Raw genomic sequence first — 144,179 nt, forward strand, 5'->3', positions numbered from 1 at the left:
GTGTGGAACCGTTACACCTCCATGGTAGAACAGCTCTGCTGCGTAGAGTACAAAATATAGACCTCTGCAGGGAGAATGTTCTACCGCACGAGTAGAACAAATACGCTGATTGAAGTATAGCTCTTCTACTCTTCTGGTAGAAAACATGGGCTGCAACCGGTAGAACTTTTAGACTGTACAAGTACAACTGTTTACCTACAGGACTAGAACTTTTATACTTCAATAGTAGAATAGTTCCGCTCCGCGGAGTCGAACAGATGGACTTCTGCGGTGAGAATGTTCTACCACAGGAGTACAGCAAATATGCCGAATGAAGTAAAACTCTTCTACCCTAGTGGTAGAATATTTGTACTGCAACCGGTAGAACTTCTTGACTGTACAGGTACAATTGTTCTACTGACAGTTGTGCCTGCAGCAGTAGAAACATTTCTACCCATACATTTGTATTCGAGCGAGTACAGTTGTGGTTGCAACGCAGTTCTGCTCGCGAAGGTACAAAATTCTACCCGTTTTTCTTAGAGTGTGATGACATCACAACCTTCCTCTTCTTCCTCGTTTCGGCCTGCAGAGCGAGTAGAGCGGGAACGCGCGAGTCGATGTTGGAGGGCGTTTTATTCCAAGAAATATACTGCGTACAGAGATTTTGCGTGTGTCTGTGTTAGTTGTCACGTCAAGTTACGTCCTTTCGTAATTCGCCAGAGACAGGAATTCTTTTGGAGTTTTTTGGGGGTCATTTAAGGTCACGTATGCCTTGACGTTTGCTGTGACGTGCGACAGGACCTGTCCAGAATGCATTACGTTCGCTAAGCACGCTTTCGTATATGGTGCAGTACATTGGAAGCCACCCCTGTGCCTTCTCCGCAAGTTTCACTCAGCAGGCGATGGCTGTCGGAGGGCCTCATTCCACACTGGTGCAAAAATCGAATACTAACACGCTGTTCTTTGAAGGTGAACGTCGCCGTATCTAGTGTCTGAAATTACCACGTGGCGCAACGAGCGTTTGACGACATCGATAATGGTGCTCTGTCTCCTATTTAATTCCAAGTCATATCAGCATCTTTTGAGATGTCTACTATGGTTCTGCACGCTCACATACCACAGGAAAACATTAGGGGTAAAAACGCATGTAATATGCACAACGGCAATGTTCCTGTGTACTTGTGACTACATGTTTATTTATCGTGCCTGCCACGCCGGAGGCCAGCGTTGGACAAAAGGACGATACACGAACCGCGTTTACATAAACTCGACAGAAGCACATCCAATCCGTTGGTTGAATCCATGATGAGCGCATCGTACACGATCCCTTAAACAAACGGGGATCGAGACGGTGCATGAGCAGACATACAGTGCATGCAAACAGAACATGCGCATTTGGTAAAGGATCGAAGGTCAATCGGGACGTTCGCTACCGCGTACGCATCCGGTTTTTTTTTTTTTTTTTTTTTTTTTTGCGCGAAGAAACGAGACCGTTTCTTGGGATAATTAGTAAATACTAGGGAGATCCTCAACTTTCGGAGGCATAGAAATCAAGTGCACTTTGGAAAAGCCACGGAAAAATACGCGCTCAATAGTCGTGTTTATAACTTCAGAAGGAAAAAAAAAATGAAAAGAAATCTAGACCGTCGACTATAATTTCGCCAGGAGAAGTAGTGCAGCGTCACCATGCGCCATTTAGTTGCCCGTGCGCAAAAAAAAAAAAAAAGAAAAGAAAAAAAATAAGAAGAAAATTTTGAATCATCACCAGCAGGGGAGCGCGGTGGTGGTCGTGGTAGTGAAAGGGCTCGCCGTTGTCGGCCTCACAAGGTGGGCAACGTTACGACTGACGCCCTGGGGGGATGTGCGTCCTGGGCGGACTTCTAAGGGAACTGTGCCGACATATGTCTAAAAGCGGCTGACGAAAACCTAGGAAAAACCCCAGGCAGCACAGCCGGCACCGTGATTCGAACCCGGGTGCCACCCAGTCTCGACGTGACATGGCCAGCACGATAACTACTGAGCCTCGGGAGCTGGTGCAGGAGAGCGCGCTTTCTGTCGCAGCGATGTGTCATGAGCCCAGTCCTAATAGCCAATACGGAAGCAGAGTAAGTATAATGGACTATATTATCTCGCGCAGGACCACCCACATCCCACCAGCAATGGGGTAGAGTATCGCCTCTGGCGATGAAACTCCCCAGTCATCACCTCGTAATAAGATTGTTATTGTTCTCGCGCAGGCGAAAGCGTGACCTCCCTGTATCCAGCCATTCTATTTGTGGCGCTCTAATATTTTGAGAGCTGACGGACTAGATTTCGTTTCCTTCTTAAGCTGAACACGACTGTAGGGTACAGAAGGACCAGCAGACAAGGCTGAATGCGAAGTGTTTAATGTGGCAGCCAGGCCACAACTGAAAGAATTAATGATACGCGCGCTCGATAGAAAATCATGCGCGAGATACGCGTCGTGACGAAACGTCCATGGCGGCGCTCGTCGTCCATTTCCGTCGGCTGCTACGCGACTATAGGTCAATCTTAGGAAGTAACTAAGTTGCCAGTGTCTGACGAGTTACTCTTTGTATCGTCTAGGTACTTTTCTACAAAACTAACTTGTATGTGTAACTAGATGCCACTTTTTGTTAAAGCGACTGTAAAATATAAGTGTAGCAAAGTTACTCAAGTATGGCAATATTTTCCACGCTTCATTTCCCTATTGTTCAGTCTTAAAGTACACTGGCGTTTCTCTCTACCTGGAACTCTACGAATTCTGTCATCTCATAAGCAGCCATGATTGGCCTATTCGCCTCCCCAACTACCTATAGAGGCGACGGCGTCGTCCTCAAGATGGCGACAAGCTCCCGTTGCTCACAGGCTAGCGTGCTGGCCATGTCACGTCGAGACTGGGAGGTACCCATGCTAGAATCCTGGTGCCGGCTGTGCTGTCTGGTGTATTTCCTTAGTTTTCCTCAGACGCTTTCAGACATATGTCGGCACAGTTCCCTTAGAAGTCGGCCCTGGACGCACGTTACCTCTGTGAGGCCGACAACGGCGAGCCCTTTCACCACCACTACCACCACTACCACCACCACCTCAAGATCGCGGAGAAAAGAATGATTGGCGACGAACAAATCGCCCTGTTTCGTACCTTCCACGGGACACGCTTCAAAAATTTTACAAATAACACAGCTCGCGCGTGGTTTCCTGCTGTCTTCGTTGATTTCGTTCACGCCGCTCCTGTGATAGCATCTTTTCCCCTTCCCCTTCTCGACATTGAATATTCTTTTCCGCCATAGTTTTCCACTGCGGGATTGAGCAGTTCTGTTGCCGTTTGAGTTCTGTAAGGCGGGAAGCTCCATCGCATACGAAGGGAAGTTGCGGCAGTTTCGGGTCAGGGCGAAATATACCTGTCGTCTGCTGTTACTATCATCCACTGACTGCTTCTGCTGGGGTTCGCTAGGTGGCGAGCAGCCGGCTGGAGAGGCGAATAGACGACCTGATCCCCAACGTCATCGATCGTTTCGCCGCCGCACAAAGCATACTGGTGGGCATTATCAGCTTTATCAGCCTATCAGCCGACGCATTTTTCCCGCTTCTTGTCCACCACAGCAAAATATAACTGTGGCGTCACATGTATGCAAGCAGAGGGTCGTCTATAGACTAACTCCCACCGCGCTGGTATAGGGCCCATGAGAGACCCTCTGTCGATAGCACGGTATAAGTACAGGGTGAATTTAGCAAAGGTTACACTTTTCGATAGCGTCGTAAAAATAGAAGGTGACGTCTCCGGAGCTTCAAACGTTATACACTTATAGTCATTTGCCTCAAGTTTTATTGGTATTTTGTTCAAACGGTATCGCTTAGTAGATAAAAAAGTTAGAAACAGAGCTGTGAAAGTTACTTTGAAAATGTAATTAAGTTACAGTTGCACACCCTAAAAGTATTTAAGTTACAGTTACTAGAGCTGCAATGTAACTTAGTTACAGTTACAGTTACTCTCAAAAAGTAATTGAGTTACTTTCAAGTTACGTTTTGTTACAGCATGGCTCACTTACAAAACTTTTATTGTCAAAAACTACAACGACTATACGTACACACTTGTACACACTGGATGCAAGTTCTAGTTCACTTAAGCTGGTAGTGCCCTTTGGTCCTGAGGAGCAGCACATTTTCAAAGTTGTCATCTGATAGGCTTCCTCTTCTTTTTGCCATGATGATACCTCTAATACTGAACAGCCTCTCCACAGAAGTACTACTTGGTAAAGATGTATTATACTTGAGGAAAGCTGATTTTATGGTGTGGAGCTCGTTCAAAGAGTCAAGAGACGTGGACGCAGGCAGAGGCACATACTTAGTGAGTTCTGTCTCCCATGCGCATGGTGCAGTCGTCTTCTCTTTACTTTTCCCGAACATGAAGAAGCTGTCATGAGAGTCATTATCACCAGAAGACACTTCAGGTCCGGTGTGCCACTGTTGCTGTGCGTTCGACAGGATCTTCTATTCAATCTGCTTTGAACTTGGGATGTGACACTGAACTGATTATGAGGGGCTTGTCGCTCATCCAGTAGCCCCATGCAGAATTTCAGTGGACGCCGTTCTTCTATACGCTGCAGCTTTGCTTTCAGTGTAGACACTGTAGGAAGAAGGTACCCCATGAACATGCTCTGCTCTCGCTGTAGAAGATCAAGTGCCTGTACTATCGGCGCTGTGACAGTTATGTACTCTTGCATGAATTCTTTGTCTGCAGCGGTGAACCGTGGTAGTCCAAACCGGTCGCAAATGTCTTTGTACTTCGCCTCTTTTTTTGTCACGGTGTCATGCAGAGACCTGATTGCAATGTACGTCGAGTTCCATCTTGTTACACACGGTACGGGGAGGTACGAACCACAGCCTTTCTTTAAGGCATCTGCCAGGGAAGTTGACCTGCTCTGTTTGTTCCATATAGCAGAGCATTTAGCGAAAGTCTCGCTCCACTGCCTTTTCGATGATGGAGACCTGTTTGCTTTCTGCACATCCTATAAAAATATTTGTGTGAGAGCCTTGAATGGGATGCACACTATACCTCTTACTCATTACCTCGGTGGCCACAAGACTCAGCAAATGGCAAGTACATCGTTGATCACGTGGCAGTGAGTAGTCCAGGATCCCCTCGTCACGTGAGTTCAACACGTTGTGGATCTCAAGCGGGACAACATCGTCATCATCACAGCCGTCTACGCCATCGGTCTCCCTTACAGGCGTTTCACATTCTTCGAAATCGGAAAACTTCGTGAAATGGCTGAAAGCAGTAGCCAGTGAGTAATACTACTTGTAAATCCACCTCTTGATAGTCCCAAAAGGAGACACATACGTGAAAGCCTTTTTGAAGTTGGACGCGTTGTTCGTCGTTGTTGCAGTTCGCTTATCCGATATGTTGTAATCATTGTATACCTCCTCAAGATCACTGGCAAGGACATCGAAGGAATGGCTCCCCTTAAGTCTCTTGCAGGTTAACACGGCAGACTCTCTTCTAAGGCTTGCACAGTCAACCCAATGCGCTGTAATGCCGAAATAGGCCCTGAAAATGGAAAGCCCCACACATTTGGCGTTGAAAGGTGATCACAGAGTTATTACCTTTTGTGGACAGTCCAGCAGTCCGCTGTGGACGCGGTGTTGCCGATTCTTGCAAATTTCTCGCGGAGGTCTTCCCTCAGCTGCAGAGCCTCTGCCTGAAGCTTTTGTACCAATGTAGTCCGGCATTCGATGTGACGACCAAGGAAACCCGTAGCAATGATCCACTTGAAGTGCTCCTGTTCTACTATAGAAAATGGAAGTTCCCTTTGAAATATTATCCCTCTGATCACTTTGTTCAGGGTGTCTCAACAGATCGGCACAGCGTAAGTCGATGGCGATCAGAAACACACAGAATTAAAGGGAATACCTGATACAAACACTGGGAACATGTAGGTCTCGTGAATGTTGCAAGGGCCATCTGTTTTGCGGGGGGAGAGCCATCATTTTTTGGATTTTTCCTCTTTCTTGTGTCGGAGTCCATCTTCATTTTCTCAGCCCGCAAGGCGCCAGAATTGAGTCGCTAATGATTATGAACACTTCACTATCCTGCTGATAAGGATCGCGTAAAATCACGCGTTCAAGAGCGCGTCATATCATGTCAAGAACCTGTCTGTCATTCTTCTTAGTACCAGGCCCGCAAAGACATTGATAAAAAATAGCTTAGAATCCGGCGGCAGAAAAGGGAACCGCTGAAAGCTTGCCATTTCATAGGGGCTGCTTGATACGAGACTCAGACAGTGATTTATTTAGTCAGACTTATTCACATTTATTCAGGTGGTCTTGCGGCTGAAGGAGGCCTTAAATACGTTGTTTTCTGCATAACGGCCCCTGAGGAATTATGACCCCCTCCCAGTTTTTCGCGACCCGCCCCCTTTAAGCCCCGACTCTCTGTATAAACCGCTGGACTAGACCCTTTCTTCCGCCAAATTCAAAATAAACTTGGGTACAGAACAACCGTGCAGTAAATTCTAATGCCACCTTTGGACTTACCATGAGGTGCTTTCGTAAATTTGACGTACATTTTGCATATTTGTTCTCAGAAGTTTCAGTTTGGGTAAGCACAGCTTGCATTTAACCTCGATGTTCCTTTCGTCAACCTTCGCGTTGATATCGAAGAACCGTGCGTAGAACGGCCACGGCAACTCCGTGCTGGAGTTCGGAGGTGCGGACGACGACGACGACGGTGAAGTCTCCTCCATGCTACCAGAAAAACTACGTTGCCAGTCAACGTCTCAACAAGTGCTTAAAGTGCAGCTCCGCTGCTGTTCCGAAAGTATGAAGACGTTGTGATATTCAGAACCGTGGTCCCAACTTCATTCATAAACGCACATTGCTTTCCAAATTTCCATACTCCTTCGTGAGAAATTTGAGAAAAACTACCGGGCGGCGGTTCCACTTGTGACGTCATACTTGGAACTGCGCAGATTGGATAGCCACACCTAGCCAGCTCTGCCTGGCAACCAGTTTGTGTTTACACTCCGTCATGGCCGCTGTATCGTGCTGAAATAGCTGTCACGAGCTATCGGGGACCACCGCACCGTTTTATCATGTTTCTTATAAGAAATACTTCGTCTTCGAGCACGTACTCGTTCTCGTTCTCAATAGCTTTGGTGGTGCTTTCTGCACGCGCAGCAAGTCCGCGCATAGTGCGCTGGCAAAGCTATTGAGAATGCGTACGAGTATGTCACACGTTAGGTGTTAGGTCTTGTTGGTAGCATGAAGCACAGTGCGGACACAGAATGTCCGCTCACGACGGCCGTCGTTGCACAACGAGGCCATCCTGTAAGGCTTGTTAAAGAAGACCGGCAAAACTATCTTTGAGGCTATTAACGACAGCAATTATCACGGAACACACCCAAAACATTCACCTTCGCCCATAGATCTCCGCCATCGCATCGACGATTTGGCGTTAGCCAAGCCACGAGCGCGGCTAAGCCAGGACGAAGCCGGGATTGGTCAGGGTTTGCCGACCACAGGACCGCCGTGCCAGGGAAATTTAAAAAATTGTTTTCTTAAAAACTACAAACAAACGGGTGAAAATTTTTCACATGTATGCTCCCTGTGCGGAAACGAACGCACAGCCCAAGCATGGCTCCATTCTGTCGCAGTCGAAAATCGGCGGAGCTGAGCTTTAATGGCGCGTTTGTCTGACTGTTCCTACCCGCTTCACTTTCGTTTGACATGGCTTGGCTATAGTTTGGCTCACAGAGAACGGCATGGCCTGGCTTGGCCATATGGCTGACGAATGGCTGACGAAGTGCATGCTATCTGACTATACCGGCCAATGTTGCCAACATAGAACGCGCAACCAGCGAATAGCGGCCGGTTCCGTGAAAAGTAACTGCAAAAGTAATTGCCGTTTGAGTACAAATTACAAGAAAAAGTAATTAAGTTACAGTTACAATTACTTGTTTCAGGATGTACTTAGTTACTGTAATTAATTACAGCTCCGGTTAGAAACCAAGCCCCATGCATTTCGTACGGCCTGTATACCGCCAGAAAAGCGCCATGTTTTCCTCCCACTTCTTCACGTTCACATCACCACGTATAGCTGGCGCTGCGGACACAACTAACACCCGTGCATACCGCGCACCCTCGCAGCGTCACGCAAAGCCGTAATGAATGTACTGTCATCATTCTATTTAGAAAACTTGCAGCGCTGTCTTTTCCTTCTTCTTCTGTTCAGAGCAGCTTAGATTGTCTTAAAAGGGCTCAAAGGGCTCGTCCCTGACTGTAATACGTTTTTCTAAGCGCATTTTGTAACTCTCAAACAAACGTCCGCGCATATCGTCCGTGATTGTCTCGAAAGCCTCCTTCATTCTAGCTTTCAGTGTGGTGATGCCGCTACATCGGTGTTTATATACAAGGAATTTTACATAACGTCACACGAAAAAGTCGCATGGTGTGAGGTCAGGACACCTCGGTGGCCATGGCATGTTCTTGGAGCCACGACCCATCCACCTTTGCGGGAATGTTTTGTTTAGCCACTTTCGCTCACTCTTTGCGTAATGGGGAGGAGCACCGTCTTGCATGCATAAAAATGAAGACTTCTTTCTGCATGTGGTAGGTCTCCAACTCTGGTAGAAATTGTTCTTTCAGCATCCGCAGATATCGGGATGCATTCACTGTCTCGTCCAAAAGGTAAGGACGAAAAACGCCTTCGCGCCATATTCCGCACCTGACAGTCACTTTTTCAGAATGCATTTTTCGTTCCACTTCGCAGTGAGGGTTTTCTTGAGACCCGTATCGGCAGTTGTGGCGGCTGACCCGTCCGTCTAGGTGGAATACAGCTTCATCAGTAAAAGTGATGAAGCGGAAATGCAGAGCGTTATTTTGTATTCGTCGGAGTTCCTCTGTACAAAATTGTAGGCGCCGTCTCTCATCGTCATCACTCATCATTATCACCACTCATACTAGACCCCCTAGCTATGGGGTAGCGTTCCACTCCTAGAGTGGAAAACCGCCCCACTTCATCATCAGAATATATGTGTAGTTGTAGGCGCCGCTCCATATCGTCAGAGTACAACGCTTGCACTTCAGCTGGTTTATAAGGGTGCATTCTGTGTTCTTTCAAAATTGTTTGGATACTGCTTTGTGAGATATCAAAAAGGCGTGCAGCCGAGAAGACCATCTCTTAGCGCATCCGTCACGCAAGGTCGTTCGTAGTCTCGCTTTTTGGTAGATATGGATCCCATTGTCTGAAAACGCTTAACCCACTTCAGAATTGTTGGCCTGCTTGGTGGTTGCTTCTGAAATTCTCTTTGAAAGCGACGACGAACTTGAGTTACCCTGCCGAGCTCCTTGAACCAGGTTACCATCGTCGCACGTTCCTTTAACGCGAAGTATTTCATATTTCAATTCACAGTAACGTGGGGAAGGATGACTACCTCTCAGCTGAACGAAAACAATAATACGTAATACGAAAGCGAGGGAACAATACGAAAAGATGCCGACTGCCACCGCGGACCGTAATAAACAGCAGACGACATGGACGACAGACGACGCTCTTTGCAGACGACACGTGAGATGTGACCGCATAAAATTTGGAGCAGACGACACGTTTTGGTGTTCCCACGAGTTTTATTTGTAGCGCTGGTGCACTGAAACAACAGGCAGCTACACACAGTCACAGTCGCATTTGGTTGTTCCGTAAGTTTTGGTTTCGGTTCGTCTGCAGGCGGCGCCACCTATACATGGTGTGAGCGTGAAGTAGAAAGAGGAAAACAAGGCGGTTTTCGGGCGGTATATGCTATAGGAAATGCATGGGATGAGAATTTGCTTGGTTTCTAACTTTTTTCTACTAAATGATACCGTTCGAAAAAAAAAAAAAAAAGAACAATGCAACTTGACGCAAATGACTATTCGCCTCGAGATTGAACAGCGTCGCCACCATGCGGCTGCTCCGTGAACTGCCTTTAGTGGGGATGCGCGGCTTGAGCCGGTGCTTTCGCTGTGGTCATCGCGCTCGAAAACGAGATTGGAAGGCCCAATTTCTGGACATTTGAGCTTTTAAAATCGCTTCAAAATGATTGAAAATGACTTGGTGGAAAACTTTTTTTGAAGTTGTCCAGTTCTCTGCACCAGCGTGCTTAGCAGGGAAGGAAATTACAGAACGTGCATATGTTCCAGTATGCGGATTCCACTCGACCTTTGTTATATTATATTTGTCACTGCGGTTCTGTGCGTCAAACAAAATGTACCAAGAGCTAAGGTCAATGTTGTAGCGTTTTTTTTTATCATATGTATAAAACTATGTCACAGTTATTTATAGAATGGTTTCTGTGCAAGCTGTTCTAAGTTACATCATAATGCTCAGTTAGGATATTCTGCACGCGCTCAACACAAGTTGTATAATGTATTAATATGTGGAATATATGAATGCATGAATATATATATTTATGACACGGGTGTTTTTAAATGTGTAAATTTCAAGCTTTCATCTCATTTCACCTGACCGTATGACCGACTAGACTTTTACCTTTTACATAGGTAATCATTGGAACGCACGTATTCAAGGTAAAATGCTATCACCACCCCTGAACATAATATGTAAAACACTCGTGTTTTTTTTTTGTATGAAGCACGTGTGCAACAGCGTGTTTCAGAATATATATACCTGCCGGAACCAAAAACTTAGTTTATATGTAGTTATTACCCGACTGGTAGCACCCCACACAAACTGAAGTCCACCACACAGGTGTGGACATCTCGTAACATATTTTAGCACCATTTAGTGAATGCCCGTCCAGGAGACGAATCAAACCTCGAAGTACTCGCTCGACGCAAAACTGCAAAAATTGTAGCGAAGGGCTTCAATACTTACTGGGATATTCTGTCCTTATGTTACATTCTTGCACGTTTGTACATTTAGGTTTATTGTTATTGTTGATTAGTACATTGTACATTTAGGTCAGCGGAGACAGGAATTTTGAGTGAGTGTGTTTCTTTGCTTTTTTAAAATCCTTCTTGTCTCGACGTAAGCTAAAAAGGTACAGGGAAAGACAGCAATACACAAGCGACGAATAAATATTCGAGCGAGAGCAGCAAAACACTAAAATAAAATCACGCTTGGTACAAAGGAGGCAGTGTTTCATTCAAACGCACACAGGATATTTTCTTTTCACAACTTCGCGACTTGAGCGTTGTGCAGCAATATTTGTCAACTTTGACACCTTATCAGCGTTCTAAGTATCGCATTCCAACACATCCGCAATATGTGAGGCACTGACAGCGGCATTTCATCCAGAAACATTGCGATATCTGCGTAGAAAAACCAGAGCCTGCTGCGTTCGATCATGCCGTATCCCCACTAGGGCAGCCGTCGCAGCGCCACCTATAGTTCGATCTCGATGCGATATTCGCATCAAGGTGCGAGAGTGTGCAAAGTTTGAAACGCCAGAGACGTCACCTTCTATTTTTACGTCGCGATCGAAATGTGTAACCTTTGCCAAATTCACCCTCTATGCTAGGGCAGTTTTTGAGACTGATACCCTTGTCACTCGGGCAGTCTTAACCGCGGTTAAGCTAGCTGAGGTTACGGGTAACTACGGTTTGTCGCAGTTACACGGCGAACGCAACCGCAGTTGCCAAATTTTAACAGCGAACCGCGGTTAAAGCTATCCGTGTGACAATGGCATTGCATTTCTTCGGCTTTTTTCCTTGGAAGGTAGCTGTAAAGTAACTAGGTTACTTTAACGTCACAACCGTAGCTGCAACTAGTTACATTTCAAAAACAGTAACTATGACTCATGAAAAACGGTTACTGTACGTGTTTGTCGGCTAACATTAACTGTGGCTTAATTACATTTTATGAGTAACTCACGTATGGCTGTTCTTGGTTAGAAGCGTAAAATGGTAATAGCTGAATGCATAAAGGAAGAACATAAACTCCAAGCGCGAAAAGGGTAGAAAATCCAGCTGATTGGTTAGGAAACACTAATGAATCCTTAACACATCATCCCTGACCCTTGAAATATCATGCAGGGGATGAAGACTGTGCCCAGAGGAAGAACAGTCTCTGTTCGAAACATCGGCGGCTCTCGTCTTGAGGCAATTCCCTTCACAAGCACAGCAAGGTATGTTTCTAATGTTATTCATCTTTCGATTTTTCTTTTAAATCAAGAGTCCAGTGCGACTGGGACCAGGTCGTGTTCACGTTCGGCAGCGAAGCTTGCGGTAATCGGGAAACTAGGGCGCAGTGCACCCCTGACTTTCAAACACATTGGTCGTTGCGCATAAAAGAAAAAAAAAAACAAAAAAAAAACAGCCTGTCTATACAGGCCGCTTCACACAACCTGTCACAAAAATACATTAAAAAATCCACTTGTCTGAAAGCATCAACGGAGTTTAGCTTCAGTGAACTGTTGCCATGACATATACAGGGTGTTTTTCTTTTGTATTCGTTAAAGATTTTTGATAAAAAGCTTTGAGATCGGCAGGGATGCCGTTTTTGCAGTTCAATTACGCTGCCAGACAGGCGTCTTCCCTTAGACAGTATGTAACTTCTAGATGACTCATTACCTAAATTTACTAACTCTTTAATGACGGTACTTAGGGTAAAAGCGAGCGTTCAGTGTAAGAGACAGTCCAGGATGAAAGCCATTCCACCTTCTAAAAACCCTGGAATGATCGCGTGCGTTAAAATATCCATCGCCGAAAATTGCTGAGAGAGTCAGAGATCAGAGATTGCAGAGGTCAGAGAAAGGACCTCCATCTTGTGTCCTAACTAAGCTCCTTTCTCTGGAGGTCCTTTCTAGAAAATTATCTGTTATGGACTCATTCATCACAACAACTTTGTATTCGTGAGCCTTTTGTTTATATTCAGACAATAAAGACTATTACGTAGTTCCACAAGCGTTACTTTTTTCATAGAAGCATGCACTCTCGATATCATGCTCAATTAGTTGCCAAGGTCACATGAGAACATAGGTGAGCAACGCCGCACAAGGGAAAAAAAATCCTGGCTACATTCTTTGCTACATTCCACATGCTGACTCCACTAATATATCTGAGGTGTCGTACCGAATAGAGTTGAATTGCACAGGAATAAAGGGCAATGCGTACAGAAACTTTGAGACTCCCTTGCTCCTATTGCACCGCGCTTAAAGTTGAAAATTAGATCAACTGCAATTACTGCACATAGCACCTTCTAGATGAATATAACAAAACATAGGCTATAGACTCATCAATAGATGGTGATGCCAATTATAATAGGAGTCAGTTGGTACAATGGAAATGCGGTTCTGCCATACTGTAGCATGAGTGCATGGACAAATTGTACATGGTCACGTGACAGTTGCCAACTACTTCAAAGAAAGTTAGCTTGCGTTATCATGGGTACAGATTTGTCCAGCCAGTGCAACCGTTTATATCCACACTGAGCACACAAGCACGTGGAAGAACATGTACCCATGTTAACAGTAGGTATCGTGCTTTTACGTTATTGACAGCTGCCGTATGACCGCATAGCTTTTTTGTGCTCATGTGTTCAGTGTGTATATTGACGACAGTAGTAAAGCAGGGTAAACGAGCACCCATGTTACGCTAGCTCTCCTTCTTTTACGTAGTTGATAGCTATTACATGGCCACAGAGTTTATCCATGTGCTCATGTGTTCAGTGTGAATATAGCGCTAAACAAAAAAACAAAACAATAAAAGGTGTCCCTTTTGTGTCTCCTGAAGCTCAAGGCCTTTCTTTCAAACAAAAATGTATGCATGCTGTTCTGCATCATTTTGTGAGTAGGACTGTTAAAAAATACGCGACGATACTGCAGCTTTACACTGGTGTGATCTGTGCACTCTAGTTGTGTAGCCTCATATCCTGTGTCGGTAAATCTTAAGAATGGAAAAACACATCCCTATGGAATCATGCCACATGATTTATCATATACACCTGCATCCACATGCTTCTATTTATGCCACAATGCCTCTCATTTGGCTGTGTTGTGCATGTCTTCAACGTGTTCTGAATAGCTGAGTTCCAAAATAGTGAACCGAACCAATATCCTTCCAATATGCATATGTGTAGTACATCACTGTACTTTGAATTATGTTACAACTTGTTCTCCTTGCACCGGCCCAGGTGCATGTAAGTGTCCACGGTTTTTGCTGTATGACATGTCCTGAGCATTGGTACTCTCATTTCACGCCAGCTCCCCTCTGCCTTGACTTGCACTCCACCCCTAACTATGCAGCAGTGAGGGGAGGATGAACAGAATATGGACATACTACGGTCACAAATTTCTGATGTAACTAAGAATGTGTCGTCAGCATCATGACAAATTATTCTAACATCTATGGATCTGTCATTCGAAACAGTGCCTGAATGCTGTTGCAATACGAGACAGCATGACATACATTTACTGCTGGAAAGCTTCCTTCCTTCGCATCATCACCAGGAGAATATGTGCCATCTCGTGCACACTGCCGTTTCACTGCATGACTGGCACCAAATGCCTGTGACGCATGATTGTATATGTGTCACACCTGGTTATTTATTTTGTTTCAGATGAGCAGTTCTACAACGCCATATGTGAAGAAAATTTATTGCTATAGAAAATGTGGCTGGCATTAGCTTAGGCTTATGGCATACCATGCAATCCCCAACAAAAATCATGTCTGTGTAAGAGCTAGCTTCACCATACGTTCAGAAATCTTCTGGTTGTGTATGTGAAATTCTTCTTTTCTTTTCAACGGGAAATTCGCACTACATCTATTTCTTTTTAGAACCCTCTCTCCCCCTACATTTTCTATGGCTCCCTTACGGGTGCTAAAGTTCAGTAAAGTGGACCGAAATAATTACATGCTCGTCTTGGTGTGCCAACGTAATGCATATGCACAGAATATGTGAAACCGTTGCCTTGGATGCTGGTATCTTGCAAACCATCTCCTACATGTCATGTATTAATTTCGAGAGGTTGCCTGAAGACAGTGCATGTTCATCACTCATTACTGAATTTAGGTGGTTAGTCATGCAGAGGCGTCTATATTATTTTACTACGCATTCGGCATTGTGTCCCATACATCTGCTCCCAGACTTTATCCTTGATGTTGCAGCACACCATGCTCACTACATTAAAGTGTACAGTTGCATAGATTTGTGCTGACACAACTGGATGGATATGTCGGCTTCTGCAAAGTAACAACTACCAATGCGGCTCAAAAAATAATTGAAATTGTGGAAAAAAGATATACACAATCATGTAAATTTAAATAAAAATAGTACAGCCCATTGTAGCTAAGATGCACCTGATTTCAAGTTGCATCCTTTACTTTGTATGAGCTTATTTGCATTGTGTCCATTTTTCCGCTGCAAACTTCCTCTTACGGTATGACATAGATCAATACAGAAAGTGAGCAGACAATGATCAGTGCTCTTGGTTGCTGTGGCACTGAGATTTCATGTTAGAACGAGCGCATCTACGTGTGCCTTGCTGTGATATTCCACTGTGTTGTTTCTCAAGAAACAGCACAATATCTCAGTACAAAAGTGTACAGTCAAACTGCATAACCACACAGTGCAGAAATGCAGCCTGTGCAATAATTTTTCATAGCTTTATCATCTGTGCAAACTGCGAAAATTAGTCGAAGCAGGCCACAAATATGGACGATACAAACATGTAAGCCTCGAGCGTCCAGTTGTTGAGTTACTTAAATTATCGTCTGTATTTCAGGATGTTTGCAATCTAGTAAAGCATGGGAAACTGGGGATAATTTGAGAACTACTGCATGACTGGGAAACTAAGAAAATGTCAAAGTGGTGAAGAGCTGCTGAAGCAAAAAATCACTATAAATAAGTTTACACAATTCTACAGTGGCAATTATCTTTCTCATGGCATCACACAGGCCTCTTATGTAATTTTACAGTCAAAGTTGAGTCATCTGTGTTGGAGTGAAGTGATAACTGATTAACTGTAACTGTATCACTATCGAAATCCTTTCTCAACAAGAAGCCTAAAAAAACACACAAAAAAAGACAGAGTAAGCAGTCATTTCAAAGATCGTAGTGCAGTCGTCCGTGTCGTCGTTCTTCTGGCCGCGTCTTTTTGTTGTCTACACACCATGAATTCGTACCAACTACCCCGCCTTCATACGCTTGTTTAGTGCATGCTATGCTGTTTGCAGCCGTATTATAGCATGGCATGAGCTGTGGGGAGTCTTAAGCCATTGGTGGTGGTGATGGTTTGGCATGTAATGGTGCGATGATAATGCTAGTGAAATTGCATACAGTGCCAGTATGGAGTCTAGAGATAACTTTTAGATAGAAAATAGATAGGAAATAGAGAACAGATAGGATAGATAGATAAGAAAAATAGATAGCTCCCCAAACAGGTCTGTGAAAGTGTTTTGGTAAGAATATATGGCTTTGAACAAATAGCACAATGCAATTACCCCCCTGTCCCTCACTCCTTCCTGCTGTCCTCTCTCCATCTGTCAACGTCTGTACGCCGCTCATAGCCACAGCTGCTTCGCGGCGCTAACACGGCATAAAAAAACAATAAAAAAACAATACAATTAGTGAACAAAATATCAGCACAGGCTTGTTTGTATAGCTGATGTTGCAGCTATTGTTGTGAGTGTTTTCTTTGGTCCATTCCTATTTGCTCCATCCTTGAAACACAACTATTGAAACTTCTTTGTGAGATATTTGATTGATTTTAACATCTATATTTTGTGTACATGGTCTCAATACTCTACAGATACTGAATGGCTCGGATACAGTGTAATGGCATTAAAATGTGGTCGTTCATTTTAGCATCTATACGTCTGCGATGTCAAGTGCATCATAGCAGATGACAAGTAAGGACAAATATATATATTAGGCATGTTCCCATTTTGTGAAATTTCAGCAGAGCACGAGACAGTCACAACGTAATGATGAATCTTTGTTGGCTGAACAGAACGATCAATTTAGTGCTTAATGATTTGTACAATAATCTTATATGCTGAAATACAGAAATAAAAGAGGTCACAGGTAAGCACAGCACAGCACTGACAGGGGGTCACGACACTGGCAACCTCCACGCTCACAAGCAGGGCCGCCCTGGGTAACTTGACGAAAACAGAACTAAACAAACAAACGAAATACACAGACACGCACACACACACACAGGACGACGACGCAAACAAGGCAGCACCCTGAGTACGTTTTCCGTATGAGCCGCACTCCAAAGAAACACAGCCAGCAAAGAGACACTCTAACGCGTTGCAGATTTGTGACACGCTGAAAGTACCACGCCGATTTCTTAAAGCTATAATACCGTAAAAGTTATGCGTGTGGGAGTCACCTGCAGGATAAGGCCACACTTCCATCAATGTTCTTTCTGTTTAAAAATTAAATTAAATTAAATTGTTATACGTTTCACGCAATATACGAGGGTCATTCTTGTTTCATTTCGTTACTAATTAGCTCTTCTTTCACGTAAAAGCGTTTGATTTTTGTTTTTATTATTTTTTCTTTAAAAAAAGCCTGTGGTCCCGATACGGAACTACATCCGTAAAATATTCCGAGGAGCATTTTTGTCCACCATATACTTGTCAACATCGGGACAGAGACTGGGAAGACTTAGCAGCCAGGCTGCATGCTGTTGGAGGTGCCCTGAAAACCGTGCCGGCGAAAGCGGCCCCACATTTTCCGAAGCCATGTATTATACCAGTGTCTGTTCTCCATTAAATCCTCCCACGTTACTTCCTGCGTGGCGAGTTCCCCTCTAGGTTTTACACCTGCACATTGTAAATATGAGTTTGTTGATACGTTTGTGTGCGTTCGTCTCCAGGCATTTCCTTTCTCCCTTTTCTTCTCGCGGTAGTTGATGTGATTAATGCACTTGTCGCTCAATATTATTTTGTTCTAATTTTGTTACGAGCTAGATCATGAAAGTGCCACTCTTATATAAAGCACTGAAATAAATCGAATATTCCAGTTTTCCAAGATTAGACCCCGGGTTTGAGAATACACATTCAAGTGGATATATGTTTATACCATAAGGTGCAAATAATATACCTTCAGGGAGGTATAAAATTACTTTTATACCTGGGACAAGCGGCCTGGGACAAGCCGTTTATACCCTAAAAGTTTTCTAACAGTGTAGTACATGGGCTGGTCTTTTTGACAGGCAGAATAGCTTCCTAAAATCTATTTCATCTAACTGAAATCCATCTTGACGGTTACGGCTGCGTGGTTCACGGTTCGCAGCTTCCGTTATCTTCCAGGCAAAGAAACCTTGCGCCATTTTCTTGTTCTCTGTGCGCGCATGCAACGTTAACGTCTTTTCACCTGGATTACGCTCTCGTATAATACCGATCACGGTATGTAGTTTGCCTAAGCCAAAGATTGCGCCACTTTTAACGAAAACGAGGAAGTTACGTCATGCGTCACGAGGAGCAAATCACGGGCCTGCTAGGCCCGCTGTGACAGCCTCGTTTCCTCGTTATGCGTACAACTTCATTATCAACAAACACAGGAAACACAACAGTTTGTTTGCAACAAACGCAGGAGGCCTTTGCCACTGGCAGGCAAGTGTGACGCAACCTTGAAGTGAGCAAAGGGTGTAAGCAATTGCCTGCAGAGAGTGTGTCAGACATCCACTTTCTCTATTTTTTTTTTCTTTTTGCATGTAAGCTGGATTCACATTGAATGCAATAATGCAGTAACACGATATATTTAAGATACTAGGCCGCCTTGCTAGTCGTTCTCCGCTGAGAACGATAGTGTTTTTAATCTCTGAAGTGCCTTACTGCAGATGCATCAGTGGTATGACTACCATGTCCGAGCCATATGGCAGGCACACAACTTTCTGCATATTTACTAGTGGCCAGATTCTCAAGTCTATATCCTCCGACACTACCTGGATCCCAATTAGTGACGATGGTAATGGTTTTATGAACAGGTCACGGACAGGAATCAGTTTGTGCCCAATCACACATGGCTTGGCCGACGACAGCAGAGTTGCAAAGTTTTTTTATTCTGATGAGCTCTCCGTTTACTGTGCAATAATTGTCAGGTGCTTTCGTCGTTAACATGAAGTTGTCGGCTTTCATGGTGTCAAACTGGGGCTGAGTGCACAATTCTGTTAAGGGACCACGATTAGATTGTCCAGACCAAGCTTTTTGCCCTGTTGGGCAACATTCGTCGGTCGATTTACAAGAGCTAGCTGCCTCTCCCTGTAGCGGTTGTAGAGCTGAACTAGACTTGCCCCTGGTTTCTTCAGTTGCCTTTTAAGATTTCGCATATTGCTCTCAAAGGGAAAGGTACTGAATGAATCCAGGGGCCCCAGGTTCTTCACATCGTCTGCCAAATGCAGAAGGCAATGAAGATTGTAAGAGATGAAATGGTGGCCATATATCTCAGCAAATGTGCGCACAAAATGTGCCAACAATGCTGAGGCATACTCATTCTGTGCCTTACACAGGTCTTCCCTGGCCAGAATACAAATAGCACAATGCAGAGTTAGGAAATTTTGGAACACGTGTTTTGGCAACACGGACTCTACGATAAGCGGACCGGTGTACAGCAGGAAAAGTCTAAATTCAGTAGCCTTCCATCGGTCCACCTCATCCACACCTCGTGGTTTCAACTCCCTTGGGAGGCATTTCTGCAATGTCAGTGACTTCTCATTTATGGTGACCCTGTGTGCTGGGCCGAGACGAACACTCAATGGGCCCGAAACCCAAAGCGATATCAATTTTTTAACAATACCCAAGCAGACCAGGTGCATGTAGTCGTGTAGTCGGGGCTGTTTTGATGATGTCGATTGGCAAGGCTGTTATGATAGTTGTGCTGCGGTGGTGATCCGGGTCTGCTTGCGTGCGGAAAGTTTCGTCAGTTCTTATCGGAGATACGGTGGTGAAAAAAAAAAACATTATATTCATACCGTAATCCCCTTCGTCCGTGCACTTTGGGCAACCTCCATACCCAGTGTGGCCTTTAGTGCTATATATGAAGGAGCGCGCTGGGGCATCACAGATCATAGCACAGAACTCAACCCGCAAAACTACTCCCTTTATTTCAATACCTTCGTGAAGAAGGACCGAGAGCTCATCAATAAATTTCTTCAGGTAGTTATTAGGGTCAAGTGGCTTTGAACTGCCACAGTAAGCACCAATCACAAATGGCGGAGTGGTTGGTAGGTCTTTGATTCGGCACTGAATCGGCCACTGTTCTGTTTTGGAACTTTTTGAGAGGGGTAGGCCGTCAACATTGAACAATAGTGACACGCGTTCTGGCATGCTGTCTGCTGATTCAAAAATGTGTCGGAGGCACTCAGATAAACCGAAATGACAATACTGTCCCGGAGGCATGCTAGATAAGCATTTCGCGCTACCCCTGGGCGTCTGCATGAGCGTCCGGGCATCCTTTGGGAGGTCGCTGTAACAGTCGTGCAGCCGTAGTATTTTGAGGAGGTCAGTTAGAGCACTCTATGTAATGCTTTCGCGTACAGCCCATGACTGCAATTTCGCTGCAAGTTATGGTGTGTTCAAACTGGTTTCGTTCAATGTGCTAGACCGACTTTCAGATGACGTTTCCAGTACGTTTGGGTTGCTATCTGTCACATGATGTACCGACACAACAGCTGACGTACCCGCGACAACATTCAAGTCGGAGTCTATATATGCCGCACCTGCATCGCTAGGAGGTTGCTGATCACTACAAGAAGCTACTTCGAGTTGTTCTGTTGGCAAGGCATGCGCGAGTGGCGGTGTCGGCTCCGTGTGTTCTGTTTCTTCACTGAGTATTGCAATTGTGTCACGGGCCTCTCTTAACGCTTTCTTGCGCAAATAGCTCTCTTTGTATCGAGGCATAGCTGTCTTTCAAGCACACAGCGAAGGTTTCGTTTAGGTTAGGCCTATGTTTGAGTTCCGAACGCGAGCAAACATCGAAATGCACACAGACTATAGCAAAGCAATATTCTTTTAACCAGACGCAACAAAAATAGTTACGCTGTTAGCTGTCTGTTCCATCCTGTGGGGATGGACACAGCCTGAAGTTCTGTAGAATGAAGCAGACGCAGCACAAAGAGCACGGACGTCAAAAAGTCAAAAACCACCAGAGGGGACAGAAAGGCTTGGCTTGGCTGCACGTCGAAATGGCTTCTCTTTATTTGACACCTCTAGCGGAGCATCCACGACCGCTTCACTACAACAGAAATATATGTTGGAAATGAATATATTAATATTCAACCAGGCCATTAGAAACGTAAGTCGAAAGACTCACAGAAACCGCTAATATTTGCTAAAAACCAATGTTTTATGTCTACTCTATGTTTTTTTTGTTTTATTTTACGGATCTCAACCTTAGTGACATTAGCACCAAGGTTAGCACTGCCGGCATGGTTGGCATGGCCATAGCGATTATTTGTGTGATTCTCACGTTCCCCTGTGTGTTAGCCGTGTGAGCGACTTTGTGGTGCAGTTTCGGCCGGGGTTTTTGTTTTCTAATGGTGACATGGTGATCAAAGTTGCTCAAGGTGGCACGTGACAAACCCTCAACTTCGCGGCAATATCAGCAGTGTTATGGAGAAGTACAGGACGCAACAATACCATTGTCGTCGGCTTCGTTCCAACGTTCTTTACCACGAGCGATGCGTTGTGCTGCGTAAACCCGTTCGCAGCTGTCCTTGGTGCTGTGATATACGTATACTTTTGACTGTGTGCTGGAGAACAGAAATATCGTTTCGTGGGAGCTCCACTACTTTTCTTGTTGGGGTGTACAAATTTTAATCAATGTAAATAAGCAAACACCAGCAAGAGACTTTTGATCTTGCTGCAGTTTTTTCATTAGCCCAAGAATGTACATTTGAAGAGACGGGGCCAAGTTTACAAGGAAGAAAAAAAGCACGACTGCATCCTCATAAGCAACGTTTACTGAAAAATCCATGAAAGAGACAAAAACGCTCGAGAGTACATCAACAGCGCATGGTATACCAGAGAAAGATGTGCAATGAAACTACGTGACTGTTGCTATACTCCTGAGCATCTTTGGTGTTTTTTTTATACCCTCTGAGTTCCTCAATAAATGCTGGCTGTGAGTGCAGTCGCCTTTCTGCCTTCCTTGTTCTAAACTTGGCCCTGCTTTTTGCTGCAGTTTTTCAATGTGCAATGTTACGAACACATGTATTCGTCACCAGGGATGTGTAGTAAATACTTTTTAGTGATTTAGCTCTCACTATTTAGTGGTTTAGCTAAAACTACTGACTATTGTGCCAAACTGTAGTGTAACTAATAGTGTAACTACATCACCTGTTAAGCCACTTTGCAACTACTAGGATGTAGTTGTTTAGATAATTTGTAACTACTCGGTTCTTTTGTAAGCGTCGTCATATCTATCATCGCTTAGGCGTTGAAATAGCGCTGGGTGCATGGGGAGCGAGAGGACACTGAGCTCCCACACTCGCAACAATCATAGTACAGCACGTGCCCCTCCATACAACACTGATGTAGTGATATGTCATGCAGTGATGCAGTCAAGACCTCCAATCTTACGACAGAGGTGGTGTAAGGTATTGTAATGTACTGCGTGTGTCAACCGTGATATGTACCCTGATTAACACAATCGATGTATCTTCTGCTCATGTGCAGATGCCATCTGTACGCAAACTTGACTACGAATATCTACATTCCATGTCTCACCAGTCTAACTTGACCAACACTCCGACAACCAGCGGTTGTGTTGCAAGACGCTGGATACAGACCACACTTCCTGTCGATTCCCATTCTCACCCCACGTGCTTCACACTCTTGCGCGAGGCAAACATAAGTATCTGTTTACCTGCGTTGAGCAATTCAGTGCGTTATGCGGTTTTCTCCCTGAATGACACTGCTGAACGAGCTTTTGCTGCCTGCATGAGATGCACAGCACTGATATTTTGTGCTGTTCTCAGAGTTGTACCTAATTAGCACAAAGCAAGAAGGCAGTGAAGCACACGGAAGGCTAAGTTAAAACAAAAGCGAAGTAGTTGTAGCCCGATGTTACCTAACTAATGTAGTTAGGTAACATCAATGTGCAAGTTTCCAGCGATGCAGAAGAAAAAATAACCAAGATGGTTAAGAGCATCAACTGTTTAGTATATACAAATTAAAAACAAGACTTTCGTGCAGAACGCTGCACTTCAGTGCAGCTTACTACCTGTGGTTAACTACGGTACAACCATTTTCATTATAAGATTGCTCTTCCCAAACTCAGGGTCATGTTTTCCCCGTATGTTCTCCAATAGGCTTGTGTTGTATTCCTCTTTGCGTAAGAATGTGTTTGTGCAGTTTGCTTATGCAGGATAACTGAAAGCTGTGATGTTCCGTAAAGATGTATTAATGCAGAGCTACGACTAGATGAATACATGAGACGGCACCACGGATTGTTTGTGTAGCTATACAGTTTCATAAAGTTCCATAATTTTGTCATGGTACACTTTGGTGCATCTGATAGCCTGTGGAATAATGTGCGAGCAATGTTCAGATATAAACATTGTTTAATTTTTTTGAACCAAGAATGGTTTGTCTCCACCAAAGGCAATATCAACGACAGAAAGTGAACACAACGAAACAACACAGTTACTTGAAGAATTTAATGGAAAGGTCATGCTTAAATCATTGTACGCAGGTATCAGGAAGGTGTAGATCTATGTATGCAATTCATTCACATTTACTTGTGAACAGAAATATTCATGCACCTTGAGAGGGAAACAGGGCTGCACCAAGCACGGTTCTTCTCTCCTGTTGATATACTTCTTGTCACAACACAAGATAACTGTGCTTTTTGAACAAACTAGTAGTCATAGGGAACAGTGCAGACTTACTTCAATTCCCCCATTCATGAATACATGTATTTAACACTACCCTGAAACCTTCTATGATCTGCACGAACAGCTACTGCGTGCCTGCAAATAAAGGTGATGCTACAAGAGTATGTTATATGTACACATATACAGACAGTGATCATGTCCTTTGTTTAGATTACTTTATTGGGCATCCTTTACCGCTGTTTAAAGGGACCATGAAGAGACCCTGGAAACCCCTGAAAGCATTTTAGCATGTTCCTGGGTGATCAAATAGTCATCATGCCAAATATGGGTTAAATGTGCCTAGGAATAACACAGATATTCATTAAAACCTTCGAGCCAAAGTCACAGTCACCGCGACACACCCACTGCTTTCGTATGCCGTGACAATAAAGGAAACTCTGCACTCATGACTTCACAGCTCTCTCAAGAGGCGTGCCGGGCAGCCGGTCGCAGCAATCGTTTCAGGAAAGCAGCTCCCAGACGGAGCAGAATTGTGCTAAAGACGCATGTTTTTCGAATAAGTGTCAGTCTACAGATAATTATTTCAGGCTGATAACTCAAATTTTTTTCAGAATCCTTTCATTGTCCCTTTAATATCAGTGTGGCTGCATATCATCTAGTCATTCCTGACAACAGGGATTTGGGATGGGATGACGTGTTGATGAGTTACGTGCAATTTTCAATGAATCAATTGAATGCGCAAGCCATGAGCTTCACACATGCCGTCTATCGCTATGTTCCAAATGAAGGTATGCGTCTCGAACTCTCTTTTTCGCATGATGAAGTCCCAGCTTCTGCATGAAAGCTTGTAATTAGAACTAGATTCCCCTAACTGTCTGAATTTCAATCTATCCAATACAGGCTGACCTTCCCATGATGGGTCTACCATAGTTGAGATTATGTCTCAAAATGTGAGTTATTCCACGCCCATACACTGTTGACTGAAAAATAACAATCTTGTTTCTGATTGTTTAAAAATGTCAGTAGCATGACTGCGGTATGTGCTGCAATATGCAGTATGAGGGAAATGTAACAAACCAGGGTATGTTGCATTTCTATATAAAGCATGGCTGAAGTCTGTGTTGCTGGGCTACAAATCTCGTTTATCAAGGATATTGCAGAGTGAAAGCTTGTGAAGTGTGCACAGCACGTCTATCTGCACAGTAGTGCAGACAAACATTTTTTTAGGTGGAGTTCTGGATGTTGGCATGGAGACAAGGATTCTACACGTTTTCGGCTACCAAAAGTATTACCCCGAGGGTAATTTTAACCTCCAAGCTGCTCCTCCTGTGACACCAGTGCTCTGTCATAGACAACACAACATTTCTCAACGTCACACATCGGATATTAACTGGACATCCATGTAACAATCAACAAAGGACATTTGAGAACATCAAAATTTGGATATCCATGGTATGTCCATATGACACTTGTGATATCTGTGACATCTGTGACCTTTCTGGGATGTCTCATGGATGTTGGTGGTTTACTGGGGAGCGTCTGGTGGCAGGCGCCCCAGTTTATGTCGTAATCGTGCTCGAATTCCTCGTCTCTGAAGTGGTCCAGTCGGCGGGCAACGCCGCTGGCGATAATAAGACGAGGATCATCCCCCATCGCCGCCTCGGGCTGGCCGTTGTCTGCTGGCAGTTTGTCTTTAACCTCCCCAGCATGAAGGTATCAAATCGTGCAAAACCTGGCACTACCGAGTGAAAGAGGAAGACCCGGTCCATCAAAGAAATGCCCGAGTTCGCCCTCGGTCGTATTTATCGCGTCCTACCCAAGGCCAATTTTGCCGAACGTCTGGTAACAGGAGCCCTGGTTTGCGTCGTTGCCGTGCTCGAATTCCTCGTCTCTGGAGTGATCCAGTCGGCGGGCAACGCCGCTGGCGATAATAAGACGAGGATCAACCCCCATCGCTGCCCCGGGCTGGCCGTTGTCTGCTGGCAGTTTGTCTTTAACCTCCCCAGCATGAAGGTATCAAATCGTGCAAAACCTGGCATTACCGAGTGAAAGAGGAAGACCCGGTCCATCAAAGAAATGCCCGAGTTCGCCCTCGGTCGTATTTATCGCGTCCTACCCAAGGCCAATTTTGCCCAACGTCTGGTAACAGGAGCCCTGGTTTGCGTCGTTGCCGTGCTCGAATTCCTCGTCTCTGGAGTGATCCAGTCGGCGGGCAACGCCGCTGGCGATAATAAGACGAGGATCAACCCCCATCGCCGCCTCGGGCTGGCCGTCGTCTGCTGGCAGTTTGTCTCTAACCTCTCCAGCATCAACATGTCAAGTCGTGGAAAAGCTGGCAGTACCAAGTGAGGGAGGAAGACCCGGTGTCACAGGAGTGGTCGAGTTCGCCCTCGGTCGTATTTATCGCGTCCTACCCAAGGCTAATTGTGCCGAACGTCTGGTAACAGGAGCCCTGGTTTGCGTCGTTGCCGTGCTCGAATTCCTCGTCTCTGGAGTGATCCAGTCGGCGGGAAACGCCGCTGGCGATAATAAGACGAGGATCATTCCCCATCGCCGCCTCGGGCTGGTCGTTGTCTGCTGTCAGTTTGTCTCTAACCTCTCCAGCATCAACATGTCAAGTCGTGGAAAAGCTGGCAGTACCAAGTGAGGGAGGAAGACCCGGTGTCACAGGAGTGGTCGAGTTCGCCCTCGGTCGTATTTATCGCGTCCTACCCAAGGCTAATTGTGCCGAACGTCTGGTAACAGGAGCCCTGGTTTGCGTCGTTGCCGTGCTCGAATTCCTCGTCTCTGGAGTGATCCAGTCGGCGGGAAACGCCGCTGGCGATAATAAGACGAGGATCATTCCCCATCGCCGCCTCGGGCTGGTCGTTGTCTGCTGTCAGTTTGTCTCTAACCTCTCCAGCATCAACATATCAAGTCGTGGAAAAGCTGGCAGTACCAAGTGAGGGAGGAAGACCCGGTCCATCACAGGAGTGGTCGAGTTCGCCCTCGGTCGTATTTATCGCGTCCTACCCAAGGCTAATTGTGCCGAACGTCTGGTAACAGGAGCCCTGGTTTGCGTCGTTGCCGTGCTCGAATTCCTCGTCTCTGGAGTGATCCAGTCGGCGGGCAACGCCGCTGGCGATAATAAGACGAGGATCAACCCCCATCGCTGCCCCGTGCTGGCCGTTGTCTGCTGGCAGTTTGTCTTTAACCTCCCCAGCATGAAGGTATCAAATCGTTCAAAACCTGGCACTACGGAGTGAAAGAGGGAGACCCGGTCCATCAAAGAAATGCCCGAGTTCGCCCTCGGCCGTATTTATCGCGTCCTACCCAATTTTGCCGAACGTCTGGTAACAGGAGCCCTGGTTTGCGTTGTTGCCGTGCTCGAATTCCTCGTCTCTGGCGTGATCCAGTCGGCGGGCAACGCCGCTGGCGATAATAAGACGAGGATCATCCCCCATCGCCGCCTCGGGCTGGCCGTTGTCTGCTGGCAGTTTGTCTCTAACCTCTCCAGCATCAACATGTCAAGTCGTGGAAAAGCTGGCAGTACCAAGTGAGGGAGGAAGACCCGGTGTCACAGGAGTGGTCGAGTTCGCCCTGGGTCGCATTTATCGCGTCCTACCCAAGGCCAATTTTGCCGAACGTCTGGTAACAGGAGCCCTGGTTTGCGTCGTTGCCGTGCTCGAATTCCTCGCCTCTGGAGTGATCCAGTCGGCGGGCAACGCCGCTGGCGATAATAAGACGAGGATCATCCCCCATCGCCGCCTCGGGCTGGCCGTTGTCTGCTGGCAGTTTGTCTCTAACCTCTCCAGCATCAACATGTCAAGTCGTGGAAAAGCTGGCAGTACCAAGTGAGGGAGGAAGACCCGGTGTCACAGGAGTGGTCGAGTTCGCCCTGGGTCGCATTTATCGCGTCCTACCCAAGGCCAATTTTGCCGAACGTCTGGTAACAGGAGCCCTGGTTTGCGTCGTTGCCGTGCTCGAATTCCTCGCCTCTGGAGTGATCCAGTCGGCGGGCAACGCCGCTGGCGATAATAAGACGAGGATCATCCCCCATCGCCGCCTCGGGCTGGCCGTTGTCTGCTGGCAGTTTGTCTCTAACCTCTCCAGCATCAACATGTCAAGTCGTGGAAAAGCTGGCAGTACCAAGTGAGGGAGGAAGACCCGGTGTCACAGGAGTGGTCGAGTTCGCCCTGGGTCGCATTTATCGCGTCCTACCCAAGGCCAATTTTGCCGAACGTCTGGTAACAGGAGCCCTGGTTTGCGTCGTTGCCGTGCTCGAATTCCTCGCCTCTGGAGTGATCCAGTCGGCGGGCAACGCCGCTGGCGATAATAAGACGAGGATCATCCCCCATCGCCGCCTCGGGCTGGCCGTTGTCTGCTGGCAGTTTGTCTCTAACCTCTCCAGCATCAACATGTCAAGTCGTGGAAAAGCTGGCAGTACCAAGTGAGGGAGGAAGACCCGGTGTCACAGGAGTGGTCGAGTTCGCCCTGGGTCGCATTTATCGCGTCCTACCCAAGGCCAATTTTGCCGAACGTCTGGTAACAGGAGCCCTGGTTTGCGTCGTTGCCGTGCTCGAATTCCTCGTCTCTGGAGTGATCCAGTCGGCGGGAAACGCCGCTGGCAATAATAAGACGAGGATGATCCCCCATCGCCGCCTCGGGCTGGCCGTTGTCTGCTGGCAGTTTGTCTCTAACCTCTCCAGCATCAACATATCAAGTCGTGGAAAAGCTGGCAGTACCAAGTGAGGGAGGAAGACCCGGTGTCACAGGAGTGGTCGAGTTCGCCCTGGATCGCATTTATCGCGTCCTACCCAAGGCCAATTTTGCCGAATGTCTGGTAACAGGAGCCCTGGTTTGCGTCGTTGCCGTGCTCGAATTCCTCGTCTCTGGAGTGATCCAGTCGGCGGGCAACGCCGCTGGCGATAATAAGACGAGGATCATCCCCCATCGCCGCCTCGGGCTGGCCGTCGTCTGCTGGCAGTTTGTCTCTAACCTCTCCAGCATCAACATATCAAGTCGTGGAAAAGCTGGCAGTACCAAGTGAGGGAGGAAGACCCGGTGTCACAGGAGTGGTCGAGTTCGCCCTGGGTCGCATTTATCGCGTCCTACCCAAGGCCAATTTTGCCGAATGTCTGGTAACAGGAGCCCTGGTTTGCGTCGTTGCCGTGCTCGAATTCCTCGTCTCTGGAGTGATCCAGTCGGCGGGAAACGCCGCTGGCGATAATAAGACGAGGATGATCCCCCATCGCCGCCTCGGGCTGGCCGTCGTCTGCTGGCAGTTTGTCTCTAACCTCTCCAGCATCAACATGTCAAGTCGTGGAAAAGCTGGCAGTATCAAGTGAGGGAGGAAGACCCGGTGTCACAGGAGTGGTCGAGTTCGCCCTGGGTCGCATTTATCGCGTCCTACCCAAGGCCAATTTTGCCGAACGTCTGGTAACAGGAGCCCTGGTTTGCGTCGTTGCCGTGCTCGAATTCCTCGCCTCTGGAGTGATCCAGTCGGCGGGCAACGCCGCTGGCGATAATAAGACGAGGATCATCCCCCATCGCCGCCTCGGGCTGGCCGTTGTCTGCTGGCAGTTTGTCTCTAACCTCTCCAGCATCAACATGTCAAGTCGTGGAAAAGCTGGCAGTACCAAGTGAGGGAGGAAGACCCGGTGTCACAGGAGTGGTCGAGTTCGCCCTGGGTCGCATTTATCGCGTCCTACCCAAGGCCAATTTTGCCGAACGTCTGGTAACAGGAGCCCTGGTTTGCGTCGTTGCCGTGCTCGAATTCCTCGTCTCTGGAGTGATCCAGTCGGCGGGAAACGCCGCTGGCAATAATAAGACGAGGATGATCCCCCATCGCCGCCTCGGGCTGGCCGTTGTCTGCTGGCAGTTTGTCTCTAACCTCTCCAGCATCAACATATCAAGTCGTGGAAAAGCTGGCAGTACCAAGTGAGGGAGGAAGACCCGGTGTCACAGGAGTGGTCGAGTTCGCCCTGGATCGCATTTATCGCGTCCTACCCAAGGCCAATTTTGCCGAATGTCTGGTAACAGGAGCCCTGGTTTGCGTCGTTGCCGTGCTCGAATTCCTCGCCTCTGGAGTGATCCAGTCGGCGGGCAACGCCGCTGGCGATAATAAGACGAGGATCATCCCCCATCGCCGCCTCGGGCTGGCCGTTGTCTGCTGGCAGTTTGTCTCTAACCTCTCCAGCATCAACATGTCAAGTCGTGGAAAAGCTGGCAGTACCAAGTGAGGGAGGAAGACCCGGTGTCACAGGAGTGGTCGAGTTCGCCCTGGGTCGCATTTATCGCGTCCTACCCAAGGCCAATTTTGCCGAACGTCTGGTAACAGGAGCCCTGGTTTGCGTCGTTGCCGTGCTCGAATTCCTCGTCTCTGGAGTGATCCAGTCGGCGGGAAACGCCGCTGGCAATAATAAGACGAGGATGATCCCCCATCGCCGCCTCGGGCTGGCCGTTGTCTGCTGGCAGTTTGTCTCTAACCTCTCCAGCATCAACATATCAAGTCGTGGAAAAGCTGGCAGTACCAAGTGAGGGAGGAAGACCCGGTGTCACAGGAGTGGTCGAGTTCGCCCTGGATCGCATTTATCGCGTCCTACCCAAGGCCAATTTTGCCGAATGTCTGGTAACAGGAGCCCTGGTTTGCGTCGTTGCCGTGCTCGAATTCCTCGCCTCTGGAGTGATCCAGTCGGCGGGAAACGCCGCTGGCGATAATAAGACGAGGATCATCCCCCATCGCCGCCTCGGGCTGGCCGTTGTCTGCTGGCAGTTTGTCTCTAACCTCTCCAGCATCAACATGTCAAGTCGTGGAAAAGCTGGCAGTACCAAGTGAGAGAGGAAGACCCGGTGTCACAGGAGTGGTCGAGTTCGCCCTAGGTCGCATTTATCGCGTCCTACCCAAGGCCAATTTTGCCCAATGTCTGGTAACAGGAGCCCTGGTTTGCGTCGTTGCCGTGCTCGAATTCCTCGTCTCTGGAGTGATCCAGTCGGCGGGAAACGCCGCTGGCGATAATAAGACGAGGATGATCCCCCATCGCCGCCTCGGGCTGGCCGTTGTCTGCTGGCAGTTTGTCTCTAACCTCTCCAGCATCAACATATCAAGTCGTGGAAAAGCTGGCAGTACCAAGTGAGGGAGGAAGACCCGGTCCATCACAGGAGTGGTCGAGTTCGCCCTCGGTCGTATTTATCGCGTCCTACCCAAGGCCAATTTTGCCGAACGCCTGGTAACAGGAGCTAACCCAACTGAACCTAACCTAAGCCAAGCTAAGCTAAGCTAGAGGAGTGCACTACGGTGCATGGAATTAACATAGATTGAGAAGCGCGGCAAATACAAAAATGGAAGCCATTGACACGCTCATTAGAAATGACTCGTACAAGCAATCCGATGACAGAAAGTAAGTGGGTCAGGCGGCGCGGTATTTTCCGAAAAACTTTTCTTTGATGCAGGCAAAAGTTCGGTCGTGCCTGGCATAGCAGTACCCAAATCCTGTGGACACGTGTGGATGTTGCCATCACCAAAGACCACTGTGAAACTCCGCCCTTCACGTGGGCTATGCTAAGATTCCGCACGACTGACTTTAGAGGTGGTGCCTTGAAGCCAGCTATCGAGGGTGGTCGTCGTTTCGAGGTGTCTTGCATTCGTCCTACTAAGAGAAAGGAATAGTGCCTGTCCTATTCAATTTGCTATAGTTGCTCTCTATGCATATTAGCCGAATGCTCCAAGTATTTAAAACATGAAGCCCTAGTCTTCCCGAGCACTGCTTCACCTTGCAACCCACTCTCGTCGTTTACACTTCCACTTCGCAGTTCCCTTCACGCTCTTTCACTTTTCGAAGGTGTGACCTCTCGTATAGTGCTAGTCACATCCAGGTCTTCTTGATGATGTCAGTTTTCAGGCGCCAAACTCTGAATTCCGTCCTTCGCGCAACAATCGCTCGGTGCCGCGTCTGTCAGCGTCTGGCGCCATAGGAGCAGTGGACGGAACGCTGATCTCGATTCTGGGACTACCGGACTCCGATGCAGGAACCACCAAGGACGTCTACTGGTGCCGGGAGCAACACTACGCGCTCAACGTCATGGTGGCAGGACATGTTCACTCTATTCAAAGAGGGAGAGATAGACAGGAAGACAAAAAAAGCTAAAAAGCACATATTAGGGAGTAGTTAGGCGCGTACTCGTTAATTTACATACGTTCAGCTACACTTGTGTGTGAGCGCGCGCATTACGAAGACATTGTCAGAATTCTGCTGTTGCTTATCATGCTTTGTGACGCAGGTTTGCGACGGCAATATGCGGATTCTGTGTATCGACCCATCTCTCCCCGGTGGCTCTGATGATGCATTCGGATGGAGAAGGTCATCTCTGAGACATGAACTGGCAACGGGGAACCTCCTGTCAGCAGACGAGTTTATTCTCGGCAAGTCCTCCTATATGCATATAACTTGGCATCATTCGATTGCGCGAATCGGAAGGTATGCCGAACAGTTATGCATGATGTATAGCGTGAGAGATTATACGGGGCTAAAAGAAAAACAATTCAATAATTCGAATCAATACTTCATTAGCACATGCTTCCTCGGACTTCCGTAGAGAATCTTATCAGTACTGGCGCTTTAAATATTACATGGCTATGCAGGAGGCAGCGGCTATCCTCTGGAACCATGGCTCATAGCCCCTGTTCCTGGCTCCCATCCACGTGGCTCACCGGCTGCGAAGTTCAACATTGCCCACGCTTCTTTACGGCCAATTGTTGAGCGATGCTTTGGTGTACTAAAACAGAGGTTCAGGTGCCTGCACAAACACCGTTCCCTCTACTACCGTCCACAAATAGCAGGCACCATAGTAGCAGCCTGTGCAGTGCTGCACAGCATCTGCATTGCCACAGCAGAGGCTCATCCCGATCCTGAGGATGTAACCGACGACGACAACGACGGCTATATTGCAGATGATCAACCTGCTACCGCAACATCAAGCAGCGACTTCTTCGCAAGAGGTCGAGCAAAAAGAGATGCCTTACTCAACAGATTTTCAGGGACTGGGCATCGCAGACAGTAGGGCATTTAGTTATAAGTCTTTCGCTCGAAGACATGAGTTATATTTTCGGTTGCTGTTGTTGCCTTCGTAGATTAAAACGTTCCAACACGACACATAGAGAAAGAGGCATTTTATTTGTCGTCGCTAGAACCAACCAACCAACATGCACCATGGCAACACAATACATCAGAAGAAAACAGCATGTAACTGTATTCGCAGAACAAAAGTACTATTGGAGAAGTACTATGATAAGTGAAAATACATGACACATAAGTGCGCAAATAAGACGGCTAATGGTAATTGATATTATGCACTCAGGAACAGCTACTACAAACGCTAATGTGGAGGCATTAATATTTGGGTAATGAACCTGAACGAGACGTTGTTTCTCTTTCGCAACAAATTTATAGGTACGTAATTAATGCACTCTATAAACAGAACTTCACCGCTTAGCATGGTCTCAGCCTACCATCATCCCGAATGGAGGCGCTCTCCCTTTGATACGCCATGTTCGTGACATTCCTATTCGTCACAAGAATGGCGTACGCCCCTGTGTTCATGAAATCCTATAGAGGGAACGTTGTCATTTGGGATGCTGGTTGGCTATGAGCGTGCTATGCGGTCAAGTCTATTTCTAGCTTTCTTCTCCCCCCCCACCTTTTTTTTTTTGCTATTGTCGTGAGAATGCCCACTCGTGTGCGGCCAACAACTGCATGCTACTTCGACCCCCCCCCCCCCCAGCTCTCTAAAAGTGTAGGTATTGGTTAATTATTGTGCCTCGTGTTTTCCCGAGCTTCAAAGGTGCCTGTCCCGCCGATGGAACGCAAGGCCTCCGCAGTTTCTCGGCCAATCACTACCATGGCCGCTGTGGCCTGAAATGATAAAACGAAGCATATAATTCTGATGCAACAATATTCATTACCTTCAATGTGAAACTCAACTTACCAAATATATACACAGCCACGAATGATCGGCTATCGTTCCTGATTCGAAGACCGAGGGAGGCGTACTCCTTTTTGTGGCAATTTTCGTATATCCAAATTAATACAAAAAGTCGTGCGCAACACTCTCTTTCTCTCCGACTTCGAAGCGATAACCCTGTCATTCTGTGCAATGGTTGGCGCACAGTGTGCTATGCAGTGAAGATCTGTTTTTAGAGTGACGGACGACTCATTGCTTGCACCACACCTCATCGACATTTTAATTTTTATTAACTCACATCTGGAATCTGCGAAGATAATTTTTCATATCACTAATGAGAAAAGTGTGTCGATTCAACCATTCTTGAATGCACGAGGTAACTTGAAAAGAGTGGATTGGCTTCCCTTTTCAGAAGCGCTGGCTGGAGCTGAATGATTACGTTTGTGATTGCCAGCTTTCTTATTGGTCCCATGAAAAGTAAAAGAATATTAGCTTGGGCTCCCGGGTGTCCTTTCATTGCGCGGCTGCCGAGGTACGCGAGAAAAGGTCACTGAACGCGGGCTTTTTATCGTCGCTAGGCCATGTCATGAAATTGGTTGAAGTCAACTGGCACTTCTTGGTTCCCACCCAATGCTGAAATTGGCATCTCCATGCTTCCATTTCTTCGCTGTTCGCGAAGCTTATGCCTCGAGAAAATACAAGATTCTAGCACGGAGGGGCCCCCCCTCGAAACACGAAAGGGAACCTCCACTTAAGTTTGCTACAAACAAAATATGCCGTTGCGAAGTGCTATGCCTCATTTTTATGCGGCGCGTGCACCGTTTTATTTTCAGCGGGTTATCAACTCAGCCATATCACAACATACGTATACCTCCCATAGCGCTACCATACATGTGCCTATTGTGTTACATTGTGTTACATCAGTATGCTGCCAGAGTAGCGCCTCAATGCCTAAGAGGTGGCAATTACAAGCGTTTGCCGGGAGTAATGCACCTCCACCCGATTGGTCATAGTGCGTGACGTCATGCTCAAACCTCATTGGAGAAAAACCGTATGTAGCACCGCCGGCCGGCAGAGTGATGCGTCGTCTGCTGTCGAGTCTCTCTGTGTATGAGCTGTCGTTTTATTCGTAGCGTTATCTGTCGACTCTTTGCGTATGAGCTATCTGTCGTTTTATCTGTCATCTATCCCAATTTAACCATTATCCACCGAGGCCGACAATGATAGACCCGGAAGGGACAGACGGCAGATACAGTCGGCGATGTCGGCTGCTTTCTGTATGAAAAACACGGTATACACGGTGGTTGACTTTGATATGAGTTTTCTTAATGTAGATCTTCGTTTCCTTCGTACAGTGAATGTCGGGGCTTATTTTATCGTGATATCGCTGCATCTCATGACTGGAAACTACGAGAGTGGGAATAACCTGTAGTGCAATTTTCACACATGGTGCATCTGTCATTCAGAAACATTTGAAAACAAATTTTACAACTCTGTAACACAACAACAACAACAACAACAAAAAGAAAGCATCCCTCTGTTGGATATACAGGATGTTCAAAATTAAGCTTTCACTAGCACTTTATAAATAGGCAAAAAAAAAAAACTGGTGCTACCTTTTCTGTTCCTTGAGTAAGAAACAGGTGCTACATAATTAGCAGCACCTGTTTCTTACACAAGTAGTGTAAAGTTATCATCCGGTTTCCTGTCACCGCTGTGTTTGCGTAGCGCTCGTGAAAGCTTAATTTTGAACACCCTGTATGTAATACCTCGTTTATACAGGCATCTATTTCTTATTGTGTTCGCTGCTGCGGTGGAATACGCCGGCCTGCCCCCACTAGTTAGCAAGAGTTATCCTAGTAACTACAATGTACTACCAACCTTAGCTGGTAAAGCATGTGCACCAGAAAAGAGAAAGACAAGTGTAGACTGGATGCAGCCACTGACTGCTTTGTTTTAATTAAAAAATAGTAGAATTTATTTGACATCCAATCAATAAGGCAGCACACTGTGATTCTTGCATGGAAGCACATAAGAATCATCATTCGAAACTTTGTTAAAAGGCATGCGTACAAGCAACATCACTCTGAGTACCATGTGGCATGATATAGTACAAACAATACAAAAGGATTGCTGTGCATAAAAAGTTAATAAAAAAATACCATAAAATACCAACCCACAAAGAAAAACGTTGCATTCCAAAATGCCTAAGGAAAGGTACATGCATGAACATATGACCTGCTTTGTTTTAATTAACACAGATAGTATAAGTAATCGACTTTAAATAAGGGCCAGCACAACACATTAAGATATGTGAGACTTGCATGAAAACACATCAAAATTAACATTTTGAAACTGTGTTAAAATGCATGCACACAAAGAACATTGCAATGAAAACTGTGTGGTAATACGTGAACAAACAAAAACTAGAAGAATGCTATAAATAAAAAATTTCTAAAAGCAATACACAATTAAAAGAGTGCTGTTCCAAAACGCCTAAAGTATACTAAGGTCATATGATCTAAAATAATGCTATGGATTTTATAACAGCAGGATGTGGCTTAACGAAGTGCTGCAGCTAATTAGATCTATGTATATACATGGTCAAAGCCTGCATGAATAAAAGGGACCTCAACTTTTGTGTCAGTGAGCTGCTGTCGTAGCATTCCTTTTTCAGCTCCAGCTGGCCTCGACAGTGTAAGACTGGGTCTTTTCGGGCCCTGCTTCTTTGTCGTATGAAAGCGAAGCTGCTTTTCCACCTTTTTATTCTGTGGTTCCTTTGTACACCTACTTCTTTGCTTGAAACTCAACAGATCTGCTGCATTTTGCAAATTTTTTTTTTTTTTTTACTTTTATAACGGTGTCATGCTCAACATCACCTGAGGACAAATAACCAACAACGCTGTGTGCCAGAGAAACTGCTTGTGACACATCTGAGCTGTCGGCAACGACCACTTTTGTTTCGTTTAAAGCACAGATACTGTCGAAGAGCTCTTGGCAACTGCCCATATCTGGTTGACCACTGTTGCTTGGCTGTGCACATTGTGTATTCACTGAACATGCAACCCTATGTATATGTTTGCACATATTAAAGCTGATTACATGATCATGACATGTACAAACATAGTCATGAACACATCTTTTACACTGTTCGCACTTCAGCGCGCATTTCCCTTGGCATTCTGCATCAGATATTGCTGTGACGGTGTACGTCACACCTGTAACTGACTGAGACTTTACGTGCCAGAGAGTTGTGTCATTTGACGGCGCCACACTATCATCTGCCATTTTTTCACTTGCATGATGAGCCTTTATAATGAGACTAGTCTCATATGTTCTGGCTCCCTTGCACATCTTGATGAGGCGGTCAAAAAGCTTGTCCCTGGTCAGTTTCATCAATGCTGATATCAGTTTGTCTATCCTCTTGTTTTTTGTCCTTTGAGGTAGCAGTGCTTGAGAGCTCTATGCATGCTCTCCAAGTACATGTTAGTGTTTATTCCAGCACTCATCCTGTGGCAGTATGCCCACACTTCAGGTCGTGATGCATAATGGTTTCTGAAGTAGGTGAGAAAATCTTGAATGGTTTTGTCGTCGTCACTCAAAAATAGAGTCATCAACTTCTCGAACTCTTGGGCGTCTGTGCACTCCAAAAGCAGTCTCAGCGTTTTGTACACTTGAACCTGAGTATTTTGACCTTTAATCTTGCTCAGGTTCTTTCGCCAGTTTTGGTCCATGTGCCATGCACACAGGAGCCTCCGCTATGCTTGTCCCATCACAGTCCTCCATGCATTATAGAACTCTGACGCGTCATCCGACATGAACACCTTTGTGATGAGAGGCCCTGCACATGCCCTCACTGATTCAAGAAACACCTTGAGAGTTGCAGTGTCGGTCCGCTTAGAAAGCAGGTAAGCACAAGGCACGCCAGCACCGTACTCATCAACTGTCATGAGAGCCGTCAAATTGAAATCGTATCCAGTTGTGCTTGCAAGAAAACGACAAAAAAAGTGAGCGTCAAATGTACATGAATGTACACTTTGCATTTCTAATGCTCTCGATTGAATGTACACAGACAAGGTTTACTAATTCCTATAATTTAAATTCCCCGTTTTTTAGGTTTCCCTAACAATTTTTAAAAAATTATTTTATAACAAACAGTGACCATATAAAATGATAATTTGATTTTGGTTTCAGCTTGTTCTTGAGAGTCTTAACGAGAACTCTCTCTAAGGAGTAGTCGCCTCCCAGACAAAATTACGCTGCCCAACGCCAAACTTTTGCAAACCGCACTCACCACTCACTGCATGCCACTCCTACCCAGCTTATTTCCCCTGAGTTTACTTGTGTTGTCACAGTTCTCCTCACAATCCCCTAACTTTTCCAATCATGCTTAAACCCCCTTCAATTCCAAGTCCTCAGCTTTCAATGCAAGCTAAATATATGCTGTGTGTTTCATGTAAAGTACCACAAAATCTTATCGAAAATCCCATTGTCTGAAACTTATGTAGCAAGCCGTATTTGCTTTCATGAAACCGTCTCCACAATGTACGAGCACAGCTCTTTGATAAAGGTTTAATGGTGAGAAATAATAATAATGTGCAGGATGTAACAGAGTGGCTTGGGTTACTGTTTACTTCTACTCCACGTTTATGTAACATATCAGTAAACTTCAACAACTGAAATGCAGCACTCCTCCGTTTAGGCTTCTAATTTGCAAATGACTCCTCACGATGCTGGAGAGCATTTCATTTTTTGTAGCTGCCATGTCTGTTTTCTTAGTTCATGCGCAAAAAAGGCCAACACGTAATGAATGGCAACCTGACTTGGATGCTCCAATTGTGGCTATGCCGCTTTGTAGAATGCGCTGATACCTCCCCATTACGTTGTTTTCTTACCATGAGTTGAGTTGATCCAGATCTTCTCTGAGCCCAGCTTCGATAACAGCTGTTGCTGTTGTTCTGTCATAATTACTAAAACAAAGTCCTCCTAGTTGAACAGGCATTTTTCATCACACTCTCCCTGTTGCTTGAAAAATTTCACAGGGCCATTTTCCTGGGCCAGCATTGCGTCAACCCAAGTAGCAACACTCACAAAATCATTATGGTTCATTTTTTCGGCATAATTGATGTTGAAGGACTTCAATGTGATATGTAGGTCCATTCGGGTGACAAGGTGGAGACGTGACACAGGGCCAGTAGTGGAGTCGCGTATGTCATCCAGGACAGCTTCTAATGACACGCCTTCTGCTAGTTTCCCTGCAAGCAACATACATTGAGTCAGATACAGAGATGTTACATCGTGGTTGCTGTTGGTGGGCTGGACGGGGCAGCTTGAAGTGTAGGCGCTCAACTCAGTGAAGTGTATATTAATGATCTGACTTTCTTTGGAGTTAAATCCATTTCCTGAATTCAGGAGGCAAAGACTATGTGCTATTTTTGGGCCTATGATTAGGTGTGAAATATAACGGTCCTGACCGGTTTAGCATCATAGGTTATTTCTTTGCCTCTTTCCAGCAAGTTGTTGCATAATTGAAAGTGTGAAACAGTGTTATGTAAGCATTTTTCAGAATATATTATTCACACACTTAACTATTTTTTTATATGGAGTTAACATCGATCATGTGTACACATGCAGCTAAGTACTGTATACTTACAAAGGTATACTGGGAATAAACACACTACATTCTGTTATTCACACAAATTAATTGTTGATAGACTATCTATATTTCAGGAGGAATTGAGTACAAGTTGAATTGGTTGTAAGCTGATCCGGGAGGGAATAACTGAGCCTCTGTATGCAATAAGGGGATAAGTCGAAAAATCACAAACCGAGAAAACTGCAAGTGAATACTTGGTAAAGTAATTGCAGGTGAGTTTCCTCGAATAACCCAAATGCAAGATGTGTGGTGTATACGCACGTGTCTACTCTACATGCATGTCCCATTAGCATCGTTTCTGAGTGTGTGACTTAGGAGAAATTGAACAAAATACAGAAGCATGACATATCCCCTTTTTCTATATAACACGGCACGCACATTATTTTCGTGAAGGAAAAAAAGTTTTCACGAATCAGACTTTCATGGTGACGCCACGACGGGCAAAGTTAGCTTTGCGCAGTGGAGCAGCCTAGATTGTGATTATCGTGCTGCTAAACGAGCACAATCTTGAAAATAATGTTCTGTATGGCCAGCAAAATATGACTTATTAGCAGAGTGCACAAGTTCTTTTCTTTTTTCTTCAATTACAATGCACAGTAGCACTGCTGACATGGTCACGTGAGGTAGGAAGAACATGTTTTTCGAGTGGAAGACGAAGTTCATTTCCACATCGTAGCAAAATATAAGCTACACCAGTTGTATGCGTGGGTAGAAAAGGGGCATGATCTGGTTGTCCATCCCATTGGCACACATGCATTTCCCGTTTCTTACCCTCCTGTAGCGGGTCAATAAATTGCAATACGGTCCTAAATTTTATTTGGCAGGTATACAATAGTATGTAGATGCCATTGCAACAAAAATACTAAAAAGGAGATAATACAGAGGTTCAATTGTGTCAAACCAGGTTTGTCCCGAGGAGGTTCCATCAATGTATATTTTCTCCCATACTATTGAATACATTGTGTACCATAGCACGCTATACCTGCAATTTTTGCCTTTTCATTTGATGACAGCTGAAAGTGCTGTGGGTCAACACCATGTCCTCTGTGGCGTTTCTGGTAGTGCACCTTCACTCGTGCACCAGTGCTTCCTGCCTCTTGCGTCACCGTCATCGATGCAAAACAGCGACTCCCAATCTTGCATGACTTTTGTGACTTCAGCATCCTTTTCCCTGTTCCTGTACTGTAGTACTTTCCTGAGCGATGGCACGTGAGATACTGTCTCACACTTCCATCTGCTAGTCGTTTTGCAGCTGTAGATGCTACAAATCTCACTTGGTACTCTGATTCCTCACTTTCTTTCCATGTCTTGAAGTCTATAATGAACAGAAAGGATTACCAGGTCAACAGCTTTTGTCCAACTGCCTCATGATACATGTGATCTTAGAAAAAAAAAAGAAATAAATAACTTGGTGAGTTGAAAAGCCACTTTTTTTCCCTTCTCCCGATAGAAGTTCGTGAACTATCAGAGATGCTTGGACCACAAACGCAGGTGGAATGCGAGAGTTTGAGATTACGAACGCGGATATTTTTCCTGGGTTTTCCTGCTTTCAACCAAATGTAGACAGTTCCCTGTGAAGTTGGTCCAGGACACGCGGTCGCTCGAGCAACATGCCAATTCAAGCAGGCAGAGCGCGCGCGCTCTGCCTGCTGTGGTGGTGTGTCGTTACCGCACGGTAACGACACACACCACCCCACCACCACCACGGAACATTTCCAGCCAGGCTACAAGTCAAGTTCCACCCTGATCCAGCGTGGAACTTGGTTGGTTTATGGACACTTATTATTTAAAATAATCATTTAAGCTGTTCTGCGTCCAGCATGGAAACAGCCCAGGTCCAGGATGATATTTTACTAGGAGTGAATATATCTCACTTTGTTCGTTTGTGAACGTCATATGGATGAGTTCCTCTTGAAACTAATGTTTCATGACGGCATGCTTCCGCAACGCCTCGAGGTTCACAAACTCTGATGTGCACGCTGCCGACATGCCTTCGGAGAGTCGACGGCCTTGCAAATGTCCTATCACAATACTGGCACGTTGCTAGGGGCTTTGAACCCGAAGGTTCAGACTCGGCCATCGTTGATAGAACCGACCGAGCCAACTACACAGCGACACAACTCGACACAAACCGAAACCATGTGGTCTCAGCTTCGTCTCGCTTCGAAACAAGACAACTTTATCCGGTGAAGTTAAAGCATGATGTCACGCACAATATAACTTGAAAAGCACACAGATAAAATGACAGGTAATACTACCGATAAAACGACAGATTAGCTCATACACAGTGAGCCGACAGCAGACGACGCTTCACTCTGCCGGCCGGCTCTGCTACATACGGTTTTTCTCCAATGAGGTTTGAGCATGACGTCACGCACTATGACCAATCGGGTGGAGGTGCATTACTCCCAGCAGACGCTTGTGTGGAGCTTCTGCTGCCTATGGAGTTCGACGAGCTCGCCCTGGAAGTTGACGAGCCGACGAGTGAGCTCGATTTCTTCCCGAGGGTTGGTCCTCGCCCTCGGAGGTTGACGGCGACGCCTAGGGTCGGGCGAGTTGGGCGGTGTCTGTGGTGAAGATTCCTCAGACGATTCAACTGGTGTGGGGGTCTGTTGTACGTCTTCTGAAAAGTCCAAAAGTTGTGAAGCGCGAAATAATGAAGAAGTAACGAACTACAATATTCGTAATAACCGTTCTTGTTTGCAAAGGGCTCACCAACTGCTTGTGAAAAACTCTGGGCAGTCGATGGTCCGGCTGTCGGTTCCGCAATAGACGGAGCTCCGTCAGTTCGTAGCGACTACATAGATGCATAAGCGGTATCAATACATAACAAATGGTATTGTGTATTCGTGCTTACCATTGGTGGCAACCCTACTACAGCTTTTTCCGCCGTTATTAATCCTCTTGTCGTACATTTTAATCCTTATACCATGGCATTTAATCCATTTGCCATCGGAATTATCCTCCTTTCATTATTTTTAATCCTCATTTCACATAATTTATTCCGTTTCTCATGCAATTTAATCCAAGTTACTATGTGTGGGCTACATAACTTTTTTTGTGTATTTTGGGACAATTCCCATGTGTACGCATATTGCACATGCTTTTCACTAATATTGTGGGTTTCTGCACCATAACGGGATACTGTAGGACTGTGAATCTGGGTTACGGTGTTGTGGGACTATTCCCATGGCTACGAGTATTACCCTTGGTTTTCATTAAAAACATGGCCTTCTGCATTGTAATGGGGTACTGTGGGACTCTGTATATGGATTACGATATTGTGGGACTATTCCCAGGTGTACGGAATTTACCATGCTTTTCATTAGATATGCGGGTTTCTGCACTGTAATGGGATGATGTGGGACTGTCCATCTTCATTACGACATCCTGGGACTAAAGCAAGTCTACGGTTATTCTCGGTGCTTTTAAAACATTAAAAAACGCGGTTTTTTGCACTGTAATGGGATACTGTGGGGCCGTCAATCTTCATTACGATATTGTGGGACTGTTTCCATGTCTATGGGCATTACCCATGCTTTTCATTCAAAATGCAGCTTTCTGGAGTATAATGGGATAGTGTGGGATTGTCTGTCTGGTTTAGGATGTTGTGGAACTATTCCCATGTGTGCGGGTATTACCCATGCTTTTCGTTAAATATGTGGGTTTCTGCACTGCAGTGGGATACTGTGGGACTATTCCCATGTCTGCGGGTATAACCCATGCTTTTTGTTAAATATGTGGGATTCTGCACTGTAATGGGATACTGTGGGACTATTCCCATGTGTGCGGGTATTACCCATGCTTTTCGTTAAATATGTGGGTTTCTGCACTGCAATGGGATACTGTGGGACCATTCCCATGTGTGCGGGTATTACTACCACTTCAGACTTGCTGCCTCTCATCTTTACTCTTTCGTGCCGGCCCAGCACCGTTCACCGAACTAACTAGCTGCTCCAGCAGAACATGTTTCTGCTCCCGTGTGAAGGGGGAAGCGTGCTCGGAGCAGGGTGTTAACTAGGCAACGGTGATTTTCCATCTAACTGAGCAGAAGGTCTAGTTGTGCTCTAGAAGCGGACCCAGAGTCCTCCTGTGCTTCTCCGGAAGACATTGTGGATGTTCCGCCAGTCTCGTCGTTAAAGGTCAGCTATGCCGATATCCCAAATAGTCGAAACGGTTGTGATATTCTGAAAGCCCACATCCAGCTCTCCCCAAAATGTACCTTCATTCTCCCAGTTCGGTACAGTACCATGTAAAAAAAATAGATAATTCGTTCCGAAACACACATGGGCGCAGCCATTTTTAGGACGTAGATGCACCCGAACGGGCATTGTGACGTGTACGCGCCTTCGTACTTATCAGTGGATTCCAGCTACGGCTTTTCGAGGCTTCACGTATCTGTGCTTGAAGATGGCGGACAGCCGGGTTCCACTTGTTCCGCGATAAGTAAACAGTGCAGCAGCTGCGAACTCATTGGTGAATCAACCTCTGTGCGATGTTCTGACTGGAATTCGTCGTTTGTGTTTTGTGAGCACGTACAACTTGTATCAAGTCGCGTCTGCGTTAGCCCCTTTACAGCACTTGCCCATTGTAGCGACTGACGTTTCGACAGCCATTTTAGCATGAAATGCCGACAGCGTTTTCTTCTTGCAGCAAAAAATTGTGCTATCTATTTGAGAAACTGCATACTGCTAGGGACAAGTTTTACGTACGATTTAGCAATGTGCAACACCGTCGACGATGGTATGGAACGACGAGCGACGTAAAATGATATGCTAATCACATTTTAAACTTTTGGGGGGATTCTGTGCATTTTCCAGAAGCTTTCTTTGAATCACACACTCCCATGTCACGCTGCGTTGTGTGGCACGCTATAAACTACTGCATTTCATGTCTAACATCTCTAACATCTGGATATTGTTTGTAATGAGCACCGTAGCACAAAAACATGCACACGAAAGCTGCAGAAGCCATGTGGTTGCACACTATGCAGACGCAAAAGAAGTACCAGAGCACATATTGCCACTTAGAAATGGTGCTTTTAGAAATGTTTGTTCTGAAGACTTAGGGCATAGCATAGATCCTAGAAATCAAATTAGTGGGTGCACCTTATTCTTCTGTAGAGTGGGTGACATCACTGGCCAGCCTCGGAATTCATTCCGTATTCAGAAATTATTGCACATATCACTTCGTATTTAATATTTATCATGTAGGACATGATAAGCAAGATGTAAGTTTCAACCCTGGCTGCAGCATTCTAGACTGCCTCTTACCTTTACAGTTAGCGACACGTTACCAAACCATTCGCAAAGGGCAGTCTTACAGTGTAACTTGAGTTTTGAATTCATAAAATGTATAAAAAAATAAGTATATAATAAGTAATATAAAATTTATATCAAATAAAAATAAAATTTATAAAAATAATTTATATAAACTAAATAAAAAGGCTTCATGGAAGCAGTGTGTTATCATACCCACTGCACATAAAGCACAATTATATACGCTTGGACATCTATTATCTAATCTTTTGAACCATATGGTGTGGCTGCTTATGAAATTATTTTTTATGCGCATGCCCTACCTTCCTAGTCCTACATGTGCACACGAATAACAGTGAATATACGTGAAGTGGCAAAAAGCAATGCTAGACTCTACCATCATTGTGCCCGTTTAACTTTTCCACATTCATGTTTGGTGAACAGGGAATATGACACTAGAAAAGATGACATTTGTGCATTATTTGGCAAGCAAATAAATATCTTTATTTACATTTTCCATCAATCAACAATGTTGTGACCTGGTGCAAATATAAATGTCAACAAGGAAAGTACTTCCAAATTATCCCTATGTACTCAAATGCAGATATGACAATTCTCTTTTTGTACATCAACACAGTACAGTTTCAAAATTAACAAACTGCACAGCATCAGCAATCTTAAAGTATCTCAAGAGGCGAATCGCATAAAGCTCCAGTAATAGGCTGGGCAATCAAAGCTTCAAAAGACAAAGTAGTTCAAGAAAAACCTTGAATAATCGGTTGCCATTCTGATGTGTACTACTATATGTACAGTTCATTAATGCAACATGTTACCTCGTTGCATTGCCTCCATGTGAGCACTAGAACAGGCAGCTTTCCAGGTCGCTCTTTTTGTGTTTTTCTATTGTCTTTTTTTCTTTGCAACAGCAAACATTGCCATAGTGAAACACAAGCAGCCAAGGTCAGGATGAGACATCTACAATCCGACTGCTAGCTCTCAACTGATATATTTATTAGCAGACTCTGGAATATACACATATATGCTGCTAAGCAAATGACAATTTAACCAACAAAATAACAGACAAGAATAAAGCTTATATATCTTCCCCCTCTCCTGATTCTACTTCACAGGCAGTCCTAGTATCATTCTGAGTGTGCCCGTGCGTCCCCTTTGAGGTAACGTATCTCGGACAGAAGCAAATCCAACAGCGGACCTCTTACACATGCAACTGTCTTGGATTTCTCTAACCACTTGTTATTTAACCGCTGCCTTGAGCTGTGTGTTCTGGAAATTTAGGCAGCATCCAGAGTCCCTACAATGTGTTGCCATGTTTCTCGAGGGCATCAGAAGTCTGTCCTTGGCTGCCTGTGTTTCACTATGGCTCTCAGATACAAACTACCCCATTTCAACACAGTAGGAAACACAGATTTGTAAATAGCATATCTGTTGATTGCACTGTACATTCCCCCCGTATAAAGGATCACAATGGATACTACATCTTGTGTGATAATGTCAGGAACACAAAGAAGCTAGATTTGAAACCATTCTTACGTCGTAGTAGCAGTATTCGTGTGAAGCTACGCAATTCCTGTCCTGCAAATAATTTAAAACATGTGTTTCATCTGCCAGCGTGATGATCCCCTGAAAAGCAATTCTCACTTGGCTGGAACTACCGGTTCTGAAACCTATCCCTGACATGTGTAGCCATCAGGGAGGAAAACCAAGGGCTGCGGTGGAAAAGACAAACACACACGGGCTATGTTCTCCCTGTGTATCAGCGGCTCTGTCTACTAAGAAGAACATGTTCGAAATTAATATAACATGGCTTGACACGATACGCCGGCGAAAACTAAGAAATAAAATTAGTAGTTAAATGTACAATATATAAACACTTGCCATAACATGACAGTTTCCTTCCTGCATTCATGCGCTACCATTCATCACACTTAAAGAGTGTAGTGAATTTTTTAATAGCATTACACGCTCGTTTGACAGAACTTGAACAAGATTACATACCACACGATAAAAGTAGAGTGAACATAATGTGCAGCTTTCCATTCACGCTTAATGGCCACAGCAGTAATGCATGAAGGCCACTGCTAAGTTGTGTTCAGAAACACTACTTTCTGTTTGCCATGTCTAAATGAAACGTACCTGACCTGATCCAAAGTAACCGTTCTGAGTCTGGAACACACAAAGAGAAAAACGCAACACACGCCACAACATTAACAGATAGGCAAATGAGCTGTGGCGAGCTCCACCTTGGGACAAAGTCAACAAGTAAGTCACCAAAAGTCAAGAGTGCCTGAAATGTAACATATCTGACTGGCAGCAGGACGGTCCACGTTCACTTCCTGGCTTTTTCATGAATTATTAGTTGAAGTTTCCATGTCCTTGAGAACGTGAACCATTCCTCAACCACTGTATCCTCATGAGGTGATGAGGGTTTGTCATCCCAAAGAGACTCCCATTATTGCATGTGTCCGTATGGTTGCTCACCACTGCAGAAAAAGAAAAAAAGATTTAATGACAAGAAATGGATAGTCATGTTTACTTTATAATGATTGTGCACAACAGAAAGAACACTTTCGCAGAGAAGGCTGTACTCCTTAAGGTCTAACATCAAGTTCCAAAATTCCAGAATATATAAGACATGTTGTAAGGTAGAGAACAAGTAGAGCGAGAGGTTTGGTAAAAATATACAAATAAAAATACAAACATAGTATAATAAAATAAAAGAGGGTCCTACACCATCAGTTGCGAACAGACAAGGGATGAGTTGTGTAGCATAATACATGAATGACCACGGCGGCCAGGTAAGCATTTGGCACAAAAGGCATTCACGGGCAGCACATTCAGGGAAACAGTGCTACAGTGTTTTGTCAACTCATCCATTGCCGGCTTGAAACTGATGGAGTTGTACCCCCTTTTTATTTTATTATATATGGTTGTATATTTATTTTTATGTCTGTAGCAACCCTCACCCTCTACCTTACAACAGGTTTTATATATTCCGAGGTTTTGTAATTTCATGTTAGACATTAACAAGAGCAGCCTTGTGCACGAAAGTCTCGTGTCATTAAAATTTAGATGCTCTCAACAGTCTTCTTTCTGTTGTGAATCTCTATCGCAGCATACCTGCACATTGCTGTTCTACGTGCTGTGACTTTGCAGTAAGAATATGGACTTTGGATAAAAGGACTACACAGAACTGCTTAAGGTATTTTCAGGTATCGCCTATCGAACAGCATGTATGCAGTATGCACACAGTATTTGTGCACTGGACCCACTAATAATGTAATGAAAGTGGCACTGCCCACAGTAACGCACCAAGTTCAACACAAGTATTGTAGAATCCAGGTATTTTAGCGTACATGTGAATCCACTACCACATCTAGTGTGAAGTTGTGACAAATAAATAGTTCCCGTTTTTCTTAGCTCTCAGAACAAAGTCAGTGAACACAGGAACCAGTGTCCAGACATCAAAAGTGCTTGAACTGGGAGATAGCAGCTAATCAGAATGGCAACCTTTGTTTTTCACCCTGAAAGCACAGCCTGTAACGTTGAGGGCAGATTTAAGAGTGGTGTCAAAATGTCTGCATGAGAGCGCACATGAAAAGTGGAACATAGGTGAATACTCAAATTACTACATCACATTGTCATCCTGTTGGTGGCAGGTAGACTGCAACTAACTTGTCAGCAATTTCTTCATGCACCAGATGCAAGACAGATCCTGCTTCATTTCCGCCTTCAGCAGGCACCTATGGTAATTCAGAAGTTAGATTATCAATACTATTGTGTTGTTAATCGTGGTTATATCGAAGTAAGCGCAGTAGGACAGCTACACAATCGATTCATGAAGCTTGCTATTTTTATATCTGAACCTCGACTTACCCTTTTGCTCTCGTTTTTTGCCTTGATCCTCCGTGGCATGTTCAAAATTTGTGTGTTTTGTGTGTCGGGCACCTCAGATTTTCATCAGACGATTTCGTGCCGCGATTCCAAATTGCCTCTGGAGTCGCGCGTAACCTATGATAACATTCGTGGACGAAATCTTTGGAGTGGAACTTAGCAGGCCCGTTGTCGCTCTCAGCCAAGAGCTTAGCACTGCTTGGTCTTTTGGCAGCTTATAATAGGTAACACTTGAATGCTCCGATGAATTGTTCAAACAGCGTAGCACCGTCGCATTTTCGACAACTTCGCAGTGGCATATCACGTATCATATCGCTCCAGCCCATAAAAGGCAATGTCAGAACAAGGAAGTGCACTTTCCAAACAAAAAACATATTCACATGCTTTGTTTTCGGCTTAGCAATAACATAACAGCTGTTCGCTTATGTACGATTCACACAGGACGAAACGGAAGAAGCCAAGCGGTCAAGCCAAGAGTTCATGCCAAGCAAAAGACAGATGAAGCATAGGTGGGGAGTAACGCGTTACAAAGTAGTGCGTTACCGGTAACGCGTTACATTCGAGTAGTGAAATATGGTAACGCATTACATTTGGGAGAAAAGTAATGAGCAACGTAACGTCATTAGATTTTTAATAACTAACGCGTAACGGCGTTATGCGTTACTGCGTGTTCGGGAACATTGCTTCATCGTCTAAACTTGAAAGCTTGAGCGAGGACCGCGCCTGCAGAAACCGGGAAAATTCACGATTTTTGTTTTTTTTCTATTCACCATCAACAATGACAAGAAGGTCACGTCGGAACCCAGGAAGAACGCAAAAGAAGGGTTGTTGACCTACCCTGGCTGAGATGTCACCTTTGTTTACCACCTCTGTTTTTCACTCCCTCATAGTGTTTTTCGGACGAATTGGGAAAAAGCGGCATAAAAAAAGCCTATACCCTCTGAACAAGTAACAAAGTACCAAGGGATTGGCTGTTTGGATATGTACAGTGCGAGATAAAAGGTCGCCGTCTCTATCAACCTTGACAAGGAGCACTCACTGGTCATTGGGCGTCCTCTCAGCCCAAGCTCACAGATGAAAAATTTGAACATCAACTACTTCTGCATTGCAATAAATCGTACATATAAGTTGTGTTCATGCATGACCCTTGTTTGTGCCCAACATTGTTTGTATTGATTTGAGGAATGCACTTATGTGACTCAACCAAAAATTGTACATATTGTAAGGACAACTGGTGAAGTAATGCAAAAGTAACGGCATTACTTAGCAGAAGTAACGGCGTTAGTAACGCGTTACCTACTACCGCAACAGTAACGAATAACGTAACGCGTTACTTTTTGAAAAAGTAGTGAGTAACGGTAGTACACTACAAAATAAAAGTAACTTCCCCACCTATGAGATGAAGCGAGAGCAGTGACGTCGGTGCGCCAGTGCGCAGGGTTTGCCGACGGTCTGACGGGCGGGCGTGGGAACTAAAAAGAAATGTTCTCTAAAAAAGTACGAACAGTTTGACCAAGATATTTCGCATATTCAGTGTTCGGTAATGAACACACAGCGCGAGTGTCGCTCAGTTCTGCGGCACTTCGAAATCGGCATATCTGACCTTTAACAGTCTCAGCGTCGTCGCACAGGGATAGTACTTTTTTACGTCTTTGATTCTATCAGTGGGCGGACTGGCGCAGATAGTTTTATCAGGATTGACGTAGACCCAGCGTTGGTACAAAGACAAAAGAACGCATTTCTCCTCAACTTTGTAAAGTTCTTATATCTCCGCCTCCCGCGACGTCATCTCCCGAAGAAGAATGTTCGGTGCTGACGAGTCTAGCACCCCTGGAAATAAAGCGCAAAATGGTCTCAATCTTTCTCAAAACTAATTTTCTGGAAAGCGTCTTACACTTTTTGTGCAAATATATAGATCTGCAGGTACCAGGTGAGCTGCAATCATATACGGATTCTTGAATTTCTCATTACGGTGAATTGCAGTTGAATATGAATTCTGACTCTTAATTGAAACCGGTAAAGGATGCAATGCGCAGGCTTTCTCTATCTATGTGGTGTTGGCAGTGGCGTCTTCTCGAATTAAAGCGAACGCCCAAAACCAGAAAACCGTTTCGCGGTGAGCCATGCATGCAGCTGTGCATGCGCGCAGTTGCACAGTATGCCGTTCTGCAATACTTTTTGACCCAGAGAACTCGCTCTGAATGTAGCCCCAATAAAACGTTAAGTGTATCGTTTCGGCTAACGTTCATGCGCTGACATCGAAAGACGTCTGGCATCGCGACGGGGGAAACCGGGGGAGGGGGGATTGCGACGACGTCGTCTATATTTTTAGGGGCCGCTGGGCGGTATAGTTTGTTAACCACTACGATAGGAGATGAAACTGCTCGTGGAAGCAAGCGCCGGCGCGCGGCCAGAGAATGTCACGACGGGAGAGGAAAAAAAAAAGGCGGTTGCTTGCACTACGCGAGAGATGGCGGAGCGCTGCTGTCTTTTGCAGAGTGGTCATTTGTTTTGCGCTTTTGCATGGAGAGCTATGAGAAGAGCCGGGCTCTTCGCGAGACGTACAGCAGCTTCTACGAATGAAAACAAGCTGATGCACGCATGGGTGCCTCCAGGGGAGGGGGGGAGAGACAGTGCAACCCCCTCTACCACCTTTTTTACTAGAGAGCGGGCTGCGCGGGTGTTCAGATGTGATCTGGGTATAATCATTACGGCCTATGACTAAAGAGCGCACTATTTTCAGGAGTGACGTTGGGGTCCCAGGAAGGGCCACGGCCCCCTCCTTGTCCCCTTCTCGACACACCCATGGATACAGATGAATGATGGTTGTCTCGACAATAAATATCACCCGTGTCAGCTACATAGCGCTTCTTGTCCAGCGCGATCCACGGGGAACAACTCCGTTCTGTGGACTCACAGCTCTCTTGAGCCGGGGACGGGAGCGCGATGACGGCAGAAGCGCTTCATGTTTACGCGCTTTTATTGTGTCACCGGCGTTCATTCAGCTTCGACATTTGCTCTCGAGAGCGTTCGGAAAAGGAAAACACTGTTCCCCTATTCCGCACGTTTCTTTCTTGTGCTCTCTCCTGTGAAGTGAATGCACACGCTGCGGGGAGAAACTCTCCGTGGTACACATTCTAATCACATCTCCATTACACGAAGAGCACCGTCGTCGTCATTTAAAAGAATTTTATCCAGAGCAAGTGCCTTTTCACGATGAAAGTTCTCTCTTGCCTTTTCACCCCATCCTATTGCTTGGGGATGAACGACTTTTACACTACATGAGTACTTTCAACTTTTTAATAGATATCGGCTATTTAAATGTTTTATAGCCTTTCTTTTCCTTTTTATAGCTTTGTTGTAGGACTTTCCTTTTGCTGCGGCTTATACCTGAAATTCTCAGATAATTTGGTTTTAATTGAACAGTTATAGTTCTATCTTGCCACACATATCACTGCCTTAGTTGCTCGTGCGCCAAAAAACTGCAATCATCATCTTCTGTATAGTTCTGAGCTCGGTCCAAAACTAGAAAAGCTAAGAAAGAAGAAAGTCACTGAAAAGGTTAGCCAGCTGTAGGACCCGAACCGACGCCTTTTCGACTACCAGTCCAGGGCTATACCAATTGGGCTAAGCTAACACACCTTCCCCCAATGACTTCCAATAATGCGTCATCTGAAGGGACAAACCACATCCACTCACTCATTTTTATTCTTCAATCCACATCAATTTCCATCGAGCCGAAAAGCTAGACTGCAGACACTGCTGTTATACGAGCTCTGACAGCCTTCGAATGCGCCTATAGTTCAGGATGGTGCGCAGATGCTTCGTACCAGCTCGCGTGGCGTAGTGATCGCTTTCTACGCCGAGACTGGGAAGTGACACGGGTTCGAATCCTGTCACCGGCTGTGCTGTCTCAGGTTTTCCAATGACTTTCGAGACGAATGTCGACACAGTTCCCCCTGAAGTCGACCCAGGATGCGTACTAACCCCCTGCCCCTGCGTTCCTCCTTCCATCTGTCCACGTCTGCATGCCGTTCATAGCCACAGTTGATTCGCGGCGTAAACACGGAATTTAAAAAAAATGCTTCGTTACCCACTGCAACAGTGGGTACAAGCCATACAGTGCAAAGGCGTTGTACTTTAGAGGGCCCCCAGGAATGCACAACGTTTGCGGGTTGGGCTACGGAAATTCCCATTGGGAATCGGCAACTGACATCTTCCGAGTATGTCTGCAAGAAGCGTGTTTCGCAGATGACATGATCAAACGGTTGTGGTGAACTCAGATGCGAGGAAATATTAGACAAGCCGAAGGGGCCTGTGCTACTCCCAGAAGAAGCCGTGCCTCGTATCTTCCTAGGAAGACTACCTTACTTGTCTTCCCTGAACAAAAAAAGGAAACCACAAAAAAAAAAGAAGAAAGAAAAAGGAACATATACCGTGGGTAGCCCCAGCAAACGAGCGAGAGTGGAAAATTGCGACGGCTAGCCTGACGACATCAGGGATGCTGGGAGCAGCATACAAGTGACAGAGCAGATGGCTTCCTCGGTGTACGAGATTCCCGAGCCTGTGGAGTATCGTTTGTCTCTGCCTGGAAATGAAATATAGCCGCTGGTCCCGATGTCTCGTACGCCAAAGAAAGTTACGACTTTGTGTTGGGGTTATCGACAAACTGTTTATGCATCTCGGCCCTAGTCGGTTTATGCGCTCTAGCTTCAATTATCTATCGTTGATCTATCGTTGCCTTTTCCCTGAAATACTGCATTGCTGAAAAGTTGGTTCGGATTTGCATCGGCGAGAATGCTGTGCGAGACCCGTTGATTCCGCGTTCATGCAGCGCCCGCACTGTCCAATATATTGTTTACTGCATGTAACCGGAATCTAGTACGTGACATTTACATAACATGCTACATAAGGGTTGATGCCCATTGTGCTGCACGAAGGCTGCTTTTTTTCTTTTGTGGAGTGCTGACTTTGTAGATATTATACAGCTTCCTGGACATCAATGTTACTTGCCATTGAGGATGTACACGCTGGTCCTGCCTGTCCTGTGCAAACAAACCTCTTCTAGCTACCACTGAGGACATTAAAACCTTGTGAAAAAAGCAATAGCTAAGCTCTGCCTCCATAATACCCTCAGAAAATCATGCCAGTATAACATGACTGACAGGTTTGAGAGAGAGAGAGAAAAAAAAAAGAAAAATGAAACAGGAGGCTGTACGTATGATGCAGGCGACCCTGTCCGCATTCTCACATCGGTAATGGAGGCAGTTTTCCATCCAAGATTCTCAAACGACTACATCCACCCCAAAAGGAAAAGAGGAAGTGTCTGTCATACCATATAGACACCAGGTTGCCCATTGACTGAAAAAAATTAGGGGCACGCGGAAGAGAGCGTTTTTTTTTCTTTTTTTTTTCTGCCCTGTCTCCAGTGAGCTGTGCTTGCTCTATAGATTGACGAAAGCAATGGAGGTCACGTTGCCCAGTCAAGTGGAATTACGCTGTCGTCAGGAGATCTGCATGGATGGACTTTCATTGATGTGGCTCGCCCGGACGTTTTCACCGTGAAAAACTATTTAATATTTCTCACCGCTGAATTGTCTTACCAGTGATCCCCATGCAGTGTTTAAACATTAAGCGAAAGCTGGTCTTATAACTTTCCTTCTGAGTTTTATATAATGTGCTCTCGACCTCTCTGTGTGTTAACTGCGTCTGTCCGATGTTTAGGACTGTATAGTTTTTCTTCGTCAATTGTACATTTCTCATAGTTTCACTAGTTTTCATTGTATGTAGCAGTGTTATTCACTGTTTCGTTGTACATACCTTCAGAACACTGTAATAAATTTCCTTTATACATATATTATATATATAAGTATATATTATATATATAAGTCGAAAGCATTTGTTTTGTTGAGATCATGAAAGTGTCAGCAACATCGCCCGTTTTTGTAAACAAGAGTCAGGGGCTGACGATAAGTCAAGCAAGCTTAAAGGTGAAGCAATATGTACTGGAGCGTGAGGCCAGCAGCACGGTTTTCAAGGTTCACGGCCAGATTCAGGAGGTACCAGACATCACGGGCATGCTTGACGCCTTTCACAATAAACCTGTCTGTCTGGTGCTCTTTCACGGGAAGCATTTCTTAGCATTCAACTGGAATGTGCCTCCATTGACAAGACTGGATTTTGGAGGCACCAGAGGTGTCCTCTTATTCTCGACGATTCATCGTGCAAAGGATTGAACACACCACGCGTCCAGAAGCCACGAGAGAACGAACGAAGCCAACAGGTACTAGTACGATTTCCAATAAGTCCGTGGAAGCGACCAAAATGAATAGTTTCGCGAAGCCTGTTTGGCGCATTATGACCTTTGTAGTCGCTGCGCCAGAAAAATCCTAATCATCATCATCATCATCAGTTTTGCGAAGCCAGCGCATTGCCTGTTGATGGTCAAAGAAGAGACTGCAGAAAAGGGAGGACCATCTGGAGGCAGAGCTTATCAAGTGCAAAGAGCTAGTAGAACCTCTGAGTGGCACTGAGGTCTGCTACTTGGCAGAGAAAGCAGAACCAGCAGCTTTGCCGAGCGGGTTAAGGCGTCCCGCTCATTAGTGGCAGCCAATGTCCTGCTGAAGATTGAGAGGTGGTAGGTTCGAATCCTGACACCGGCTGTTCTGTCACAAGTTTTCCCTTGGCTTTCAGGAGACTTTTCAGACGAATGTCGGCACAGCTAGTTCCCCCTGAAGTCGGCCCAGGACGCATGCTAACCTCCTGTCCCCCACTTCTTCCGTGTCCCCTCTCTCCATCTGCCGCTTATAGCCACAGTTGCTTCGCAGTGCTAACACGGAGCAAAAAAAGAAGCTAACCTGCTTGATGCCATGTGCATATAGTACAGTTCCGGTCAATCTTAATAATAACACTGGAAAAAATGCGGTCTCATTTCCCAGCTCGATAACAGCTACCCTTGGGACACTGAGGGAATATTAAGTGAACAAAACCCTTGTGTTAAACTAACAGAATAATTTTGTTCAATTAAGATTTCCTCATGGGTCCAAGGGTTGCTGTAATAGCGCTGGGGAAGGAGACCACATTTTTTCCAGTGCTATTATTAAGTTTGACCGGAGCTGTACCATGTATAAGGGGCACACTTTCTGCTTTTTTCCCTCTCACAGCTCCTGAGAAATGCTACGTTGAATTGCTCAAAATGTTTTAAAAAGGTGAAGCAATCCGCACAGCATTATGACGAATGTGCCAGGTGAAGTAACCCTCCGTGCCCTTTCCAGTGCTTCCTTGTTGTGTTGTCAAGGTTACAGGTGATATACAGCTTGGATGTTGAGAGTTATCGCCTGCGGTACCATGCCATACCAGTGGGCACTCCCACAGATCGTGGACCTTGTGTTGCAGTGACGTGTGATGGTGGAATGGACTAGCTTCTTTGCAAACTTTCTTGTAATCCACACTTGAGCCGGACCCTTATGAGATCATAAGTGCGCCACGCAAAGTCTTCTACTGTGCATAGCTTTGCGTAGTATGCTGATCGCGGATCCTATAAACGGCAGGCTACCAGACACACAAACCTCTCAATGTTCGCACCACTTATCATATATGTTATTATGCTTGATTTGGCATTAAACTTGTTACCAGTGCACTCCTACATCAAGTTTTCTCGCTCTTGTATTCCATTGCTCTCTTCCGTGGTCTACCTCCGTGGTCAAACAGGCGACCCATCGGCCTTCGAAGGTCGAGTTGTTCGATGTTGCGATGGAAGTAAAGGAAACGCAAAGAGCGTGCGGTGTGAGGAGGGGAAGGGGGAAGGGAAGCAAACGGAAGTACGTGAACACATGAACCGACGTCGCCGGATGTAATGAGTGACGCCCGCACAGCGGATTGATGGCGCTGACGGTCAAAAGATGGCGTAGATTTGAAGACGCAGTGCCTTACGGGACTTTTGCTACCTTTCCACATATACCTTGGTTTCTCCTAGTCTTCTTTCTCCTTGGTTGTGACGCTCGTGGCTGGTTCATTTCTGTTTTGCTTCATCGTCATCTTCCGGTTTGCAAAATATGTTTGTTTCTGGCATCTTCTCGGCATCCCAAACAACGAGCGAGAAAGGAATACCTGGCCTAGTCGTTTATGCGTCATAAACCATCATCATCATCATGAAAATGAAATTCACCAGGAACAAGCCTAAAGCTACACAATTGCTACGATAATGGCTCATTGATTATGATTGTTTAACGCGATGATAATGACAATTCGTGTCTGTACGTCGCAGGTCGTATCGTCGGTCGGTCTGTGGATTAATTTGGCCCTCCTGAGGGTTCTTTAACGAAACCTCAGCACACTACTGTTGGCTGATGCCTTTCAAAATGAAACGGTATCACATTATGCCCAATGCACATCCTTATGTGCAATAGTTTTCCTCCTCAAAAGCAGCACAACCAGCGAGCCTACGTTGTGCAGAAATTTAGCTGGATAAAGTACGAAAGGGAATGCGAACTTGCTTTGACGTACTAGATTTTGTAAATTGCCGTACGCGTGAAAAATAAAAATAAAGAACTAAACTGCAAAAATCCGTGCCTTTTTGGCGAGGCTTCCCCCTCCAGGCAGGAAAAGACGATTTCTTTCTCTTCAACGTAATCCCTGCATTTCTCAACTTTCATAAAGCGGACACCTAGAAACGCCACCGAGTAATGTATGAAGTTCATTAAACAGTACGGCGCTGTGAGAGATGGCGTCAAGCAAAAGAACGTCGCGTTCCGTACCACCGTTTCCATTATCTCGTGCGCTATTTTATTTGTTCAAGGGCGACGGAAGCGAAAATACGCTGCGAAGGTGTTTATACTCCATATTGCGCTGTGTACCAAGAAAATGCGGAATTCGACTGAGATTTTCCTGTATTCGCTGAAATGCCTGCACAATCGCGATATAAAATTCTGCCGCGAGCGCTCTAAGCCCCTGGTGAGCGTCGCCGCGAAACGTTTCAACTTGCCCCCCCCCCCTCTCCTCCTTCCTCTAGGTTGTTTGCGCCGACCAGATCTTCCATGCAGGGATAACTTTGACCAAAAAGGCTGCGAAAATTGCATGTTACTCCAACAATACAGGCGTTCAATCGCTGCAACGAAGCGTCTTTCTTGCGGTGATCCCCTTTAAAGAGATACTTCGGAATGATCGGTGAAAAAATTGCTTTCACATCGTAGTTGGTGCGTAACATCCACAGTATACCTGCCATCAACTTTGTTTCGTTCTCACGTGACGAATTATGCCTCAAATAAGCGAGCAATCAAACTGAAACGGGAAAGTGGAGAGGAGTCGCACAAACTTTCCCCTCCGAACACCACTCTGCACGGAGCGGACAAGTAGTTTACCACGCCGGTCATAGCTTTGTTCCAGGAATGTAACGCAGCGCTGCGTTACATTCGCGGAACAAAGCTATGGACGAAGATTCGGGATCAGATTACTCCGACACAGGTGTAAAGAAACAGCGGTCACCTCCTTTCCTGAGAGTCGGGAAACAGCCCAGGAATAATAATGCACGGTGACGTTGGCCGACCAGATGAAGAAGAAGAAGAAAGAAGAAGTACTTCCATCGACTCTCGGTGGGAGCCAGACTTTTTCAAACTTTAAAAGTCGTTTTTATAATTCAAACTTCGTTTTCAAGTGAGATATTTCGCAACTGTGTTCAGTTTTATGTAAATGAATGTGGGAATATCGCAAGCTTGAAATCCATTTCGTTGTGAAGTCTCGCTTTGAGGCTGTACTCAGCACCCTGCTATTCTGACACATTCTTCTAATGAGTATAGCTACCCGCGCGTGAAAGCTTGTTCCTTCTGGGAAGAAGAACCTTGTGTCCGGCAGCAGCACGAACACGCACCGTTGCCCAGAGCCCGTAATTATATTCTTCAGTCTCTCATATTCAGGACTCCATTCGAGTGCTTTGGATTTTAAACAAATCAGTTTATTTTTAAGTTAAATTTGTTTTAAACAATAGCAGAGTTTTGGCGCATTATGATCCCAGTTGTCGCTGCGCCACAAAACTCCCAATCATCATCATCATCATCATCATCATCATATTCACAGGAATTGAGATGTTGTGGATAGCTGGCTCTCAACACTGCCAGTACTGCGTGATCGATTATACAACTTCACCAAACATTAAAAACCTTGGAGTAGACATTTAATAGCGTTTAAAAAAGTATTTCGCAAATAATTTACCGTTAATGATCTCCCTTCTAAACCACTAGACCACTAAACCACTATCTGTTTTGGAAAGAATAAGTTACTGCGTGTCGGTGGAGCAAGTCACGTGTATGTGACCCAACTATCGTAGGTGATTATAACTGTAGCATAAAAAGGGTCGATAAAATTCCTTGTACATCGTTGCAGGTACTTATACCGCAATCGAGTAACCCCCCCCAATTTTTTTTATTATTACTTCGTACCTATGCCCGTCAAATATGTCTCACGTAAAGACTATTCTCTGGACTCGCAGCCTTCGTCTCCCATGTGCCTCCGCAGTCAACAATCGTTGAGCGCTAATGTCCTATTTTCGCGTAATAATAATTAATTCATTATGAACTCCACATTTTTTTTACGTAAGTATGCTATATGGATAAACAATAGTAACGAAAAGTCAATCTTAACAATGGGCTCAAAATAAAAATATTGGCGATCAACTGCATTAAACGATGGAAATCCGCTAGCATTTGCAGCACTGGGGTGGCATCCAATGTATTGCTCCATAGACGAAAGCTTGCTGGGCGAGCGCAATGCATCAAGGCACACGTGACCTTAAGGCGGAATCACTTCTTCAGAGATCTATGGGTGAGTTTCGTTCGCACAAGACATGTGAACGCTCTAAACGACCATCATAACATAGGTACTGCGTGTTCTTTTATCTTTTCTCTATAGTGAATGACGTATTTTTTAGAGGACAAGGTTGAGCCGTTGATTTTTAATAAGTTAAAGTTTGGCGCGTCTCGAACATGTGCTGCCATCTCGATAGAGTGTCGCGCACTAAAATATTTGCGAATTTGGGCTCAATACAAATCAACGGATGGTCCTGGAATTCTAGAAAATGTGCCATTGACAAGGGTAATACAAGGAGAACACGCCAGTACTTCTGTTTTGACGATATTTTACGCCGTTTGTGAGCGCTGTGTGAACAAACTTTCTCTATTGTCTTGCGAATTAGTGATTCCCCCTTAAAGATGGCCACGCCCGTTATAGACGGCCAAACTGTGTGTGAACAATGCGGTTGTTGTTTCTGCGTAACGTTTTGGATGGAATATTTTCAATGTCTTTCTTTGGTTCCAAGGTATGAAATTCCCTATCGTTGCATATCAGAACTCTGTCTTCCTTTTCTTAATTTAAGATATATTCCCGTCTATATCTATCACAATGGTAGTGGGACACGAAAGCTGTATGATTTAGTAATGCTCTCCTCCTTTCTTTCTTGGCATAAGACACCTTTTGTATGACTTATGCAATTGTGTCATCTATGTCGGTAATGCTCTTTGCTTATACTACAGGTTGCACCATAATGTTTCACTTTCCTTGTCAATGCATTTTTCTCAATTGTTTGCATAGATTGAGAGGTTACCTGGGAAAAATAACTCGTTACAAGTTAAGTTATCGCGTGAAAAATGTAACTAAGTTAATAACAAAGTTCTTCATCCTGAAATGTAACTCGCAGTTACTGAGTTACTTAAAAAAAAGAACGAGTTACTTCCAAGTTACTTCGGACACAAAATAGCATTACGCAAGTGCAACGCGCGTGAGCGGTTGAGTTAGACCTTGAGTTGCCTGCGGAGGAGTGCAACACGCTCTCTCTAAAGATCGTTTTCGTTTATGTCCAACAATAGACCTCTCCCTGTTTGTAAACAAATCACGTCATGGTGTTCGACAGCGCCACAAATTTGGTAGAATTCGACTACGCTCGAAGCTAGAGGTGAACAAGGTCGCACCCGAAAGCCCCGGTCTTGAGGGGATTACGATATGGTCCCTAAAGGGGACGCGACCCTCGGTCCTGCTTTCCTTTACATGGGAGGCAGCGAACAAGTGCCCGTTCGTGGAACCCAGCCCTCTCCTCCCGGTTTGTTTCGGTTTCAGTCTGTCTACCAATGTCATGATGACGTTTCTCTGGTAGAGGTGTATTCGAACGCTTTGCATCTTACTCCCTTTGTGCGCACAATGGTTCAGCTTCATTTCAATGGCAGCGGTTCTTACTTCCTGAATAAAATACTGTCATTGATTGAATATCACGTTTTATGGCAAAAAATGCCATGAAGGAACCGGAGAGAAAGCAAGAAAATATGTGGGCGTGAGTGCAAAGCGAGTTAAAAGTAACTTGGAACTTAACTTAAGGCTATGGTTCCACTCATCACCCGAAAAGTGTCATTTTCAGTCAAAGGTTACACGGCTTCTCGGCAACTTACGTGAAATATGTTGGTACCGTTGGAAAGCTTGTTCTTTGGGCAAGCGAAGCCAAGAACTCGTTTTTTAATGTGATGATCAGCTGTGGCGTTATAAAGCGAGAAGGACGACCATATCTTCCATTTTTAGTGTTTTTCAGTCAAGGATGATGCGAACACGAAAAGAGACAGCGCTGTCAATCTTTTTTCAAAGTAACGTTGCGCAGTATGCAAAGGAAAGTCAAGAACGTTTTTACTCGCGTAAAGCGTCCTTAATTGATTATTGCCTATCAAATTTAAGAAAAAACGCTACTTTTACACTTGCAATAAAAGTCTATTCTGTACTTATTCTCGGCTGAAAATAGATCAGCGGGCGGGTAATTATCAGCAGGAGTGATGTCCGTTTTATCGCAAATGAAAGAATAATAAATAAACTAGCGTGGTTCAACATCGCACACCTAAATACACAGAAACGCAGAAAATGTGGTGACTAGCGCCATCTGCCGTACGCGTTTGAAACCAGCGGCAGTTTCGCGTTGCAAGAGGTTGTCGAGAGATGGCACGGGTTCCTGTGTGCTGATCACGTGATCACGTAGCGGTTCTCTGACCTCCCTGACTTACGAAACGTTGGCCCCGTGCGTGATTCCGTATATGCAGGTTCCTGCCGCGTGTATTTTTGTTGATCGTACGGTTATATTGTGTCCGTTTGGCTGAATTTCGTGCTGAGGAGTTGCATTATTTGTATAGTTGCGTGTACAATGAACGCTTGCGGCATTTCGTACAACAGCTGTCTCGTTGCAACCTTTTCGCTACGCGACGGAGAAGCAGCGCTGCTGTCAAATGTCATAGAACTGTATTCGTTGTTATTATAATACTTATCACAATGAAACTGCAATTATCACAATAGGCTCGAATCATAACAATTGCGCCCTTCGCTGCGCATGACGAATCAACTTCGGTCTCCCAGTCCCACTGACAACTTCTATGACAGCCAAGACTGTTAGGGGCGGAAAGCAGGCTGTTACAAAACAATTGTCAGTGCTAGGCGTGAATACTATTGCTCAGAGAGAAAAGAATATAAGCCAATCCCCTTCCCCAGAGCACGGGTCCAGGAAGAAATGTCCCCGGAAGAAATGCCCCCGGAAAAAATTGTCTGCGGAAGAAATGTTCCCGAGAAGAAACGTCCCTGGAAAAAATGTCCCCTGAGGAAAATTCACTTTTGGTTCGCGTGGACTGGTTGACTTCGGATGTCGACTTTTTACTATATAGGACGGTGTGAATGTTTGGATTTTTGAGCACCCAAGCGAGTAATCGTATATCCTATTCCATTTCCTAATCAAATATGGAATTCAATGTTCGAATTCCAAATCGAATTGATGCTTCTACTAAATTGAATATATTTGAAGAGACCCGGCACATGGAGAACAAAAAAAGAGTAAGCGCTATACTTACCTACGCATACATATACGTACCGTACATGTTTGTATTCCAATATATGTTGTATATGTATCCAATTACGGTTATTCAACGATTAGCTTAATTTATTCGTATTCAATTCCATTTTTAAATGACTATCCACACGTAGCATTTCTTTGCCTAGGTAGTCGCTGTGGGTCAGTTTTGGTGAATTTACTTCCTTGTGTCTTGCAACAATGCGGCCTGTACAGTCATGGGGCTCCCGAGATGTGATACCGCTAGATATATTGAAATATATTTTTGTCTGTCAATTTTGTTGCTTTCGCCCCGCATTTTATTTCCCTCTTTACACATCACCGTGCACATCGATCTGCGCACTTCTAAAAACGAACTTGACATGCTCCTGGTCATTCCGAATGACGTCTTCTCTCTTGATTTGTTGAAACTGGACGTCGCACTACTTTTTGTGACACTTCATATTTGTGCTAATTAGCAGAGAAAATGTTTTTTCGTGTTAGCGCTGCGAAGCAACTATTGCTGGACGCGGTGTACAGGCGTGGACGGAGGACAGCAGGGGGAGGGTGACAGGGGGCTAGTACGCTTCCTGAGTTTACTTCAGGGCTAAGTGAGCCGACATTCGTCAGGAAAGTCCGACGGAAAACCCAAGGAAAACCTCAGAGAGCACACCTGGTGACAGGATTCGAACCCGTGTCACGTTGTATCAACGAACGTGAAATTAATTGCAGTGTATTCCCTACGAGAAATCGCAAGTGAAAGTTGGTCGAGCTTTCAAAGTAAAAACCCTTAGTAAGTGGTTAGGAATTTTAGTATTTATTTTGAGCCGGAGGACTTCAAGACCTGCAATATCGCAACCGGGGATTTCGCAAAAATTCCACGCGTCCCAAAAGTGGATGTTTCTCATTCCGTTTTCTTTCCAACCAGTTTCTTTGTTTTCTACATGCGGGGGAACTGAACGAAGAACCGGAGCATGGAAGGAGGGGGCACCACGGTAAATGTTTATTGTGTAGGCAAAGGGAAGGAGTGCTGTCGCATCCATTTTGCTAAGAGGAATTTTTGTCGCACGATAACTATCTTACAATGCAAATGCAATTTCTTGGATTGAACTCTGAAATCTGTAGAAGGATCCTCCGTTTACTCGCAAATACAACGATCGTCTCACGGCAAACTATGGGCAATCAGCGCCGCGTAATGCGATGGAGACGACTGAAATAAACTAGTGAAATGACCACATTTCGTGGCGAAAGATCACACCTCTCGTCATCTCACAAAGCGATAACACGAATCGCAGCCAAATAGAAAAAAAAAAAGTTATCTTCACCTACTAGTCACGGCCGCTACCACACTCTAAACCTGGTACCTTCTAGTAAAGGGTAAACATTTCAAAATTTTTACCCTCTATTTCAGAAGTTACCTTGTAACCTACACAGATCACTTATAAATAGTGGTTACTGTCTCATAACCGCTACACCGACGTAAAAGTTACAGTTTCGCCAGGCATGGCTGCCTTTAAGACGCTCGCCTCTTCACAGACGCTACAGAACAAATAGTGCTCAAAATGAGCTGCCATCAGTGCAGAACGCATACTGTTATTCGGAACATATGGCTATAATATCCGTAATTCATCTAAGGGTATCCAGTGGCGAAAAGTGAGTGATCACTACATGTACAGATTCACGTGCACAACAAAGGAAAGAAAGAAATAATTGCAACTGGAGCATATGTATTATTTAATTGGCAAACCTGGAACTACAGGTGAGGCAAGAGCGCGAGGACGTCACGATACCAACACTTCAGCTGTGGTGAACGACATTCAGTTTCAAGGAGGTATACGCCTTGCAGTCCTCACGTTGTTGCAACTTCCTCTCCAGTACGCCGAAAACATTTCTATTCCTTTCTGATATGTCAGAATGACACATCAGCGACGCGGCTATGGTTTATCAGAAGCACACGAAGAAGTAAAACACAAGGATGACAAAGGACTAAACAAATAACGGACGTAAGACGCACACGTACACACTGTGTTGAACCGCTGAACCGTATTAGAGAGAGCATTAGACCGGGAGAGTTAGAACCGGGTTAGAGAGACAGGCTGTGCTGTGATTAGCGTTCCTAGATCGTCCAGCAAAAACGTAACCACGTAAACTTTGTAGTGAACATACCGTAGAAATACCCTGATAAAGTTCTTGAAAACTTGACCCTTTTGCATTCTTCACAATTCTTAACACGATCCGCAGATCGCACAGACGCAGCGACACAATAACGTAACGCACACTGATCCGCCACTCTCGTACTGAATGATTGAATGTGCGGCTTGAACGAGAACTCAGTGACTTTTGAGCAGTACCTTTTATACAGGTTACCTTGCAAAGAAACAAGAAAAACAAACGAAGGAAATTCAAACGCGGAATTCGTTTAGAAGTCACAACGTTCTTATAAAAGGGTACATTTATGAGTTACGACGATTGGATTTCCGTTGAACGCTGAAGTAACCTCTATTGCTCCTTCAGGGTCACGTTACAAGTCGTGTTTAACCCCTAAATAGAGGTATCGAACGTGTAACCTCTACGATATTTGGAAATCGACGTCTATATAAAGGTTACACATTGCTAAAACTTACAATAAAGGTTACCAAGTTAAGAGTGTATATCCGGAATACGGACAGGTTACATAGCGTATAATTGTCGACTTCCCTATTTTACTTCGGTTATGCCATTCCTTTGATTCTTATCATTTTGTGTGCGTACTGTGAGTTGAACTCTTAGTTTCAACAGAAGTGGTAATTTCATAATTCATTTCAAGAAATCCTGTTTCTGTAAGCTGCATTGAGATAAAACTGCTACCGATCGGCACGTGAACAGACTCTTCAGAGCTGACTGCAATTATTTAGTATTTGCGTCCATTTTTTATGACGGTTGTTTGACCATTTTGCATTTGAGATATATATTTTTATATATCTCAAATATATTATATTTTGCACACTCTTCGTCACACGCTACGCGCGCGGCAGCTACCCCCATGCTACTCAAACCACGAAAGCACGAAAATCAACTTGCCGTCTTGCACGACAGTTTCAGAAGGCTTTTACAAGACAATGCTCCCTTCTACACACGTATAAACACCGGGTACAATGGCATACAGAAGAGACTCAAGGTCAAAGGGTCCAGTCGGGAGAATCGCGCGTGGGACAGCTGTCCCACGCGCGATTCTCCCTAACGGGGTCATCCACGGAAACCGCGACGGTGGCGCCCCGCCGTAGCAAGTCCGTAAGTAAATTCAAGATGGCTACCGTGAGACCGTAGCCTTAAAGGGACCGTAAACAGGCCACCGAACATTTCTGAAATAATGATACACCATGAAAGAACGCAGATCATAATACCCAAATATACATTTCGTTCGGCTCGTGCCAGCTCATTGACCAATATAACTGCTTTCAAAGATGAGTAACCAGCGAGCCTCTCTCCACCACGCATACGTCACATGCCTACGTAGCGTTTTGCCGTCCAATCGGGGGGCCGAGCTGCGCACATGACGTTTCAAATTACCAGCAAATAAACATACTTCGTTATCAGCTGTGAGTGGGAGCGCTCATTTGTGTGAAACCACGTTTTGCGCTCCATGGTTCTGAAATTCAACGTCATGACATCTTCAACATCTCCGGCTGGCGCAAACGTCAACAGTTGGGCTGCTATCACATGACGCGATTCGAACCCGGGTTCCTCCCAGTCACGACGTGACATGGCCAGCACGCTATTCACTGTACCACACGAGCTGGTGACGCGATGCCGCGTGGCTCAAACCAAAGTACGGCAGCCCAGTTGTCGGAACCATTCGAAGATGTTCCATCGCGCACCTACCTAAGATTTCGGAACTGTAGTCCCGGATATTCATTCGCGCTCGTGGTGTGCTGCGTGCTACTGCCCAGAAAACGTAGTGCGCGTATGATACCTAAATTAAACGCATTTCTTTTTCAGTTTGAGGCTGTTAACTGTTTAGACTTTGAATAGAAGAGGATTCGCGTTCATCTAGTCCAATTCCGCATTTGAAATAAAATCATACGTGGAACACTCGATCGTAATTGGTGTGGAAAGCGCTACGTCAAAATGACGTGAAGTTAGAGCGCGGGGCGGAGCTAAAATGTGAAAGAGTGCAGTGAATATTTCATCCGTATGCAAGCGCCTTTTGTTTTTGAGCGTTAGTAATTGCAATGAGTTTTCACTGCCTAATTTTCAATAATACAACACAAAGAAATGTGCACCTTTTGTACCTGTTTACGGCCCCTTTAACTTACTTTGGAAAAGTTACCCGAAAAAGGAAAGAGTTCCCCAGAAAGTAACCATGGCGCAAAAGTACCGAGTTAAGTTACAAGTTACCAAAAAAAGGAACTTAGTTACAGTAACGAGTTACCTCGAACTCTGATTGTTTGTCAATGTCTTTTTTTTTCTTTCTTTGCTTCCCACAAGGCTTGTTATATTCTGTACGTCTGTGTATCTATTGCTGGGACTGTTATACAGGGCACGCCCTCACAGTCCCATTTGTAACTCATTGAAACTCAGGAAGAGTAAATAAAACCTGATACCTGAAACCTGATGTCTTTCGTCCACGGTAATTATTTTTATCCGATAATCTCGCAGTAGAGCGCGCAGTTTTGCACATCATAAGGCCTGGTACTGTTGACCACTTCCAAAGATGTGATGACCACCACGCGTTAAGATTCACTGATCCGATGCGATGTACTTAAACTAAGGAGATATGGGCTACCATGTTGCGGAAGAAGCAACGCATACATTCCGCTGGCAAAATACGTTCATCTCTCGTCTTTATGGGAAATATGTTCGTAAGCGGCAAAATGACATGTAAACAAAATCCCGTTATCTCAAAATGACGTTTTCTGCGACGTGCGACCAGGACAGGGTGGCGGATGTGTAAAAAGCACCCGCTTGAGGGTAGCTACAAAGATGGCGAATTTTATGTCACCTCTGCGATTCTCAGGGTCACTAGAGAGCGAATTTTGGGCTCACGCCAACCTCTGGAGCTCATCCGCGTGATGCCCTTTCCACTCCTCTGTACACCGTTGGACGACACCGGGTTTTCGTTCGCATTACGGTTCTGACGCTAACGCATGAAAATTCCAGAGCCGAAAGTGTTAAATGTGTTTGCAAGAATGCTCAGAGGTGCAATGATTGTCGTCTGGCCACTTTAGAATCCCGTTGCTCAGTCGCGTCTTTACGACGAGTGTAAGTCCGTCGAACTAAAACGTCGGGAGCGCCCGGACTTCGCAGAGACCAGAAAACACACGACCACTTCGTAGCTTTGAAAAGAGACGACTATTTTATTTACAAAAAGAAGGGAGAGACAGAGGCACCAGAAACAGTGACCAGATGCGCCTCTCGGAAGACGTTGCTTTGGGTATCAGGTTACACTGACCCATTCGGGGACGTTCCAACGAGGGGTGCAGGTGCAGCGCCCCATAAATAACATGAACTGGTTCACAAGCCCCCGTGGCTTACATGAACAGTCGAAAAAACACAGTTCGACTGGCATCGTCAACAACATTCTCCATTCCTTGTTACACGTTGTGATATTCGCCACACAAGCTAAGTCTTTCCGCACCCCTTTTTCATTTACACCGTCCTGGCGGACGAGACGAGTAAATGGTCAGGAAAACCAATTTCCCCTCAGTTCCCCTCCGCGCATTACCTACGTTTCTGTTGATGCGTTCGTTCAATTCTGTCGTCAATTTCCAGTTCTGAAAATAGCTCGCCTTCGCGCGTGGTCGATCTCCACCGAAAAAAAAAAAAAAAAAACGAAAAAAAATTGATTAAGAGGTTGTGTGATGTGCGTCACTTCCAAGATTCAAGAGAATGCCAGATGTTCAAGTGCGTATTAAAGTGGGTCTTGCGTCTTTCATCCTTGTGTCTGTAACCACGCTCGACAGAGGTATTACGTTACAATCGTGTTATCTCTGAGTACCGTGTTTGGGGACACTGACTAAGTGACTTCTGGATAAAAGAAGGGTACGGACGCGACCGGATTTCAAAACACATTTAAAGGCTTCGTTTCCGAGCAAATACTATATAATCTCGGCAGCTGCGCCGAAAAAGTGGCCACTGTCTTGGCGGCCAAACGCCTTCGTTTGACATGATGTGAAAATAACCAATAGCAACAACCCAAGCACCACAACACCCAAATAACCCATAGCAACAAATCAAAGCAACAACCCATAGCAGTCTGTCCAGGGGGTTCGTTTCTCGGCACTATGACAATTCGCTTTATGACCACAATCCACGAGAACGGCGGTGGTCATATTAACGAGGTTCACTGTACTTTTTTGAAACCGCGTATTATAATACGTAATACTAATACTGTATTATCATACACTGGTGATGCGGGAAATATATATTCCTTGCAAGATTGTCTTTAAAAAACACCAACGCACATGCAACATTTATTTCGGTACGTAGGTAAGTTTCCTGTGTTATTACGCCATAGGCGTCTACACACATGGGACCATTTCCATGGACGTGTCGCCCGTGGCGTCGGAATGCAAATCGTCGTATTTTAACCCCAAAATGAGCGAGGGGCACTTTTCGGACTGGCACGTCGCGCCGGAGAGCAGCAAGATAAGATTGCAAAGAGAATGCGGAAAGAGTGAAAGCGTATTGTACTGATTACGAGTACACAGCGTCGTCAAGTGTCGGCCCCGAACGTCTGCGCAACTTTAACACCGATTACCTACCCTAAAACATGGCAGCCGTGACCGAGCATTCGCATGTGCTTACTCGGAAAAGGTGCATTCGACTTTAACAACATTTTCTCCAAAAATGAGTCTTTAAGTGCTGGTCTATTCTGTCTGGGCACCTGGTTTGCAAAGGAAAGTCGCCGTATGACACATTTTGCCTTAAAGGGACTATGAAATTTCCCGAACCCCCATACTTTTTTTCGATGGAAACTGTTCTTCCCGCAGAGAAACTAATATGCCACAAATTTTTCCGGACGAAATCGCTCCACTCTGCGAGGAGGGCGCGCTGGAAATGTCTCTTCCGCGTTCCTCCTCTCTCGCGCATATTTCCCTGCCGATGGTGTAACTGTACGAACCGCACTTCGGTTCCCCGTTACGTCACCGGTGTTGCACAATGGCAAGTAATGCCGCGAGCTCGCGCTGTGGCTACCGCCACTGCCGAAATCTGCCAATCGCGCGAAAGCTGCTGTCATGGAGATTTCCACTCCCGATGAACGCATACGCGGGATCCTACGGCGCATGCTCCTGGCGGGATTCCTCGGCTCGGCAACACGTCACGATGACGTGTTGCTGAGCCGGCCGTGGTCGCGTCAAGTTACCCGTTGTGTCTCCGCTCGGCAGCTCCCCACGGCGCGGCGCCAGCTGTCCTCCCTTCGCAGCTCCGTTTAAATTCGCTCCCGAGAAGTCCGCTCGCGCGACGAAAGTAAAATTTCGGTTCTAGACTCAGAACAATGTCTTCTTTCGAACGAAACGAAGAAAAAAATCGTTTCATAGTCCCTTTAACGGGCTGGACTCTCGCCCCCTCTCTCTCACAAAATTGCTTGGTCCCTGTCCAATTCCAGCACACCAACGCTCTGCCCTCAAAACTCTCTTCACCTTTCTGGATACAATAGGACTTCGATCGTTATTGTAAACGCGCTCATTATTTCATACCCCACGTGACCACCAGTAATTGGGGTAGAGTATCGCTCATGGCGATGAAACTCGCCATTCCTCATCTCATAATCGAGTTGTTGTTGTTGCACCTGAGTAGAACGCGAGTTGCTGTTTAACCTTCAGCATACAGATTTCAGTGCAAACTATCACACAAATATTAATGTTTAGGATCATACGCCTTTCCATAGTGAGAATAATGAGGCCCTCGGCCTCCTTTTTAAAGGAGCAGTCTAGAGGCCCACAACTTTGTTTCTGTTTTTGGTCAGTATGGAATATTAGGCGGCCGAAAACAGTTTTCCCACAATTAGTGCAACCGTAGCGAAATTGGGACGCGTGCAATAGCTCCCCGAACCTGCCGTGCGCGAAACACCCTCCTTCGCCTTCACGATAGGCACGTGATGAGCGCCACCACGCGCGTCACTATGTGACGCAAGTGGAAAGGACGCACCTCATTGGAGCTGGGATCACATGATCAAGGTGAGCAACATCGCGCAGGCTGCTACCGCTTCGGAGACGCCATGCGTTCTCCGGCTACGTGATGTCCGAAACGGAGGGTTTGAAGGCTGTCCACGACAGAACCACGATTTTTTGGGACCGCAGACACCGCGGGAAGAACGAGTGGTGCAGCCCGAAATTAACTGCGCTTGTACAGCGGAAACCCCGTGCTTACCGACAGTGTGCAGCCTGTCCGACCGTTTTCACCACGCAGTTGGTTCAGTGACTAACAGGTGGCGCCACAATACCGACGCCATCGCTTGCTTTCTGCTACTGCGAATTCTGAGATTGCACAGAAGCCACTGATATATTACTCTTGTGATCATAATCTTATTTTCTCAGGATGCATATATGCTTTGTTTTTTTATTTTTAGAAAACGTGATATACATCATATAAAGAATAGAAGTCAACAAGAAACAGCTCGCAATGTTCGTATCAGACGGTTTTTCCTACGAACGAATGAGGGGGCTCTCTACCACCAACGTCACAGTAGAGTGGGTGTGGTCTGCAGTTGGAGCGCTCCGGCCTGTCACCGCGGCAGCGATTTTCCAAATTAGTCGCACCGTGCTGAAACAACTTTGTACAGAAATATTTTGTGGGAATGCTTTTCACATACTGCTTTACAAGGTGACAGCAGTTTTTGGCCATGTTAGATACCACTTTAATGCTCATTTAAGTGGTTCAAACCAACGAGTTAGATATGTTAACAAAAAAACGTAGGCTTCTTCAGACCTAAACATGGCATCCACCTGTAGGCTTTGCGACTTCTTATAGTCACCAGTTAAAATAGTGACAACGCCAGTAGGAAAAATTAGAGACAACAAATGTGTGATGACATGGATCTCGTTTTGAAGGCCGAGGTTCCCTTGTTGTCCCTGGTTCCACTGCACAGATTCGTGCAGCGGCAATTGTCATGTGCCGCGTTTACTAAATGCGAGAAAACCGTATCGTACGGAGTTGTCGTAACAGATCCTCTCCGACAGGGCAATATTAAGGTGCCACGCTGGACTCGTAAAACAGCGTTTATTTTATTTAGTCCATGAAAAGAAGATGCCTCAATGATTCTATACGCGAAATTTCAATCCTGTTCACGAATGCTGTGAATTTCTGCGAATTTTTGAAGACCTGCTGAGCCCCCACAAGTTTCGATGACACGAGATGCGAGAATCATAATCCCACAGAATGCAATGATATCATGTTCTAGAGAGGACACTCGCCTCCTAACAACGACGCCGGCGTTCCAGGGAGTTTCACGCGGGGGGGGGGGGGGGGGGCGGGGGAGCAGTCACGTGACCCTGATCGAAAGAGAGGAAAAATGGGAGAGATGGTCTCCTCCCTCCTTTGTGTTTTCTCGAAGGTCGTAGCGTTCGGATGTTATGTCACGAGGGGCTCCGCTAAAGGAGTGCAAAAAGTGATCCCAAAAGAGAGCCGTGCGCTCCGTCGGAGCCCCACATGACGTCACAGTTCTAAAAAAAAAATTTTTTTTCACGTATATAGAGCCAACATATTTTGCAGGAATATAAAGTGAGACAAGTAGATTACAATAACATAACCTCGGTAGGATTCTGAAGGCACAAGAATTAGCCGGTATAGTGGCACTTAAACCAAACCGGCGGTCGGGATAGGTGCGAGGAGGCGCGATTACTCGATACGATACGCTTCGGTCGCATTCATGCAACCGCGGCCAATGTCAAGGCTAAGAAGTATTACTGCCTTCTTGGATAATATACGAGTACCAGTAATACACATTATTGCTGTTATAATACCGACATGAATACTTTTTCCAAGCTCCTATTATAACACGTAATTAGGGCTGGAAATCCTGTGCCACTTTCACAGTCGACGTACTGGATTTCCCCCACTAATCCCGGGACGGGGTTTCGGCATTGATGTAAACGGCACGCATACACAACCTTTGTGTTGTAACTCGAATGATTCCTGTGATACCCAAGCGGCACAATGTACTAAAAGTCGAATGCAACAGGGGTGGACGGCATGTGTCTTATCAACGTTCTTTAGATTCACGGGTCTGTTCAAGGCCTTCCACCTACCCATCCACCCCCATTGCACTCGACTTTCAGTACATTGTGCTGCCTGGGTACGTTCCTCGGGGTTCTGTCACAGCGCGTTAATCGAAACATTCGTTTTCAATACGCGGCACGTTTTGTCCAAGAACTGATAAGGCCTGTAGTCAGCTTTCTGTCCTGGCATATTGTTGAATGCAACAAGAAACAACACAAGCAAGAACGAAGTTGACACCACGGCTGCTTACTCACAACTGACAGAATATTTATTTCGGGACGGACAAGGAAATAAATTCTGTCCTGGGAAATTTTCTGTCCTGGGTTCCACTGTTGATGAAACGAAAACGCCCTGGCAGAAGTTGTAGTGAAAGGCTGACGGCGGTGGTGGGATGACGCGAGTCCGTCACGGAGCGAGCAGAAACCATTCCAGGGTACTAGCAACAATAACCTAGTAATGAGAGTCGTGCAGTGACGTCACGTTTAGTCCAGGGATTTCCGTACACCCTGCCTGCATTTTTGCAACCCCCCCCTGAAATTTCTCAGGTGACCGCAACCAGCGCGGTCACCAACACGTTCTGGTAGTCCGGCGCAGCGAATTACATCCTGTACTGTCAAACTTGGGCTGTAGGACCACTGCCATGCAGATGATCGTACAATTCATTTGTCCAAAATCATTTGAAAGTGACTGTTCAATGGGTGTTTCAGTTAAATCCTCGGGCTAAATAACTCGCGAAAGGGTGCACTAGTCGACGAACTTTCTTCTTTACAAGTATCTGTCCGATACCGCGTACAAGCTGCCCACCGTGTGAATGAGTGGGAGGCGCTCATTATTTAAACGAAAATTCAAACGAGTTTCGTAAACGTAACTTCTAAAGCAGGGCGCTGTCGGCATTAAAATCGGTACTACCCCTATTGGGACCTTCAGTGGATACCTTTTAGAGAAAAATCTGCCACAGAAGCGGGTCATTTGTTGCAGTTATTATTTGGTTTCGGTTTACATATTTTTGTCGCGGCTGGTCGCAGTGAAGCGCAAGTACCCATTTTAAGGCCGACAACGCCCTGCTTTAGAAGTTATGTTTTTCAACGAGACTCATTTGAATTTGTACTTAAATAACGAGCGCCTCCCACTCATTCACACGCTGCGCAGCTCGTAGGTGAGTAGTAGGAGGGCTGGCCGAGGTAGACCGGGGGCGAAACTACAACCTGGACCCCTGACCCCTGCCCTGAGCCCTGCGCATATTTTTCCGTGCGCGGCCCGTGTGAGGAGGGTTGTCCGCGCGCTTATCGGCGGGGGAGGGCTGCGCGTGCGCTCATCGTAGCGTATTTTTCAGCCTGGGCAGACTTCTTTGGCCGATTTCACATATTTTTCTGATACAGCAGGTGAGCGGTTTACATGCAGAGACATGCAAAGAAGGGTCATACTCAAAAAGTACAAGTGAAGATATATTTATTAATGACATTCAAGTTGAGTTATATTTATTAAAGCCAATAGTGCTGGGAATTGTGATGCCAATCAGGTGAAGGAGAAAAACCCAGCCAAAAAACCTTCACCACCTGTAACAGGGCGGTGCTCGGGTGGAGGGTTGCTGTGGTGGGCGGAGCGTGACCGGAGGGCCGCGTGCGCGCTTACCATTCATCCTGGGCTGACTTCTTTCACTTGGGCCGACATCCTTCCCACGACAGGTGGGCGGTGCTCGAGTAGAGGGCTGCTGTGGTGGGCGGAGCGTGACCGGAGGGCTGCGTGTGTGCTTACCCTTCACCCTGGGCTGACTTCTTTCACAATTTTCCTACTTGGGCGTCGCGTGGCCGGAGGGCTGCGTGTGCGTTTACCATTCAGCCTGGGCCGCCGACTTTCGTCATTTTTCAGCCTGAGTCGACTTGAATCATATTTTTTCCAGCTACAACAGATGTGCAGTTTACATGCAAAGGATAGCCATACACAAAAGTACAAGTGAAAATATATTTATTAAAGTTATTAGGAATTATGTTATGACTCTGCGTGAATGGGAAAAACTTAGCCAAAAAATCTGAAATAGAAGGAACACAATACAAGTGCTATTATAAAAAATCTGAGATGTGAGAATCTGATAGGTGTAAGTAATTTCGAGCACAATAGCTAAGTTTAATATTCCATTGTGACACAAATTTAATTTCTATTCGAGTGAATAGCACAGACATAAGGCAATAATTCGAATCAACACATAGCATTAATATAGAACCTAACCGACATCTAGGGACATAATAGCTACAACATATCAAAATGATCAACACATTTAATCAAAGAAGATATTCTTAATCAATATGATTATAAACAAAATTATAACTTGTATTATAAAGTATTCCTATAAGTGAGAACCATCTTTGCAATAGCGGCAAGTTCTGATAGTTGTATGTAATTAACTGTGAACAGCAGAGACACTGGAAAACTATGGGACACGAACACAAAACGAAATAAAATCTATACCACTACAAAGAAGATATTCCACTTCACCACATAGCACATTCCTAGCCAACAAACAGAACAAAGAACGACACGAACACAAGAGGAAATAAAATCTATACCACTACATCGTCAAACTCATCAGAAAATAGACATGTTAAAAATGAACTTCACCACATAGCACGCTCCTAGCCAACAAACAGAATACGAACGACACGAACACAAGAAGAAATAAAATATATACCACTACGAAGAAGATATTCCTAATCAAAACAACAGAGTAATCATCATTCAGAAAATCAGATGAAAAAATCAAACTCATCAGAAAATAGACATGTTAAAAATGAACTTCACCACATAGCACGCTCCTAGCCAACAAACAGAATACGAACGACACGAACACAAGAAGAAATAAAATATATACCACTACAAAGAAGATATTCCTAATCAAAACAATTGAGTAATCTATCATTCAGAAAATCAGATGAAAAAATCAAACTCATCAGAAAATAGACATGTTAAAAATGAACTTCACCACATAGCACGCTCCTAGCCAACAACCAGATCTAATGATATCTACCCTGATATCTACCCTTTCCATCTCAGATATGTGTAATTTCAACAAATCCGTAATGAATCGTGCGATATAGACCGCTTGTATATGATAATTTAATCTGACTGCTTTCTTGATGTACGCAATGCCCATTGCAATGATTACAATTACATCTGGTCTAGTGTATTTCAATTCTTCGTTGGCAAACCTCAAAAACTCCGCCATCAATCCCAATGGCCCTTCCGACGTTGATGTGCAGATATTTTTATAAGTATTGTAGATTTGGCATATAAATTCTTGCACCTTCAGTTCTGTAGTTTGTACCATATCTCCGAATACGACCATGTCTAGGACATATTGAAATGCAGCGATAATGAAATCGTTTCTCGGCTCCTCCTTTTCGAAGCAGTTTTTTATCACATCTTCCCATGACTTATGGTATCGAGTACAAAATCTGTCCATCTTTTCAAAGTAGAGCAATTGTCTCTTCTGTTTTCAAGTGCACGTCTACACTTAATTAAAAGCATATCTATGTTTATTTTATTGATTAAAATTTTATTATCTGATTTAGAATGCTATAATCTCCACCTGTCGTGAGAATTATTGTTTTGATTTTGTTTCAAGTATTCACTCGACTGATATTCTATGAGTTGTGAACTTACCGCTCGAGATAATTATTGTCTTGTATTTGTTTCAATTGTTCACTCGATTGACATAAGTAAGTACCTCTAAGATGGGAATGCCTCATAACTCTGAGTTGCATTTCACATTTGATATTTCTGTGTGGTTCATTAGAAATTTCTGTTGCAAGATATTACAAAAATTGATGTAATTAAATTTGTTTCTCGTTTTTGATTGAGTATTGTTGCTACCAATTAATAATTTGGACTTTCTCTACATCTTCAATAACAATATCGCATCTCTACAAACTTAGCCGACTTGAGAACCACTTTGATGAAAGATTTCCATTTCAGGGAAAGGATGCGAAAAGATAGTGACCCCAGCGAGTGATATCGACATCTATTTGCGCTGCACAATAAAATATATCGCCTTTGAACTCTCTTATCTGACCTCTAGAGCGTCCCGTTTGCTAGACGAAGTAATATAGCCCCTAACCCTTTGAGTGATAAAGCATGCGCTGTGCTATGGTCACATAGATAGAGACATAAAGTCTCCCGGCTTTGAGGAAAAGAGTGAAAACTGTGCATATTTCCTATGTCTTGGATACCTCCATCAAGGTTCGTAGTGTTTGTTAGAATGAAAATTGTATATTGGTTGATTTTATGATGGTTCAATGATAGATTATTTTTCTCTGTTGTTGTTTACGTGTCGCCGCGTGTTCCTCTGTTCTTCATCGTTGAGTCTGTGCTATTTCGCCTTTGATAGATTGATTAGCTATTATTTCTCTATGTGTTGGATGGTGCGCAGGTTTGGCTCTCTATTAATTGTAGCTGTTGATCGTGTTGTTTCTCGTTATTTCCTTACGTCTGTGCTATTCACTTAATAAGAAATTAAAAGTTGAGTAATGTTGGAATATGAAAGTGAGATTCCCTATTGCGCTCGAAATGTTATGACAGATATTCACGCTATTGCATTGATGGTTCTCATGTATAGGAATATTAATTATCTGATGAGTTTGATTTTCTGAATGATAGATTACTATGTTGTTTTGACTAGGAATATCTTCTTTGTGGTGGTATAGATCTTATTTCCTCTTGTGTTCGTGTTGTTCTTTGTTCTGTTTGTTGGCTAGGATTGTGCTATGTGGTGAAGTGAAATATCTTCTTTGTAGTGGTATATATTTTATTTCTTCTTGTGTTCGTGCCGTTCGTGTTCCGTGGTCTTCCATACATCTATCGGCACCCGTCTTCAAGAAATCACGGTAGATATCATTAGATCTGGTTGTTGGCTAGGAGCGTGCTATGTGGTGAAGTTCATTTTTAACATGTCTATTTTCTGATGAGTTTGATTTTTTCATCTGATTTTCTGAATGATAGATTACTCTATTGTTTTGATTAGGAATATCTTCTTCGTAGTGGTATATATTTTATTTCTTCTTGTGTTCGTGTCGTTCGTATTCTGTTTGTTGGCTAGGAGCGTGCTATGTGGTGAAGTTCATTTTTAACATGTCTATTTTCTGATGAGTTTGATGATGTAGTGGTATAGATTTTATTTCCTCTTGTGTTCGTGTCGTTCTTTGTTCTGTTTGTTGGCTAGGAATGTGCTATATGGTGAAGTGGAATGAATATCTTCTTTGTAGTGGTATAGATTTTATTTCGTTTTGTGTTCGTGTCCCATAGTCTTCCAGTGTCTCTGCTGTTCACAGTTAATTACATACAACTATCAGAACTTGCCGCTATTGCAAAGATGGTTCTCACGTATAGGAATACTTTATAATACAAGTTATAATTTTGTTTATAATCATATTGATTAAGAATATCTTCTTTGATTAAGTGTGTTGATCGTTTTGATATGTTGTAGCTATTATGTCCCTAGATGTCGGTTAGGTTCTATATTAATGCTATGTGTTGATTCGAATTATTGCCTTATGTCTGTGCTATTCACTCGAATAGAAATTAAATTTGTGTCACAATAGAATATTAAACTTAGCTATTGTGCTCGAAATTACTTCCTATCAGATTCTCACATCTCAGACTTTTTATAATAGCACTTGTATTATGTTCCTTCTATTTCAGATTTTTTGGCTAAGTTTTTCCCATTGACGCAGAGTCATAACATAATTCCTAATGACTTTAATAAATATATTTTCACTTGTACTTTTGTGTATGGCTATCCTTTGCATGTAAACTGCACATCTGTTGTAGCTGGAAAAAATATGATTCAAGTCGACTCAAGCTGAAAAATGACGAAAGTCGGCGGCACAGGCTGAATGGTAAACGCACACGCAGCCCTCCGGCCACGCGACGCCCAAGTAGGAAAATTGTGAAAGAAGTCAGCCCAGGGTGAAGGGTAAGCACGCACGCAGCCCTCCGGTCACGCTCCGCCCACCACAGCAGCCCTCCACCCGAGCACCGCCCACCTATCGCGGGAAGGATGTCGGCCCAAGTGAAAGAAGTCAGCCCAGGATGAATGGTAAGCGCGCACGCAGCCCTCCGGTCACGCTCCGCCCACCACAGCAACCCTCCACCTGAGCACCGCCCTGTTACAGGTGGTGAAGGTTTTTTCGGCTGGGTTTTTCTCCTTCACCTGATTGGCATCACAATTCCCAGCACTATTGGCTTTAATAAATATAACTCAACTTGAATGGCATTAATAAATATATTTTCACTTGTACTTTTTGTGTATAACCCTTCTTTGCATGTCTCTGCATGTAAACCGCTCACCTGCTGTATCGGAAAAATATGTGAATTCGGCCAAAGAAGTCTGCCCAGGCTGAAAAATACGCTACGATGAGCGCCCGCGCAGCCCTCCCCCGCCGATAAGCGCGCGGACAACCCCCCCCACACGCGCCGCGCACGGAAAAATACGCGCAGGGCTCAGGGCAGGGGTCAGTGGTCCAGGTTGTAGTTTCGCCCCCGGTCTACCTCGGCCAGCCCTCCTACTACTTAGGTGGTATCGGACACATAGTTGTAAAAAAGAAAGTTCGTCGATTGGTTTACCCGTTCGCGAATTATTTAACCCGCGGATTTAACTGGAACACCCGGTATACATGGTACACGTTACCTCAGGTCGAGACTGGCCGTCTCGTCCCAAACTCGGATGTCGTCTTCTCCTGTCGACTTTGTTTTTTTCTATCTCTCTCTATTGTTCGCCCGGGCCTTTTTATTTGCAAACATCAGCGTACCGCCCAAAAGTTCTCAACGAATCGCAGTGATAATTAGATTTTTCCAATACCCTGCTTCGGCACATCCATGTCCGTGCAGCCAATAAAATCCACCCCGAAGAGCTTAAGGCTGGTTCACACTGCCACGTTCGCGCTTACGGACTACGGGTTGCGCTTACGTAGTACCTATCTCGTTGCCGGCTACCCGTTCCTCCATCGTTCACATTACTACGTTTCGGCGCTCCGTTCCTCCAATGAGGAGCGGCCTCCTACAGCGCCATCCTTCGGAAGGAAAGTGAAACAGAGCCACAGAGTAGCATGGCATCCAGCGTCGAGCACCCCGGTGCCAGCTGCTTTGGAAGACAATCAGACGATGTTCTTAACTGTTAATGTTCTTAACTTAACGCCTCGCTACTTCGGACAGATTCATTGAGTAAAGATATCACCTGACAGACCCACTGCTATGCTAATTGTCATCCATGAGTTTTCTTTTTTCGTGGCATCCTTGTAGTCGCTTCTTTTGCTATTGTATAGCCAGGGAAACTTCTCAACTAGCAGAATAAGAGCTTCTAAGACATCCAATGTTTCCGACATCTTCGCAAGGAGACGCGCGAGACAAAACGCTTGCGCGGCATCCGAACTTTTCTGCCATCCTATTGGACAGTGCGCTTACGGTTACGGAGCTTGCGGGAGAAGAGTTGAAGTTGCTTCAACTCCTTGCGGAAACGATCTTGCTTGCGCCGTCTCTTCGTCGTCATGGCAACCCCCACCGTAAGCGCCCGTAACCCGTAGACGCAAGCGTAAACGTGACATTGTCAACCAGCCTTTACTCTAAGATGTACCAAGCCATAAACACAGTTGTCATGGCATAAAGGAAGTCAGTTAGTGGCAATCCAGAAACCATACGGGAACAGCGGATTAGCCTGTTCCCATACACTCTTTCTAGAGTACAATGAAAGGCTCCCTTCACAAAATGGCGTAGATGCAGGCCGCTTGTGGCTCAAAGGTCCAACAAGCTGGCGGATCCAACAGGGTCACGTGACAGCGTGAAAAAAGTATCCAACGTGAAGAAGGGTCCAATGCGAGACGGAGTGTCCAACATGAAAAAGGCTCCAACGGGAAGAAGGACACAATGCGAGACGGAGGATCCAACGTGGTGTGTCTTCTGTGCTTGATTTTAAGAATGACGTAATAAATAATTCTGAGGGTCTAGGAGGGCGATGTCCTCCTTCTCCAGCGGGGGGCGACGTCCTCCTTTTCATTCTCGTGTCCATGGCAAAGAATAGAAGGGAATACAAAAGAAGAAAACCGCATTTCTTCCAAAAAATGATTAATTAACTAAGATCGTCACTTCGACTGTACTTTTGTACAGTTCTTCTGTGGTGACAGAGCACAGCGGACGTGTCCGGCCGATGATATATGGAGTCTAACTACGGTGCTCCAATCTACCTACCCTCCCACAACAGGACTCACGGCATCATCCAATACCGTAGCAGGACGTGGGCAAATGCAGTGCTCGAATTTTCACTCAAGTCCAAGTATCCAAGGGACCCTTCAGTGAGTTATTATCGGTGTACTGCGTGCTACAAGGCCAGCAAGTCTTCCACGTATGAAGGTGAGCGCTGCCCAGTTGCACATGTTACTGTTAAGAACGGCGTGTTGGTTACGGACCCCGACCAACGCAGAACTCCGCACAGCTGCACGACACAAGAGGACGCTACAACTTCGCAGGTTCTGAGCAAAAGCTACATGTATGAGGTGCGCACAGAGATTTGACGAAGCCGCAAGCGACCCCGTCAGGCGTTTGACGAAGCACTATCAACTATTGACAACAGATTTGCCAACTATGATGCGAATGTCCGGCAGGATATCAAGGACACCATGACAACGGGTTACGGTTTTGGTTCAAAACGGAGAGCACTGTCATCCAACCGTCATTTCACCGACCTCCGAGGGAACTCAGTGGAAGCTCTATTGCTCCAGCTGCGGCTAATTGCAGACGGTGAAGTATTCTTGCAGGGCGAGGATCAGGTGAACGGAAGAAAGATGCTAGTTTTCTTCGCCGAGAAGGACTTGGAAGCTGTGTTTCGCGCGGAGTTTGTACTCGGGGACGGGAATTTTAAATACAGCCCACCCGAGTTCCACAACCCTGGCCAGCTGTACACGATTCACGTCATCGTAAAGGGTGAGGCACATACTGTCCTCTACGCTCTAGTGCAAGCATGCAACACGGTGGTGTACGAAAAAAATGTTCACGACATTGAAGCGTGCTCTTGAGCAAAGGTTTGGAAGTACGGGCGGACTCCAGACGACAACTTGGCTGTTTGATTCCGAATGCGCTGCGTTTCAAACCGCCGACAATGCGTTTGGAAACGAGCGCAGTTCCCTGAAGGTGGGCACCATTGACGTTCCGTACGACATATTGACGTCCGTATTGACGTTCCATACGAGTTCCGCCCAATGAATTGTACACGTGCGCTATGCCTCACATCATAACGTTTTCTCATATTTCCATATTCGAGGATGTGCCTTCCAGTTTGCAAAGGCCGTCAATCAAAAGCGAGACCAATTGGGACTGAAGGTCGTTTGCAAAAACAATGTTGCTGTGAACGAATGGCTCCGCCGAATTCGACATCTACCCTTTGCACCCGATTCCCTTCGTTTGACTTTGCCAGAGACCTCCTCGAAGCAGAGACCATTTTCGACGCCCGTCGAAGAAGCCAAGTTGAGCAGCTTCGCGAGGTACTTCCAGTCATACTGGCTGTCAAATGCCACCATTCGTGATACGTGGGGCCAGTATGGGAATACAGGTCCCAGAATGACCAACTACGTAGAAGGGTGGCGCAACAGGCCTACACAGTCGCCTGCCAAATAGCCACCCTACCCTTGTAGAATTCATCCAATGGTTGCAGGTGTCGCAGCGTGCCACGCAGAACCGTACCCAGGCTCTTCTTCGTGACCCCATGGCCGTGGCAAGGCAACCGTCTCAGGTACGGTACTGCGGAGGAACACGCAGCTTGCCTCGGAAATGGCGATGTCTGCACAACGATGTCGTAGAAGAACAATACTAAACCCATAACTAGTAAACCTATAACTCAATACATGCAAATTGGAGTTCTTACCTCCTTTAAAGACATTAGAAGGAACATCAGAGGGACATTTAAAGTCTAAATTCCTTTTTATTTCTGCCCCTCGTAGTCCAAGACACTGACTACATCGACCCAAGGTCTGTCCCTGTCTTTTTTTTTTAGCCCCTGGTCCTAAATGGTCGTAAATAGAATTACGAAGCGCAGAAGAACAACATTACACCTATTACACCAGTAACTAAATATCTGCAGATAGGGGTTCTTACCTCCATTAACCACGAACTAACAACCAAGAAGCCCATATAACTACCTTCTATCGTATCACCTTTGCCCAGTGGCTTACACATAATTTCGTACCTGGCTGTGTGTCGGGCTCTGTGGGTATGACGTCACGGCATGCATACTACACTCAGAGACGGGTAGAATTCCAGCGAACCGGTAGGGAAGTACGAAGGGAGTTGCCTCAGGACGAGGGCCGATATCTACACTGTGCAAGGACACTGTGCACCTATTGAAAAGCGAGCTGCTGATTACAGCAGGAAGCCTGGATCTCTAGAACACTACAGAGTCGTGCGCTCTTCCAGGGGAGCCCACATTTAAATACATGAACTTGTAATTGTGGTCAGCAATAGCGCGCAAGATCACGCTATCACACCACCCCTTATAGTTATAATAGTCGGAGCTCCGCTCCTTTGGAGGACAAACTTCGATGTGACAGCCGTCTAAAGCTCCCATTGCTTGTGGCAACCCTGTAACGTTTGCAAACATACGCAGGCAGCGCAAAAAGTTGGAGCAACGTTGTTTAAATGTCAGCTTGTAACATTTATCAGATGCTACTTATGTCCGCAACTTCAACGTTATCTGCAACGTTTATTTGCAAAATTACCGCAACATCCATTGTAAACATCACATGAACGTATGCGTCTGTGATGTCCTCTCAACGTAAATTTTGCAACGTTTCAGTAATGTACGCGTGCAACATTACAACAATGCATGAATTTATAACATTCCCTCAATATGGTATTTGTCCAATATGTTTTTGTATTTATTTATTTTTTGTATTTTGTTTTATATTTATATGTATTTGTATGTGTCGTTTCGTTATGTTGAAAACAAAGCGCTTCTAAAGCAACGTACCAGCAATGTCCCTTTTTTGTTGAACCTGTAGCCTTTCCAGGAGAACGTTGCAATAACGTCATTTTTTTTTTTTTTTGTTGGAAACGTTGCTCTCACGTCAGACACATTCAGGCAACGTTGCTGCAACTTTTTGTGCTACCTGGGTACAAAGGTGTACTGTCAACTCGCTTTCTGTGGGCTCCCGAACAAACAGGCTTTCAAGCTTGCTGACAATTGTCGAGCAGAACTCCCTGTATACGATGTTGACTAGAGATTTGCTGGCACCAAAGAGGTTCGCAACGGCGCGATCATCTACCGATCCGATTTTGACAGCCTGTAGAGGGCAATAGCAACCCTCTTTCTTAGTGGCACGGCTTTTCTCAAGGGTGTGTCAACTTTCGCCATCCTTTGGCACACATTCAACAAATAGCTAAAAGTTGCCGGTGTCACACGGAAGTCGGACTTGAAGTATACTCGTCGGGGAGCCCTGGTAACGTCGGCTCCCATCCACGACGCTGGCCGGCGATATTCCCGAACTTCCCTTTCTCTAGTGCGCAGTCGCAGCGCAACAGCAGTTAGATTCTGCTGCTCTCGTTGTGCTAGCATTCTCTTTCGTCGTTGGATCACCAGCTCTTGGTAAACATCTTCAAGTTCGCACATCCGTCGCCTTAGTTGGGACTGAAGGTGTCCGAAACAAAGGAAAAAGTCGCTGTCTCTTTCACGGTTTCGCGTGGACACAGATACGCTGAGCGACATGCTCCACGTGTGCAGTACGATGAACTATAACAGAATCTATATAAGGAAACAGATATCCAAACAGGAAAAGCGATGTACAAAAAAAAAAAAAAAGAAGAAGAAAACGCAAGGTGTAGAAACGAGACGATTGAGTTGGCAAGGTCAGCCAGAATAGGAGCTTGTTTACGTCATTGTTACGAACATATGTCGATCTTCGGCTGAAAAGGACGTTAAACCGCATAGCAAACCGCGCAAATCACATATAGCAAGCCCTATTATGTATTAAACAATTTTAATACAACGCAAATGTCCAACATGTTTCTGTACATTTTGGTCGATTTTCATCTTGTCAAAAACGTTTTGGTGTTAGGCGACTTCTCAGCTTGTTCGCCCATCGGCGCTGATTTCAACTGCGATCGTTTCGCCCCGTCTAACAGCTCTCAACCATGGTGGACCCAACCGCGGTTGAACGAACTTCAACCGCGCTCGACTCAACCGCGGTTGAGAATGCAAGTGTAAGGATATTATAAGCAAATTAGAAAGATGCAAGTGAACTTGTCTACTGTAGAAACAGGTTGCATTTCCTTGATTTTTGATGAACACACAAGACGTCCTCTGCGTCTTGTGTGCTCGTCAAACTCAAGGAAATGTTATCTCTTTCTAATCTTTAGTGAATTTACCTTCCTGGAAATTGTGTATAGCGCTCTTCATCCACTGAATCTGTATCATTATCTTCTGGGTCTATCTTTGTTCCTTATTGCGGGACAACAGCAGCTGAATTTTAGCTTTTTTCAAAATTCCTTCATCCGCAGGCTTCTACAGTCCAGAAGTGTTGCCAGCCTGGTTTGGAATGCAGTGTCGTTCCTCCTGAGGTCGTGCTCTTTAAGGCGCGTCATACCTGACTGTTGAGTTCTAGATCGCGAGTTGGATCCAGGCCGCAGACGGAGTGATTAGTAGTACAGGGGGATTAGTATGACATGTCCGCAGCATTGAGACAGCGTCCCAGCCACATTCTTTCAACCCAAATAAAACATGGAGGGAAAGTTTGTGTTATGTTGCTGCAACATTGAGACAGCGTCACAACCACATTCTGTCAACGCAAATAAAATATGGAGGCAACATTTGTGTTATGCTGCTGCAACACTGAGACAGCTTTGCAGTCGTAGTTTTCCAATGAAAATACAATATTGAGGCAACACCTTTGTTATTTTGCTGCAACATTGAGACAGCGTTAGAGCGATATTTTTTTCGACACAAATACAATATTGGGGCACCATTTATGTTACGTTTCTGCAACGTAGAGACAGCGTTACAGCCATATTTCTCCAACACAATGTGAAGGCAATATTTACGTTGTATTTCTGCAATACTGAGACGGCATTACAGCCACGTTAGTTCAATGCAAATCCAATATGAAGGCAACATTTGTCTTATGTTTCTGCAACGTAGAGACAGCGTTACAGCCATATTTCTCCAACACAAATACAATATGGAGGCAACATTTGCATTGTATTTTTGCAACATTTAGACAGCGGTACAGCGATGTTTCTTGGAAAAGAAATACGACATTTCAGGCAACCTATTCGTAATGAGTCCAGGTTTTGTGAGGGGGTCCCGTGCACTCCTCTCAGTTAGTATCCCATGTAGTACAAGAGTGACTTAAACACATGGTACTTTTCAGGAAGGGATGTCATGTTCGGGGGAAATGCAGCTCCCTCGACTTCGGGGGAACTGCGTCGACATTCGTCTGGAAAGTCTTCGAAAAATCCAGGGAAAACCTCAGACAGCACAGCCGGTGGTAGGATTCGAACTAATCACCTCTCAGTCTTCAGCACGACCGTGGCTACCACGAACGAGCGGGACTCCTTATCCCGCTTGGCCATGCCGCTGATACGCGGTTGCAATGTAGGGGAGGTAAGGATTGTCTCAAGCATCCTGTGTCAGAGATATCCAGCGCAAGTTAAAGCGATACATAGTTCGCTTTTGACGGAAAATTTTTTTTTCTTGCAGAAGGCTGTGGATTTCCTACCAAGGTTCCGCGCTATTTTGCGTGAAGGGTGCACGGTACAATCCAGTGTCGGCATCGCAAAGCATTCGAATCGACGCAATTTGACATTCCCACGCATTGAGACGCACGCGCCACATCATGTGACAGCACTGTGACGTCACGAGGACGTTCCCACCCATCTCCTGGTAGCGCCAGGCAAGCGGCGCCGCAGTGTCCAGTTGGCAGTCACCCCCACTCCCGTTTGACCACCCCAGAGTTAGCGTGATGCAACGTCAAACGAGTGGATGGGAGGCTCCAGTGTTGCCATATTTGGGGAAAAGTCGCTAAATTTAGCGGATTTCGGGGTTTGTCTAGCGACAAAATTTTGTATTTGGGATTAGCGGATTTTTTGGTGACTTTCTGATACATTCAGCGACTTTTTAGCCACACCAATATTCCTTCCTGAAGTCAGGAAGAACCGTGATTTTCCTGTCACATTTCGATAAATGTCAAGCTTTAGCTGGCGAAGAATAATATGAATCCGCGTCACCTTTCGCCACCCGTGACTGCTCAGAGCCATCCCCAGGTCAGAGGGAGCTCAGCGTCGTGCAGTTTCGTTTCTACTCTTCGTAGCGCTAGTTTCTATGAGCTGCTCGCAGTTTGCCCCTTTTCTGACGCGCCGCTTTGACTAGACGCAAGTTCCAAAATGCGTTCTGAGCAAGACCAGAAGTATTCCGCAAGAGCTTGGTGATGCTGCAAGTATTCAATGGACAGCTGAGTAGAGCAAAGACTGTGACACAAGGGCCCAGTGCATCTATTGCAAGTGTGAGATTTATGCGACGCTGTCAGACATAAAGCAGCTAGGTCGCAAAAAAGACGAGAAGGCATTGGAACCTTTTCCAAGCAATAAACAAACCACGTTCGGTGTTTCCGATGACAAGACGAGAAAAAGTTCTGCAAAAGATGTTAAAGGTTCCGAATTTCATTTACTTTCTCTCCTTCTTATCCACTCAGACACATTTTTTCATTTCGTTGTGTCTTCTCTTGGCCATCTTGGCCATTCGCTGAAACATCCTGGTAGGTCTGTCACCACATTTTTTCATCACGTGCAACGAACAAAAAGGGCATAGTAGCGGCAGCGACTTCTTTATCGACTTTCTGTTTCAATTTTAGCGACTTTTAGCGACTTCCTGCGAATGAGATTTGGCAACACTGGGAGGCTCTCTGGTTTTCTCATCGACAGACAAACAGATACAGGGAAGCGAGTGGTGCCTTCTTGAGTGAAGTGCCAGTTGATCCGCTAGCAGAATCATGCCTTCCTCGTACATCAACTGCGGTGCACGCATAACGCGTGGAACCGATATGCGTAAATATCGAGAGCTAGTGGACTGTACCCAAACCGTGAGGCGATAGTTTTACATTTAAAGTGCAGCTCCGCTGCTGTTCCGAAAGTATGAAGACGTTGTGATATTCAGAACCGTGGTCCCAACTTCATTCATAAACGCACATTGCTTTCCAAATTTCCATACTCCTTCGTGAGAAATTTGAGAAAAACTACCGGGCGGCGGTTCCACTTGTGTCGTCATACTTGGAACTGCGCGGATTGGATAGCCACACCTAGCCAGCTCTGCCTGGCAACCAGTTTGTGTTTACACTCCGCCATGGCCGCTGTATCGTGCTGAAATAGCTGTCACGAGCTATCGGGGACCACCGCACGGTTTTATCACATTTCTTATAAGGAATACTTCGTCTTCGAGCACATACTCGTTCTCGTTCTCAATAGCTTTGGTGGTGCTTTCTGCACGCGCAGCAAGTCCGCGCATAGTGCGCTGCCAAAGCTATTGAGAATGCGTACGAGTACGTCACACGTTAGGTGTTAGGTCTTGTTGGTAGCACAGTGCGGGCACAGAATGTCCGCTCACGACGGCCGTCGTTGCACAACGAGGTCATCCTGTAAGGCTTGTTAAAGAAGACCGGCAAAACTATCTTTGAGGCTATTCACGACAGCAATTATCACGGAACACACCCAAAACATTCACCTTCGCCCATAGATCTCCGCCATCGCATCGACGATTTGGCGTTGGCCAAGCCACGAGCGCGGCTAAGCCAGGACGAAGCCGGGATTGGTCAGGGTTTGCCGACCACAGGACCGCCGTGCCAGGGAAATTTAAAAAAAATGTTTTCTTAAAAACTACAAACAAATGGGTGAAAATTTTTCACATGTATGCTCCCTGTGCGGAAACGGACGCACAGCCCAAGCATGGCTCCATTCTGTCGCAGTCGAAAATCGGCGGAGCTGAGCTTTAAAAGGACCTTCGCACGCGGCAACGTGTGTATGAGACCGATACGGTGATGTTCGTCACCGCTTCACAGTCAACTTGGCAACGCTTCTCTTCTGAAAGTAGCTTACATATCAAATAAACGTGTTTTAGAGATTCGCACTCCCTCTGCAGCTAAGGAAGCCCGAGCGATAGTAACATGATGATGACGTAAGCCAGACACACGAAAAGAAGCGTAGCGCAGGCGATTGTCTCCGAGGTCTTCTGCTTCGCGTTCGCACCGCAATATACTAAGTGAAAAGTCCTCGGTAAATGCGCCGACTTTCGATTGCCAGTGTGAGTTCTGACTCGGCAATTTGCGTGGAACACGGTGTTACGTTGCTGTCTGTACGAACACGTCCGACGCTAACCAGAAGCAACACTCCACAAGCCGAACACGGACTCTCCATGACCAGCAGACGCCGTTCGTCCCTCCCGCCGCTCCCTGATTGAACCTGTCCGCATCAAAGGGCGCTCACTGATTGGCCTTTTTCGAGTGACGTTTTCTCCAATTTCCAGAGAGGGAATTCAGGAATACTCTCGATATTCGTCGTCTGCTATTGCGTGTGTTATATCAAACTCGATGGAAATAGATGTTCTGAGGCTGCAACACAGAAGAAAGGACAAAACAACACACAAGCCTCAATTGCACGATAACAATAAAGGAAGGAAGTCACTGAAAAGATTAGCAAGCTGTAGGACTCGAACCCACTTCTTCTGGATTACTCTGGAGTGCTCTTACCAATTAAGATAAGCTAACACATCTCCCCAACGACTTCCAATGGTGCGTCATTTGAAGGGACAAACCACATTCACTCAATCACTCATTCCACTTTCACTTTTCCATGTTTTCTCACTCACACAGACATTCGTACGACGGCGCGACGCAACCGGGATCTGTTGAACGCCATGGAAATTGATGTTCTGAGGCTGGAACAGAAGAAAGAGCAACACAACACACAAACCTCAAGTGCCTACGAATATTGAAAGAGCCCTGGAACGGCAATCCAGAAGATGTGGGTTCGAATCCTACAGCTGGCTAACCTTTTCAGTGGCTTCCTTCGTTCATCGTTGCATCAAACCGCACAGGAACACCACCAGTTCGCACAGGATTTTCGACGATATTATCAGTGATGAACGCGTTGTAAAACGCGCTACTATAGTTTCAGAATCGACCGCGACGGATGCGATAGTCCCTTTAACGTCGATAATATAACATAGAGTGAGTAAATAGGGAGTAGAGTACCGACACTGAGCCACGCCAGTAGCGAGGCCGCCATCTTGAGTCCACCGCGGCTCAGTTGCCTAGCAATGGGGCGCATGTCTCCCCTTTCTCCGCTGGAGAACTGCGCGCACTCGTACCAGCTCGCTAGCGAAGAAAGCGGTTTTGGATGGAGGGGACTCAACATGGACGGCGCGTTCTTGGAACGACAAACCACGTGACACGATCGGCCCAATCGCGGACACCGAACGGCGGCGCCGGCGCGTACTCCTATTTAGTGACTCTAATATAACACATCACCCAGCCCTTTTGCTGGGCGATGAGCCGCTTGTAAGTTTTAGCAGAGTTTACAAGTTTTTTAGGGACACTGGATACCTAAGAGATATCTGAATTCACATATATTTTTTATGTTTATATCAGTTTTAAATTGATCGTTATCTTTTAACTGGTAAAGTGATCATATATCACAGTATTGGCGCATTATAGCCTTAGTTGCTCATGCGCCATAAAAACCCGAATCATCATCATCATCATCATAATATAACACACCGAAATATAGATGATTTAATTATAATGAAACAAGTGAACGCTGGCATTTCTAACATTCTGTGGTCCGGGCCCAGGATAAAGGGAAAACAAACGAAATCGTATTCGACACAGCAACAGTATCCAAATGGTAATTCTGACTGCAGAATGTTTTTCCAACTAAATACCCGCAGCACCAGTCACCGATAATCTCGAACTAGGTGGCACTTCTGTGCGCTTGACGAGCGAAGAAGAAACAAAGCGAAAACAGGACGGGACTCGGAACCAGCAACGGGAAGCATTGCCACAAACACAGGAGCGAAGCTACACTAGAGGCTACGATGGCATACCGAGAACAACGAAGAGGAAAGCTATGCGAGTCTTACTACGTCAGACAGCCAGACCGCAATTACGATGGAAGGCTTAGTACACAGATGGGGCTTTGGAAGGGATTAGGGTTAGCTGACCCATCGGTTCTAGCAGCCAACATGTCCATATTGTTCTCATGGAAGGTTATACCTATCCCTCCCTCTGCCCTGGAATGATATTCTCAAGTCGCCTCGATAATCTTTAACGAAGACTGACTCTTTCTACTTTCATGAACTACTGAATAGACGTATTTTGACGCTGCGGAGTTGATGGATCCACTTGTCTTTGTGACTCAGAAGCTCTACCCCGACAAGAATAATGTCTCTTCTGATTAATGTAGGGGAATCTCACTCGAGTTAATAGTGTGTTTTAGTAAACCACATTGCGACGTCCCGCGAGACTGACGCTGATGACGTTTTAGTACACCGTGGAAGGAGACGGTATGCCAAATTAACGTCGTAGCGCTCCCGCACGACAAGTTGCGAACCCTGAAACGTGAAGCGTTTCGAAGTTCCGCCGTTGAGGAGCTCTGTTACTGCAAACAATTTCATTGCATCCACGAAGGGTTACTCGCAGTCACCTTGAGCAGCATAAAAATGCTACGGGAGTCCACACCGTCATCTTGCTTCTCGCCCACTTGGCCCAGAGCCGTTTATTAGGAGAGTTTGGCCATCGGGAGGAGCGCGCCTCAAAGCACACGATGGGCGGCACCAAGGCCAGTGGCGCCATTTTGGATCAGAGCTACCGCCTTGAAATCTCCCATTCCGCCACTCTAGAGCAGAGGGACAGCCTTGAAATTTCCCCCGAACGTCCTCGGCTTGCGTTTCATTCCGGTCAAGTGGGCAGAGCGATGACGGCTCTGACGTCACAGCTGCTCCCCATCTCAGGGCGGCAAAAGACCACCAGAATGGCCAAACTCTCCTTATCATAAACGGCGCGGCAACCCGCGTGACGTGTCCGACGACACGGTACGCTATTCCTCCAGGAGATCCGTACCGGCGATACGCTGGCGTCGCGCATGCGTCATGAGACCAACGCCATCGCGGGTATCGTATCGGAGATGCAAAAACAGTCCAATAAAACGCTCTAATATGTCGTTTCTATCCCGCTTTTACTTGGTATCATGGCAATTGTGGGGAGACGCGTGTTCCATCAAACTGGATCACGCACAGACTTATGCTTCCGTGTCCGGATTACTTACTTTGTGTATCTAAAACAAGGCTACACCAACTAACGTTCAGATGGAAAGAAGAATTCTTCTTTATCTCTATCTTTCGTCGTATGTTTCCCCCCAATAAACATGGTGACGCTTTTCGGACTGGCACGTTGCGTGGGAAAGTAGCAATAGACCCAAGCAGCACAATGTACTGAAAGTCGGGTGCAACAGGGGTGGACGGTATGTGTCTTATCAGTGTTCTTTAGTTTCACGAGTTTGTTCAAGGCCTTCCACCTACCCGTCCACCCCTATTGCACTCGACTTTCGGTACATTTTGCTGCTTGGGGAAGTTTGGAAGAAGAATGCGGAAAGAGTGAAAGCGCATTGTACTCATTACCAGTACAAAGGGTTGTCAAATGTCGACCTCAAACGTCGGCGTAACCTTGAAACCGATTATCTCCCCCCAATGAACATGACAGTCCCCCGCAGGCAGAGTTGTACACGTTACTTGAAAAAAGTAATTGATTACAATTACTGTTACTACTGCGCGAAAAGTAATTCTTTACCGTTACAAATTACTTCATAAAAAATGTAATACGTTACCGACTAGAAATGTAACGCGTTACTTTTCCCGTTACTTTTAAATTGTCTCGCCTCCTGTCCCCGATGAAGACGACCGTATAGGCGTTGAAACATCCGCTTCGTTTTGCTACTATTTTTACTGTTGCTCCAGTAGGTCGCGGTTGTAAGGAATTATCGTATTACTGTGGTCAGCATGGAACACGTGAGGACTACAGACGGCCGTCACAGTGACCTCTGCGTCATTCCTTCAGTCGAAGATTGTGCTTGCTGAAAAGTGTTGCCATTGTTGACAGAAGGTTAAAAAAGTAATCGATTACTCAGTAATTGATTACCGAAAATTGTAGTCAGATTACTTGGAAAATTACTTGCTCATAAAATTAATTGATTACGTTAAAATTTACTGAAAAAGTAATTGATTACTAGTAACCCAATTACTAGTAACGCGTTACCTACAACTCTGCCCGCAGGTGGCTGCGCATGCGCATACGCTAACACGGGAAAGGTCAATGGTGATGTTTTCCACTCAAAGATGGCGGACGTAAGGGCTGGGCATGCGCATACGCGTTGTCAGAAATGGTTCATTCCTGCCTATTGTCCCGTTTCGTCCCCTTGTTCGTTCCAGCCGGATTCTGACCCCACAGTGTTTGCCTTTGGCGCGGACCGGGCTCTGGACCCATTACACTTGTCCTCAACTTTGGCCTCAATTCCTTGTTGCACATTTTTGATCCGCCATCTGGTACAAAAGGGTTGCGCGTGAAACAACATTTGCTATCTTATAAATTATGATATTTTATAAAGATATTTTATAAATTATCTTGGGTACACTACTCACCCGCATTAATTAAGCAACACAATGGCAATACAAACTTGTTCACTTTTATTTCGTGACGGCACACGCGTATTATGACGCCACAAACGATGGCACAATAAAACCGACAAAACAGCGTTCTCACGTCTATTGGCGTGGAGCTACCTAGTGTCACATCTTCTCTCTGGCATTGAAAACTGACGGGCACAACTGCAATCTTTCTTTCTTCCTTTATTTCGTCATTATGCCAAAATACACTTGCTAAGAGGGGCCTGGTAGGAAAGCAAGAAGATGGGCCAACCCCCTAAAGACAACTTATGACAGCTAGAACAGAAATAAAGGGTCTAAAAGATGAAAAAAAAAATGTAATAAAAATACGAGAGGCGAGGGGCATATCTTGCGATATCGCAAGATATCCCCCTCGCCTCTCGTATTTTTATTAAATTTTTTCATCTTTTAAACCCTTTATTTCTTTTATTATCGCAAGATATGTATATGTATCGCAAGATATGTACTATCGCAAGATAAACCGAACTTAACAAGGTACATACTGAAGAAGCTCGAGACGAACGCGGGATAGAAAAAAAAGGGGGACAAACACAACGAAGTCTCAATCTATCTCTGTCATTAACAAGATATACCAAAAAACAAGACAGAACGAAGATAGAACGGGATAAACCAAAGATAAAACAAGACAAAAATGTGTGGGACAGCATCTATCTTACTACGGAGGCACTAAGACGGATATGGCTGGGACAGGAAAAAAAAAAAAAAAACAAGGAACGGAAATGCAGTAAAGCCCGCGATAATTTGATTGCGGGAGGTAGAATGTTCCACAAGGAAAATGGGGAAGGAAGGGAAAGTTTGTTTCCCGTAGTTCGGGTAAAGAAAATTCTCGCGTAGCGAAAACCTATAGTTGACAGCCGGCGAAGTAGGAAGCCTGATGTGAGTTAGGTTGATAGGAGAGTTTAGTTTTTTTAGATGGAGTATCAGTACACGGAAGTTGTGGAATTCAAACAAGTGGGGAGGAATATGTTTATTAAGACAAAAGAAAGGAAAGGTCAGCCAGACGGAGGTCGGCTTGCTATTCAAAAAAAGAAAAGAAAAATGGGGAAGAAAACAAATGGACAAGAAAAGAAAAAGAGAAGAAGAAAGGAGAAAAGGGGAAAAACTAAAAGGAAAAAAGCGGAAGACAAAGAAGAAAAGACAAACAAAGGTAGTATATTGATCAAAGGAAAAAGACGTTTGGAGGCACTATAGGGCTGTTGCAGTGAAGTTTGCACAGCGGCATTTCGGGCCCAAACGGCCGCGAATGCCAACAGTAAGGAGTTCCATCATCGGGTTTTGCATGGTGTGTCAAACGGTATGGTGCCAAGGAAGCTACAAAACCTGTTGGAAATCAACAGAAAAAGCAGTGCTTCTTGAAAAGCGCGAACAACTCGAAACCGTGTACTAGAAAGTGCCGCGTCGTCTGCTAAACTGGGGAGTGTTGCATGATTTGGGGCGCAGAGCAACAGGCCCATAGGGGTGTAGTATAAGTGACGATACGTAGAGCCCGTTTTTGCATTCGAAAAAGGCAGCAGAGATGTGACCGATATGTAGAGCTCCAAGAGGTTATACAATAGGACAAATGGGAATGAACGAAGCGTAATACAAAGAAACTATAGGATATGAACGGGGAAGAAATGTCGAACCTCGAAAGTCAAAAACGATTCAGCGGGAGATATGTGAAATATGAGGAACGAACTTCAGATAACGATCAAATCTTGCCCACAGGAAGCAGACATCATATAAGCTGGTGTTGGAACATGGCGGAAAGTGAAGTTTGGAAATGGCGGTAATTTCTTCTGAGGACAGTGAAAAATGATTAACTCTGTCTCTTTTTAGTACGAATTATCAGTCTATTGGAGACACACCAACTGGACAAAATTGCCAAATCAGTGGAAAGTTGGGAGTGCAAAGGGTCCATATTTTTTCCTGACAGAAAGACTGTCGTGTCATCCATCCATCCAAACAACATTGACATACAGTAGAAATAGCAGGGGATCTAGAATAGACCCTTGAGAAACACCTTGATTTGTCGTAACAGGTAAGGAGAAATGATGATTAATTTTTACAGTTTGAGAACGATCAGAAAGGTACCTCCTTAACAGACCATTGGTGGGACCGCGAATACTATACCCATTTTATTTGGATAACAAGATATGGTGGCTGAGAGAGTCAAAGCCCTGGATCAATCATGCAGAACTCTGTCAATCATGTCGAACAGCATTCTTGTCCCCAACGTTGGAAAACAGCATACCATATAGTTATTAGTATATTCTGCCGAAAAAAAAAGAAAAACACTGTCTATGTCACTGCTTCACATCTAGATGGCAACAAAGAGTGTCTGTAGTTCCTCATCGGTGATAGGCATCACAAGTGACAAGTGCACTAAAAAGTCGCACACTACTGTTATTTGCGAGCTCGCTGACATCAATGTTGTAACTGCATCCCTCTGTCGTAACTGGAAATCGCTTCTTCGCTCACACGCAAGAAGGCCTATATGGGCTCGCTGCTGGGGCACAGAAAACTGCTTACGAACTTGTGATGCTTGCTTGCGGTGACAGGATGAGTGTCCCAAGTGGACGTCGCTTCCCGGCCTCCACGATGTTTGATTAATCGAAAATCGCCTTCTATGCGCATGCTCGGGCGTGACGCTCATGCCAGCCACTTTGCTTTCCGATTTGGCCGCGCGGCGGCGCCACCCTTTTCTGAAATGGCCCATCGCGCTAACCAGACTTTAGTCATTCCCCATATCCTTAATAGCTACAATGGAAGCATACACCGTGGGCGAAGGGCACTGTCATGGTCAAAGCGCCTGCAGCTGCTACACGGGAGAACGTGATATATCTCACATAAATTCACTCGTAAGTTCACACGCATGAGCATGCTCACTTATGCTCAATGTGACGATTGAGTTGAGCATTAGTGAGCAGAGGGAGAGCTGAGCGGGGCGTGAGTGAGCAAACGGTTAGATGAGCAAGAAGTGAATGTGCATGAGTGAGCAAAAGGGAGAGCTGAGCTGAAGATGACTGAGCAGGAGTCACCAGTGCCGACCTCTGGTTGCGGGCTTTCATCCGTCGATCTCTCATAAGTTCTAGTAGACAAATTACGACTATAGTTACGTAAAATGTAAGACATAAATGCAACGACTATTGGAATTTAATAGTATTGGAATTGTTCATCAGGGGAAGGTGGGGCAAGATGAGAAAGAATGGGAGAAAATCGCGCCGTTTTTGCGGGTCTTTACATTCCGGGCAGAAGTAACCGATTTTTCTTTTGTCTCTTCACCGCGAACAGCAACCCGGACAATTCTCACGTGCAATAAAGCGGACATGCAGAGTCACCTACGAGTAAAGTTTCAAACTCACGCAACGCATCTCTGAGACAGGCGGCGACGAACCAAAAATGTCGCGTCTTGCCCCAAGTTACCCTATACGTAGCTACAAGCCGTACATGCATTTTTGTATGATTGTTCGTTTTGCCGGCGCCATACCGACGCGTGAGGTCGAGACGAGAAAGGTAAATTTGCGAATGCCAACAACGTGCGTTAACTGTATACTAACTAAGGTTCCATAACTTCTCGTAGCACTTCTTACGGATGTATTGTGTGCGTTTATTTTGCGTTGGCGGGTTTGCCGGTGACGAGGCAGTTTATCAGGCCGGGTTGTTTATCCCCGTAACGGATCGCACGAGGTTCTGGGAGAGATTGCGCCATCGCAAAGTCGAAAACTAGCAAGTCGTACGTGCCACCGTATATCGCGGTCGACATTTAGTGACTAGTGTTTCTCATCCGATGTTGCAGGTGCAATCACCCTTCAGCCATGACGCTATCCAAGCTAATAGACCTCTACCCGAGAAACGTCATCATGACGTTGGTAGACAGACTGAAACCGAAATAAATCGGAAGGGGAGGGCTGGGTTCCACGAATGGGCACTTGTTCGATGCCTCCTATTGAAAGAAAAGTAGGGCCAAATGTCGCGTCCCTTTCAGGGACCATCGTAATCCCCTCAAGTCCGTGGCTTTCGGGCACGACCTTGTTCGTCCCTGGCTTCGGGGATAGTTCAAGTCTACCACATTCGTGGCGCTATCGAGCAGTATGACGTCATTTGTTTATAAACGGGGAGAGGTCTATACAGGGCTCTATGTTGTTCGCCAGATACTCTCTGTGAAGGCATTAATTTTGCCCAAGGAATTGCGTCAGAGCGTCAAATTGGAGAAGCTGGGAAAGTCCAAGATAATGAAATTGCACGCGAACAAAACAAGCACCCTATCCGGGGGGCTGTCCCGTACTGCGTTTCCTCACGGATGTTCTGGGGAAAAACAAAGAGAGAGAGGGAGAGACAAAACGTTGACATGCTGTGTGAGCACAGAGATTGGACGCTAACAAGGTAAACCTTGTTTCGAGATGCGGTACAAGCACATAGCATAACGTGAGGTAAAGTACTAATGGGGCTCTACTGATTTGTATGCCCGTACAGTGTCTGCGGTCAAGTGTCTTGAAGAACAAAACATAACATAAACAACCCTGCTAGCGATTGCTTGGGCGATATCTTGCGTGGTTCTCACAGTCAGTCGTTTATATGGGAGGCATAGGGATAAAAGCGTTGAACACCGCTGTACATGTTATTTCTTTCGGAGGCGGAACCAGGGTTGCCGTACTTGACTATTAAGACTATTTGCGCTATTTTGGACTCGACGCAAATATTTACCTGCTAACCTGCTACCCGCTATCAGCTAGCAGACGTCCTGTACTAAATTTTTGGCGCACTCCTCGAGGTGCACCCTGTATGTTGGAACACGGTTGCAGTCAACCGTCTACGTTCACGGCCTTCCTGTCCTAAGCTGACGAGACCTGACACAATTTATTTTGCAGCGTGCTATCCAAAAACCACCCATTACGCTGGACGAGGTTGACTCAGTATAGACCTTGTCGCGTTACTCTCAAACCTCCGTGCGCTCTTTAGCCTCGTTCCCAGCGACGACACAACAGGGGTGGACTGCCAAAATCGCTCTTCCCGTTGGAATGAGTACGGGTGGCCGCCTTCTTTAATGCGTATGACTCACGATAACGTAACATTGTCATCCGGTAAACATCTGAGTAACGTATTAACGTTCGGAAGATGAAGGAAAAAGAAGATATGCAGAGTTGTTCACGTGATGGTCTACGTGAGGTGGGCTGGCCGACGCGATATGTTTTCTACATCGGTTCCCGAGCTGGAGAAAATGAATGGGCACGAAATGGACAAGAACGGAACGAAAATGAACGAAAACACACACGGGAAAACGAGGGGACTCGGCAAACGGCAGTCCACGTGTGCACAGTTCCTGTAACTACCACGGGGTGGCAGCACTAATCGCGGCGCCCATTCTCCGAATCGCGTTTTTGTGTGTAAGAAATAAGAGAAACAGAATAGTATATTTTATTCCGTAGCCGCACCTGAAAGAAGTAGAGAGGGCCATCCGAAATATTCTCAGTTTAAGACATATGGTGAAAGCATATGCGTCAATTTGCCGAAATGCGCAAAAAGGTTTCGACGTATGTAGTTTTATATATATATATATAGATTAGAAGCTTAGGAGGGCGGTTGACCACGAGAATGAAATAAGCAGGAAAAATCAGAAGACGACAAAGAGCTTACAGGAAAACACAAAGGGGAGTTTATTAAGACATATAGGGATAGGGGTCGACGTTTCGGCAGTCAGCGCTGCCTTCGACGGGACTGGGGTTTGGTGACAGGCTGTCACCAAACCCCAGTCCCGTCGAAGGCAGCGCTGACTGCCGAAACGTCGACCCCTATCCCTATATGTCTTAATAAACTCCCCTTTGTGTTTTCCTGTAAGCTCTTTGTCGTCTTCTGATTTTTCCTGCTTATATATATATATATATATATATATAAAGGTCGTACACAAACACAGCCGCGCTAGTTCACTCTCGACTGCCCCCGAGGTGTAACAAGGAGGAGATGGACGACCTACGATGTCACAACGTGTAGGTCAGTCTACGTCACCGAATGGCTTCTCCTTTTGTGCGTGCGGGCTTTCTTCTTTTGTAGTCGCTAAACCCCATCCCTCCGGGGTGATTAGGAACTGAAAGGGTGACCGTGGGCATGGAGGATTTCATTGTCCCGCGGGAATTTTCCAGCGTGCAGTGCTTCTTCAATGTCCTGAACAGCTGACTAGTAGACGATACTCTGAAGCAATGAGCGTGCGCGGACCTGTGTAGCGTCAGCGCAAGGTCACAGGCTAGTACCGCTCCCGACCACCGTTGCGCACGGTCGCTTTTTGCGGCGTGCTTTAAATTCAATTTCTGCGATAATTATGAGCCTGTGGGGTGAAATACTTCTAATGGTTCATTTTATTGACCTACTTAAGAGTTTTATAGAAAGAAAACAGGGTGTTAAAAATATGACTTCTGCGCCACGTTAAAGGTGCCGTAAGGCAGCAGACACGCAGTTTATGTTGACGGTGTAGTTTAAGATATTGTTGCTTGTAAACCCAGCTCAAGAAGTTACAAATGTCACAGAGAACACTTAATAGTTTTAATTGGCAAGCAAAATTCAGGTAAAACGGCTCGGGCCGTCTTTTAGTGGCTAATAATCCCAAAATCCGTCGAGCAACAGTTACCTGTGTCAACGCAACATAGATACAGAAGGCCTGCTTATTGCCTCCTCTCCCTCCTTCGCCACGTCGACATATAAAGTCAGAACTCGTCTGCTAGCGTGATTCGCCGTTCTGGGAGACTGGCAAATGATGGCAACTAACTTCGTGAGTTTGAACCTGTCGGCTAAAAGTACAACACGCTTTCGAGAGATTAGTCTTGATAACAATATGGGACCATGTAACCTTACGCTTCCCCCCCCCCCCTCATTTTGTGCGAGGGACCTTTGCTACTCACAGACGACAGTTGCTGCCCATGAAGCTGACGGTGGCTTCTCTTCACGGTCCGCCAGCTGAAAGCACGTTCGTGATTTGCTACTGTCATTGAAAACATGATCATAATTGGCTGACTCGTAGTTGTTACGTCTCGTCGTCGAGTAAGCAGGCTAACTGTATCTAGGTGGTGTTGCCTATGTTCACGACTGACTTGCTGTCCCTGATGGCAGCGTATCCGAGACGTAGCCGAGACGTAGCCAACATATTTCGTGTTCCATCCATCAGGGGCCCTATTCCAAGCCACTGTAGAACGCCGCTGACAGTGTCGACAAAGGGATATCGGTTGGGAGCGTGTACGACCACCGGGAGTGATGCGTGCCAGTATTGGTATTCCCATGTCGCCTTTAACGATAGCGTGCTTGGTGTGTTGATCGTCGCTTGAGTTGGCTGCAGAGACAAGACACCCGGGAATGAGACTTCGCGCTCTCACCCAATGAGGCATATGCTAAACGACTGGCGACATCTCCCGTACACAGCAGCGACTACGTCGGCCATTTTGGTTATGTCGAGAACCGTGAAGGAGGTTCAAGGCGTGAAACATTCAAAACATCCATACTGCGGCGCAAAAGATATGTAGACAAAATGCGGCTGCTTAGCGCAGCATAATAATCATACCGTTGTTCGCAAAACAACGTGATGTTCAACGACCTACTCGATTATAACGACCAGAGTTCGAGGTAGATGGGTAGAAATCCAGCGAACCGGTAGAATGTAGAAAGGGAGATGCCTCAGGACAGAAGCCGCCGATATTTCGAACAGATACTGTTCTTCTTCTGGGCACCGTCCTCATCATTGGCATGGTATTTAAAGGGTTAGGTGTGACGTGTTTAAAGGTTCATGCGAATTGTGGGTCAACAGCCCGGAGGGAAGAAAGGTTCCGTACGGGCTTCTACGGCCGGAGTGAATGGCTGCTTTGTCAGAGTGTGGAGGGGATTATGTGAACGTAGTGATCTAGGCTACAGACCGGTTACAGAAAAATGGAAAGCTCACGAACACGTGGACGAAACGCGACAACAGGCAAGAATTGGCAAGCATAGCGGAAGATAAGGAGGTTAGTGGTTACGTGGGGAAAATTCCAGAACCAGCAAAGTTTTTTTTTTTTAATATTTGTAATGCAAAGTTGTGGCATGCAATAAAGAAAGTAGAAAGCACTGGCCATGCAGAACATAACAGATGATAATGGAGGTAGAAGGGAAAAGCATATTTTAGTTCGAGGTAACTCGTTACTGTAACTAAGTTCCCTTTTTTGGTAACTTGTAACTTAAGTCGGTACTTTTGCGTCGTCGTAACTTTCAGAGGAACTCGTTCGTTTTTCAGGTAACTTTGCCTTAGTAAAGTAAGTTAAGTTCCAAGTTACTTTTAACTCTCTTTTCACTCACGCCCACATATTTTCTAGCTTTCTCTCCGGTTCCTTCATGGCATTTTTTACCATAAAACGTGATATTCAATCAATGACAGTATTTTATTCAGGAATTAAGAACCGCTGCCATTGAAATGAGTGAAATGAAGCTGAACCATTGTGCGTCCACAGGGAGTAAGATGCAAAGCGTTCGAATAGGCCTCTAGCAGAGAAACGTCATCATGACATTGGTAGACAGACTGAAACCGAAACAAATCGGAAGGAGAGGGCTGCGTTCCACGAACGGGCACTTGTTGTCTGCCTCCCATTGAAAGAAGAGCAGGACCGAGGGTCGAGTCCCTTTAAGGGACCATATCGTAATCCCCTCAAGACCGTGGCTTTCGGGCGCGACTTTGTTCACTTCTAGCTTCGAGCTTCGTTCAATTCTACCATAATTGTGGCGCTGTCTAACACTATGACGCCATATGTTTACAAGCAGAGAGAGGTCTATTGTTGGACATAAACGAAAGCGATGTAAGCGTGTTGCACTCCTCCGCAGGCAACTCAAGGTCTAACTCAACTCCTAACGTGCGCCGCACCTACGTAACGCTATTTTGTGTCCGAAGTAACTTGGAAGTAACTCGTTCATTTTTTTAAGTAACTCAGTAACTGCGAGTTACATTTCAGGCTGAGGAACTTCATTATTAGCTTAGTTACATTTTGCACACGGTAACTTAACTCGTAACGAGTTCTTTTTGACGAATAACTTATCAATCTATGATAACGACCATGGCATAATCGGCAACCCCTTTGAGGAGCCCGTCCGCGCGATCAGCTAGGAGCGCTACACATCGCTCGCACCCTCGCGATCTACATCATGATTGGACAATGGGAATATGAATTTTGAACGCGCAGAAGCGGACGTAAGACTGCCGTGGCAGACGACAGCAAGAGGTCGATGAAAACGCGTAGAATGACGATTATAATCTACTTTAGAAAGAAGTATCTCCCGTGGGATACCCATCCCTTGCACAAAAGTACTAAGGTAGGCTGAAGTACAAGGTATGGCTGAAATTGAGGAAGCAATAACCGGGCCAATGAGTAGCGCCACCGCTAGCTTCCAAATGGTGCACTGGGAAGGGGTGCCCATGAAATGGTCGTTATAATCTAGTAGGTCGTAATGTAGGGTATAGTGTTTTTTTTTTCTGATTTAAAAGCGTCATTCTTCTTCAAAGTTACAATACTATTCATGTACGTTGAAGGAACAGCGTATACTGATGAAGGCAGAGTGTACGCGCAGCGTACACCTCCGGCGCTGTGGACACACATAGGTTCTGGACGTGTTATCTGACAACAGTAGTAACTCGCTCAAATCATTTCCTCCCGTGTAAACGTCTAAAGCGGGAAAACGCCCCCCTTCTATGCGGCTCGGATTTCACATGTGTGTTGCATCGCCCACAATTGACATAACCAACATGGCCAACGAAGTCCATTGTTGCCAGATATCTGAACAATTTTGCAGGAGAGTCACGTGGAACGCCACTTGTTTGAGAGCACATGACGAGGCGTTGACGATGGAGAAAAAGTCTCGCGCTTCTCGTCCAACGCATAACTAATATGCAAAGATGTCGCAGTTCATGTTCGAGCACCGCAATTTATTCAGGGGCATGTTGTCGCCATCCTACACGCAATTAGACAGGCAAGAGGAGTAGGCAGAATTATCCGCGACATTACATTCCAGCGAAGGGCTTTAAGAAGCTTTAGGCTTTTGGCTACTTTTGTGTATTGTGCCGATAATCTGTACGTGGACGATAGTGAATTAAGTGTTGCCTCCGCGGTGAAGCAGCTTCACGAAAGACGTTTCACTTGATACGAACGCGTTGTCGCGCGATCTAAACAGCGCCGCCAACCGTGGCGGTGTTGATAGGAGCGGCGCGAAGTAACTTGCAGCCATCTTCGCAGCTCTTCACGACAGGGCCGAGGCTGTGGTTCCTGCTTTTGAGGCGCAGGGAATACCAAATTGTCATCGCTAGCGTTACGTTGCGTCACGTGCCACGTGCGCTGGCTTCCGAAAGAGATGTTCGCGCTTCCGCCACGGATCGGAATAGGGCCCCAGTGTTGTCTGCGTGCCATGTCGCTTTGCCACCGTACTTAACGAGCAATGCGCAGTTAGTGACCACATCGATACAGTGTTGCCCGTAATTTTCAGTGTTTTCTAAAAAAAAGAAAACGATGAGGTAACTGGGACGAAAATTGGGACGTAAGAATATTGATGGCTCAGGCTATAAACAAAAACGCGATTCCAGGAATGGGCGCCGCCATTAGTGCTGCCACCCCGTGGTAGTCACGGGAACTGTGCACATGTGGACTGCCGTATGCCGAGTTCCTTTATTTTCCCGTGGGTGTTTTCGTACATTTTCGTGTCCGTTCGTGTTCATTTCGTGCCCGTTCAGTTTTCCTCCGCTCGGGAACCGATGTAGAAAAGATATCGCATCGGCCAGCACTCCCTCGCGTGAACGATTCTGCATATCGCACGCGGAAGCAAGCAACCTTCTTTTTTCTTGACCTTTCGAACGTTGATACGCTGCTCACATGTTTATCGGATGACTAGTTACATGGAATGTTACGTTACCGTCTGTCATACTCATTAAAGACGGCGGCCACCACTATTCATCCCAACGGGAAGAGCGATTCGAGCGGTCTACCCCTATAGTGTCGTCGCTGGGAACGAGGCTAAGAAGCGTACGGAGACCAGCGGTTTGAGAATAACGCGACAAGGTCTATTGAATACATAAATTCTCTGAGATTGCAGCTCTACTGCTTTACGGTACGTTATCAAGACCAAATTGAATATCCCTGTACAACATTCCTTTGCCCTGTGGCCCTGAGAGCCCCGCTAAGAGAAAGCCACCCATTATGACGACCAGTCTTCTGTTGTATAGATAAATATTGCGCTGTATTGTACGTGTCGGTAACTCAGCGTCCATCACATTACTAAGAAGCACGTGTCCATCTACGACAGTCGGGGTAAAAAATGTCATCAATTACGATGAAGGCAACGCGGTAATCCGAGAGCAAATAACGAACACGGGTAAACAGGAAACGGCACTCACAGGCTCTGTTTACACATCCTTTATTTCCCACAGCAACGACAACCACCGAGAACGCTTCCTTCGATTTCGCTCCTTGTAAACACCCTTATTTCTTTCTCGCTTTTTCTCTGTTTTCTTCTTTCTGCTTTCTTTTCTTTTTGTGCTCACGCGGAAGCATTCTTTTGTGCGTCTGCTCGAAGTTTGCCTGTTTTGTTCCTTTCAACTCTTCAGCTTCTGCTTGCACAGCGGACTGGAGATCTCGTAAACTCGGCTCGATGATAACCGTCCGAGAAAGCTTCGTGAACAGTTTCTTTTTTTTTTCTCTCTCCCTCTCTCTCTTCTCTCATGCACGGACGTCATGGGCAAAACTTTCTTCCAGGTAATTCTTGAGCGAATTTTATAAAAAGACAGCATTCGGACCTTCATTGGACCTTCGGACTTGTTCTTTAATGTAAGCCGTCTAAAAAAAACGCACGGAATCTGTTTGACCAGTTGTGTAGATGCCTCAGCCTTGACAACATAGGGGCGTCTGAAAGCAAACATGAGCTAGAGTATAGCAACCTTGGCTCAAAAATTACATTGCGTCGCACAATTGAGTATGTGTTAGTATGTGTGACTTTGTACGTGTAAGTGTGAGTGAATTGAAGAAAACTTATATTACACGCTCCGCAGAACTCATCGTGTCTGCGGCCCACATTGAGCCATAGAGGAACTACGTGAGCCGCATACCACGGCTTTGGGGTAGCCTGTTTCTGATATAGATGACAAAACACAGAACTTAGAACGACATAAAATTAATATACAGTCGGACCTCGTTTTATGAACCCTCGATATACGAATTCCCTCAACTTACGAACGGCTCCACAGGGAACCAAACTTTTTCCGTGCATTTTGACCTCGTTTTACGAACCCTCGATATCCGAACTATGAACGGATTATTAGGGAACAGACCCAAAGTAGCCAAGCCATTCTGACCTCGATATACGAACGAGCGTTATGAACGTACAGAGGACAGGCCAATGGACCGGAGGATAATGAAAGTTCCTCAGTACATGCTGCAGAGGTCAAACATACAATGTCCCAACGCCACTACATTCCACAAACATGATTCACCGTTTCCTGAAAGAATAATTCGGCCGTTTACAGCCGAACGGTTGTGAGTTTGGACTAGGTCTCCGAGATGGAAACATCTTGCCGTTTTAAGAGAAGGCGTTCAGTCCTGACAGCCGGTGACAAGCGTGATATTTGCCGTTGGAAACAGTCTCATCCGCGCGCGATACGGTACTTTGAGGACCCGGTGGATGAGTCAAGTGTCAGACTTGTGTCATCTCTTCTAAACATGATAGACCCTGCAGAAAGTATGGTGCAAAGCACAATTACGCAGTATTTTCGAAAATAAAACTTATTCAAATCAATTTCCCATGGTTTTGTGAGGTATTTGTGCACTGCACACCTCGGACCTCGATTTACGAATACCTCGATTTACGAACGATTTTCTGAGAAACGAAGGGTGTTCGTAAAGCGAGGCTTGACAATATTTGGGTTACTTAGCGTTGCTCAATCTCAGGGTCAGCAATCCTTTTTATTTCCTGTGTCATAAGGAAATCTGGCACAAGTTATTCTTAACTATTTCGTTACCATCGTGTGAAAGTCATTGCGGAACTGCAATCTTAAGGACTGCGTTGAAGTGTCTGTTACGTAGTTGTGAGCGTAATTCTGACTTATTCAGGTTCCATCACAGAAAACGCCCGCTCGCCAGACGTACTTGGCACAGTTGTTTCGCGGCGTGAAGCCACGAGTTATTATTGTTAGGCGTATGTTTTACCGAACATGGACAGGTTGGTCCACGACAACATACGTATCTTCAGGTACTTTCGTTCAACGTCAGAATAAAACGAAGCCCCACCAACGTACGCGAACTTGTTATCGGTGCGTCGCACTGCGAGTCAATCAGTCCGATTTGTTAATCATCAGGAACTTGTCAACAACTGCGGAAAACAGCAAGCCAAAAAGCTCAGTTTCAAGTTCCCTGCACTCGAAGAATGTTTGCTCGAATGGACCTTTTTTAGAACGGCTTATGCGCATGTACATGACCTTGAGGCGCCGGAGAAAGTTATCTCCGTCTTCATTAGATGGCGCAGTATGGAGACGACAGAAGGTAGGGACCAATGGAGGGAGACCGCGCGAACGGCGTGAGCTTGTCGGTCCCACTTTTAACCGGTTTTAGTCCTTAATGCTGCCCACGTGGATTTCTTTTGACGCGATTCGAGCGTGTTTCGGTGGACAGCCGCTAGGATACGACACGTATTTGAAAAAGGTCCATTCACTCTGGAGATCACCAAGCCTGCGACTGAGCCGGTCCGTCTGTGGTGGCCTTGAAGGCACCGATATTACAGATCGGCCATGTGGGATTTGCTCAGAGATTCTGGTAGGAATGTACTGGTAACGTTAATCAAGAAAGAATCGGACGTAGGGACAGGTTTAGAGACTCATCAGCGAAGACGACGAAAGCAACACGACGAAAGCAACGACCGACGTCGAAGTTTCATTCTTTTTTCACATGATTAAAGGTTGAAAGTTCGACATTCTCTGGCTGTCTTTGTGTTACTTTTGCCGTCTTTGTTGGCCCCGCTGATGTTTGAGTTAGAGAATCATCGTCTGTTACAGATCAGAGGCCACAATTTTCTATCACTAGTTAACGCAGGATAAACTCCACGAGTACAGAGCGCAATGACAACGCCACGACCGTGCATGAAGCTTTGGCCGATTCCTTTTTTTTTTCTCAGGGGCCACGCGGGCCGCATGGCAACCCCAGCCGTGCCGACACTTCGTTATAGTACTAATTATCACGAGCGTACCAAGAGGGGTGTAAGGGAGGCTGTGTCCTCCCCTTGGAGTTGCAAGGTCGCTTGTGAAAAAGTGCGCTCTTTAGTCGTAAGCCGTCATGATTATTCTCGGATGTCATAACAGGAACCTCTATACACCCGCACAGTCCGCAACGTCCGCCTCCAGAAAAAGTGGTGGCAGGTGGCGGGGTTGCATGCTTCGAACGCCCATGCTTCTTATAGAGCTGCTTCACCCCCGTTATAGTGCACTTCAGAAGCATGCGCGAATTCGTGCAGGATGTGAGCAGATATTTAAAAATACAGTCTAACTTCGATATAACGAAACTCACGGGGACCGCAATTTCTTTCGTTGTATCGAGCACTTCTTGGTACTGAATAGGCGATTTCAGATATTGCCCTTGTGCTCCACACGGGGCCCTCCGTCGCCCAAGTCACGCGCATCGCGCAATGCGTTGTGGGAAATGGTTTGCATTCGTGCTCGTCTGCCTGTTGCTTGAAAGTGCGGGAGGTGAAGGAGAGAGAAAACCGAAACCGTTTGCGCTCTTGTTCTTCTCTCTGACTCATGAAAACTAAATCCCAAGGTGCAGCGGGGCTTTCGCAACACGGCGCTCTCTGGTGGGCCATCCATGCAATATCTGAAATCGTCTATTGAAGATCACGAATCGGGAGGGTGTGCGCTGTACATAAGCGTCGATAACTCCCGCTACGACGGGGAAAAGTTTTCCGTGGGAAATGATAACTACAAATACAGCGCCAAAGGGAACCTACCGCACTTTACTAGCCGGTTATTTGCGTCTGCGTCGTGCCTAGAAGTACTACGGTACTGTTTAAAAGTAAAAAAACAAAGAGCTTTACTGTTCATGAAAGCGAAAGGAATCCCGAGATTAGGAAGGAACTGCGTTAGTGAGGGTTCAATATACTTATCTGAGAAGGTTGATAACTTTATATCATAAAGGAAGTATCCGGATAAACTCGTGGAAGTACCGGTACGAGAAGAGAATGAGGAGGGTAATGTTCAAAATATAATGTTTTGATGGAATAAACCTTTCTTTAGGACGCGTTTTTTTTATTCAACCCGAGTAACCGGCGAGTTGGATATGGCGTAGCATCACGTGACCCTGGAGCAGCCACCCTTCCTCAGGAATTTCTGAACGGTCGGAGTCATTTTGCGCTCAAGATTGCGGACGTTGAAGTTTCTATTTGTGCCAAATTGTAATGGGTATTGAGGAAGAGAAATGGAGACAACAATACGTATGTTTCTGTTTTCTCTGGAAATCGAGATGAAATCGGATGTTATTAGCACTTAGGTGTTGTCGTTTGTTCTGTGTGTGCTTTTGTTTGTTACTTGCTGTGCAGCAAGCAGTCCTCAGTAAATGTTGCTTGTACCTGATAGTCAAGCCTGCATTCCTCGATACTTCCTCGTGGGTGTAGTTCGTTATCGTGACCACTGGGTCTTAAAAATTATACAGTTAGAAGAATCTATACAATTTAAGGTATAAAACACCTGTCCCAGGACACGTACTGTCAGGGACACTTCTAACTTTCTACTCGTTTCAGTGGTCTCGCTCCGATAAGCGCCACGCTAGCGGGCAAGGTCGCAAACAAAAAGTGGACTCGTTCGGGGGTGACCGGGTGCCGACGAAGTATCGCATTGACGCACGAATGTGTTGGAAAGAATGTGTAGAAACAGTATAGAAAATCGTAATAAAAGGAAAGCACATTGTGTGAGAGGGAATTATATCACTATCTTAATCTGTTGTAACGTGCCGTGCGCTGTTTTGTAAGGAGCAAGAAGATCGCGCTTTGTTATCGCGTCTGCTTTCCCTTGTTACGTTTTTCTTTATTGCTTTTTACTTGATCCTTTCAACGCCTTCGTGCGATAATGCGATACCTTGTCGGCAGCTCGGCACCCGGCCACCCCAGGACGAGTCCACTTTTTGTTTCCGACCTTGGCCGCTAGCGTAGCGCTTATCGGAGCGAGGCCACGGAAACGAGTAGAAAGTTAGAAGTGTCCCTGACAGTACCTTATAAGGGATAAAATTTACACCACGGTGTGAGCATAAAAACTTTATACCCTCTATAAGGTGCAAGTTTTATACCTTGTAAGGGATAGTATGTTGTGGTTGGTGTAGCGCAATGAAGGTATAACCTAGATACACCTGCAGGTATAACATATAGCCCTCCAAGCGCTTTTGGTACATCTGTATGCAGGTGTAACATATAGTCCTCAAAGTATGTGTTATTTTTTGCACCTGTATGCAGGTATAACTCGGCCCTGTCAATGATGTTACATGTATTCTTTCGGATATTTCTTGTGTATACAGTCGGACCTCGTTTTATGAACCCTCGATATACGAATTCCCTCAACTTACGAACGGCTCCACAGGGAACCAAACTTTTTCCGTGTATTTTGACCTCGTTTTACGAACCCTCGATATCCGAACTATGAACGGATTATTAGGGAACGGACCCAAAGTAGCCAAGCCATTCTGACCTCGATATACGAACGGGCGTTATGAACGTACAGAGGACAGGCCAATGGACCGGAGGATAATGAAAGTTCCTCAGTACATGCTGCCAAGGTCAAACATACAATGTTCCAACGTCGCTACGTTCCACAAACATGATTTACCATTTCCTGAAAGAATAATTCGGACGTTTACACCCGAACGGTTGTGAGTTTGGACCAGGTCTCCGAGATGGAAACCTCTTGCGTTCCAAGAGAAGGCGTTCAGTCCTGACAGCCGGTGACAAGCGTGATATTTGCCGTTGGAAACAGTCTCATCCGCGCGCGATACGGTACTTTGAGGACCGGGTGGATGAGTCAAGTGTCAGACTTCTGTCATCTCTTCTAAACAGGATAGACCTTGCAGAAAGTATGGTGCAAAGCACAATTACGCAGTATTTTCAAAAATAAAACTTATTCAAATCAATTTCCCGTGTTTTTTTTAGGTATTTGTGCACTGCACACCTCGGACCTCGATTTACGAATACCTCGATTTACGAACGATTTTCTGAGAAACGAAGAGTGTTCGTAAAGCGAGGTTTGACTGTATACCTCTATGCAGGTATCATTCACCCCCTCAATCGTATTACAAGTAGCCCTCAAGGTATTTTTGCTGTGCCTCTTTGTAGGTATAACCCCCCCCCCCACACACACACACACTCATAGGTATTCAATTTTGTGCTTCGGTTATTGTTGCTATGGGGGGGGGGGGATATGTTTATTAAGAAAAAGAAAGGAAAGGTCAGCCAGACGAAGGTCGGCTTGCTATTCCAGACAAAAAAGGCAAAAGAAGGGGAAGGAAAGAAAAGGGGAAGGAAAGAAAAATAAGAAAAGAAAGGGGGAAGAAAGAAGGAGAAAAGGGGAAGAAAAGAAAAATAAGAAAAGCAAAGGGAAGGAAAGAAGAAGAAAGAAGAATAAGGAAAGGGAAGAAAAGGAAAAGAAGAAAAGAAAGGAGAAGAAAAGGAAAAGAAGAAAAGAAAGGAAAGGAGAAGAAGAAAGGAAAAGGAAAGGAAAAGAAGAAATGAAAAGGAAAGGAAAAGAAGAAAGAAAAAGAAGAAAAAGAAAGGAAAAGAGAGTTAAGAACAAAGGAGAAAAGGTAAGGACAGGAAGAACACAAAACTAAAACTGAAAAGTCACACACACAGTCACACAATCACAAGGCGTTGACAAGGTTCGAAGGAGGAGCGCTGTGGTGACTGCACACTGGGCCGAGAGCTATGCTCCTACGTAGGCATAACATGCAACGCTTGCTGGTATGGCATTTAGCCTTTCTGTTATTACTGTTAAAACCACATACACACAAACAAAACCATTACATGACTGGCACACTGGACTTATACTAGAGAAAATGAAGAGAAAAGAGAGGAATAATTATGAACTTGGACAGCAAGAAATACACAAATTGGGGAACTACATATTTATTTTGCATAAAACTCAATAAAGGCCAGCAGGTCAAGACATTTTGACGTTGGCTTTGTTGTTGACAGCTGCAAAAGTCTACGCTCAATAAAAGTGAGTGTGTTCATGGCCCCTTTAGCATATTTGATGTTTAAAAGCCAGTAGGCTGCAAATAAAAGTGCGAAAGCAGTCAAAGATGAACTACACTGGCACACCCTCTCATTGTCCACGAACAAGTAGTGCTCCCCATGCTGCAGCTGGACAATGGGGTAGCCTCTTCTCGCACTGGAAAAAGAGTAAATATTTTAGTGAAGGTACTCTACTGATGCTTGTATATGATCTGAACTCACGTACGTTAAAAAAAAAAAAAAAAACTTTAATGTTTCTCTCCGCACCCTGCCTGAATAGCACTGAACGTACAAAGCCAAATGTCGCCTGAAAAAGTTCGTACATTCTATAAGAAGGAGTATAAGTATTCTGAGGAACCAGTGGTGAATAAATGTATTTCCTCAGATACCATAAAACATTTTTTTACAGCAGTGCATTCCAACGTGGAATTTACATATTTGCTTCACCATATAGTCAACTGGGGTGCAACGTTCAACCAACTGCTAAAAGCTAAGGAGACTGTTTTACATACAAATCCAAATAAACAACTCCTGCACGACTCCATACACTGCTGCCGTGATGTGCCTGGGATATTTGAGTTTCTGAGAAAAAGAAGTTGCGACATATCACCTGTAAAATGAACCTGGAGCATAATGCTCACCAAACCGGGTTGCCGGACAGTCTTGTGGGGTGAGTGAAGTTTAGAAGCTAAGAGGCGACAGAGACTTTTCACTGCAAGAAATCTTAGCAAGGGCTTCTGTCGTTGTGATTATTTCATCTCCTGTTCCATGATGCCTGAAGACCTCGAGCACTTGGTTGAGAACCTCCATCTAGGTTACAGCAGTTCAAATTCCAGCAGTAACTGCACAAGAGAGAAATAAAATTCTAATTTAAAAAAAAGGAAATACACCTGCATTACATATTTCTGTGTGTAAACGTTGCACCTATTCCTGTCCTTATTCATCACGCATGTATGGTCTAATCAATGAAATTCTGATGACATGAAACTCTCACTCACAGCTGTTTCGTCCTTCAAAAAGGGATATATACTCGAAGAGTCTTAGAGACGCTGACGTCCTTGGTGGGCTCATGTCGAGCCTTTGCCGTGACAGTCAGCCTTCCACGGTAATTCGCTGTGTCTACAGGTGTACCTGCCTCACGGAGCCAGGCACTGTGCTCTGCGAGGCTGGCCTGCGTTTCCGCTTGAAGAATGAGGTGACCTGCATCCTGCAGCGTAATAATATATATCATAATCTAACAACGGAATTTCAAATGCAATATTTTCAAGCTGTACTGGGCTAATCTTAATTATTTTCTATACAGTGAATGAGCTTAACATTAATTTCAGTTCAACATAATGTAAATGTAAAGTAAAAAACGGGTGACAAATGGGAATTAGATAAACAAAGTTATATTTTACTACGCGGTATGGATATGAAATTATACTGTTACGTACCAGAAGGCGCACTACTTTGTACTGGCTTGTCTCAGTCGAGACGTCGGCAATCCTCTTCTTTGCTGCGTGCCATGGCCAGAAAATCTGGACAGGCGCTCCTAAAGAGAGGACTTCCCCTAACATCACATGCGCAATCAGGGAAGCATTACACATAGGCAGGTGGTGACGAAAGGAGGGAAAATTCGCAAGGGTGAGACGGAACTATCGCAGAAAATCGCGCGTCCCGCCTGATGATAACCAGCATTGAAGGACAGTCTTGGCGCTTATCTTGAAAGCTGATTTCTGCGTTGCTTTGAAAGGACAGGGTTTTTAGGTATTACTCGCAGAGACGTCACTTCTTCTTACTTTTCTGGCTTTGCACGATGGAATGTACTAGGGGGAGGTACTTTGTATCTGTCCGCAAGAACAGTGAACAAACATGTAAACGTCAGTGGTTGTAAATGCTGTGAATTGCCTAATACCTAATTTCTGGTAATTCACGGCTTTGCGTTGGGAGACAACTGTGATCATGATCGACGTCACAGTGATAGGTCTGTGGGTGAATTTTTCCCACCTGAGGGTTCTTTAACACGCGACACAATCTCCACACACCGGAGAACGCATATTTAAACATCCCTTGCAGACGCCGGACCCTCTGAGGCCTTGTTCTGTGCCACCCTTTGCTGACGCTCTCATCTTCGCACGAACAGGAGATAATTTCAATAGACAGATCATAACTGGGGCTCGGCATCTAAAACGTTTTTCTGATTTTCGTTGAAAACGTTTCCGTTTGAACGTTTCATACGCCGTTTAGATTAGCGTATAGTCCGGAGAAGCTTTCGTTATGAAACGTTTAAACTTTTTGTGTAATGCGAAACGTTTAAACCTTTTGTTAATGTGAAACGCTAAACTGGAGCGTTTAAGCGTTCTGTTAAACTGAAGCGTTTGAACGTTTTGTCAAGGTGAAGCGTTTAAACGCCTCGTTAATACGAAACGCAACGCTTTTCGAAACGGATAGCTATTTAAGCAACTTCTTACCTTTATTAATGGGAAACATGGACGCACCAGGCGTTACGGGCACAGAGACAGAAGTTGTCTTCGTTATGCCTGGCGCGTCCTTGGTTCCCATCAGTAATTACCAACTACGCCACTTTCTCATTGTCTTATAAGCAGCTTATTACTCCAGTTCATATTTGGCTTTTAAGCAACCTCATTTGTGTTCATTTTCGTCGTACATTTCATTATGGACCGACGTATTTCACGACAGTTCAAAACATATCCAGCTTGTAATGGCGGTGATGACGATTGAATCTTTTGGGTAGATTATACTAGACATTCTGTATTTATCTTCTTTACGCGAGTGGTATTTTGGTGAAAAAGACCAACGCGGAAAATTGTCACCTTGAGCGACCACTTTTGCCTGAAGCATGCAGCCTGCTCTTTGCTACTGGTTCCCACTACTGCACTCTAAAACCAGAACATTTGCCAGTTACGCATTAAAAAGAAATCACTGTCCCGAATGATATCATTCTTGTACCAGAGTGGGAAAAAATCGATGAGCACGACTTTTGTGTCATCATGCACTGACGCGAATTCGCACAAAGAGCCGTACACCTGCCTTTATGAACAAATTGGGATGGTGAAAAGGATAACGCTCAGAATTGTAATTCTGCCGGACAATGTCGATTAGATGAAGCTTAGTTTTTGGAGTGTCAGCGATCCCAATGCCACGAGTGCACGCGGAGCGGAGTTCGGTGTACGCTGCGAACGGCGTCATGGCAACGGTCTATTAACCACCAAGAAACGGAATAAAATGCGCCCTTCGTTGTGACTGATCTTTATGAAGCATAAGACAATCACGAATGAGTGGGACATAGTAACGTGCCACTTTAACGATACGCTGCACTGCCTTTCAAGGAAAGTAAGCTGTAGTCTTTAGAGGAGGAAAGGAAAAAAAAACGAAAATTTGCAGTTTACTTCTTTATAATAATCAAAGTCTTCTAGGAAAACGTTTATATACGTATACGTGCCGCTGTATGTTAATGCAAACGAAAACGTGTAAACGTACTGAAGAGTGCGAGATACTGGGCTGGTTGGTCTGGGAGTTCGACCGCTCAGTATGTTCACAATGCCTCGCATCGGTTAAAGGAATTCTCTAGAAAATATGGTGTTGATGTGGTTTTCAAGGAAAGTTGGAACTTATCTAGCATCATGAAAAATGCAAGTAAGGAAGTAAGAACTGGATGTCAAATCAACCATGTGAATACTTATGTAGATTGTTGTGTGGGAGTTGTTTATTGTATACCTCTCAAATGTGGGAGGGTCTATATCAGCCAGACATCAAGGTGTGTTAATATTACATTAATGGAGCGCGCGTCATCCGGCAAAAGTGTCTGGACCTTCCACTGGGAAGGCATTTGGGTTAACTTAGGTGGGTGTGGGGGAGGGGGGGAGTGGAACAAAACTGCGGTGTTACATAGATCAAAGAAGGTTGGAGCGTTAATGTATTTAGAAGCGCTTGAGATTACGAAAGCAGGAAAAAAGTGTGTCAGTTCCACGTCTGGTAGCACTAACCGATAAGGTGAAAATTTTTATCGATGTTAATTAAGCGATGCAGACGAACAAGTTTCTACTGGTTTCTGACGGGTTCGTTTGAACCGTGCCTGTGCTTAGTGCCATTGTGTGTCTTGTCGTCTAAGGGCCGGTTTCACCAACGCTGGTTAAGAGTTAAACCGAGATCAGGGGTCCTTAAACTAGGGGTTCACCACCAACCCTGTTTCACGAACGCCGGTTAGCCAAATCTCCCGTTAAAGTTGACGGATTTCTTGATCGCTCATCAAATGACAAGGACAAAATGTCCAAGTTGAGACTGTCGATGTATGTGTTCTCTGCGTTTCTAGTCTGAGGATTTTTATATTACGAGTTCTAATCACCAGCTCACTTGCTTTTTAGCCATTCTCTCTCGAACACGCCAGGAAGATGTTTTCTGCTCTACCCATCACTGAACGGAGTAAAATAAGCAAAAGACTTACCACAGGAATCTCATTTGTACTTGTCCCATTGATAATGACATCAAAAATAAAGAAGGTCAATTCCATTCACCTGAAAATTACGCATATCCAGGGTAACAAAATGACTGAGCAAATACAAAATATTCTTGAAGCCTCCGAGTCATAGGGGTTCTGCAGTGGCTGTAGATTTGCAGGTACCAGAGAGGCAATCTGAATTGTTGCACTGGATGCGAAACACTGCATTCCGGTGCTTTGCTAGCTCCTTACGAGATTTTTTTCTTTCGATTTTCGTAGCAGTGCTTCAACTGCTCGGTGACCCTCAGATGCACAGTTGATAGTGCATTAAACTCCGAAGTTAGCTTCTTCCACGTAGCGTTTTTTTGCTCAACTGTCTTCCCATCAGTTTTCGTGTTTTCAATTACAGTTCTGTATTTACTGACGAGGTCTAGCAGAGTAGATATCTCACTTCCCAGCAAACTACTAATATCCCATGGATGTCCAGAATAGGTCGCGAACGTCTCGAATATCGCAATGTTATCGGAACGTCCAGGGGACATCTATGATATGATCCCAAATACGTCGCAGACGTTCGAAAATTCCAACGTCCTATGAACATCCCTGGTACATCCCACACTGTTTAATGGCGAATAAGAATTGTTTGCTTTCCATTACGTACAGTTAATTTCTTGATCTTAGTGTTACGCGTGAGTACATTTGCAGCAGTGGTGAGATAATTATGAGTTGGAACGTCCTTTCTGTGGTCGAGAAAGGGCCGGAATGTGCGTCACACACTCTTCTGAGAATCACCGATATATTCCTGACATCTCTTTCAGCCCAACTCTCTCAGAGTTTTGCACACAAGATGACTGAAGATACCCTCGTAATCCATTCTTCGTTCATAAAAGTCCCAGTTTCCACCGCATATCTAACACTTTATTAGGCAAGGGGGCCCAAGCTACCGCCCGTTATGAAAAGAACAACCACGAGCGCGAAGCGCAATCCCATCCACCACAATCCACTCCGCTGCTTCGAAGCGGGGTGTACGATGGTATGATGTGCATACATTGATGCTCGTGGTTGTGCTTCTCGAAGAATCCGTCTCCGTTTGTGCCAAACAAGAATGAATCCTGCAGCAAACAATGTAACTGTTCTTCTTGCGGTTGTGTGTAAAACAAACTAGGAATTGTGTGTGAGCTAGGCAGGTGATGCTTGTAATTCGAAACCTTAGGCCTAACGAACGTTCCCGCATTCCTGCTTCCATGTTTGCTTCCAAAATGCAGATGTGAAGCATTAGTGTTTTATTAGCTTTGCTGTAGTAACGTTTTATTGCAACAAAAGTGGACGGGAACAGGAAGTGAATCGGGAAGAGGACAATTCTCGTTCCGAGCGGAGAAGAAGCTGTGTGTGACAGCTTTTGAGTTTGTGCGACCATAATGTTATAAAATGTTATGCGATACACTGTAAGAAATTATGTGTGTAGTGCAATAAAAGAAGTGTTACAGCATATCTTGTTGCATTTTGGGTGAATTCCAGCATAAACCACTACAGATATCCCAAACAATATTAACAAGAAGCATGCAATCGGGGATATCCTCTGGACGTCCGAATATTCCGCCGCGATATTTATGGGACGTCCATGAAACGTACAAAAGTGGGTCTTTTGCTAGTCCTATGGATGTACACAAGACTTCTACAAAAGACTATGGGCTATCTGGGCAAATCACTGGGATATCCGAACATCCGCGCCGGGATGTATCGTTGGGATGTCTGTGGTTTGCTGGGTTTCGGTAAAATTCGGACTTCGCTTCGCCATCGTGGGAAAATAAATAGCAATACCTATAAGGCAGAGCTTCGAAAATGCTGTCGTCTGCGAAATAACAGACCATATAGTAACAGGGAAGATGATTGCAGATTAGAATAATCGCTAAAAACGAGTGAAAAACGCTGTTCTGCCTCTTTTATTGCAAATAAATTCACAGGCTCTTGTACATGCAAGCTTTCCTAATTATGTCCGCTTCTCAGTGCTGCTTGTAGTACAGTAATGCTATGTCCACGGAGCCAGTGATTGTGGGAGGGGATGTAGACAAGCTTACGAATCGTTTACCGCAGTACAGACACGTAAAACAGCAAAGATACACAAATTATTTTCGTGGCACAGCGGTCGGTAGCATGGAACGACGCAAACCGAACAGAGTACGTCACACAATCTCCAAAATCCGTGCACAGTTGTTTGCAGTCATGACTTCAGCGTACAGCGTAGCCGTATGTTGAACCTAAGCAGCTTGGCAGCACAGTGTGGCAACATCTCCTGACTCGAAAACTTACAATCGTCGCACACGCAGTAGCCAGGATATCCGCACTGTAGCACTCGCAAGGAAGTTGTGTACGCACACCAAAAAATGTCATAGTTGTTGTAGTTCGGGTGCTGCGTAGATGCAAGAAGCCGAGAGAACGGAGAACAAAACAGCTCCCATGCTGCCACCTGGCGACCGTACCGGAAACTAACAATCTAACCAACGAAACTCGGTCTACATGCCAGAGAACCCGATTAGTAAACTGGCCATCCTAAACTCGCAGTTTGAGTCAGTCAGCGTCATCGCGCGCCGTTAGGTGATCTCAGTTTAAGGCTAACAACTCGCGTTGGTGAAACCGGCCCTAAGTAAACTGTGGTTGCTAGTTAGTGCCTTGTCATCCGTCCCAATTTTTCAATTCATCCCCTGCACTGGGTTATTGCTTCTGCAATGTTTAACCATATCCTGGGAAAATGTTTAAAAACGTATACTTGCTGTTGAACGTATATCTAACAGAACGCGCTTAAACGTGTTTTAAGAAAACGTTTAATCTGGGAAACGTGTTACAAAACGCGTTTCTTAAGAAAACGTTTTGACGTGTAAACGTTTAATAGCGAGCTCTAATCATAACCAAACGCAATGGTTTCGTACGTTTATTTCAGTGCGTATGACCATATTATTGAATGCACTCCGCTGCGCACTTCATCAAATCCAACGCAAAACTGACAAGATGCGTGTTCGCAGCCTGGAGAGCTGTTTTCTGAAAGTTAAGCTTGCAGAGGAAATTGGGGTATGATGAATTGCGATATTCTGTTCCAGTCGCTGTTGTCAGCGCTCGGGCTCTGCGAAAGGCACAGCTCAATGGGAAAGACAAAAGGTGATAGCGACGCCGCTTATCTGTCTCTTTTTGTCTGGAGACAGCTAGAAAGCGTTTCGTGCTGGTTGCATTTTTGGTCACGTGAGCGAGCAAAAGTGCGACGAGCTCGCCAGGCGGGTCAATTTATAAAAAAGCATATGAAATCCTTTATGCAGGCTATTGTACACGACCAAAAGAAGACGCAAGACTTACGCGAAACTCATATTTGCGCGCTGATACTAAGTTACATCTTTAATTTATTGGCACCTAATCAGCCACTTGATTATAAATAACGTGATTATTCATTCAATAATTAGCAAATAGTTTGTAAGGATTGTGACGGAATAGCGGGTACTGAGTTGATTAATTGGCTAATTAATAGGCCAATTAATGAACAGTTAGTAACGAATTGAATAACAACTACGTTAACTAATTTAAATGGCTAGTCCATTAATTAATTCGTTAATTATGAACTAATTCATTATTCACGTAAGTTTCACTTACCGAATTAAAGTGACTAATTACTACTTTAATTACCTGATCGATTAATTAAGTACTTCGTTATGAACTCATTCATTGATTATCCACATAAGTACCACTTACCGGATTAAAGTGAATAATTAACAGAAAGTGACATCAAATAAATAATTAATTAATTCACTTGGAGCAGGCACGGTCACCAATGTCGCTTAGCGCAAGTCATCTCTCGAGGCATCTAACTACGGCATTTGTCAATACATGCGCCCATCAACAGAGGATTAAAGCAAACACACACACAAAAAAAAGGAAAACAAAACCACGACCAATACCGCAAGCTCAGCAGCCGACATTAGCAACCGTTGAACTTTGAGCATTTGAGACTTTTTTGGCCCAGGGAACCGCAGGCGGTAGGTGTACCGCAAAGGTAACAAGAAATTTTAATTCCCCATTTACCCACGAACCTATATCCCGGGGGGAAATGTGATATCTTCGTCACAGCCCGATATATTAACTCATAAAGTTGTTTCGTTTGTGCACTTTTCCTATACCTCCCATGTATTAGCCGTCCAAAATGCTCAACCTCTAAGGAACCGATGCCATTTGGTACCCAACGATGATTTCTGTTCAAATGGGCTCAGAAGGGCTCCCTGATACTATATTCCGGAGAAAAAATTGATATGTGAAGTAGAACGGTAGATACAGCAGTTTTTCTTACTTTCCCATTGTATTTTTGACTAGTTTCGCACGACGGCCACAGGATGGCGCAAAGCGTCGCTGTCCAGAATCTCTGGGGATGTTTTCTCTGATGACTTCTCGGATGACATCTACAGATGGGGGAGGAGCACTTATCTTACGCCGCTCATTTTTAAATTTTCTATTTTATGCCTTCTCCCATGAGTCCTACAGGTAAAATGGTGACGTAAAGCACAAGACCATTGTAAGACCAGTAGTTTACTATAAGGAAGGCCATAATACGATGCCAGTTCCTATGGTGTCTTTTAGGTGTGGCTATTTCAGGAGGAGGGCGTCCACAAGTTTGTGATAAATTCGCGGTGATGGATACCTGTGCATACAAGTGAAGCGATATAAAGCAGTGTTTATGCAAGAGCGTGAAGACCACGGGCGCGTTGCTGGCGTCGCCTGAAGATCGCAGCATCGTGAACGAAATAATTAAAATGAAGATCAAAATACTGCGTGAGTATAATGGAATACAAAATAATTATGCACAATTATGTGCAAATGCATAACTATGTACAAATACATGTATTATAAAAAGACAAACCCCTTATACGCCCAAGTGGACACCTTGTACAGCACAATGTAGGACAAATGTCAAAATCCATTACGGATAATTGTTGCCTGTGACCCTGTCAGATCTTGTGTTGACCTTGATGCTTTTGCGCCATAAAGATGCAATCATCATCATCATCATCTTGTGCTGACATAGGTCTTACCACAAGATTTATACACTTAAAGTAGATAATCGAATTCCTTATAGAGTGTACTATTCTCGGTTAGTGTCACACCCTTTGTGCAGCTGACAGCACATGCATGTAAATGCCCATCGAAATAGTGAGTCTGCAATAACTTTACGTGTACAAACAAATGCTGTCGGCAGAGAACAGCGGCTGTGACCTGTGCAAAATCAAGCAGATCATCCTCCTGCACTTTTATTGGAAAGACACACCCCACTCGAAATGCTCTGCCCGTTATTGTGATGGCCTGAACAGTGCTTATGAAACGGTTGTGCAGTTCCAGGGCTTGGAGTCTTTGTTGCACAAGCTGTGGCAAAGCACTGAAAGAGGATGGCGTCCTTCCAACAGTAGTCATTTCATCGTCAGGATGTGCAAGATCTAAGAAAAGACCTTCCCGGAATACCACCGCAAGCGGTACTGCCCCGACGACCGTTTTATGGGCCGCTCATTTGAAGACACGGCGGACCCGGAGGTGGACCACGTTATCACGTCATAATACATACGTCATACATGCGTCATAATACATTTGGTTCATCTGGTGCCTGACAATGAGTGAGTCGTCTGCTACCAACCGTCCTGTTAGCAGACAATTTGGGTGGCGTTCTCCCTGCGATTTGGAAATGGAGTATTGGTTAAAAACTGTAGAACATTTTCAAAATGTGCATTGAGCGTATGCATCTGCATTAAACAGTAAGTTATTAAACAGACAGCATGACGAAGCTCGAGAATCCCACGATCGTTTCGCCCGTCAGGCCAGTCCGCCATTTTGAGCGCAGAGTAACTCTAGCCGTTCGAAAAATTCCGGTCACAGGTGGCCACTCTGGAGTCACCTGATTGTAAAGGCTCTGACGTCATTACCCAACTCCCTGACTACTCGGGTTGAATAAGTAAACGCGCCCACAATGTCTATGATCACCCCAGCCTCATGTACACATGGTAGGCTGCATTGTTTTCAGGGATAAGGTCGGCAACCATAAATGGAATAAAACGAAACAGGCGCCACTTTTCTGATGCAGATCCCTTGATACTGGCATCGCTGAATATACAGGGTGTCCCAGAAAACGTGTCATTGAATTATAATAAACAAACTACACCACCTAGAGGCATGCGGTCAATGGCATTTGTTCTTACTGGGTTTTTGCCACCTCCTCATGTGGATGTCGTGTAACGTAAGTTTAATTATGTAAATTTTCGCGAGCTTAAGTCGGAAATTTGCCTAATAAAGGTCACTTTTTTGCCCCACCAATGTGAAGAGCGTGTCTAATTTACTCAAATTAATGATAATTGACAGGGATATTCAGGAGCTATCCCACCGAAAAAAATAGCCAAACATCTAGCTCTACGGAGGTCGCACAGAATAGCGCACGATGAATTTTTCAGCGCAATCTTTGTCAGTGCGACGAAAGGAGGTTGGAAACCCAGCCTACCCCGGTATCGCAGAAAGAAATAACGCAGGCCTGGCTTATCACGTCCGACTTTCGCTGGGATAATACTTTCCCTCTCCCAATTTTATGAACTGTTACTTTTTCTACTATCACTCCGTGGGCTGGCTTCGGAACCTCCTTTCGTCGGACTGCGAGCGATTGCGCTCAAAAAGACATCGCGCGTTATGGTCCGGTGCTCCGAAAAGCATGATATTCGGCTATTTTTTCCGATGGGATAGCTCGTGAATATCACAGTCAATTATCATGAATTTGAGTGAATTCGGCACGCTCTTCATATTGGTGGGGTGAAAAAGTGGGGTGTTGTTTCCAATGCAGCCCCCAATAGACGGATTATCTCCGATGAATAGAAGGATTAACCATTGTGTAGGGTACACCACTAGAGGGCACTACGAGCGACGCCTCACCACTAGGGGCCGCTGCTGTCGTATTCCGCGGATGACGTCATTGCTCCTTCCGGGAGCATGGTGAGAGATAGCGGGAGGCATTGGATGGCGATGGGAAATAGAGCGCCCCTTTGTGCAAGGCTGTGGTGGCGCTGCGGGCGACAGGACAGACGCTCTCGGTGGCGGCTCTCTACGGCGTTGTTATGGTTATGGTCTCGTGACCGCGATACGCGGCGTCGGCGGCGAAAGAGTTTTGGGTCCAGCGTTGTGTACGAGTCTGAGCGAGTTGATATTAATCTCACTCCGTTTATTGTTCAACTGATGGTTGTTGTTTGAGAGCTCAATTGCTATGCTGTGAGATTGGGGTGTACGGCACGCATATACGGCACACGACAATATAAATAAATACATATAAACAAAAGGATGTGCACGCTAAATTACGCCACATTATTATAGCTTCCCGTGTTGCTACACTTTGCATTATAAAGGCGCTTTCGCGAACCAGTCCGTTCACAAACAGCCGTGTGCATCCCGTCGTGTATATATTAGACTTGGATACTTTCCTTTTAATTGCCTAATAACGCTTTTGCGACTCGAGCGCGTATATTGGCAGGCTCCAGACTTGCGCAATATTATTTTGGGGATGGCGCATATGCTCAGACAAGAGCGGAGGAAAGTTGTTCTCCTATTTGCTTTATGTATTTATTCACTTCAGTATAAACAATTATGCACACTACAGTGCTATATGATATATTGTATAAGCACCTTATGGCTGCAGAATCCCTGGTTGGATATTTGTAAAATTTTAGTGCCTTCTTTTCTGTGGTGGTCACTGTCACTCATAGGGATTCCGTTAAGTGTTGTGGCAATTCCAATGTAAACAGTCATCTGTTATATTGGAAAGTGAGTGATTATAGTCAAAAGAGTCTCAATAAACATGATACCTTCTACAATACCATCTGTGATTCCTAAATGTCAGTATGACAAGGTATGAAGAAATGTTAATGTAGTACATGCTATCCAAAGCAAGTTCTTCCACATCCCCCCCCCCATCTACACACACTCAGAAAACAAAAACAAAAAAAAGCCGGTCTTGGATTTGCCTCTGATAACATAATTTAACTACACAAATGCAGATACGTGCACTCAAACACATTTGCAAGGAAAGCATGACGATTATTGCAGTTGCAACGGTCATGCCAGTAAGTCATGTACATCTTGGTATTTTTGAAATTTCTCAAACATTTCCATATCTTTTATATTCAACGTGCTGGACATCTAGTGTGCAATACCTGATATCGAATCAAAATCTGAGCCAGTATGGGGTCACGAACACACCGGTGTCACCTGAGCAAGAATAAGGTAGACGTCATGTCAACAAGTTGCACACTGCTGTTCCATCTTGCACATTTGTCATGCTCATCTAGGTATTTTGAAATTTCTCAAACATTTCAATATCTTTTATATTCAACGTGCTGGACATCTAGTGTGCAACACCTGATATCGAATCAAAATCTGAGCCAGTATGGGGTCATGAACACACCGGTGTAACCTGAGCAACAATAAGGCAGACGTCATGTCAACAAGTTGCACACTGCTGTTCCATCTTGCACATTTGTCATGCTCATCTAGGTATTTTGAAATTTCTCAAACATTTCAATATCTTTTATATTCAACGTGCTGGACATCTAGTGTGCAACACCTGATATCGAATCAAAATCTGAGCCAGTATGGGGTCATGAACACACCGGTGTAACCTGAGCAACAATAAGGCAGACGTCATGTCAACAAGTTGCACACTGCTGTTCCATCTTGCACATTTGTCATGCTCATCTAGGTATTTTGAAATTTCTCAAACATTTCAATATCTTTTATATTCAACGTGCTGGACATCTAGTGTGCAACACCTGATATCGAATCAAAATCTGAGCCAGTATGGGGTCATGAACACACCGGTGTAACCTGAGCAACAATAAGGCAGACGTCATGTCAACAAGTTGCACACTGCTGTTCCATCTTGCACATTTGTCATGCTCATCTAGGTATTTTGAAATTTCTCAAACATTTCAATATCTTTTATATTCAACGTGCTGGACATCTAGTGTGCAACACCTGATATCGAATCAAAATCTGAGCCAGTATGGGGTCATGAACACACCGGTGTAACCTGAGCAACAATAAGGCAGACGTCATGTCAACAAGTTGCACACTGCTGTTCCATCTTGCACATTTGTCATGCTCATCTAGGTATTTTGAAATTTCTCAAACATTTCAATATCTTTTATATTCAATGTGCTGGACATCTAGTGTGCAACACCTGATATCGAATCAAAATCTGAGCCAGTATGGGGTCACGAACACACCGGTGTCACCTGAGCAAGAATAAGGTAGACGTCATGTCAACAAGTTGCACACTGCTGTTCCATCTTGCACATTTGTCATGCTCATCTAGGTATTTTGAAATTTCTCAAACATTTCAATATCTTTTATATTCAACGTGCTGGACATCTAGTGTGCAACACCTGATATCGAATCAAAATCTGAGCCAGTATGGGGTCACGAACACACCGGTGTCACCTGAGCAAGAATAAGGTAGACGTCATGTCAACAAGTTGCACACTGCTGTTCCATCTTGCACATTTGTCATGCTCATCTAGGTATTTTGAAATTTCTCAAACATTTCCATATCTTTTATATTCAACGTGCTGGACATCTAGTGTGCAACACCTGATATCAATCGAAGATGTCCAGCACGTTGAATATAAAAGATATTGAAATGTTTGAGAAATTTCAAAATACCTAGATGAGCATGACAAATGTGCAAGATGGAACAGCAGTGTGCAACTTGTTGACATGACGTCTGCCTTATTGTTGCTCAGGTTACACCGGTGTGTTCATGACTCCATACTGGCTCAGATTTTGATTCGCTATCAGGTGTTGCACACTAGATGTCCAGCACGTTGAATATAAAAGATATTGAAATGTTTGAGAAATTTCAAAATACCTAGATGAGCATGACAAATGTGCAAGATGGAACAGCAGTGTGCAACTTGTTGACATGACGTCTACCTTATTCTTGCTCAGGTGACACCGGTGTGTTCGTGACCCCATACTGGCTCAGATTTTGATTCGATATCAGGTGTTGCACACTAGATGTCCAGCACATTGAATATAAAAGATATTGAAATGTTTGAGAAATTTCAAAATACCTAGATGAGCATGACAAATGTGCAAGATGGAACAGCAGTGTGCAACTTGTTGACATGACGTCTGCCTTATTGTTGCTCAGGTTACACCGGTGTGTTCATGACCCCATACTGGCTCAGATTTTGATTCGATATCAGGTGTTGCACACTAGATGTCCAGCACGTTGAATATAAAAGATATTGAAATGTTTGAGAAATTTCAAAATACCTAGATGAGCATGACAAATGTGCAAGATGGAACAGCAGTGTGCAACTTGTTGACATGACGTCTGCCTTATTGTTGCTCAGGTTACACCGGTGTGTTCATGACCCCATACTGGCTCAGATTTTGATTCGATATCAGGTGTTGCACACTAGATGTCCAGCACGTTGAATATAAAAGATATTGAAATGTTTGAGAAATTTCAAAATACCTAGATGAGCGTGACAAATGTGCAAGATGGAACAGCAGTGTGCAACTTGTTGACATGACGTCTGCCTTATTGTTGCTCAGGTTACACCGGTGTGTTCATGACCCCATACTGGCTCAGATTTTGATTCGATATCAGGTATTGCACACTAGATGTCCAGCACGTTGAATATAAAAGATATGGAAATGTTTGAGAAATTTCAAAAATACCAAGATGTACATGACTTACTGGCATGACCGTTGCAACTGCAATAATCGTCATGCTTTCCTTGCAAATGTGTTTGAGTGCACGTATCTGCATTTGTGTAGTTAAATTATGTTATCAGAGGCAAATCCAAGACCGGCTTTTTTTTGTTTTTGTTTTCTGAGTGTGTGTAGATGGGGGGGGATGTGGAAGAACTTGCTTTGGATAGCATGTACTACATTAACATTTCTTCATACCTTGTCATACTGACATTTAGGAATCACAGATGGTATTGTAGAAGGTATCATGTTTATTGAGACTCTTTTGACTATAATCACTCACTTTCCAATATAACAGATGACTGTTTACATTGGAATTGCCACAACACTTAACGGAATCCCTATGAGTGACAGTGACCACCACAGAAAAGAAGGCACTAAAATTTTACAAATATCCAACCAGGGATTCTGCAGCCATAAGGTGCTTACAATATATCATATAGCACTGTAGTGTGCATAATTGTTTATACTGAAGTGAATAAATACATAAAGCAAATAGGAGAACAACTTTCCTCCGCTCTTGTCTGAGCATATGCGCCATCCCCAAAATAATATTGCGCAAGTCTGGAGCCTGCCAATATACGCGCTCGAGTCGCAAAAGCGTTATTAGGCAATTAAAAGGAAAGTATCCAAGTCTAATATATACACGACGGGATGCACACGGCTGTTTGTGAACGGACTGGTTCGCGAAAGCGCCTTTATAATGCAAAGTGTAGCAACACGGGAAGCTATAATAATGTGGCGTAATTTAGCGTGCACATCCTTTTGTTTATATGTATTTATTTATATTGTCGTGTGCCGTATATGCGTGCCGTACACCCCAATCTCACAGCATAGCAATTGAGCTCTCAAACAACAACCATCAGTTGAACAATAAACGGAGTGAGATTAATATCAACTCGCTCAGACTCGTACACAACGCTGGGGGCCTATTCCGATCTATGTCGGTAGCGCGAACGTGTCGTTCGGGAGCGAGAACACGTGGTATATGACGCAACGTAACGCTATCGAAGAGAATTTGGTATTCCCTGCGCTCCAAAACGCGTCGCCTGTAAGCGACGGTGTCGCTCAAGACGGCTGCAAGTCGCGTGGCTAAACACGATCACGGTTGGCGCCGGTGTTTGGATTGGGCGACAACGGGTTTCTATCAGATGAAACGTCTTTATTGAAACCGCTTTGCCACACAGACATTTCTCTACTATCATACATATCAAACAATACACAAAGGTCTGCCTAAAGCTTACATTTCTCCACTTGTTAACTGTTCTGACAGCTCCTTCTCTGGGAATTTAATATCGCGACTGATTCTAATTGCGTGTAGGTCGTCAGCAAAATGTCCGTGACTAAACTGCGGTGCTCCATCACGAACAGCAACACAATTTCATATGCGTTGAGCAAGAAGCGCGAGACTTCTCCATCGTCAACGCGTCGTCGTCGTCGTCTGCTTCCAAAATAAGGCATTCCGCGTGATTCTCCTCCTGCTACACTATTGGCTCAGAGTGCGACGTCTCGTTCCCAGACGTCTTAACCTCTACCGACAGTCAACAAACCAAGCGCACTGTCGTTAAAAGCTACATGGGAATGCCAAAAGTGGCAGGTGTCGTTCCCGGTGCTCGTTATTGTCTTTTACCGATACCCCTCTATCGACACCGTCGTTCACGCTCGACAGCGGCTTCGGAATAGGGCCCCTGGACCCAAAACTCTTTCGCCGCCGACGCCGCGTATCGCGGTCACGAGACCATAACCATAACAACGCCGTAGAGAGCCGCCACCGAGAGCGTCTGTCCTGTCGCCCGCAGCGCCACCACAGCCTTGCACAAAGGGGCGCTCTATTTCCCATCGCCATCCAATGCCTCCCGCTATCTCTCACCATGCTCCCGGAAGGAGCAATGACGTCATCCGCGGAATACGACAGCAGCGGCCCCTAGTGGTGAGGCGTCGCTCGTAGCGCCCTCTAGTGGTGTACCCTACACAATGGTTAATCCTTCTATTCATCGGAGATAATCCGTCTATTGGGGGCTGCATTGGAAACAACACCCAAAAAGTGACCTTCCCTTGGCAAATTTCCGAGTTCAGTTCGCAAATATTTACATAATTAAACTTGTGGTACATGACATTAACTTTACAAGGTGGCAAAAACCTAATAAGAACAAATGCCGTTGATCGCATGACTCTAGGTGGCGTAGTTTTTTTATTATAATTCAATGACACGTTTCCTGGGACACCCTGTAGACACATGAGGTAGCGTTGGTGGTTTTGATTTCTTGTCACTTCCTTGGAAGCTAAATGCATGAAGCCTTCGATTCAACATGGCGAGGGGAAATTTTCTTTCTGAAATTAGCTGCTTGATTACGTGCTTGATGACAAATGGAACAACGCTTTCAAAGAGGTCGTACCGTCATGTCAGGAGGAAGACTCTGTGTGGGATCAAATGTAGACAAGGAAGCCATGCAGCTTGCACAATGAACACCATACACACGCGATAGAAAGGGGTCATCCATCACAAGACGTACATGACGAGCATGTGACTTTGTTGTTCTCAATGTGAACTGATGCACACGCCATTTAGAGCTTATGTCGGCTTTATCGGCCATACAAAATCTACAGATTAAACCTCGTGCAAAAACAATGTTGAAATACCCCCATCTGGTGTGATGACAAATTGTCTCAACAAACATAAAGCGCAGAGCCGTAAGCTCTTTCACCACATAACAAAATACCTTCAAGTAAAAGTTGTTCTTTTCTCCTCTCACTTGAATCTCCGCGGCTGGCCAGTTGTCGGTGATGATGACGGTTGAGAAAAAGTACTCGACAGCAGACGACCCTCAACACTTGATAACAGGTTTATTTACAGCAATAGACTTTGTTGCAAAATTTACATGTTATAGCAAAGTCACTCCGAGCCTCCGAGCAAGTCCGTTTGCTACGGAGTCCGCAGGCCAAGTCCCTCTATTTTCCTCAAACTCCCCCCGCCCTCTGCGTTGCCTTTCGTCCCCACGATGCCCTCCTTTCACGCGACTCATGTTACACATTGAGCAAAACAGAGCAAAACAAGACCCCCTCGCACAACAGTTAGCTCGTCTGACCAAACGTCTTCGACTCCTCAATTTATGACCTCCTGTCGTCCGCTATACGGACACGTGCGAAGCACTCCTCACAGAAACCCGGTCCTTTGTGTTTTGGCGCCAGAATCTGGTGACTGTTTCCAGACCACGTGTGTGGGAGGAACGACGGCAAATCCTCAAAGTGGCCAGTCGTTTTCTACGAAAGCGCGGGCAGAAGTACAAATGCAAAATAACGAACCTTTCTGTCGCACAGCAAGTTTACACTTTACACTTCAGTGTCCAGCTTCTTCAAGTCATTCAACAAAGGTTCCATTACTTTTGTGAGATCATGCTTGTTTACAAGAGAACTCTTCGCAAGTAAAACAAGGTGTTTTTCATTCACTTTTGACCAGCAGCAGAGAGGACCGTTCAGCATGGTAAAATATCCAGCTAGTATTTTATGTCTTCCCCTTTTGCTGCCAGTGGGATTGGAAAGTTCAAAATCATCAAAGTCTAACTGCAGAGCTACCCTTTCCTTTTTACCGCCAAAAAATGTATGCGTACGAAAGTATCATCCATCAGTTATGTCTTGCAAGAGGGAAGGATTATGCATTTCAATTTCACCAAAGTCAAGGCCATGTGCTCTTGCAAGTGCTGACACAACATCAATAATGGGCACGTACTCAAATGTCAACCTGTTGCTTCCGTGATTGCCATCACCAAATGCTATTGTGACTGGCGGGATGTAGTCGAACATCTCTGTCCAATGTCCTTTACTAACCCTTAGTGGAAAGGACACTGAAATCATCAGTGTTCATGTTGGGTCTCCACCCTGAATCTGTCAACGTACTGCACAATATCATCTGCTATTTCATTTAGTGTTACCTCTGCTAGCTGGTTTTGTTCCTTCCACTTTAGCAGCAGTCTAGAAAGTTGGTTGACAGCAGAGGGGGGGGGGGGTAACTTTGGGTAGACGAGGAATCTGCAGTGGATGACGGCTCTTCTGTGTCACCAGACGGTGGCCAAGTGGAAATGACAGGAGCACCTACACAATGACTTGCGATTCTGCATTGTAGTCATCACGTTTTCCCTGTTTAGGAGGTGTCTATGTTGCCGCTTTACATGTTTCCGAAAGGAGGAATAGGTTCTGTAGGTTTTGGTACAGCCTTCAAGAGAGCACATCCAATTTCCTTCATAACTGTGACATGTTGTGATGTGCTTAATGTGGGCCCTCAGTGATGCAGCTCGTTGATTACACACACATGTATCTGCACGCCTTCTGCAAATGGAATGAAATTGAATAAATGCGATGCAAATAAAAATTAAAATAAAAAATCAGCCCCCATGCGTTGTCTAGTTTTATCCATTGTCTCTCTCTGATCTTCGAATCGTCAAACCCGGGGAAATAGATTAGCTCTACGAAATTACACCTAATCGCATGACAGCCCTTATGTTATTCTCCGTACCAGAAGACGAGAACAAACTGTCATGATCACACACACACACCACCTATATTGCTGGGCGCACTATGCAACAGAGGTGAATCAAGCGATGGGCCTGCTGTCCCTTCTGTGCTATTCAATGCACTTTAAGTGTTGCAAGAAATACCTCATATTATGATGCCTCGAAATGTACGTATTACTTCTAAGCCATTCGTATTTACCTCCTCCGGATAAGAGCTCATTCGTGTATTAAAAGCCACACTACTAAAACAACAACAACTTTATTTTGAGATGGAGAGCAAACTAAAGCAAACAACAGAACAAGGCAATACCCGATGATATTAATTTAGCTGCTGCTCTTTTGTATAGTGACAGCGTTTGGTCGCACTCCCTGGTTCCATATGTACCACTATAGTGGACTAGAATGAGTGGTGTGCTGAGCGGAGGCTGTCGGGAGTACCCACCGATGCTCCTGCCAATAGATGGTGCCACTCGCGTCTCGACAGCACCAGAGCCGTATATTAAAAGGGAGTCTGGCCATTAATGGGTCATGCCTATACCTGAACCCACTTTTTCAGCTTTGCGACCAATAGAGTTCTGAAATATGGGGCGCTATCAATCAACGTATCCTCACTATTTGTCCCCGTATCTAACATGGGCAGCGCCATTTTGGGTGGCAAGTGGTTTGGTTGGGATTGAAATGAATACCTCACGCAATCCGCAAAACTAGTGGATTTTTGGTGCAAATTTGATGTGCACCACCTAGGGAGTGTAAGGCACATCGGGAACTGTCGTCTGCTTCCGTCGTCCTTGTACCACTGCCGGCAGAACCACCTGCTGGGACAGATTCTGTCGTCGGTATGTTTTCGAAACAAATCTACATGAATAGTTTGAATATAAAAGGCAAGAGTGTTTATATCCATGAAATCCAGCAATTAAATATAAGATTGTACAGCACAGCGCCGTTTTTGTTATGGTTTCGTTGTGATCGCCGTGTTCACTAGGCCTAACACGTCGACAAAACGTATTATTTTCAGTTAGATATCGATGGATGAGCATAAGATGAAACTGATTTCCGAGAAACTTGTATCATTTGCAGCGTAAAATCAGGTTAATCTGTGAAAAGTTTTTGTCACGAAATCCCCGCTTCACTGTGTTTATTTTGGTCGCCATTTTGGGTGGCAGTATGGTGTCATGGCGACCCCCTTGGTAAAAAGCAAACCAATCAGAGGAGCGAAACTGTGAGTGACAGGTCGAGCTTCTTTTTTGTGACTCCTCCCAATGGCCAGACTCCCTTTTAATATACGGCTCTGGACAGCACGCGATTCAATCGCCTCTCAGGGGTTTCTGCTGAACTACTGGTCACGTGACAGCTCCAGTGCCGTTAGCCCAAGAGCATGCGTTCTATTCTTCTTGCATGTGTTGCGTTGCACCTTGAGCAGGGACAGAGCCAGAACGATGCCACACGTGGATCTCGTTTTTGAAACCCGTTGTCTGTATCTTATCTGTGTGTTATCTCAGCCAGCATGTTGATGTCGGGACGTGCGCGCTTCAATAACAAAAGAAACAAGGTTTACCAAGACAACTTGCAGTCTGCGTGGGGAAGACTGCAGTCCCTCATCTTTACCTCACATATTAAAGAAGAGATGCATCGTCAGAACATGGTGTCTACATATTTTTAAACACTAAGCATGATAACATTCCATGTTACAGAGAATAGAACACAATTCAGCACATTATTTAACGAAGTTTGTTTAACACCACATAACTTCGTTCAATAACTACCAATTGATTTGACAAGAGGCAATTGATTTATGCCATATCGTAAAAACAAGCGCTTAATCGCTGACAACCTATGCCTATGAAGTTTAAGCACTAGCACGAGAAATTTGTTGAATGTTGCCAGCAATAGTCCATAGCGGTGACCACATCGATTCTTTTCCTAACGAAATATCAAATCAGTTACCAGCTAGAAAGTGACGTAGCCATTGGGGGACTAGGCACACCTCCCCCCTATTTGCCACGCTGACACACGCGAATCGTGCAAATTCGAGGTGAGAAAAAGTATACATGGGGGCGGCTGGAGGTCCGATGCCACGTTCCCAAAAACTCTTGCAGTTCCTGGTATTGTGGAGGTTCTATGCCACAAACAAAAGATGACATCAACGTATCGAGCAGTCTTTGTGGAACATACCTTCAAACCACGGCGGTAAACCATTGATACCTCGTACCTGCAATCAGTGATTTCCCCAGAAATTCACTACTGGGGGGGGGGGGGTGCCGAGCTTTCAAGGGGGGGGGGGGGTCATGCTTGGTGAAGGTTCCACTTACGGAATTTTTCTTAGACACGGAAAGAAGCGTGGCACAACGGTGACATATCTGCACAGCTTTCCCGGTTTATTTGTACATGTTATTACTTTAGAACACAGTACATTAGAACAGAGATTCATTGTGAACGGCATTTCAACATTAAGATGCATAATCACACGACTGACAAAGATCAGAGACTACCATCTTGTCAACGAACACCTAGCAATCAACGGTGAAAACCTTAGAATACCTCGCTTGGTTGAGTTGGGCGCAAATGGCTCTTGATGACCCACATTGAGTTTGCGTGCTCGTACATACGCGCAATATATGCATTGCACAGTCACTTTCAAATGATTTTGGACAAATGCATGGTACGATCATCTGCATGACTGTGGTCCTACAGCCCAAGTTTGACAGCACAGGATGTAATTCGCTGCGCCTGACTCACTACCAGAACGTGTTGGTGGCCGAGCTGGGTGGAGTCACCTGAGAAATTTCAGGGGGGGGTGTTGCAAAAATGCAGGTAGGGTGTACACCCCCCTGAGGGGGGTGTAGGAAAGTCCCTGCCTGCAATGCAGGACCATATGATTGCGTTCGAACGAGCGTATGTCCGGCAGTTCCTGCGTGGCGCCCGAGTCGTCTCCGTTACACTTCGTTACATTTCTTGCCAGCTGCGGAAATAACTTCCTTACATCCTAACTCGTGTTGCCACTCAATTTGCATACAAGTGATAGTGCCGTTAACTGTATTTTAACAGAAATTCGAAATGTTCATTAGGTATCAGGCGTATACCGTCTGTCATTCCAATACGCCTCTCTGTAAGCATGCATGCACAGACACTGAAAGATCCATCGACGCAGTGGAGGGGACGGTTGTATTCATTTTGACGAACATACACAGTGTACCTCAGGAAAGGTGTCCTTCAACCTTCAAAGTAGCAAGTTTGAAGTCTGTCTCCTTCGCCGTACTGCATACCTGAAGCGAGATTTCCGAAAGCTGTAAAGTGAATGGTGTGCGTATCACTATTAAAACAGGATATCAGAGCATAGCGCGCTCTTAGCCAAACTCTGGCTGCCCCCTGATTGGTTAAACACGGGAGCCGTGCGCCTTCTTGTGACAGTCGTGCAGCAACGTTGATTATCACACACAAAAAAAGGCGTATGCAGCGTTTTCCACAAATCAGCAGTGATAACGGTATTATTTTGTCCAATGGTTGGCTTTCACCGTGCTATCCCAGGTGAAAAATGCCTGCAATTCCAAATGGTTTATGAAACAATCGCCACTTTAAATCATTTACGTACAAAGTGGTTTCATTTCGAAATTGTTTCATGGACCACTTCTAACTGCAAACATTTTTCACCTGAGATGTGGTCAAGTTCAGTGTTTAAACTGTAGTAGCTGCACCGTCAGTGTTCCCGCAGGCCTGAAACGAAAATTTGGAGAATATTCAATAACAATGTGGATATTTGAGTAAACACCTGTACGCAGTAGTATCCTCATAGATCGACTTCGGTAGGATGCAGCTATATTGGGCAATTTCAGGGGGGTTGAAAAAAAACAGGGGTGTGGGGGGAAATTCCTGTCTGTAGATGAAAATGTCGACATTTCCGTACAAAATTTGTGCCATCTCGGATCTCAGGTTTCGTGTTTCTCTTCATTACGTATGAATTTTTATCTTCGCATCGAAAACACGAGGGGGGGGGGGGGGTTCTGGGTGTTCAACAGTCAGAAATTGTACAATTGCTAGTGCATTTGGGAGAGAGAAACGAGGACGAAATCCTCCTGTCCCATGTACAGTCGACTGTAGACACATAGGACTCCTCTCGAAATATTTTTCTCGCTACGCTGGCGACGATCAGTGACCGTCTAAACATATTGTGGCTCCAGGGAGCTTTACTCCAGCGCACCGCTGATTTCCGCACACAGATAACAATCTCTCTCCACGTACCACGCGTTCCTGCAGGCTTCGTTTGTTTATGCCACGGTTGTGTGCACATCGAACGTGAACCTTTGCACCGTTACGGTACGCCGGTTTCAAGCTTCGGGCTGCGTCGAACTGTTTGTTGCCGTCAACGCCGCAGTCTGTTTGTTTTCTTGTGTGTGCCGTCGTGGACCCGACAGTAGATGCGTAAAAATTCCGGAGATTTTAAACTACTGCGAAAAAAAAAAAAACGCGAAATTTTCAAGTAGCGCGACTAAGATTGAGTAGCGAACGTTAGAGAGAGAGAGAAAAAAAAGAAAACATCGTATCAATATACATTTCACCTGTTTAGCACACAAATGCGAAATGTAACAAGCTTAGCGCGATACACGTGAATTGGCTCGACCGAAAGAGCAAATAGTTTTTGTGCGGATACGCCAATGTACTGGAAAGCTATATTTTTATTTTCGGTATGAAGACAAAAAGGAAAAGAAAAGAGAAACACTAAAGACGATCGTAGATTTAGTATGGTAGAAGCTTTCGGACGGAGCGATATCGTGCCAGGTGATATCGCACGTGATGAAGGACGGACTCCGTCCGAAAGCTTCTACCATACTAAATCTATGGTAATTTTCAGTGCTTTTGTATTTATTGTTGTTGTTGTTGTTCTTCAACTACGGTCTTGACTGCCCTTCTACGTGTTTATTTTCGGTATTGCAAAACAGGAAATTTTGAGATCTCGCATGGCATACGGGTTAGGTTGATCGAGACTGGCAGGTGGATGCCAGTCCCTGCTCGGCTATCTGAGCTTTTCCCAGCGTTTTTCGGCAGACTTTTCCGACGAATGTTGGCGCAGTTCTCCCTGAAGTCGGCCCAGGACGCATACTGACTGCCTTGTTCCCGACTCCTCCCAGCCGTACTCTCTCCATCTCTCCACGTCTGTATGTCGCTCGCAGCCGCACCTGCTTCGCGCGGCTAAAACGACAAAAAGAAAAAAAAAGTATGGTATTTTTTTGACAAAGGGCAAAAAAAAAAAAAAACGAAAAGACAAAGAAGGGCTAAAGTGCACTTTAAATTTTCGTTTTTATTTATTTATTTTTTGACGTGAAAACATTTGTAAGTTCTGTTTGGTAGGCGGGTCAAAATTTACGATGCAACAACATTATGCCGAATTTCATGACGCCATAACATGGTGATTAATAAACCGATAGCAGCCAACCGGCTATAAATCCAGATAGTTTATACGTGTAGCGTTCTCGCTAACGAGGTCATTGAGCGGCTGATGCAATCTGTGGGTGTGGCGGGCGCGTGCGAGAGAGACGGAAATATAGGGGTACGCGTACCTTGCGGGCAGTCCGTCTCGCGAACGCGTGAAGCTTGGACGCCGATCGATGTGTCGTTGTAAAGCGCTTGAGAGGTTCTACCTGTAGCTTAAGCTATATCGGCTTCAACAACAATAACCAAAATTTTTATGAATTTGCAAAGTTGAAATATCAAAATTTTGCCAGAACGTCGGCATATATGAAACTAAAAACCCCATGAAATTACCCATTCATCATCTTAAAACTAAAGTTGTTGTTGTTCTTGTTGTTGTTCGGAAACTAAAATATCATCAGAATCAAAGGAAACGGCAATCACAATAAAGGGGGCTCAGGAGGGATCCAAAAGGCCCCAAAAGTCCAACACTGGACGATCGAGAGAGCTACGGGAGCGCTGAAGAAGAGTAGCCGCGGAAACACGTTCCACTGCCGCTGCGCAGAGCGATCCCTTAACCCCCTATCAGCGGGGAAACTCCGACTTGAGCAACTGTGAAAGTGACCCTCAAAGACGATGGAGTGCATCCATAGGGTGGGGGAGGGGAGGCAGAGCCGCATTCGCTATGTCGTTCACGCGCATCGTTTCTTTCATTAATGGCGAATTCCGCTGGTCGTTTCAGTGCAGAAAGAGTTGCGCTGGTGCGAGAGTGCATGTTTCGCTGGTCGTGTCAGCGTGGCCTACACTGACGATTGTAACAGCGGTGCCGCTTTCGCCACACCGTGAATAGCGGCGGTGTGGACCGGAAACACTTGCGCTCATTTCCTCCTCCCTCCTCCTCCGCCCCTCCTCACTCCTCCTCACCCTCCTTTCACTGACATTTCGAACTTCCGAGCGGTCGACAAAGATGGCTACCGTGGAATCGTTCGAGTCTCTGCATGTGTTCGTGATGATGAACAGTCGACACTCGCACCGACTATCGTGTTCGGCTGGGCGAACCGTTGTAAGCTGCACCGACACGATTTTGCTACACCGAGCATACACCAGCACGCTGTACTATGCTGCACCAAAACAACTTGCGGAACTCGTCATAAAATCCCGCGAAGGAACAGAGGATTTGGTGGTCGTGACGTTTTCGTGTAATCTCACGCGTGTAGGCCACACCGCAGATGAGCCGCAGGACCTGTTTTTAGGAACGTTTCGGGCAGCTAAGCCGCACTCGCAGATAAGTCGCGGGCAATACAACGCGAGTCATTTGTGCGACAAAGGAGACCATAGAGAAGGCCATAAACTCTGTGGTCCATACTTCGGAGTATGGACGACATGGTTGGCATGGTGTACAACAAAAGAGGTCAGTTCTAGTGTTCTACCAAGATCGGATTGTGCCCTTGTTGTGTGTTTTTTCATGTATGGACGGGTCAGTGGCCTTCCAGAAGATGTGAATCACTGTCACCACTTTCGTTAAAGCTGCTTGGGGGAAGGCACCAGGAAGGTCTGTCTGCACGAATGTGGACGTGCCCCTGTTACGCATTGTTTGTGCATGGCAGGGCGGTGCTGTTCCAGAGACACAGTCGGCCCTTTCGTTAAAACTGGCGCATAGGGAAAATACCAGGGAAATGTAGTTATCAGACAAGCCGCACCGTTGGATAATCCGCAGAGCGCCCATGAGAAAAAAAAATTGCGCATACGCAGCGGCTAATACGCGTGAAATTACGGTAAAACACTAGGGCTCGGACACGACTGAGCCCACCCCAATCTTTTTATTTTGTTTTTTTTTATGGTTCACATCTGTACCGGAGATGGTCGCGATTGCTACTCCGAGCTACCCCCCCCCTTGGAACATGAACTGGGGGGGGGGGGGCGCCTCCCCCGGGAAGTCCCGCTAAGGGACTGACACCAACCTTTGGGGCTCGGCGCGCCCGGGTCAAAAGAGCGAAGAGAAAATATGTGTCCGCCCACCATACTCATTATCACAGTAGAAGGTGACGCGAAGAAACACAGAGGATGACAAAACACATAGCCTGAATTTCGCCCAAAGCAATCAGATCAATGAAACGAAGCAGTCGAAAAGGTACCAGCAGCTGCCAGTGAGGTGTAACTGTAGGATACTCGGAACGCATATCCGTTGGGAGCGGGTTCAACTCCCGCTGCTCCATTTCATTGACCATATTCATTATATTGCGCGCATTTCGGGTCAAACACCGAGGATTCAATGCATTTTGTTCCTTTTGCACTCAGTTTTCAAAGGCGTAATGCCTTCAATTGTGCACATGTTCACTGTTTACGTTCTCTCTGTTCTTTTTTTTGTTTTTTTGTTCTTCTTTCCTCTTATTTCTATACCACTTCTGTAGGTTTTGGTACAGCCTTCAAGAGAGCACATCCAATTTCCTTCATAACTGTGCCATGTTGTGATGTGCCTAATGAGGACCCTCAGTGATGCAGCTCGTTGATTACACACACATGTATCTGCACGCCTTCTGCAAATGGAATGAAATTGAATAAATGCAATGCAAATAAAAATTAAAAAATCAGCCCCCTTGCGTTGTCTAGTTTTGTCTCTGATCTTCGAATCGTCAAACCCGGGGAAATAGATTAGCTCTACGAAATTACACCTAACCGCATGACAGCCCTTATGTTATTCTCCGTACCAGAAGACGAGAACAAACTAACTGTCATGATCACGCACACACACAACCTATATTGCTGGGCACGCTATGCAACAGAGGTGAATCGTCAAAGGAGTATGAAGGAGCACGGAATATAGGCAAACACGTTCCGAATCTCCTCGGAAAGAGCAGCAGCTTGAGGACCACATAATTTCAATCCTTTGGTATTTTTGGTGTTCATGCGGAAATACTATGCGATAAGCACTACAACAGTGTATTCGTACCAGGGACATTCCCGTAGAGTACTCTAGTGGAAGGAAAAGTAAAAAAAATAATTGCTGATGGGACTGAAGTTCTGCCGATACAAAACACACGACGCACGACGTCGATATATTGGGAGTTGGAGCGAGAGTATGGCAAACGACGCCACTGGTGCTGTCGTCTGCTACAGAGTATATTCTGACTGAGCTACAGGATATTCTGCGTGGTTAGAAGAGCACGAAAAGACATGACTAACATAGCAGACGAAACCACTGGTGCTGTCGTCTGCTAACGTCTCTCTACAGAATATCTTCTGACTGAACTGCAGGATATTCCGCGCGGTTAGAAGAACACGAAAAGGCATGGCTCACATAGCAGACGACACCATTGGTCCTGTCGGCTGCTACCGAATATCTTGTGACTAAGCTGCAGGATATCTGCTTGATGTCTTTCGGTGCTCTTCAAACCGCAGGGAATATCCTGCGGCATAGTCACAAGGTATTCTTTCGCAGACGATAGGACCACTGGTGTCGTCTGCTATGAGGATCATGCCTTTTCGCGCTCTGCAAACCGCGTGGGATATTCTGCAGATCAGTCACAAGATATTCCTTAGCAGACGACATGACCAATGGTGTCGTCTGCTATACTTCCACTCCAACTCCCGCTATCTCGGCGTGGTGCGAATGCTCAACATAAGACGCAGCAGAACTTAAGTCCCGTCAGCACCTTTTTACTTTTCCTTCTACTACATGTCTGTAGAATATTCTGCGGGGATGTCCCTCGTATGGATACACGGGTATAGTGCTTAAAAACACCGTGGATTAATTCAGATGGCACCCGGATTAAATTGACTAGCATCTTGATTTTTCAGATGGGGCCCGGGTTAAATTGAATGGCGCTTGGATTATTTCAGATGGCACCTGGACTAATTCAGATGGCACTTGGACTAAAACGTACGGGAAAACCTGTAGTTCAACGATCGCAACTTCCACTCGCACTCCACCTGCACGTCCCCATTCCCTTTTGGAGGTGTGCTGACCTCAATCCACACGCGAGTTCCCGATTTCGTTGCACTGCGTGTCTTCGCCGTGCAACCGAAAAGAATCGAAGAAAGTTCACTGGCGGCAGACTGATCAGACGACCAATGTTTCCGACGCCATGTTCTGTAAAAAAAAAAAAGAAAAGAAATAAGAAAGGCAGCAGTTTCTGATGCGCATGCGTCTCTCGGCAGCGCGAAAGGGGCCCGCCGTCACCTTGACAATTGTCGGTGTCAGATCGCAGCCGAGGTCACTTGCGAGCCCTAGGAGTGGACACAACGTACAACGTCACATCGCGACGGAGGTGCCCGTCATTTCTCACGTGTCTTCCACAAGAGTAGGAGAGAGCTCTCCGCACTCGTGAGAATCAATCGACTGCTGCGCGCGATATTTTTCTGCTACGCTCATATTTCTTGCGTGAAAATGTTATTTAGTGATCGGACATTCCATCACGATCAAAAACTTTTTTTTTCTCGGTCTTAGACTGCTCCTTTAATCAGCTGGACTCTCCCCCCTCTCTCTCTCTCTGTCTCTCTCAAAATGCTTGGTCCCTGGCCAAATCCCGCCTACCAACGCTTTGCGCTCAAAGCTTTTTTGACCTTTTTTGCACACCATAAGACTATGATCCTTATTCTGAAGGGGTTCATTATTTCATTCTCCTCATCAGCACCAGTAATGGGCCCCATGAAACTCTGGCCCATTGCTGGCCATTCTGGCCCATTGCTGGAAACACCCCCAGCCATGAAACTTCCCATTCATCACCAAGAACTAAAGTAGTTGTTGTTCATCAACTTCGATCTACCTGTTCTTTGTTATTATTTTCCATAAATAACTAAATAGACAAAAGCTAGAAACACTGTCGAGTCCACGAAGCTGGGAGCCAAAATAAAATCCAGACTGTTTCGTGCAGAATCTGCTCTCTGAATCTAAAGTGCAAATACTGCACGTACTCTTGTGGGATTCCCAACCCTCAATCCCACCAATCCCACGTGGGTGACACAGTCGACTCGCTTAAATCCCCATCGCAACGCCGGGTAACACAGGAAAGTACCACAGAACTGTCCAATACTTTGGCAGGGTACAAGTTGGTTGGACACGCCGTCTTCCGCGAGGGACGTTAAACACGGGGTGCCGTGTGATGAGCTTTCATCGCACGTTAAAGAACCCTCAGGTGGGCAAAAGCAATCCACAGACCGACCGCTATGGCGTCGCTCATGATCTCAGTTGTCTCGCGACGTAAATACCCAATTATTATTATTATTATTGTCCAATACTTCTAAAGAGCAAACAAAGAGAGAAAGAGAGAGAGAGAGAGAGAGATGGAGTGAAAGAAAAAAGAAAGGTCGATATATCCGCTTACATTCCGGCACCTTTGCCGGCTCTATGCAATGCGTCCGTCCGTACTCATGCATCAGCCAAAAGCAACTACAACCCTAAAGCGTGTCGCCGCCTCTTATCAATCCCGTAGCACAACATGAGCATCCTCTTTGGACACCAACAATACGACACGACACCACAAGTTTGTCATTAAAGCCTTATTCCTCTAACCGTTTCAACTTTATTGTGACTACCTTACTGTTTTCCAAATAAAAGACCACACCTAAAAGAACTTTTCACTAGGGATCCGATGTTTCATTTCTCGTAATTTCTATGCTTCCAATACCACCGAGGGCACTAGACTCTCAGCGAATACCGTTCGACCGTTGCATGAGGTGTGCACACCGTGAGCGAATATGTAATATTTCTTTTGTTCTAGTTGCGATGAAACTGAATGAAGACCTGCAAAAGGACCAATGTTTTACAGTTGCCGCGTTCGTGACGGTGAAAACGCCGCTGGATACTGTATCACCGGCAGATGCACCGACCAAACGGCTACTTTATTTAGAGATATTGATTGGGGCGTTCCATCGCCAGAGCCCAGAGGCGGTTTTGCTCCCGGTAATTAAATTGACGAGTCTCACAGTGAGAACGGAAGTTCTACGTTGTCCATAAAGTTTAGTATTTACGCACCGACCATTTTACAACCATCGTGTGGGAAGCCCACGGCGGTAGCCGAGGTAAAAAAGCTCATGTCAATGGTGAGCTGCATATCTGTGGTCCAGCACCCCTGTGAATAATTACTTTGAGGATCTCATTAGCGTTATTGTTTCTGAATATATTGGAAAACTGCAGCCCGAGTTCAGACAATCTATCGTGGCCACACGTGTTTATTTGTAAAGCGGACGCACGATGTAGAATTCAGTGACGAAGCTACGTGCGCAGTAATGTGCCAAAAGGACGAAAGGCATCAAATAACCACCCTCTCGATGTATCACTTACATGTGTTTTGACACAGACAGACATGTGTGGCTGTATCTCCTTGCGCACGGTTATACAGGGTGTCCCAGAAAACGTGTCATTGAATTATAATAAAAAAACTACACCACCTAGAGTCATGCGGTCAATGGCATTTGTTCTTACTGGGTTTTTGCCACCTCCTCACGTGAATGTCGTGTAACGTAAGTTTAATTATGTAAATTTTTGCGAGCTTTAGTCGAAAATTTGCCTAGTAAAGATCACTTTTTTACCCCACCAATATGAAGAGCGTGTCTAATTTAGTCAAATTAATGATAATTGACAGGGATATTCAGGAGCTATCCCATCGGAAAAAATAGCCGAACATTATGCTCTACGGAGGTCGCACAGAATAGCGCACGATGAATTTTTCAGCGCAATCTTTGTTAGTCCGACGAAAGGAGGTTGGAAACCCAGCCCTCCCCGAAATCGCAGAAAGAGATAAAACAGGCACGGCTTATCACGTCCGACTTTCGCTGGGATAATGCTTTCCCTCTCCCAATTTTAGGAACTGTTACTTTTTCTACTATCACTCTGTGGGCTGGCTTCGGAACCTCCTTTCGTCGCACTGAGAGCGATTGCGCTCAAAAAGTCATCGCGCGCTATGGTCCGTGCTCCGAAAAGCATGATATTCGGCTATTTTTTTCGATGGGATAGCTCGTGAATATCACTGTGAATTATCATGAATTTGAGTGAATTCGGCACGCTCTTCATATTGGTGGGGTAAAAAAGTGACCTTTACTTGGCAAATTTCCGAGTTCAGTTCGCGAATATTTACATAATTAAACTTGTAGTACATGTCATTCACATTAGGAGCTGGCAAAAACCTAATAAGAACAAATGCTGTTGACCGCATGATTCTAGGTGGCGTAGTTTTTTTTATTATAATTCAATGACACGTTTTCTGGGACACCCTGTAGATACCTTATAAGTATGGCGGTTGTTCCTTTGCAACTTGTTTTCTTCCTCTTCGTTCGCGCCCCTGAAAAGATCCACATTATTAGCACTTCGAAAATCTGCCCTTCTAATTATATACGGCGGTCGCCACGCAAACGTGCGGTTCCAGATGAGAATGCATAGAACGAGCGGCGGAGTGTCACGTCGGATACTCCAAGACCGCCGCTGGCGGCGCTCTCGCGACGGAGCAGCGCGCCACCTTTAGGTGTCGCAAGGTCCCTATTCCATCGAATGCTCACGTCGATAGCGCTTGGTCCCTGCTTGTTC

The sequence above is a fragment of the Ornithodoros turicata genome, chromosome 1 (genome assembly GCF_037126465.1).
Source record: "Ornithodoros turicata isolate Travis chromosome 1, ASM3712646v1, whole genome shotgun sequence".
Classification (NCBI taxonomy): Eukaryota; Metazoa; Arthropoda; class Arachnida; order Ixodida; family Argasidae; genus Ornithodoros; species Ornithodoros turicata.